At 50.8% G+C, this 141607-nt stretch overlaps 4 protein-coding genes and 1 long non-coding RNA gene across 7 annotated transcripts; 1 reads left to right on the top strand and 4 right to left on the bottom strand.

Moving 5' to 3' along the window:
• Nucleotides 1–69211: 69211 nt before the first annotated feature.
• LOC149871021 (uncharacterized) lies at nucleotides 69212–71940 on the bottom strand. Its single transcript, XR_016440174.1, has 2 exons — nucleotides 71814–71940; nucleotides 69212–71716 (listed from the first exon to the last, which is right to left on the bottom strand). It is a non-coding gene; the product is annotated as an uncharacterized LOC149871021 (long non-coding RNA).
• Nucleotides 71941–73029: 1089 nt separating this feature from the next.
• Nucleotides 73030–80603, top strand: AIP (AHR interacting HSP90 co-chaperone). The gene is made up of 6 exons (XM_090032012.1): nucleotides 73030–73274; nucleotides 73777–73962; nucleotides 74286–74474; nucleotides 74788–74964; nucleotides 75081–75222; nucleotides 75378–80603. The coding sequence occupies exons 1-6, from the start codon at nucleotides 73176–73178 to the stop codon at nucleotides 75581–75583; spliced, it is 999 nt and encodes a 332-aa protein (XP_089888138.1). The 5' UTR covers nucleotides 73030–73175; the 3' UTR covers nucleotides 75584–80603.
• A 19706-nt stretch (nucleotides 80604–100309) lies between these two features.
• On the bottom strand, nucleotides 100310–119522 carry PITPNM1 (phosphatidylinositol transfer protein membrane associated 1). Of its 2 annotated transcripts, none has more exons than XM_090032010.1 (24): nucleotides 119329–119522; nucleotides 118632–118726; nucleotides 118080–118294; nucleotides 117575–117696; nucleotides 112729–112950; nucleotides 111875–112189; nucleotides 111335–111430; nucleotides 110989–111096; nucleotides 110825–110886; nucleotides 110240–110484; nucleotides 109625–109814; nucleotides 108699–108806; nucleotides 108163–108332; nucleotides 107308–107489; nucleotides 106902–107072; nucleotides 105351–105500; nucleotides 104725–104873; nucleotides 104365–104475; nucleotides 103972–104088; nucleotides 103352–103500; nucleotides 102907–103056; nucleotides 102375–102558; nucleotides 102010–102138; nucleotides 100310–101485 (listed from the first exon to the last, which is right to left on the bottom strand). In XM_090032010.1, the coding sequence occupies exons 2-24, from the start codon at nucleotides 118707–118709 to the stop codon at nucleotides 101231–101233; spliced, it is 3678 nt and encodes a 1225-aa protein (XP_089888136.1). In that variant the 5' UTR covers nucleotides 118710–118726; nucleotides 119329–119522; the 3' UTR covers nucleotides 100310–101230. The 2 variants fall into 2 exon arrangements, with proteins under 2 accessions (XP_089888136.1, XP_089888135.1); XM_090032009.1 differs by lacking the exon at nucleotides 119329–119522 and adding an exon at nucleotides 118896–119189.
• Nucleotides 119523–125448: 5926 nt separating this feature from the next.
• On the bottom strand, nucleotides 125449–131431 carry CDK2AP2 (cyclin dependent kinase 2 associated protein 2). Of its 2 annotated transcripts, none has more exons than XM_090032007.1 (4): nucleotides 130904–131431; nucleotides 126724–126824; nucleotides 126476–126608; nucleotides 125449–125839 (listed from the first exon to the last, which is right to left on the bottom strand). In XM_090032007.1, the coding sequence occupies exons 1-4, from the start codon at nucleotides 131016–131018 to the stop codon at nucleotides 125772–125774; spliced, it is 417 nt and encodes a 138-aa protein (XP_089888133.1). In that variant the 5' UTR covers nucleotides 131019–131431; the 3' UTR covers nucleotides 125449–125771. The 2 variants fall into 2 exon arrangements, with proteins under 2 accessions (XP_089888133.1, XP_089888134.1); XM_090032008.1 differs by having other exon boundaries at nucleotides 131148–131431.
• Nucleotides 131432–135606: 4175 nt separating this feature from the next.
• CABP2 (calcium binding protein 2) lies at nucleotides 135607–141136 on the bottom strand. Its single transcript, XM_090034804.1, has 7 exons — nucleotides 141095–141136; nucleotides 139880–140041; nucleotides 138795–138825; nucleotides 138283–138417; nucleotides 137787–137896; nucleotides 136999–137146; nucleotides 135607–136789 (listed from the first exon to the last, which is right to left on the bottom strand). Exons 1-7 carry the CDS (start codon nucleotides 141134–141136, stop codon nucleotides 136764–136766), a joined length of 654 nt encoding a protein of 217 aa, XP_089890930.1. The 3' UTR covers nucleotides 135607–136763.
• Nucleotides 141137–141607: the final 471 nt, after the last annotated feature.

Here is a 141607-nt window from a genome sequence, read left to right as displayed (position 1 = left end):
GTCCATATTTTCAAGAATGGGAGGAGGGAGGAACTGGGAAACTATATGCCTGTCTCATCTCTATCCTTGGGAAAACTCTGGAAAAAATCATTCACAATCACATTTGTGGGAGCCCAACAGGGGAAATAATGCTGAAAGGAAATCAGCACGGATTCATAGCAGGTAGATCCTGCCTGACTAACCTTGTTTCTTTTTATGACCAAGTCACAACATGCTTAGATGCAGGAGTCGAGGTAGATGTCATCTACCTAGACTTTAAGAAGGCCTTTGATACAGTATCTCATTTTGTTCTCGTAAATAAACTGACAGGCTGTGATGTAGATGATTACATGGTGAGGTGGGTGGGAAATTGGCTTTGGGGTCACACCCAGAGAGTGGTGGATGGGTTGATATTGACCTGGAAAGATGTGGGCAGTGGAGTCCCATAAGGCTCAGTCCTTGGACCAGTGCTGTTCAATGTCTTTATCACTGACTTGGTCGAGGGCATGGAGAGCACCCTGTCCAAGTTCACAGATGGTTCCAAATTATGGGGCAGAATTAACACACCAGAGGGTAGGGAATGGATACAGGCAGATCTGGACAGGTTGGAAAAATGGGCGGAACAAAATAGGATGCAGTTCAACAAAGACAAGTACAAAGTGCTGCACCTGGGCAAAAAGAACCACCAACATACTTACAGGCTGGGGGAAGACCTTCTCAGCAACACAGCAGTGAAAAGAGATCTTGGAGTCATAGCTGACTCCAAGATGAACATGAGTCATCAATGTGATGAAGTGATCAACAAGGCTAACTGCACTTTATCATGTATTAGCAGATGCATGACGAACAGGTCCAGGGAGGTGATGCTTCCCCTCTATGCGGCACTACAGTTGGAGTACTGCATCCAGTTTGGGGCGCCACACTTCAAGAGGGATGCGGAGAATCTTGAGAGGGTTCAGAGGAGGCCACTTGTATGATCAAAGGCCTGCAGGCAAAGAAAGCCCTACGAGGAGAGACTAAGGGAATTAGATCTCTTCAGCCTTTGCAAGAGAAGGCTGAGAGATGATCTTGTGACTGCCTATAAATTCATTGGGGAAGGCAGCAGGGAATAGGAGATGCTGTATTTACTAGGGCACCCCCTGGAGTAACTAGGAACAATGGCCACAAATTGACGCAGAAAAGGTTTCAGTTGGACATTAGAAGGAACTTCTTCACAGTAGGGGTTACCAGAAACTGGAATGGGCTTCCATGGGAGGTGGTGCTCTCCCCTGCCTTGGGGGTCTTCAAGAAGAGACTGGACAGCCACCTAGCTGGGGTCATCTGACCCCAGCGCTCTTTCCTGCCCAGGGCAGGGGGTCAGACTCAATGACCTACTGAGGTCCCTTCCAACCCTAACATCTATGAATCTATGAGGTACTACAAAAAGAGGAGCCATAGACAAGCCTGAGCTAAAGCCCAGTGAAGATAAGTCAGTGTGGGTGGAGCCCACCCTGGTAGCAGGTAGCTTCCGGGGGCAGAGAGCAATCTCCTGCCCCCTGCTGCCTGGCTGACTGGGAGCACATTTGCTCCCAGTTGGCTGTCTACATGTACCATACTGTGCAGTAAGTAAATGGGAGTAAAATTGCTACTTGTATTTACAGGTAGCAAATTTACTTGTGATTAGAGCTAATTACTGTACAGTAAGTGTCTGCACATGTAGATGGTGATGCTTATTGTGCAGTAATTAGCTCTAATATAGAGTAAAGCATCTCATGTAGATGCGCCCAGGAAGTAGCTTATCATCCTTGGCCTCCACTTGCTGTCAAGCAAGAAGTAACACAATTCCCACTACACTGATGTAAAGCTAACATAATGAAACAATGAGAACATGCTAATTATCATGGTCTAAGTTGCCCAGCAAACCCACCCTTTATTCTCATCTAAAAGTGTGAACTCCTACCAGCTTTGTGCTCCTACCCTTATTCACCGAATAGAACAAGATCTTTGCTCACAAAATGCCCTTTGCCAGATGATATTTACTCAACAGTTTTCACAAAGGTTCCAGGACAAAGAGAATGATCTGTAAGGCATCCTGTGACGGCACTGGTTCCCAGGTCCCATCCTGATCACAATTAGCTTCTATCATATTAGATATTTGTACGCATAAATTAAGTAGATGTAAAAGTATAAGAGTGTAACTTCCCTACAGATTAGCTGCTTATTCAGCCACGCTCTGATGAAAAAGACCAGCAAGGTTAGAATAAACAGTCCATTGTTTTTTCAGTTTTCATTTTCTTCCTTGAATAGTAAGAAAAAAAGAGTGCATGAAAGTAGTAGAGCTGGAAACATACAGAAATACACAAGCACATTTATTTTAGCTTTATTAGCCTTTTTCATTATATATACACAATAGGCTGACATCATTTTGTAAGAGTCCATGTGTTTTACAAAATATTACTTTCCTAATGGTGATGATTACTGCAGCCCATTGTACTGTTTTGACAACACATCTATTGAAGGATCTTTAAATGTGAACTTCTAATGATTTTGGAACTCATTTTTCTGACTATGCAAATATCCACACTGATAATTTAACAAATCCCTTTGTGATCCCTTCCATCATAAAAAAAAAAGATGGAAGTGGCTGATCTTTAAGCAAATGTCAGCCCACAGATATTTCTTCTTCTTTCTTTCTTGGGATGAGGAGGAGTGAACCTTGCCAAGAGTGTCTTACCCTAAGAGAAACTCCTGTATTCTAAATAAATCTGTATGTCTGCTTTTCATTGGTGGCAAATGAACAGGGAAAAGGGATGTCTGAACTGGAAATAAGGAAGATACATGTGCTCCCTGGTATCCTAATTTCAATGGCTTATACGCCCTACTCTTTATTATTTTAAAGGATACTAAACTAGGAGTAAAAGAACAAGAAATGAATAATGAATAATTTGTTCATTACAAATGTATTAACCTCTAAGAATGAACTCCCTACATGCAGCCATGTAGGCCTTGACTTAGCAAGTTGTAGGACTGGACTGCTGTCTCTGTCCTGGTCTGGAGAATATGGAAGCAGAAAGGTTTTTCTGATGATATCTGACTAATCATGGGTGACTGGTGCCACTTTAGTCAGTGGGGTGTGTGCCCCACCAGTGACCAATCAGTGACTGAGGGGGGGAGTCCCTCTGCAGCTAATCACACCTGCCCAGAAGCAGCCACGGTGCTCCCGGAAGTGGCTGCAGTGCTTCATCTGGTGCTTTCTCTCCCCAGTTGGTGCCCACAGGTTGGGCACCAGCATTCCCACCTGCCCCCGCTACCCATCACCTAAGCAGGGAGTGCAGCCTGTCAGGGAGTGCACCAGCTCTCAGTGGGTGTACATGCACTGCCATCCACCAGCTATGCATCGCCATTGTGACTCATCAAAGTAATGAAAGCATATGCCTACCTTTAAGCCTGGCAGTGGTGAACTGAATTTAATGCAACTTTTCACTTGCTTGAAGTACTGTTGCAGCTACAGTGATCCAGAGAATGTGAAAGAAGGAGAAATGTATTTGGTAAGACCTTTTAGCGGACCAACTTTATATTCGGGAGAGATTTAACATCTTTTGGGCACAAAGGGGGCATACACATGAATTAACTCTCTAAAGTCAAATTAACTGCCAAAGCATACACACGTATGTGGAGCAGAGACTATTAAATGTGGTGCAAGATAATACACCTCTGAGGTGTATTATCTTGAATCACATTAGTTAAGTTAACTTGAAGCACAAAGGAAGTCCACTCCCACGCAGAGAAAAGGTAACAGAAAGACTGGGAAGCCCTCTTGGCTAAACGGGGAAATCATGGTACTCTTAAGAAAGAACAAAGAGTCTTATAAACAATGGAAATTCAGGGCAGGCCCCAAGGAGGATTATTCCACAACAGCCCTCATTTGCAGGGAACAGATTGACTTTTATTAGTAGATGTTTTGGATGGGGAATCCAGGAAAAAGATGACAAAGCTGAGCTGGAAATACAAAGCGCCCGAGCGATGGACTAACAATCGAGGGATGGGGGAGAGGAGGGGAACGCGGCTAGGTTACATACCATACAATGTTAAACAACTAAGCCCGGGGGTGGGGGGATGTGGAAGGGGGAAGGCGGGGGTCGCGACACTGAGAGGGAAAGGAGATAGATACACACATACCCGTTACAGGGGTTTGCAATGTTGGAGGAAGTGGCTCGGAGAGAGCGTCTCAGTCCATAAAGTCCGATCGCGGGGGTCCTCTTCGGGTGGGGCGGGGTTGTCTGTGGCGGCGAAGTCCTCTTGATGCGAAGCGAAGCAGGGGGCGGGGGGCAGTTCAGGCGACGGCGTCCTCCAGGTCCGGTCCAGCAGCAGCTCATCTGGAGGGGTCGATGTACTGGTGGTGGCCCGTGTTGTGCTCCACATAGATGTCGCGGGACCAGTGGATGGTGTCGGACACCATGAGGCAGCGCATCAGCTTGGCGTAGCTGCGGGAAATGCAGCAGGCGCGGAGGACGCTCTCGTTGCTGGGGTCCCAGGCTCCGAGCGTCCCCACAATGAGCGCGTCCACCATCACGTCGTGGCCGCGGCCCCTCAGGGTGTCGGCCAGCGGGGCGTACTTCTCCCACTTGTGAGCCCGGGCATCAGTGAAGGCTTGGCGCTGGTTCTCGAAGGGGATGGTGACGTCCACCATCACGATCTTCTTGTAAGACAGGCTGAAGTGGCCAATGAACTTAGATTAGAACTTAGATCAAGGACAACAAGAAGTCCTTCTTTAGGTACATAGGGAACAGGAGGAAAACAAATGGGAGTGTGGGGTCACTGTTCAACAACTCAGGAGAGCTGGTTACCAGCACCCAGGAGAAAGCTGAACTATTGAATGACTACTTCATCTTGGTCTTTCACTGGACCAAAAGGAAAACCACACCAGGTAGAGTACAGGATGAGCACGGTAGGAATAATTGCCTTCCTACTATTGCCATAGAAGTGGTGTATGACCAATTAAAAAAATTAGATGTATGCAAGTCAGCGGGACCAGATGATCTTCATCCAAGAGTGCTGAAGGAGCTGGCCAAAGTCATTGTGGAACCCCTGGTGAAGCTCTTCCACAACTCATGGCACTCTAGAGAAGTCCCTGAGGACTGGAAGATGGCCAGTGTTGTGCCCATCCACAAGAAGGGCAGGAGGAAGGACCCGGGTAACTATAGGCCAAGTCAACCTAACTTCCATCCTAGGGAAAATCCTAGAAAAGTTCATCAAGGTGTCTATCTGCAATAAGCTTGCATAAGGTAAGATTCTGGATGACAGCCAGCATGGTTTCAATGCGGGCAGGTCTTGCCTCACCAACCTCATCTCCATCTATGGCTAGGTAACTCACCATCTGGACATGAGAGAGCAAGACAGTCAGGTGGGTGAGAAACTGCCTGCAGGATAGAACCCAGAGAGTCATAGTGAACAGATCTGTGTCATCCTGGCGAGAAGTGCGCAGTGGTGTCCCACAGAGGTCGGTACCTGGTCCAGTACTTTTCAACATCTTTATTAACAATTTGGATGTGGGAGTGAAGAGCTCACTGACCAAGTTTGCAGACAACACCAAGTTATGAGGAAGCATGGTCACGCTTGAAGACAGGCTACAGATACAGATGTACTTAGACAGGCTAGGATGTTGGGCAGATTGAAACCTGATGAAGTTCAACGTCGAGAAAGGTCAAGTGCTCCATCATGGGATGAGCAACTCCCAACACACCTACAGGCTTGGTGGCACCAAACTGACTAGCAACACAAATTAAAGGGACCTTGGGGGTAATAATAGACCACAGTATGAATATGAGCTGGCACTGCGATGCTGTAGCCAGCAGGGCAAATAATACTCTAGCGTAAATCAATTGATGCATCTCCAGGAAAACCAAGGAGGTGATTCTTCTGCTCTACTCAGCATGGGTGAGACCGCAGCTGGAGTACTGAATCCAGTTCTGGGCACCACACTTTAACAAGGATGTAGACAAGCTTGAGAGAGTCTAAAGAAGAGCCACCGATATGACCAGGGTTTTAAAAGGCAAGCCATATGAGGAAAGGCTGAGGGATCTGGGACTCTAAGGAAAAGAAGGCTGAGAGGGGATCTGGTATCAACTTCCTGCTACACTAGGGGAGTACATTAAGGGCTTGGTGAGTAACTACTCACCAGGGCGCCCAAGGGGAAAACCAGAAGTAATGGCCACAAACTCCTGGAAGACTGATCCAGGCTCAACATTAGGAAAAGCTTCTTCACAGTCAGGGTGTCCAGACTGTAGAATAAGCTCCCTCCAGAGCTGGTGCAATTGCCTACCCTGGAAATCTTCTAGAGACTAGACAGTCACCTTGCTGGGCTCACCTGACCCCCAGTTATCTTTCCTGCAATGATCTTCCAAGGTCCCTTCCGGCCTTACAATCTATGAATCTATGAATCTAAGGGCTACCGCAGAAGAGGGCTCACAAGATGTCTGCCACCATGTCATGAACCTGTACATGTGCATGCTCTGACATTGCTTAAGTCAACTTAGTTAAGTTGAGTTAGGTCACCTTATTTTCATGTGTATGCACTCAAAATGCCCTTCCTTGGGTCTGGGTAAGTATCAGGTAGAACAATTATTTTTGCTTAAGTTCATTGTCTGCAAGAAAGTGGTCACTTAAGAAGGGAAGCAAGCAGTAAATCTGTGGAACAAAGAGGAGTTATCAGAAGTAGTAACAGACCAAGTAAAGAACTGTTGAGATAGATAAGCATAGTAATGTAAGAGACTACCTCTTTATGTAAAGAATTAGACCATTCAAAAGATAAGAGGATCACTATTACCTGTAAAGTACAGAGATGTTAGCAAATGGGGTAGATAAATTATAATGAACAATAAACCCTTTCTGTGTTGAGCCCAAGGTTTTTTTCTGTTAAGTAAAGTTATGTGTTTTTGTTCCCAGGTTTATTTTCTGAAGGTATCAACCAGGTTCCCTTGAGGACAAGGAATAGGAAGTCAGAGATCAATTGGTTGTTCTGTGAAAAGTGTTTTCCCTCTGGTGATGGGTTGTTTTTGTCCTCTGTCATTTTTCTGTGAGTTCGTTCAGGAACATAGTTCACCAACATAGTTTCCCCCTGCTTAAAGAGCTATCCACATGCTTAGGCACCTAACTAAATCAGGGCCTCAGATCTGGTTAACATATACTTTTTGTTACAGTTTAACTATTTCAATGAGGAAGCAATTTCTATCAAGTTTGAATTTTTTTACCATGTACTAGTACCCATATAAAGATGCCTTGGGCATGTCTACAAATGAAATTAAAGCTGAAATTTACTGTGCAGTAAACCCACCCTGGGCAAGTGTCTACATGTGCAGCTATTTGGGAGCAGATTTGCTCCTCATGGCACTAGAGTGCTTCAGGCCTTTTCTAGCCCTGTGCCACCTCCCTGCAGCAACAAAAGGGAGCTGGAGGCTCCAGCCACAGCTATCTAGGGGCCAGAGATACTCTTTAAAAGGCAGCCATATGTGGTGCTCCTTGGTCACCTGTATTTCTGGCCCAGAACAGTCTGCAGCATGCTGGCACAGCCTTCTATGACTCTGTGAGCCATTGCGGAGCATACGATGGCTACTCCACCCATAGGCCTCAGCAGAGACAGCCTGTGCCCTAGGATCCTGCTTGCCACCCTGGTACCAGCATGGCTTGTGAACTCTACAATGCTGGGGCACATGGAGCATCCCACAGGAGTGCGGTGGGGGTGGTCTCCATGTGCTTGGCAGCGAACCTGGAAGTGAACTGGAAGTATTTCTGGTCTACTTCCAGGTCTGCTGGGGAGCATACTGGGGGGGGGGCCTGTGTCCTCCGGGCTCAGCACTCGGCCATGGGGGGACCCTGGGTGCCCCCCACCCCGGACACAGGAGGCACCAGTCACCAAGCTGGGGAGGCACAGGGGGCCTCCTTTGCATGCTCCCCGGTGGACCCAGAAGTCTGGGTCTGCTGCCAAGTGCACTGGAGAGCCCCCCACGTTCCTATGTGCCCCAGCACTGCAGCGTTCACAAGCCGCCTGATACCTAGAGGTATGTAGAAAATACATTTAAAGTTTTCTTTATGTTCAAATTGCTAAATATTTCTGAATCTCTCTGAATTGATTTAGACGGTTCTGATTCAATTTGGAGATTAAAGGGTGCTGTGATTTGATTCGGATTTGGAGATTCGGCCACTGAGATGGGCTAAATCTCCACCAAATTGAATTAGGGACCAGAGCTTTGCACAGCCTTACTGTAGACTGCCTAGCCTTAGATCAGAGGTCATGCATGCACAGGTGCCCAGGGACCATGGTAAGTCAACTAGGCAGGCTCCAGCACAGGTGGCTACCACCTGAACCCCCCATCTCCACTCTCTCTGAAGGGGCAAATGTGCTGCTGGATGCTTAGCACAGGCAGCCTGCCCTCCCCATCCCCTTCTCAGGCCAGGACAGGCCTGGCTTCTGGCAGTACCTACTGTGGGTGCTCCAGACCCACTCCCTACTTCTTCTCCTGCAGGCCAGGCTGTCTCCTTCATTGCCACCAAGCCCATGGCACCTGGATTTGGGTGATGAGGAGCTCCCAGCTGACTGGGACATGGAGCTAGTGACAAGCTCCATCTTCCCCCACAGGGGCCATCTCCACAGAGGGGCCCTGGGGCAGGCCCTCCCAACATATGCCCTGGTCCCTGAGTGTGCCTCTGGTGAGAGTGTTCTGGGCGTGCCATGAGGAGTTGTTTGTGTGAACCAAGGGGTGCCCAACCCACTATGCCTTGTTGCTGCTATTCACTGTGGTGCCCCAGGTGCACTTGAGAACCTGGCATGGGATCCTGAACTTCAACAGTGTGGCAGGCAAGCCTGCACTTCCCCACAATGTTTGCCACTGCCTGGAGGGGTACCTGTGCCTATGCTATATGTTCCTGCCCTCCACAGCTAAGAATTAATCCCTGATGGCATCAACACATTTCTCCACATGTAAGAGGTCTGTGCCTGCCTAACTGAGGGGGCACAAGCTACTCAATAATGTTTTCCACTGCCTCCCACCACCCTGAGTGCTGTGGGTGGGAACTCTGGGGACCAAGGGGGAGCTCAGCCAGCCCAGTTAAGGAGTGGGAGAAGGGGCAGGGGCAGGAGTGGTGATGGGAATGGAGGGCCCTCCTTCTAGTGTAGGGCTCACCAGTTGGGCATGGCAGGTGTGCCTGCCACCCTGAGCCTGTCACTACTGGTGGTGACAATGTGCAGCTCACATCAGCATCCTAGAGTGCAAGGGAGCGGTGCCTTGCTGGCTGTGCAGGATGCCCCACCAGAGAGGAGTGAGCTTATCAGGACAGGCAGTGTTATCCCCAGGCTGGTCTCCTGGATAGGGCTGTGGCTGAGGAGTTGGTGGGAGAGGCACTGGCCTGGGCTGCTAGAGCTGCCAGTTGACTCTGGGGTGGGGACTTCAGTGGGATGGGGTCCTGGTGTCCTAATGGTCCCTTCCCCACTGATGACTCATCACTGCTGCCAGGCCATGGCAGAGGCTCCAGCAGACCACCCATGCTGGAATACATGGTGTCTGCCTAGCATCCCCGGGCATGAGTATATGGTCCAGTTGCCACATAAAGGGCATGATCCTGTGGGCAGCCTTTGACCAATGGTTGTGGTCAATGACATGTATCCATTGTGCCTGCAGGGCTGTGACCTTTCTGCAGTACTAACACACCAATTGGTCATGCCCGCACTCCTGCATTCAGCCTGCCAGGCCCTCATAGATGTGCGTGTTGGAGCACCCACCCTGGGCAAATTGGTCTGGACCTTAGCCTTGTGCTTGCAGTACAGGGAGCTCTTCAGTGTCATCCTGGGACCAGTTAGGACACCAGAAGGTGGTGTGTGGCATCAAGGTTGATGCAGCATTGCTCTCTTGATGGCCCTCAGGAGCTGCAGGTGAGAGTCTGGGTATGCCAGGCCTTGGCAGGTGCCTGCAGTGCACAGTGCAGGGGCATGGCATGGGACAGGTATGCAGGCATCAGATCAGGGCCCAGGGCCAGCACCGGGATCTGGGAAGGCTGTTGTGGCTAGCCCGGGGCCAGAGGCAGGCAGAAAGTGCCACAGAACCCTGACATCACTGCAGAGTTTTAAAGGCCAGTCTGGGACAGGCAAAGAGCCACCCCAGCCACAGGGCTGGAGAAGCCCTGAGCCCCATAGCCCTGGGGCTTGCTTGAGTGTGGCCCCTGGTGGTGGGGCTAACTGGGAGCAAATTTGCACACATGCACTACTGCACAGTAAGTATAGCATGGTTAATTTGCTACCTGAATTTGCTACCTGCAATTAACTGTGCAGTAATCGCCTGCACGTGTAGACACCCATCTATGTTTGTGGAAAGGAATACATTCTAGCAACAAAAGTTCTCCATCATAGCATTTCTCAAAGGTTTTTGCTTCCCCAGTGTTGAATTCCATGCCTTTAGCAGCTAAGTGGGTACAAAACTTGACACGATCAGAAATGTGTAGTTATAAAAACTTATTGTTGATTAGCTTGGTGTATTGTTGATGCACGCATGTGCAAATTATGGTTTGAGAGAGATGACTGCCATCACATCTGAGCTTCATTAGTGCACGCACACACAGATCCTAGACAAAACTAGAAAGAGCTTCCAACTACCCCTTCAAATACCATTCCAATTTTCCCCATATGCTTCATGGGAGATAGGAGGAATAAGCTTGGAGCCACAATGAAGTAAGGCAGTGTTACTTACACATTGTGGCTGTCTTAGTTAACCTAGGAGCTGTCCAAATTGGTTAAGTGTGACATCTCAACAAGCTGATGAGATATACAACACTAGTAGGATGTCATTTTTGTCCTGCTTTTAAACATTATTCACAAGCTAGGCATTGCAGCCATCGCTTTCTTTGACTGAGAGTGAACTTTGCACTTTGTCTAGCCAGAGGTGTATGCCATCCTCTTTCAGCACAGGGAATGGGCCACTTAAGAGTCAAAGAGGTTACTACAGGGGCAGGCAATTATTTCAGGCAGAGGGTCGTTTAATCAGTTTTGGCAAGCTGTTGAGGGCCGCATGGGTACCCCCACCTCTTGACAGGTGCCCCGCCCCTGGTCACCATCTTGGGATCAATGTCCCAATGTCTTGGGACCAATGTCTCAGGGCCAGCACCAGTGGGGCTCAGAGCGGGGCATTGGCTGGCAGGGGTCTATGGAGCTGGGCTGGGCTGCACCAGCAGGGAGAGGAGGGGAGCTGACCTGGCTCCATAGAGCCCATGCCACCCGGGACCCTGTACTTCTGCTGCCCTGCTCTGTGCCCCACTGGTGCTGGCTCCTGGACACTGGTGTGTGCCACATGCACCTGCTGACTCCCAGTGCCCACCAGCCCCATGGTATGGGGGGGAAGGGGCAGCTTTCAGCCCTGACCCCGTGCTCCCCAGCAGGGAATGAGTTAGTGCGGAGCATAAGGAAAAGCAGCCCCTCGCCTGCCCTGTGGCCAGCACTCCTTTCTGCAGCTGCTCGCAGTCCACGTGGGGCTGTCCTGAGTAGGCACAGGCAGCCCCATGCGAGCTGCAAGTGGTTGCAGCAAGGGGCAACAGCCACAGGGCAAGTGAGGGCCTGCTCTTCCCATGCTCAGCACCAGCTTGTAACCCACCTCTGCTGCCAGCCTGGGCCCCGCACCGGCTCTGGACTTACCGGCCCCCCCCACTTGCTGTGCTAGGCAGTGTTTGCCACTGCCACCTCTGGGCTGCCCAGCACATGATCTCCGTGTGGGCAGCAGCAGCAAACACTGCCCGGCATGGCAAGTGGTGGGGCCTCAGCTGCTGCTGCCATGTGCAACCCTGATGGGCAAGCCTGGAGCCGTGCGGGGCCCAGGCTGGCAGTGGAACTGGGTTATAAGCTGGTGCTGAGCATGGAAAGAGCAGCCCTTCACCCACCCTGTGGCCGGCACCCCATGCTGCAGCTGCTCGCAGCCTGCCTGGGGCTGCCTCTGCCTGCTCAGGACAGCCCTGTGCAGGCTGTGAGCAGCTGCAGCAGGGAGCGCTGGCCATGGGGTGGGGGAGGGGCCACTTTTCCCTGGGCCCCTTCCCTGCCTGGGGTCCCCCCCTGCCTCCCCCTTACCTGAGTTTCTAGTGCAGTGCAGCCACGTGGTCCCAACCAGAAGCCCCTGGTGAGGTTTCTGGCTGTGGGGGCAGGGCCGGGTGGGCCCTGCTGTTGCAGGAGCCCGCCAGAATTCCCATTTCTGACAGGAACCAAAGACAGATAAATATTAATTTTCTAAAATTTTTAGGGGCCCCACAGGATGGATAGAATGGCTTTGTGGGCTGGATCCAGCCCATGGGCCATATTTTGCCCACCCCTGGGTTCCTTAGTGCCCAGATAGCTTCCATTTAAAAAATGTGCTCAGGAAGAGAGCTGCAAAGCATCAACTTCAATTAACTGCTAAGTGTAAAGTACTTCAGCTCCAAGCACCCAGAGTCAGGTGAAAAGGGCTAGGCAGGGGAGAGGAAGCTAAAGTTGAACTCTAAACTAGCCCTTAGGAGAAGAATGCAAATAAGTTGAAGGATTTGTCTTGGACCTCAGCCTCCTAATCTCATGTAACTTCATACCTCAGATAAAAGCTTGTCTGCACTTGTGAGGTTTGCACTCATTGTACAGGTGCAAATTTCTAAAGGCAGATACATTGTGGGCCCATCTAAACATGCCTCTTTTAGGTGCAATTGGCCTAAAATCGCCATTTTCAAGGTGTATTAAGGGTGCAGGTCTACATGTGCATACCATTATGTGCCTTAAAATGGCAATTTTAAGCTAATCACACCTAAAGTTGATATCAAATTTAGATGCAAATAGTTAAGACACCTTAAGTGACATGTAGTCACTTTAAGGCACCTTAGTGCTATATATGTTAACTGACTGGGCTACAGCTAAGCCCATGGGGCTCTGCACTACTGCTTGGTACCACCTAGAAGAAGAAACAGTGGGTGCTGTTCTCCAAAGCACAGATGCTGGAGCTGAAGTAGTGGTTCCAGGAACAGCAGTACCTGTCAGCATGCCGACCAACTTGGAACTAAATTGGTGGGGACACTTTAACTAAAGCTGATTATAAGCACCACCACCCTCTCCCCCACAATAATTATATTCTATGTATGTAAAATGTAGGGCTGTGGGAAATTTTGCCAGCTGTTTCGTTTCAACACTGTTTCAACTCATTTCGAGCTCAAAACAGTGAAATCAAAACAAAATGAAGGGCTTCGAAACAGCCTTGAAATGAAATAAGGGCAGTCAAAATGTTTTGAAAGTTTCAAAACATTTTGAGTTTCGAAGCTGAAGCTGGGCTTGTCTGCAGGGAAACAGAAAGTAAGAAGAGGGAGGGAGATGAGGAAGGACTGCTCTGACATTGATTGTGTAGCTGGCCAGTGACTGTGATCCTGCCCTGAGGTCCCTTTCAATCCCAGTGCTCTGGGGGAGGTATGAAAAAAGAGCATAAAAGGCAGCATTGTTTGAGCTGGCCTGCTTTCTGCCTTGGGGTCAGTTACTGGCCTATCTTGAAGTAGCTCAGGAGCATTACACAACAAAGGTTACTACTACCATTGATTTGATTTCCTACTTGCTAGCCTAGCAAGTGGGATTCCGTAATACCTTTTGCTTTCTTTCTAGACCCTTTTATTTTATTATTATATTAACTGATTTATTCTTTTCAATCATGTAATTATATTGGATATTATACTATAGAATTTATATAGGAAGGCACATATATATATATTTTTATATTTATACATTTATCTATTGGATACTATACTACAGAATTTATACAGGAAGGCATATATACATTATATATTTTTGTAAAGACAAGACACTCTAAAACACATCATGAAGCATGCTGAAAAAGCAGCTGGCAAGCCTTCAGAGAGGAGTGGAAGAGGGGGTAGAGAAAGAGAGGTGTAAATTTCCCCCCTCTCCAAATTGAGACACAGCCTCTTTGCTACAACAAGCAGGCTTGAGGCTTCCACTAGTATAGGCAGCAAGGAGAGCAAAGCAGTGCCAGTGCCACTGGCTATGCCTGAGTCTGCATCCCTTCCAAAAGCACCAGCCATAACCCCCACCACCACCACCATGGCAACAAGCAGCAGGACCAGCATGACAATCTCTTCCACCCCCATTTCACTTCCCATGCTGAGCCTTCCAGTGCCAGAGGAAGAGCTGGAGCTGGGTCTGGATCTGAGTCCCCTAGCAAGGGAAATTCTGGGGAAGCGGGAAAAATCATCTGAGTTTGTACTCAACACCCCTCAAGTTTCCCCTAGAGCCAGGTCTCCTTCCTTAGAAGGCACTTCAGAGGAGGCTGAGGTAGAGGTTGTGGAGACAAGTGCCTCCCATTGCTGTGCCTCTGCCTGCTGAGGAGGGGGAAATTGCAGCATCCACACATGCACCCACACCCCAGAAGCAAGTGGGTAGTGTGGTCTGGGATCATTTTGACTTGGCAGATGATCCCACATATGCTATCTGTCTACACTGCCAAGTCAAAACCAGCTGGGGCGAGGGAACAAAACACATGAGCACCAAGGGGATGCTGATGCATCTCTGCAGGCACCTCCCCCCTGTCCTTGCTTCTCCTCAACCTGGCACCAGCAGAAGCATGCCCAAATGGAAGTCCCCCACTCACTCCAAAGCTCCTGCCCCCCGCCCAAAGCACAGGCAGGCCGCCCTGGAACAGTGGGGGAAAGGTGGACAGAAAGAGGGGTGCGTTGTAAGGGCAAGTGAGATCACCAAGAACATTGGAGAGATGCCTGCTGTGGGTAGCCAGTCATTCTCCTCAGTTAAGTGGCCAGGGTTCAGGTGGCTCATGGTGCTCATGGCCCATCATACCAAGTGCTCACATGCACCACCTTCAGCAGAACAGTGGTGCCCTCCCTGTATGAGGTATGCAGGGATTACTTGAGGGAAGAGCTGTACAAAGCAGGTCTACAGGTGGCCTTACACTTCACCTTGCGTGTCTGGAGCAGCCAGGGTGGAGATCATGCATACCTCTTCCTCACAGGGCACTGGTGTGGCCAGTCAGGCTGTCAGTGGGCTCTCCTTCAAGCCGAGGTGGTGGGTGAGTCTCACACGGCAGCAGAGATAATGGGAGCCATAAACTGCTTGGTGCAGGGTGGTTCATTAGGCAAGGGGAGCTCACCCATGGGTTCATGGTCACTGACAATGGGGCCAATATGGTCAAGGCAGTCCATGATGCCAACTTTGTTGGCATCCACTGTGTGGCACACAAGTTCCACCTAATTGTCAGGGATGCCTTGGAGGGGACAGGGTTGCCGATGATGGCACCAGCACCACCAGCAAGCTCACTTTTCACAGATGAGCCTATGAACTGCACTTTATCAACCTCCTAGGTACAAAAAGTCATGGACTCAATATAGACATTGGAATTCTGACACACTACAACCTGCCGGACATCTGACTCCCCAAGTATCTCTCCACTTCTACCTGTACTGCTACATGCCCCTACCCACCCCCAGCCCCACTCCAACCTGTCCCTCGCCCCCTGACGCCTCCATTTTCATTTTCACTGACTGGCTTTCTTGCCTGCATTGCATGCCAGCCTCTGATTTCTTCACTATTCCTTCCATCCAGGAACAGCACACACACCAACAGCAGGTGCTTCCTTAGCCTGACAAAGGGTTTTTCAACTTGAAACCTTGCTAAGATATATTTCTGTAACTATTCAGTTGGTCTGCTAAAAGTTACTAGATTAGATTGACCCAAAGGACCTTGTCTACCAGTGCCATGCCCTTAGACCAACACCCCTAGCACCTGACCAGAAGGACACAGGGCCCTGGGCACATCTAAGCCATCAGGGGATACCACACCTGATGTTTTCACATCCCTGTGCATCCACACTTACAAGTGACATGAGTTTTGCTTTCAAGACTTTGAGGTGCAATTTCTCATAAACCCCTACACCTATCTCCTTGAAATGTGGCAGGCTTCATGCTCTCAGAAGAGGCAACCATCCTGCTGTTCTCATCCAAATCTGCCAAAAAATGAGTTCTTTGGCAGCTGCTGGAGAAGAAGCTCCTGAAGGTGAGGAAAGAAGGGCTCTGTTACAGTTTGGCTGCCTGAGATGCTGGTGGTGCTACTGTGCTGCTGCTGCTCACTGAGTTATTATTTGTATTACCTGTTGTTATTTAAAATGGTGAAATGGACAGAGGCTATAGAGGAGGACGAGATCTCACTGGGCCACACTACTGTGTCATGTAGAGGCCCCAGCACCATGAAGGCACCTTAACACATGCACACAGTCACACAGTGAGGGCGTGCCTTAACACACACACTGGAGAAGAAGTTCCTGTCACAGCTTGGCTGCCTGAGATGCTGCTGATGCTACTGAGCTGCTCACTAACTTATTATTAGTATTACCTGTTGTTATTTGAAGTGGTGGACTGAACTGAGGCTGTGAGGGAGGAGGAGATCTCATTAGGTCACACTACCATGTCATGTAGAGGCCCCAGCGCCAGCAAGGGCACGCCTTAACACACATACAAAGTCACAAGTCACAAGTTTTGCTTGTCAACAGCTTGAGGTGCAGTTTCTCAGAAACCCCTGTACCTATCTCCTTGAAAGCTGGTAGGCTTCATGGACTCAGGAGGGGCTAGCATGCATGCAGTTTTCATACCACTGTGCCCTAACACACACACAGCGACACATCATGAGTTTTGCTTGTCAGCAGTTTGAGGTGCAGTCTTCCAGAAGCCCCTGCACCTATCTCCTTGAAACTTGGCGGACTTTGTGGCCTCAGCAGGGGATACCACACCTGATGTTTTCACATCCCTGTGCATCCACACTTACAAGTGACATGAGTTTTGCTTTCAAGACTTTGAGGTGCAATTTCTCATAAACCCCTACACCTATCTCCTTGAAATGTGGCAGGCTTCATGCTCTCAGAAGAGGCAACCATCCTGCTGTTCTTATCCAAATCTGCCAAAAAATGAGAAAGTTACAGGCAGTTTTGTGCTTCCCCATTATAACCTATGGGTGAAACATTGAAACAGTGAAACAGTTTTGACAAAATGAAATGGAACAGTGCTTTTGAAATGAAAGGAAACTCAAAACAAAACAACAAAACAGAAATCAAAACAAAATGGTGCTGTTTCACACAGCCCTAGTAAAAGGTATAAATGTATTATAATTTTCCAGGTATAGAACCTAGTTATTGGAGATTTGCTTTGATTTTGTTCCCCTTCCACTGCTACAGCAGGGAAAATAAGTGTAAGGCAGCCGGTATCCCCTTTTGCTCTCTGTCTTCCCCTCAACTTTTTCCCCGAGCAGACCCTTCCTACTTTCCTTACTGTCAGATTCTAGTCTCAATGAACACATAAATATGAGTAAGATAGTGTAGATTGTAGTTGTGTTAGTCTTAGGACATAGGCAGATAAGATTATTTGGGTAAATCTAGCACCACAACCAAAAGAGACTTGGGGGTTATGATTGACCACAAGATGAACATGAGCTACCAATGCAATGCCACAGCTGGCAAAGTAAATCAAACTCCGACTTGCATCTACCAATGCATCTCAAGCAAGACCCAAGAAGTCATCATCCCACTTTACTCAGCCTTGGTGAGGCCACAGCTGCAGTACTGCATCCAATTGTGGGCTCCACACTTTAGAAAGGTTGTGGAGAAGCTGAGAGTCCAGAGGAGAGCCATGTGCATGATTAGAGGTCAAGAGAACAAGCCTTATGAGGACAGGTTGAGAGGCATGGGACTCTTCAGCCTGGAGAAGAAAAGGCTCAGAAGTGACTTGATGGCAGCCTATAAGTATATAAGAGGGGTGCATCAGAAACTGGGAGAACGTCTGTTCACCAGGGCATGCCAAGGGAAGACAAGGTCTAATGGTCACAAACTGCTGGAAGACCATTTCAGATTGGACATAAGAAAAAACTTCTTTACCATCCGAGTCTCCAGAGTCTGGAATAGACTCCCCCCAGAAGTGGTGAAGGCATGTACTCGGGATACCTTTAAGAAATGCTTAGATGCTTACTTTGCTGGGGTGATCTGACCCCAGCTGACTTCTTGGCCCTTGGGCAGGGGGCTGGACTTGATGATCTTGCAAGGTCCTTTCAATCCCTAATGTCTATGAAATCTATCAAATCTAATATCTTGTATTAGATGAACTCACATTGTCGGAAAAATTCTTCTTTGCAAGATTTTGGGTACAAATAATCTTCATCAGGCTGAGGAAGCATTTGCAGATGATCTGTGTTCATCCTGGATGGAGTAGTAAAGTAGCCAGAGGCCAGTACATATGCAAGAAAGCCAGTCAGTTAAAATGTACATAGAGGTGGTCAGTAGGTGAGAGACAGGTGTGGGGCAGGAAAGGGGAATGAATGAAGCTATAGTAAATGGATGAGAGATGGAACAGGGGGAGGCAGGGAATGAAAATAGTTGATAAAAAGTGTGGGGTTTACCTGGGAAGTCAGATGTTAGGCAGGTTATAATGTGTCATAAATACAATGTCTATATTTAGCCCATAATTTTTGTATCTAGTAGATTGATGAAGTGAAGTTCATAGGCTCCTCTGCAGAAGGTGTTTTGTAAATTCCTTCTGAGGATTAGAACTGAGAGATTGGAAAGAGAGTGGCTTTCTTGTGAGAAATATGCCCGCACAGGTAACTGGGTATTCTTGTCTTTGATAGATTTTCAACTTGCATTCATTCTGGTACGCAGTTGTTGTCTGATTTCTCCTACATATTTTCCATCAGGGCATTTGGTGCACTGGATGATATATTACATTTCTGGAGGTGCAAGTGTAAGATACAGGAATGTGATGGTTCTTTTGTGGGGTGTAGTAATCTTGAGGGTGGTGGAGATGTGTTAGCAGGTTTTACATTTCTTGTCATGGCATGGTCTGAATCCGTTCACTGTGCTTTGAGCCATAGGAAGTTTGCTTCTGGTGATGAGGTTGGCAAGGGTCAGAGCCTGTTTAAAGGCTAGGATGGGCAGCTCTGGGAAGATTTCTTTAAGAATTGGGTCTCCTTCTAGTACAGGTTGCAGTTGCTTCATGATCTTCTGTATAGGTTCCAGGGAGGAATGATACACCAGTGGTGTGCAATTCATAGGGGTTTTCTTCTGTACTGAAGCAATTTGTCATGTGGTATCTGGGTGGCTCTTTCAAAAGTGCAATCTATCTCTCTGGAGGGATGTCCTTGTTGAATGAAAGCCGTTTTGAGATTTGTGAGGTGATGATCACAGGCATTCTTAGTGCACACTTGGTGGTATCAGAGGGCTTGGCTGTATATTACAGCTTTCCTGGTGTGTTTATGTATTGCTGGTTCTGTGCAGATATGTATGTTGGTCCATGGGTTTCTTGTATATGGTAGTCTGTATTTTAACATTCTGGATAGTCACCATCATGTCTAAAAAGTGAATGTTGATGTTGGAGTATTCCAGAGGTAGTTTGATAGAGGGGTGATGCATGTTGAGTTTAGGATGAATATCAATCAGAGAGTGCAGCTTTTCAGTCCAAATGATGAAGATGTCATTGATATATCTTAAGTATAGTGAGGGTTTGATGGTGCAGTCCTTGAGAATTTTTTTTCAGATGGCTGGCCAAGTCTGGCCAACAGAGGCTCTGAAAATCCTGCTTTCAGAGTATAAAGGAAAAAAACAGTGCTTAAAAAGCTGAATGAGAGAGGACAAGACAAGAGAAATTGCTAGCATCTACCTCATCTTCTTTTTCACCTTCATAACTTTATTGTTATGGATAAAATTAGTGGGAAAAGAACAGAGAGCAATAAATAAAACATTTGAGATTTCAAGCAGTGAAGACCTTTTTTTCTCTGTGTCTGTACAGTACCTAATTTAGTGGTTCTCAACCTTAATCTCTAGGCACCCATTGGAAAATGCCAGCTCCTAGATTTCACTCATTTTTTGACTATGGAAAGATCTAGAAAGATCTGGTCTAAATTTATTCTGTGGTTACTACACCCAGGGAAGTTCCACAGAAGCAAGAACAGGCTCCGTCTCTGGGATGGGGACCTTCCCCGTGGAAGGGGACACTGTAGCGACATCAGGATATGCCACCTCCTGAGGTAGGACTTCCATCAACTCATCCTCAGAGGCAGAATCAAAATCTGACCTTGAGGAGGAGGAGCTGTACGAATCCTACACCAAGAGCTGCCGAGGCCAGGGGTGGGGCAGGGTGGACTTGCCCCTTCACCAGCTGACTCCAATGAAGCAGGGAGTGGCTAGGAAGAAGGCCCATCACCACCAGACGAGGCTGCCACACCAGAGAAGAACAAACCACCATCAGGCATAGCTGCAGGCAGCTCCACTGTAGCTGACTTCTTCAGGACTGGGTAGACAGGTGGGACCTGCTACCACAGTGAAAGCACAAGGTACCCCCACTGGCATACCACTGCCTATCGATCAGGAAAGTGGAGCAAACCCTGACCCTCCCTGTCAAGAAGCATGAACAGCTGCCGTTTAAAGGACAGGACATGTCAGAGCTCAAGAACCTTGCTGCAGTTTATGGACAGAGCCTGTCACCATGCCATAAGGGCTCAGGCGGTTGGCGAGCTCATTGCCTGAGAAAAATGGGGGGACATTAGAGGCTACCACCCAAACAGCCCGTGCACCTAAGGACGTTGCAAGGAAAAAAACACCCCAAACAGACACACCTGCTACCACAACCTCAAGCACCAAAGCAAGGGAGTTGAGGAAAATTATAAGGACCAAATTCACCCAGGCAGCATAAAGGACATTTCTGCAGCCTACTAGTGCCCCCACCGCAGCAGCATACTCCTCCACTCCTATGGAAGGAAAGGCATGAAGCTGGAGACCAAAACACTAGTTCAGAGGGGCAGAAGTCCCAGCAGTGAACTGTTGGCAGCTACCTTCAGCCATTCCAGCAAAAAGGGGTTAACCTGCAAGGAACCAGAGGGGTGGGAGGATAGGCAGCCTTCTGTGCAGGGAACAAAGAAGCTGGAAAACAAACACCAAAGGAGGGGAGAAAGGTGAGCAATGTAGCATGGAAGAGAAGGGAAAAGAATAAGCAACACAGCAGCTGTAGCGAGGGGGAACAAAATAAACCCAGAGGGAGGGGAAGCTGGTTACTCCAGTAGAAAGGGCTTAGAAAAGGTGAAAAAAGGAAGGAAAAGTAATGAAAAATGCTGCATTGAGAAAGGAGTCAGACTGTTTGAGGGAGGGAAAACAAAGCAAGAGAAGGAGAAAGTCTCACAGAACAGGGCAAGCTCTGAGCAAACACACCTGTTGGTGGCCATTTTGAAAGGAAGGAAGGAAGAGGAGCCCCCAAACTCCCAGACTGTAGACAGCTGGGGGAAGACTGTGTGCACTATTGCAGGGAGGAGACAGGCTGAAAGCCCAGTATAGCTGTGGAAGCCTTAACACAAAAGCTTCTTCAACAGAAGCTTAAATGTGGCAATGCAGGCAGTTGACCTTTCGAATTGTTTCAGGCTTATCAGAAAGAACACACGAATACCAGGTAAATGCCCTCATCTTTTCCATGGGAGAAACTGAGGATGGTGTTCTATGTACTCCATCCGCCCCAACCCCCTCACCCTGAGGACGAAAGGGAAGGCTATAAAAAAGTAAAAGAGGTTTTTCAAACCCATTTTATAGGGAAAAAATGTTATATATAGCAAATTTAATATGGGATACCTGGAGTCCGAAGAAACACCTGCATTTTTATTACTGCAGTTCATGCTTTTGCTGAACACCACAATTATGGAGTTATGAAAGAATAACTCATAAGACACAGGATTGCTGTAGGAATCAGAGATACCAGTTTCTCAGCACAGTTGCAATCAGATGCAAGCTCAGGTCAGAGAAACGCTCTGACACGACCAGCTGGTTCAACACAGTGAATTCAGTTTCAAACAATGGTGAATTCAGTTTCAGCTGGCCTTGGGGGTAAAAAAGGTCTCTGGGTAGCTCATTGAGCAGCTACCAGAGCACCACATTTTTAATTTTTTTTTCACTGCATGGGCTACCTCCTTTTATAACTGCCTAGTTGAATTCACATCTTTTGACCTTTACAAAGCTGTAATATGCCACACTGGGAAATAATCTAAACATGGTTCCCTGCACAAGGATCCTTCCTTATAAACAGATCCAGTTTATTCCTCAAGGCCTTTTTTCAATGGAGCTGGTATTTAAGAACATGCCTCATCATGACTGCTTAATCAGTTATTTTTAGAAAATGTTGCCTGCACTTAACAAGAATAGAGAAGGTACCAAGTTACAAAGCTGAAAGGCGGAATCTGCCTCGGGCCCCAACCCCACATTGTTACTGCCCCAAGATCCCAGCCCTGGCCCCACCTGCCCTTTCCACTCCCAGACAATGCTTCCCACCCACCCGTGGTCCCATCCCATCCACCCAGCCAAGCATGTCCTGCCTGGGGGGGTCCCAATCTGGTCTCTGTGGAGACCCCACCTGTTCCATTAAGCACTAACAGCAGTGGGAGTGTGGCAGACAGGCCTGGAGCCAGATAGGATCAATTGGCATCTCCCCACATGCCCGCCCCCCCCCCCCCCGCCATGTAGGTTGGTGTAAACAGCCATGATGGGGTTGAGGCAGGATCAGCACTCCCTCCCACCCTGGCCCTCAGCAGCTCACTAAAACTGCTAGTAGGAGGGCCAAGGCAGAGTTGGAGATAGGACTAGCTTCCCGGATTAAGGACAATAAGAAGTCCTTCTTCAAATACATAGGGGGTAAAAAGAGGGTCCCGGGTAATGTGGGGCCCCTGCAGGACACGATGGGCAACTTAGTCATCACGCCAGATGACAAAGCTAACATATTTAACGATTTCTTTGCCTCCGTCTTCCTAAGTAGGGACCAGTTCAGCCACCTCCCTGCTGGGCCCCCCTCGGGCCCCGAGAGAGACACGCCTGGGCCAGGGGTTAGCGAGGAGTTAGTTAGGGTACTTCTGGAGAGGCTGGACGTGTTCAAGTCCGCTGGTCCGGACGATCTTCACCCTAGGGTTCTACAGGAACTGGCCGAGGTCATTGCGGGACCCCTGGCGCGGCTCTATGAGCACTCGTGGTGCTCTGGCGAGGTGCCGGAGGACTGGAAGAGGGCCAATGTGGTCCCTATCTTCAAAAAGGGAAAAAAAGAGGACCCGGGAAATTACAGGCCAGTTAGTCTTACCTCAATCCCGGGTAAGCTCTTTGAAAAAATTATCCTGGCACACATCCAGGAGGGCCTTGCGGGGGAATGCATGCTCAGGGGCAACCAACATGGGTTCATCAGTGGCAGGTCTTGTCAGACCAACCTGGTGGCCTTTTACGATCAGGTCACCAAATCATTAGATGCAGGGGTTGCTGTGGATGTAGTCTTTTTGGACTTCCGGAAGGCTTTTGACACTGTCTCTCACCCTGTCCTCATCAAAAAGCTGGGAGACTGTGGTGTCGATGCCCACACGGTCAAATGGGTCGCCAACTGGTTGGAGGGCCGCACCCAGAGGGTGGTAGTGGATGGGTTCTTCTCGACCTGGAAGGATGTGGGCAGTGGGGTTCCGCAGGGCTCGGTCCTCGGGCCCGCACTGTTCAACATCTTCATCAGTGACTTGGATGACGGGGTAGAAAGCACCCTGTTCAAGTTTGCTGATGACACTAAGATGTGGGGGGATGTGGGTGCACTAGAAGGGTGCAATAGGCTACAAGCTGACCTTGACAGGTTGCAATGGTGGGCGGATGAGAATAGGATGGGGTTTAACACTGATAAGTGCAAGGTGTTGCACATGGGGAGGAAGAACCGGCACCACACTTACAGGTTGGGGAACTCCCCTCTTGCCAGCACGGAGACGGAAAACGATCTTGGAGTCGTCATTGACTCCACGATGAACATGGGCCGGCAGTGTGGGGAGGCAGTCAAGAAGGCAACCGTACCCTGTCATGCATCCACAGATGCATCTCGAGCAGGTCCAGGGAGGTGATCCTCCCCCTCTATGCGGCACTGGTCAGGCCGCAGCTGGAGTACTGCGTCCAGTTCTGGGCGCCACACTTCAAGAGGGACGTGGACAATATGGAAAGAGTTCAGAGGAGGGCCACTCGTATGATCAGGGGTCAGCAGGGCAGGCCTTATGAGGAGAGGCTACGGGACCTGAACCTGTTTAGCCTCCACAAGAGAAGGTTAAGGGGGGACCTTGTGGCCTGCTACAAACTGGTCAGGGGGGATCAGCAGGTATTGGGGGAGTCCCTGTTCCCCCTTGCGCTGCCAGGAGTGACCAGGAATAACGGTCACAAACTGGCGGAGGGTAGGTTTAGATTAGATATTAGGAGGCGCTACTTCACAGTCAGGGCGGCTAGGGCCTGGAACCAGCTTCCAGGGGAAGTGGTGCAGGCTCCTAGCCTGGGGATTTTTAAAAGGAAGTTAGATGAGCACCTTGCCGGGGTCATCTGACCCCGGTGCTCTTTCCTGCTAAGGCAGGGGGTCGGACTAGGTGATCTACCTAGGTCCCTTCCGACTCTAGCTGCTATGAAACTATGAAATTATATGCTCAAGTGGCCCTCCAACCCAAATAATTGCCCACCCTTGCTATATGGCTTGCCTGGGACCATCAAAACCACAGTGCAACTCCACCCTTTGAGCTACGTTATTAGCTATGTTGTTGCTATCCTCAAATTTCAGCCACTAGAAGGGTCTGCAACACATTTTACAAGCATATTATAAATGCATGGATTTTTCTAGCTAGTTGTTTGCTACCAGTTCCTAAGTTTCATACCAGTATCCTCTGCAGCATTGATCCACTCCTTTTACTATTCAAACACACTTTAAAAAAACTGTCACTATTAAATGCTGATTTACAGTGAACACAAGAGGTGGCGGAGGGCATGTCTACACATGCACTTTAATATATATTGGCCTATTCTACTGCACATTAAAGCAGCATGTAAAAAACTGTGCTAATATGCTAATGCACAGATTAGGCTACTGCACATTAAGAGTCACTAAAAAAGTGTGCACTTTTGCTACTGCACATTATGGCAGCCTAATGCGCCTTTATGTAGTACCTCATGTTAGAAGAACTAAACTTATTGTGCTGTATCAAAAGTATATTCATGTACATGTAGATGTGTCCAGACAAAGCTGACCTCTTGGATCACCATCTAAATGAAGTTTCATAGATTTCATAGACATTAGGTCTGGAAGGGACCTCAGAAGATCATTGAGTCTGGCTCCCTGCCCAAGGGGCAGGAAGTCGGCTGGGGTCATAGGATTCCAGCAAGGTAAGCATCCAAATTTCTCTTGAAGGTTTTCAATGTAGGTGCTTGAAACAACTCTGACTGCAGGCTATTCCAGACCTTGGGGACTCGGACAGTAAAGAAATTCTTTCTTATGTCCAGCCTGAAATGGTCTTGTAGTAGTTTATGACCGTTCGACCTCGTCATCCCTTGGGGTGCTCTGGTGAACAAACGTTCCCCCAGATCCTGGTGGTCACCCCTGATAAACTTATAGGTGGCCACCAGATTGCCCCTGAGCCTGTGCTTTTCCAGGCTGAAAAGCCCCATGGCTCTCAGCCTGTCATTGTAAGGTCTGTTTTCCTGACCTCTGATCATGCGTGTGGCTCTCCTCTGGACTCTCTCAAGCTTCTCCACATCCCTTTTGAATTGTGGGGCCCAAAACTGGACACAGTACTCCAGCTGCGGCCTCACCAAGGCTGAGTACAAGGGGAGAATGACGTCCCAGGATTTGCTTGAGAAGCATTTATGGATGTAAGCCAGCGTTTTGGTCACTTTACTAGCATCGCTTTACTAGCCATAGCATCGCATTGAAGGCTCATGTTCATCTTGTGGTCAATGATGACCCCCAAGTCTCTTTCTTCCATAGTGCTAGCCAGTGTAGCACTGCCAAGCCTATAAGGATGCTGCAGGTTTTTCCTCCCAAGGTGGATAACCTTGTATTTTTCGGTGTTAAACACCATCAGATTCTCGCCCCACCATTTGCTGAGCCTGTCCAGGTCAGCCTGGATCGCTCTCCTGTCTTCGAGTGTAGATGCTTTGCCCCAGAGTGTGGTGTGATCAGTGAACTTGGCCAGTCTGCTTCTGACTCCAGTGTCCACATCATTAATGAAGATATTGAACAATATGGGTCCAAGGACAGAGCCTTGAGGGACCCCACTGGTCACAGGGCACCATGATGATTGACTTCCATCAATTACTACCCTCTGGGTCCGACCACAGAGCTAATTCCCCAGCCAGCGGATTGTGGTGGACCCAAGGCCACAGTTGGCCAGTTTTGCCAAGAGGTGATCATGGGATACCAGATCAAAGGCTTTTTTGAAGTCAAGATATATGATATCAAACTCTTCTCCCTTGTCCAGGTGATAGGTCACCTGGTCATAAAAGGAAATGAGATTGGTCAAGCAAGACCTACCCGCAACAACCCCATGCTGGCTATCCCAGGATGTTGGCGTCAGCTAGTCCATTAAGGATGGCCTCTTTAATAAACTTTTCTAAGACCTTCCCCAAGATAGAAGTCAGGCTGATGGGCCTATAGTTTGCCGGATCCACTTTCCTCCTTTTCATAGGCACCTTCTTCTAGTCTTCGGGCACTACACCAGAGCACCAGGAGTTTTCAAAGATCCATGCCAGTGGCTGGGCTATGAAGCTTGCCAGCTCCTTGAGCACGCTGGGGTATAGAATGTCAGGGCCAGCTGACTTGAAGGTATCCAGCCTCTCAAGGTGTTCCTTCATGAGGTCAGCATTGACAGAGGACAGGGGATCTCCCTCACCCAGACCTCCCTGTCCTGTAGTGGGCATGGGTGTCCCATGAGCCTGATGAAAGACCAACGTGAAGTACCCATTTAATAGGTTGGCTTTTTTCTGGGTGTCAGTTGTCCCATCTGGTTTAGCAGGGGTCCAAAGTTGCCCTTGCTTTTCCTCTGGCTCCCCACATATCTGAAAAAGGACTTTTTATTGTCCTTGACACTCGAAACTAGTTGGAGTTCAGTTGCAACCTTGGCTTTCCTGGTTTGCTCCCTGAAGGACCGGACCAGTCCTCCATGAAAGTGAATATTCCTCCATGAAAGTGAATCCTATCCTCCATCCTTTGTAGGCCTTTCTTTTTAGCCTCAGGAGGTCTGCTAGATCCCTGAAGAGCCATGGGGCTGCTGTGCCCTCTTGCTGCCTTTCCCCTGAGATGGAATAAAATTAGCTTGTGCATTAAGGATCGCTCCCTTGAGGAGCAACCACTCTTCCTGAACTCCCCTCCCCCTGGGGTCATGGTCTCTTACGGCCTGGCTGACAAGCCTCCTGAGCTTGTCAAAGTCAGCTTTCCTGAAGTCAAGGACTTCAGTGTTGCTGACTGACTTGCCAGCTTTACAGCTGATGGTGAAGGTGATCAGCTCATAGTCACTGTCACCCAGCTTCCCATTGATCACTAGGTCGCCAATTAGGTCATCGCCAGCAGCCAGTACCTGGTTGAGCAGCGCTTTACCTCTCATTGGCCCATAGACTTCTTGAGTCAGGTAGAGGTCATCCATGCATGATAGGAAGCTTTACAACTGCTATGTTTTTGCTGAGTGATCCTCCCATGAGATGTCTGGATAGTTGAAGTCACCCATGAAAACCCTGGTCCTGGACCATGTGGCCTCAGCCAGTTCCCAGGCAAACTCCTGGTCAAGCTCTTGACTTTGTGTGGGTATTCTGTAGTAGACTCCCACTGTTGTGTCCCCTGTGCCGTGTTCCCCACGGATTTTAACCCAGAGAGTCCCGGTTAGTTATTCACATTCAACTCAATGTATTTATGTGCTCAGCTGCGATTTACATTTTTTGCAGAAGTACCAAGTGCAATCAAATACACCCCTGTTCCTTCTAATTCATTCATTTATATTGTGTTTTTCATCCATAAGGTATTTTATAAACTATGGCTGTTATAGGGTCATTTCCTGCCACAGCAATGTCGCCATCCTGATGACAATTTGATGTAGCTCTTATAATACCAACAGCAAAGCTATGTAACAATTTTGGGCAAGGGGGAAAGCTGTGAGATGGAATTTAAGTAGGCAGAATGTAATTAGTCAAGATACAATTCAACCAGGAGAAGAGGGTTCATACCCCTATTCTAGCAAAACATACCATTCAATGATCTTTAATGACTTCTATTATATACCTCTTCAGAACCTCCAGAAGCACTGTGCTAACTCCATCTATGAACTGCCTTATGGGTCAGTGGTTCAGTAGTGACTCAGAGAGAATAAAGACACTTGCTGAATGATTTCTGCCAGCACTTCAGTGTTTCCCATCCAAGTACTGACCCAGTCCAACCTTCTTAGCTAATGACAGCTGACATGATTACAGCCTGAGAATAATAAAACATTCTCTATATTGAACAACAATAGCTTACCCTGGGTTCTTTTACATCCTGACCAGAAGAAGAATCCTTTTTTTGAGGCGCTGAAAAGCAAAACACAACCTAGAGCTGCATATGTATTCAAGCATACTTACATGTTACTTGTAAGATATTTTGTTTTTGAACTGTTGCCTGTAGTCAGACAAACTGTGCATCTACCCCAAGATGCAACTGGTCAACAGGACAACAATGGGATATAATTTCTTGTACTTTTAATAAGACAGAGCAATAGGTGTATGTGGGTGTGTCTACATAAGATGCTTTACTGTGCAGTACACTGTTCTACTGCTCAATAAAGTATCACCCTCAACATGTGTTCAACATTTACTTCACAGTAAAATAGTCTACTGTGAAGTTAGCTACTAACTAGTAAGCTAACTGCACAGTAGTGAATGTGTAAATGCTGACCAGGAGCAAATTTGCTCTTGGTCAGCCCCAAAACTACCACAGAGGATGGAGATCTCCCCCTGTCCTAGTGCTGCTCAACTCCTGGCTCCCTGCAGCAGCCAGGAGCCAAGAGTCAAGCAGTTCCAGGGCTGGATACCTCTCTGTCCCCCACCCCGTCCTGGTGCTGCTCAGTTCCTGGTTCCCCACAGGAGCTGACCAGTGGCATGACTGGGGACTGGGGAGGCAGCCAGGATCTGGCTAGGAGCTGTCCCATCTCTGGGACAGCTCTTGGCCAGCCCCTGGTTGTGTGGGGAAGCCACACCGTGCACAGGGCTTGCCCCCATGTACACAGAGTTTGGAGAGCTCTTCAGCAGCAGCTGTCTCCCATTCCCATGAACATCAGGACCCCTCCCAATGTGGAGCAAGAAGACAGCTGGCAAATCTCTTGTGCTCCCTGCCAGGCCCTGGGCTAGCACCCTGAAAGCCTGAAGCTCCCCCTGGCTGCTACAGGGGGCCAGAGCAGGGTAGGAGCAGCCTTATACCGGGTTGCTCCTGTTGGGAACAGATTTATTCCCAAAGAAGGCTTACTATGCAGTATTCTACATGAGATGCTTACTGCGCAGTAGCCTAATACCTCAGTAGCAAGCTGGCTAAAAACCATGCTAATATGCTACTGTGCAGTGTTCTGAGGCTACTGCACAGTAAGCACCACAAAATAACCATGCTCTATCACTACTGCTCAGTAACTGTACTTACTGCGCCTTTAGTTAGTATGTCATTAAGCAAGTACTAAACTAAATGCACAGTAACTAAGGCACATTAATGAACGTGTAGATGCACCCAAGAAGTCCTTACAGCATTAATAGCATGTGTAGACATGCCCTGTGTGTCTTTTTCCAGGTATGCTTCAAAATACATAATTATCATCATTTGTATTCAGTGGGTAGCGTATTAGTCTACCGCACATTCAGCGTGTCATGTAGAATTAGAATTAGTCTTCTGCACATTCAGCATTTTAAGTAGATGCAAAACCTGTACTAATGCACAGTAGATTTAGTCTAATGTGCATTACCATCACTAAAAAAAGTTCAACTGTGCTAACGCACAGAAGCACCGATTATGGCACATTTAGTGCCTGTCATTACAGGTACGAAACTTAGCGTGCCATAATAACATCACATTAATGAACATGTAGATGTGCCCACTGTCACCTACAGACTCTAGTTGATATTAGGCAGTGTTCAGACATGAAACTGGAGACAATCTATCTAAATGCAGGGTTGATTTGCACTTTATAGACTAACCAAAGTGTGTGTGTATATACACACATGCACACACTTATATACATCTCAATATCAAAAGCTTTCAAGGTATGAAGCTCACTTCATCAATATACTGTGAAAGGAGAGAAATTTCAATACAAAAGACAGGAAAGGGGTGCCCTGGAGGAGGGAAAGGCAGTGCTGGAGAGACAAACAAACCTATAGGAACAACAGAATTGTAAAAGATAATCCAGATAATGGGATAAGAGCCCACAGTCCCTGTTTAACCATACTTAACACAATCTAGTCTGTGGATAATTTCGTGTTCTGCAATTTCCTCTTCAAATCATTTTTTTAAGTTAGCTGCCTAAGAACAGCCACCTTCAGGTCATCAATGGATTGTCCAGGGAGTTTAAAGTGTTTGGCCACAGGCCTGCAGCTGATGTCAGCTCAATGTTCATTTATTCTGTCACACAGGAACAGTCCTATCTGTCCAATGTGGATTGTAGAGTGGCACTGTAAACAGGCAATGATGTATATGACATTGGTAGTGTTGCAAGTGAATGAACCTCAGATGTTATAATCTATGTCAGGGTTTCCCAAAGTTTTTATTCTGTGGCCTGGCAAACTGCAGCCCAGAAGTGGCCACGGCCCAGCAAGCCGTGGCCCAGCAGTCACAGCCAACTGCAGCCAGAATTTCTGGCTAGAAAACAGGTAAAGCTACCCCCCCGCCATCCCCGGGCAGGGAGGTGGGCCAAACCCTGTGCTGCTGCAGGCCCTGCGGAAGGAGCCAGGGCCTCTCTGCCTGGCTTTGGTGGGCTGCAGTTTGCCAGTCCATGGCCACTTCTGGTCCAGCAGTCAACCGTGCTGCAGACTGGCAGCTGACCCACCATGGCCTGGCACCAAGCCACAGCCCGGGGATTGAGAACCCCTGATCTATGTTATTTGAGCCATTTAACGTTGAGGCACAAAAGGCATCTGAGCCAGTTGCAAACCCTGTTGCCTTGGTGAGACTGGGAGTTAGGTAGTATGCCTGTTACTTGAGAGCAGCTGCTTGGGGATGGGAGGCTGTAAGCCAAGGCAATCACTCTAAATGGACAGGAGCAGGTTCTGGGCTGGGGTAGACTGTAAACATCAGCTCATATTGTGCATTGGTGTAAGCATCAGACAAAAATGGAAGAAAAGATGAGTCTCATCCTTATTTAACAGATGGGGAACTGAGTCACACAGGGAGGAAGAGTAAACAACCTACTGAAGATTGGAGAGGAAACCTGTGGCAGATCCAGGCAGGGCCATCCCTGTGGGGTGCAAATCCGGGTGACCGCCCTGAGCCCTGCACTTCGGGAGGCCCCACGGAGCCGGACAGAGCGGCGCAGTGATGCCGCACTGCTGCCAGCTTCACATCCAGCCACTTGGCATGCCATCTCCCACCGCTGAATCTGCCACTGAAATCGGTGTGGCCAGCCACTCACCACCCTGCCCCTGCTGCCAGATTCCTCTCGTCTGGGGGCAGGGCCCCACACAGGCTGATTTGCCTTGGGCCCCACACCCTGCTTGAATCATCTCTGGATCCAGGAGTGGACTTCAGATCCCAAGTCCTAATCCTGTACATTAACCAGAAACCTGTCCTTCCTTCTCTGGGCAAAGGGAAGGACAGAAGAAGAAACGTACTGAAGAGAAATGCCCAGCATAAACATGGATTTCTACTGTGGGAAAAGCAAACTCAACAGCCACTCCAAAAGAAAACAAGATTTCAATTTCCCCCAGGATTTATTTTTTCTCTCATCCCTTCTTAGCAAGCTATTTCATGAGCAAGTTCATGGGTAAGACCTCACTCTTCCTTTGTATGTTGCTAATAGTCACAAAAGAGAAATATTAAGCTTTGAACTCCTTCAAAAAGCTCTCAAAATGAGTCACATCCTCAGTCTTAATTGAGAGGTAAAATTCCACTATAATTATGCCTCTATGTGTCTTCAAATAGATAGAACATTTTCTTCAGTGAGTAATGCACTCTGTGAGGATGAAAAGATGATATTCAGCAGGAGTACCTTAGATAAGGGAATAGGAAGACTGCTGTGCTGCACATGAACAAATGGAGAAGAGAAAACATCACCTGAAACTTATTAAAGGGCCCACGGTTTTGTCCTTTTTCTACAAGGAAGGGGATTTTGCTTGCTTCTCTTGTGCTGCCTTTGGACTGACAAATTCTTATCCCCCTGCTACAAGAGGCAGATAGTGAAACAGTTCTAAAGCTAATTGCCAGAGTGCAGCCTAGCAGTGCTATAGCAAGGGCTGGGGGGGAGGGGGCAAGTGAGCTGACCACCCTGGGCACCAAAGCAAAGGAAGCACTAATAGGCACTGCCCAGCTGGGTTGGGATGCAGGACAGAACCGCAAGTGGCTCATTTGGGGGGCATGGGGACAGGGGAAGGGTGGCGTGTGAGAGAGGGTGACAAAGCACTCCAGGTAGGAGAGGCCACCAGCGCCAGGCTTAGAGCCCCTCTGCCCCCCCTAGGGCAGCCTGTGCAGGGGTGGGGGGCAGCCTGGGAGGAAAGGGCCCAACTCAGTCCCTAATCCCTAGTCGAGGGCTTCCCAGGGACAGCACGGGGCAGGGAGCAGAACAACAAGGGCTGGCACTGCTCAGAGCCACAAAGCAGTGGGTGGGACAGCTGCAGTTCGATTCATGTCCTGGTGCTGGGGCAGAGCTGTGGCTGGGAGGGAGCTAGTGGGGGCAGGCAGGGCCTGCGGGTCAGGAGTGAGGGGACTGGAGAGGGGGCTGTGGGTTAAGAGTGAGAGGCAAGGATGGGGCAGAGCACTGGCGTATCAGTACTTCTCAGCAGTGCACATCCTGGTGAGCAAAGGGGGTAGGGCAGCTCTGATTTTTCTGTGACAAAAAACCCGAAAGTAAATGCCAAAGTGTATAGATCTTTAGAATCCATTTTTTATGATGATAGAAGTACTGGTGGGCTTCTAAATTGTTTAAACTTCTAAATATATCAATAAAAGGTTGCCCAACTGATCCCTCTCTAAATAGTGGCATTTCATTTTAATAGTGAAAGAACACTATTTTGGGTATTTTAATGAGAGAAATTGGGTTTCTTATCAAAGATTTTACAATTTTTCAACAGGGAACACTAGGATCTCTGCTGGTGAGACAAGTAGCAAGACCCAGGCAGAGGAGCCTGTCCAGGACCAGAACTGGGGACCCAGCTGGAGGGCAGATGAGGTGGCTCACCTCAGTCATTTGGAGCCAAGAGGACATGCTTTGACAGTTCAAAGTGGGACACCACAAGGAGCACCTCTTTTGGGTGATAGTTGCCCAGATGGCAGAGTAGGGGCACCCCATCTGAGTCTAGCAGACATGCAGCCATGGGGTCACAGGTCCAAGGGGGTGGAGGCTGTTGCAGGTGGCATTAGGTCACAGCCAGGAAGCAGCCCCCACTGCCAGACTGCTGCAGTGGGTAGAGAGTGTCGGGGCCGCTCCAGGTTAGGGCTGGTTCAGCAGTCCAGCTGGCACAAGGGGTAATGTCCCCAAATACCAACTGGCTGGGCCTCAGAAGCTCCTATCAATTTGTGTCTTCCAAGTTAACGTGGGCCTTAAGGCTCACCCAGGTCACTAACAGCCCCTAGTATGTGGAGCCAATGGGTGAAAGACAACTAAATTTCTTAGGACAACAGAAGCAAAAACCAGGGTGGGAGTGCCATGTGGGTCAAAGGATCAAAACATGAAAATAAGTGCTTCAGAGGGGGACACCAAGCAGAGCCCCCTGGGCCACGCCCACTGGTCCTCAAAGGCATCCAGGGAACCAGTGATGCTGCCCAGTGGTGCTCTGCTCAGAGGCATTTTTGTGAATGAGTGAAAGAACCACAGTCCCTGGGCACCTTCCCAGCCAGAGTTTCCTTCCTGGTCATATACAGGGCCCACTTGGCCAGAGCCAGGGGCAGGTTGACCAGGAGGTCCCGGGACTTGTTGGGGCGATGGATGGAGTACCCAAAAATAAAAAGCGGGGGGGTAGAGTTCATCCAGAACCTGAGGAAGAGGTTCTAAAGGTACAGGTGGAAGGACTGCTGCCTGACACTCTCAAGTGTCATGTGCACCAGGGTCTTCATTTGCCCACAGAAGGGGCAGGAGACTAGGGTGTCTGTAAAGCTCACCACAGACACGCCTGTGGCAATGGCTCCTTGGAGGACCCACCAGCTGAGGTCCCCGGTAGGGGCTGGTGGGATGAGGGTGAGTATAGGCTCCCCCACTGGGGTGCCCCAGCCACTCCCTCGCCAAGCAGGTCCAGCCACTTTGTGTCTGGGTGGGACGCAAGGGTGGCATGGTGGAACATGCAGTGCATGAGCGTGTAGAGGTGGCAGCGATGGATGGTGGAAAAAGTGGACCGGTTTGGTGTCTTCCAGCCAGCTCAGAAGGTGGAGAGGGGAGCACCATAAGGCCAGGCAAGGTGCTGGCCCCACAACAAATTCCTATGGGCTGGAGGACACAGGGGGGCGGGGACCACCATCATGCAGGGCCTGGTCAAAGGCAAGGGCATTGAGAGGTAAGGCAGATTTCACCTTCTGGACTAGGCAGCAGGTTACACACATAATGGGTAGAGCCATGCACCAGGCCAGCACAGTGGGGCCCACTCATGCCTGCCTATCATAGTCCAGGAGGTCTCCAATATGGGTGACATCATCCAGGGCCAGCCTCTGTCGCAATGGGGGCACCTACGCCATCAGCACCTCTAGCTGGAGGTTCCAGAAGAGGGGCTCAACAAGCAGGTCGGTGCCCTGGGCGAGCATTGCAGAGGACCTGGAGGCAGAGACCAGCCTCCAGGCCCAGATGAGGTCTTGGTAAAACTCTGGCAGTCCTCACAGGTCCTGCATAGAGAAGCCCCACAGGCTGAGGAGATGCCAGTCGTACTGGACCCCCCGGGTAAGAAACACCCCCAGGAAAATGTACCTTATCAACTCCCTCCTGTTGTGTATGGGAATCAAGCAGCTGCTTTCTGGTATGTGATCAGCACAACTCTCAGGCTTATGTGTGCTTCTGAGGAACACAACCAGGCCAGCAGGTAGGTAAAATGTATTTTTTAGCATGTGGTACACACAGAGCAGAAACAAGTTTATGTTCAGGGTGACACTTCCTAGCTCCCTTCAGTCTGGTATAAATGAGCCCTAAGCTCACTCTAATATGCAGTCAAGTAATTTTTTAAGTGGGTAGCAACTAGAGGTGCACCAATACATTGGTCTGATATCAGATCGGTACTAATATACAGAAAATTGGCTGTATCAGAAATCGGTCCAATGGGGCCAATAATTTGGCTGATAAATGCTCATGCGTGTGTGCAGCTGCAGTGCAGCATGCAGGCAGTGAGAAGCTCATCCCAGCAATGTAGAGACCTACCTCCAGCCAGTAATTGCATTGTGGTGGAAGGGGAGGGAGGAGGGAAGGGAAATGGGAGGGGCAGATCAACCCCATCCCCCTGCGGTGGGTGAGGGGGCAGGGGCAGGAGCAGAGGCAGGAACTGCCCAGCTGGGGTGGGGTGGGGTCCTCACGGGGGACGAAGCAGCTCCTACCGCTGCTTGCACCCCGGGATGGTACAGAGGGGGGCACGTGCCCCCGGATCTGCATGGGGCAGGATGAGTGGGTTGCAGCTGTGGGCTGGAGCCGGGGCTGCGGTGGACTTTTCTCAGTGGGGGCTGGGCTCAGGGTGGGGGCTACAGAGGAGGCTGCAGCCACCCCAAATTTCACTATAGTTTTCTCCCAGCACTGCCACCTGCCCGCCCGGTGCAGCCCTGGTGCTTTCTCGTGCATAGGAGGAGATGAGGGTTGAGTTGGAAAGAGCTGGGGCTGTGCCAGGCAAGCAGGCGGTGGTGGTGTTGCTGGGAGGGAGCTACAGTGAAATTTGGGGTGGCTTCAGTGTCTTCCATAGCCTCTGCCCTGAGTCCAGCCCCTGCCAAGAGCCCAGTGTGGCCCTGGCTCCAGCCCACAGCTGTGCCCGCCCACCCGCCCGCCTGCCCCACCCTGCGCATTCCCATTCTTTCTTTGGGTGCAAGCAGTGGCAGGAGCTGCCTCCCCCGCAACAAGCACCCCACCCCAACCTGGTTGGGCAGCACCTGCCCCTGATCCCTCCCTCACCGCAAGGTGGGGGGTTGATCTGCCCCCCCCCACACTCCTTCTTCTGTACTACTGTGCAGTAGTGCTGGCAAATGTCTTTTAGGTGATGCTACTGCTCAGTCATCTAATAATGCTGTGCAGTAGCCTATTAGCACTGCACATGCTGTGGCGCTCAGCTGCATTTTTCAGCTACTCTGCAGTCAGCATTTTATGTAGACACACCCCAGTAGATGTGCCGACATAAGCATTTATGCCAGCTTAAGTTTAGTGTGCAGTAAATTACTGCACCGTAAGTGGGAATAGGCCAGCATCTACCTGTGCAGGCTTTAAAGCGCATTAATGCTGTGTGTGGACTGACTTGGGACTAAAGTTAGTCCCAAGTCAGTCCACACACACAGTGTTACTATGAAATAAAGCATCTACAGGTATGGTACTGTGTAGTAACTAAGCAGGTGTAAATTTGATGCAGGTATCAAATTTACATCCAAGTCGGAGTAAGTCACTATATTTTCTGGAGTGATAAAAGGGGCAAGTCACCCCAATGAAACAGTGATGGAAACTTAATGCTTCCCCAAAATAGTGCTAAAACCAAGATCCACTCTCTCCACGTAAGACAATAGGAGGACTTCTTCTAAGAACAGTTTCCGCATGAGTCTTTCATTGAATCTTTCTCCCTTCTTTCCCCCACCCTTGGTTACCCCAGCTTTAGTTTGCATAGGCTGCATGGAGTGGCAAAATGACAATGGAAGTTTACATGGAAAGCCTATGGAAACTTCTTTGCCTGAAATCAAAAATGTGGAGTATCCCATAAAAACGAAAATGATCAAATTTGCCTCCCAAAAAGTTTTGTATTCATTGACTTCCAAGCAGGGAAAGAGTGGTAGTAATTTAACCAAGGGAATAGTATGAACAATTTAGTTAATTGCAGACTTAGTGTCAAGAAGGCCACAATACAACTATTAATACAAGTCTGCACTACACGACTAATTCCTCTAACCTTTTGCTGTTGCCATATAGTCATAGTTAAGCAAACATGAATTAAGGGGATAGAAATTATTGATAAAATGAAGACCCCACTCGCTTTTCTGTCTCTAATTGTTTTAAGTTTCTTTATGCATTGTAATGTTCTCTTGACACCAGTAATGTATCTTGCCATGTATTTGTTTTTGGAAAGCAGCCAGGTCTTTGATCTGAAGTCCAGCAGTTCATTTCCCAGTGTGTATGAGAATGCATTTGACAAATGTGTATCTCTCTCAGACCATTTGGAGGACTGTTCTGCAATCAACATATAAAAATGAGTTGTCTGGCACTAGGGATCAGTCCAGTTTCCTAAAACAACTGTTTATTTAAAAAAGAGAGAGGAAGCACAAAAGTATACATTCCTAATTTTTCCAAGAAAAAATAAATGCATAAAACCAGCATTATTAATAAACTTCAAGAAGATTAGTCCAACAGGAATTCTGGGTAGTTAAAACATATAGGAACTTTATGATAGAAATTTCATGTTACATAAAGCTGGCAGTAGAATTAATATACAAATCAGAGTACTCATAGACTAGGAAGTCAAGGAATGTGTCTTTGCAGGTTCAGGTCCTATGTTTGTTTCACTTTTCACCCTTTCATGCATTGTATTCACCTGTTTTTGCATCAAACAGAAATCGTAAACCCTTTGAAGCAGGAGAAGTATATTTTTATTATATGTCAGCTGCTATTGACAATGGTTGCCTTATCCCCTCATCAATGGGTACTGGAAGCATTTTAAATAGGGTGCAAACAGGACAAAACTGTTGTCAGCATCTTTACAGACTGCATGATTGAAACCTGATGAAACATTGAGCCTTGACAGTTGTCAGCCAAACACATTTCTCCTCCATCACTCTGAAAATCCACATTCTCCAGTGAGAACAGGGAATGGCTTTCAGGATGGCAGATTATCTGGAGGGATCTGTGGGAACTGCAAAACACAGAACCTACCTGAAAAAAAGGCACCAGCTTAGCACAAGATGTCACCACAGGGAAAAGTTAATATATGGGAGGAATGCAGATAAATCCTATTATTTCTTAATGGGATTTGGGAGCTTACTTCTCACCCAGTGCTTTGAAATGTATCCCACAGCCTATTTTATTAATTAAATTAAGCACAGTGATTTTCTTATCGACAGGAATCATTCTTTACTTTTTTTTAAGGAAAAAAAGCAGTTACGTGAAAAATTAAGACTGTGCTTAAATATTGGTTAGATGTTAACAAGCTGTATCTCAAGTAATCGGGGTTCATATGTTCCGACTTCATTTTTTTCTACTCTTCAAATATCATAGATACCTTGGTATTGTATTATGTACTTATGTACTTATTTATGTATTTATTTATTGCAAAGTAAAGGCAACTGAATAGGGGCACAAATAAGACTAGATATGGATTTAGAAGACAGTGTAGGAAATGCATAGTTGGAAACAAGGACAATTAAATTCTAGAACCAGCTCAGAGAGATGAATGACCCTGAGCAAGTCACTTCACTTCTCTGTGCCTCTGCTTTGCTCCTTGTCTTGTCTAGTTAGGCTATAAACTGCCTGGGGCAAGGACAGTCTTTTGCTATATGCAGGTACAGTAGATGCTTCCAAGTGCTACTGGGTGCATCTACAAGTACATTTGCTGCCGGGTGGGTTTACTCTAGAGTAAATGACTGTAAAGTAAACTCGCTCCTAGCAGGCTTCTACATGTCCAGGGATGTGGGAACAGATTTGCTGCTCATGGCAGCAGTCTGCTTCCACCCCAGCTAGCCCAACATCGACTCTCTGCCATTGCCAGGGGGAGCTGGAGGCTCTGGCTGCAGCTACCTGTGGCCAGTGGCCATCTTTAAGAGGGAGCCCCACACACTGCTCCCAGACCAACAGCTTTCCAGGCCCTGAGCAATATTCAGAATGTGGTAGCAGCACACAGCACCATCACCACAGCATCTGCCCACCACACCATGGCTGCTCCAGCCCCTGGCCCTGGAAGCAATGCCAACTACCCTGCTGGCCGCTAGGGCTCCTGCTGGCTGCTAGGGCTGTGTGAAGCTTCTGGTGCTGATTCAATTCGGAGGAGATTAGGTAGGTTCTTCTGAATAATCTCACCCTGCGACAACTCCTTGCCACAGCTCATAAAAATACCCATGAAGTTTAATTTGCTGATTCTAAAATGGACCAGGATGTAAGATATTTTATAGTATTTTGCCAGTGAGCAGAAGAACTTGGAGATCTAAACACTGTATTCCCCACCCCAGCAAGTCCCATTTTAATATGAAAAACACACCATTGTATCAATACAGGAAAGCTATTTAAAAAAAGAACAAAATGGAAACATTCCTAGCAAAGGCAACACCATAGGGGTTTGTTTGCCAGGTTTTGCTGACTTCTTCCTCTATTTGTGCTTATGAGAAATTGCTCAGGTTAAATGCAGTAGGCAAAAAACAATATTCCCCAGCTGCTCCCCACAGGGCACACATCCCTAGCCCATAGTGTTTATCATTGGCAAGGGAAGAAAGCTCAGCAGGAACACCCTTGTTAAATCCTGGCAACACTTCTCTGACAGGGGGTTTTATATACCTAAGCAAGTCCTGCCCTTTGGCTGATAGCAGAGCAGTGTTTTGGAAGGCCTTTCTAAAACATTTAGGCAGAAAGCAGAGCAGGGTGGCACCTGACAGACTAACTCATTCAGAAAGCATTCACTCACAAAGAGCAAGAAAAGGTTAGAGTCTTTGGTTATGTCTACCTTCCCAGTACTGGGGGGAACAACGAGAAGGGAAGTTTGCTCTCAAGCCCACCCCACCCACCTGCTCACATTTGCACACAACAAGATAAAAAATGCAGAGTTGACATCACTCCGGAGGGGGCCCACAGCCCAATTTCTGCGCTCAAGACACCTGTCTCCAATGTGTTTGACAGTTGCCATGGTGGCAGGGGTACCTCCAGAATGGCTATGCCATTGCATCTCCAAGTTTGGCATAACGGGAGAAAAGCACAGGTGGGCTGGGAAAAAGCAGGTATCAAATTTAGGTGTGAATAGTTAAGGTGCCTTAAGGGATATGTACATGCCTTAAGGCACCTTAAGGCTGTGTATGTCAACTGAACTGAATGGCTTGGAGCTGAGCCTGTGGGGCCCTGTGCTGCTCCCAAGAGCCACCAAGAAGAAGTGGTGGGTGCTGTTCTCCAAGGCGCAGATGCTGGGACTGGACGGCAGTTCCGGCAGCAGTGGTACCTGATGGTGTGCCCACTGCCACTCCAACTCCAGCATCTGCACCTCAGACAACAGCACCCACTGCTTCTTCTTGGCGGTGCCTGGCAGCAGTGCAGGGTCCCATGTGCTGGCTCCAGCCCACTCTTGACTGACGCTGGGGAGGCAGGAACATGGGGAAGAGGTTAGAGCTGGGGCTGGGGCTGGGGCTGGGGCTGAACCAATTGCTCCAGGGGGACTGGAGGCTATCACCCCCATGGCTTGTGCTGGGCTACACCACCCAGCTATGCTGCCATGGGCTTTGGGGCACCAGCAGGCAGCTCAGTACCCCACAGCTGGGCCCAGCATTGGGTGCAGCTGTTTTGAGTCACTAGACACTGCTTGGGGACTTAGGCGCACCCTCTGCTTGCTTGGAGTTGAGCTGCCTCTGGCTGCAGTCCAGCAGCCCCAGCCCCACATGTGCTGCTGACAGACCCTGTGGTCTCTGGGTGTGCCCCGTGCCTTTCTCTGTGCTCCCCAGCCAGGCGCTCATTGTTTGTGCTGCCCCCCGGCCACTTTCCCAGCACAGCACTTGTATGCTGCCCGCAGGTCCCAGTGCAGCTGTGCATGTTGGGGGCTGTCCGGAGGGCTGTCCAGGGGGCTGCCAAGGGCAGGCTGCAAACTCATTCACCCAGTGAGCCACATTAAGACTTTTTAAGGTGTGCACATGTAAACGCATGTGAAGATGTGTGCCTAGATCACTTTAATGAGCCTTAGGCTAAAGCGCATTAAGTTTAGGCATGGGAAAATTCACATGTAGACACGCCCTGTGAGTACTAATTCAGTGCTTTAGAAGTTAATAGAAGCCTCTTTGTGCTGGGGAGGGATGGCAGCTTAAAGGACATGGCTGATAATAAAGGTCTTTTCATTAACCAGTTTGTTTGCTTTGAGAAAAAGTAGGTGATCTGTCCCCAAACTGGAATCAGGAATTTCCTGTGAGGCCATATTCAGAGACCCAAGAAAGAAAGAAGTATGTACAGGAAACTGTCCCTGTGTCCTGTCGAATGATCTGGCCACCCAAGCCTTCTCCCTCCCCCATAGGAATACCTGTCTCATCCCCCTTTACTTATGAGCCAGGACCAGGATACTTTTTCATCCTGTATTGACAGAAGTGGCACATTTCAATTGGATTTTTAAGGTTTGGGCATTTTGAGAGCTCATGAAAAGTCACAGCATGGCTGGGCAGGTAGCAAGCTGGAGGTCAGGAATGAGGGCAACTGGCAGGGCTGAGCGGAGCTGTGGTGTAAGAGTGAGGGGCACCAACATATGAGGGCTTCTTAGCACCACAAAATAGCAGAGGGGACAACCCAAGCTGGACCCACATCCTGGTAAGTGAAGAGGGCAGGGGGAGCTCTGATTTTTCAAGATAAAAAAACCCAAAATCAAACACCAAAATATACAGGTATTTAGAATGTATTATAAGGATGATCCTGAGCATAACTGCACCTTCCAGTGTCTTGTGGACACTTCTTAGATGAAGAAAGGCTAAGGGACCTCACCTTGACAGAAAAGGTGCTCATGCTGAAGTGACAGGCAGTTAATAGCCCCAGCCTACTCTTGTCCGGCTGCAGGTGGCTGCCCACCCCTGCGTCAGCCCTGGGAGTGGCAGACACTGCCTGCTTGCAGCTGCTGGGCTCTGCCGCGCCGCGGGGGTTGGGGCACGGTGCCCCTGGGGAAGCAGACCCCAGGGTGTTTGGGGCACGGTGCAGCCCAGCAGCTGCAAGCAGGCAGCATCTGCCACTCCCAGGCTGCAGCAGGGGTGGGCAGCCACCTGCAGCAGGACAAGAGCAAGCTGGGGCTGGCAACTGCTGCAGGCTCAGGCTTGTGGCGGCACCAGGCTCTTCCCAGCACTCAGCAGTGGCGCTGGGAAGGCAGGTTGCAAGGGGCTATGGTGAATTTTGGGGTGGCAGCAGCCCCCCTCCCATTGCTACATCGCCTGCAACAAAAACCCAAATTGTAGACTAAAAATCAAACAACTACTATAACATATTTTACTTTTTTTTTTAAACAAATTTTTGTCTTGATTTATGTTTTTGTGTATATATAAAGGTAATTTCATAATAGCTCAAAAGAAAGTCTTTCTCTGGTATATTGTGTGTGTGGAGTGGAGGGATGTGAGTGGGGGTGGAGGACTGAGGGCTGGGGGAGGTGTAGGGGGTGTAGAAAGTGTGGAATGCATGTGTGGGTAGGAGATGTGGGGGGTGAAGAGTGTGTGGGTGGTTGCATGTGTGGGGAGGTGTGAGGGTGGGGGGGTGAGGAAGTGTGTGTATGGGAGTGTGCATGGGTGTGTGTGGGGGGTGCCTGTGAGTTTCCTGGGGGGTGGGAGGAGGGAGAGGGTGGAGGTGCAGGGCATGTGTGCACCAGAGCTCACCCAGGCATTGTCGTGTAGGTGCAGTCTACCCCCACCATCCAGCTTGGCCCCAGTTGTCCACATGGGGCCAAGCCCTGCCCACTCACACCTGCTCCTGCCAATTTCTGTGGCTCTGGCCACCACATACAACTTGCCGGTGGGGCTGCTTCCAGTGTGGCTGCAGTCACCGTGGTACTGCTTGACTAGCCCTGCCTCCAGCAGCTCCTCCTCCTCCTGCCCCTGCTGTGCCATTCCAGGTAGCAGGTAGTAGAGGGAAGTGGCAGTGGCAGCCATGGGGATGTCCACCAAGCACCACACACCTAGCCGTGCAGGAGGAAGCTGCAGCCAGGCAGCTCCTGAACCACTGCACAGAGCTCCAGCTTAAACTTCCAACTGGGTGGAAGGTGGCAGGGAGCTGAACCCCTACACGCTGCGTCAGGAGCCGCCTGGCTGCAGTTTCCCCCCACCTGGTTGGGCATGTGGTGGCCAGTGTATATCCTTATAGCCTCCACTACTGCTTCCCCATGCTACCTGCTGCCCAGAATGGTGCAGCAGGGGCAGGAGAAGGAGGAGGAGGGGGATCTGCTGGAGGTGTGGGGAGCCAAGCAGTATGCAGGCAGCTGCAGCTGCACCAGGAGCAGCTTCAAAAGGAAGCTGTTGGCAGGCATGGGCAGGACCATGGGGCGGGCTGTCTTGGGTGGGAGTGGGCAGGGCTAAGCTACATGCAGAGTGTCAAGGGGGCAACTGTGGGCAGAATGCAATCAATTGGCAGGCCAGGTTTGGCTGTGGGCCATATTTTGCCCGCTCCTGAGCCTAACTAAGCAGATAAGCACAGGCTTAGGCGTGTTCCTGCCTGGATGATCCCGTTTCGACTGCCAGGTGCCCTGCGGACTGCTGAGGAGGCAGCTGAGGGCTGGATACAATTAAATGGAAGGCCAGATCTGATCTGCAGGCCATATTTTTCCCACCCCTGAGTTAAACTGAGTAGATAAGTGTAGGCTCAGACTTGTCCCTCTGCAAGGAAGTAAGCACTATAGTCTATGAAATTGTTTTTAAATTGGGTGCCAGTCAATTCACAAAAGTTATGGAGGGGTGTTTCAAGTCCAAGGAGAAGCATTTTGAGTCCAAAAGGTTGAGAACCACTGAGTTACACTCACACTTCACTTTACACAGTTTAAGCCATATCCTATTTCACTTAGTAGGTACTTATATGAGACACTAAGCGCTCAGTAGACTAATTCTACTGCTCATTAATTTGTCACAGCAAAAGTCATGCTATTGTGCTAATGCACAGTAGAATTAGTCTACTGCACATGAGCGTCACTAAAAAGGTGTGTACCAGTGCTACCGTGCAGTACTGCCAGTTATTGCAGATTTATTTAGTAGCTATTACAGGTACTCAACTTAATGCGCAGTACCTATGGTGAATTAATACATGTTTAGATGTGTCCGTTGAAGCCTATTAATTTCTTATCAAGTCTATAAGTATATAAGGGGTGTGCATCAGGATCTGGGGGAACACCTGCTCACCAGAGCGCCCCATGGGATGACAAGGTACAAAGGTCACAAACTCCTCCAAGACCGTTTTAGGCTGGACATAAGGAAAAACTTCTTTACTGTCCAAGCCACCAAGGCCCAGAATAGACTCCCCCCCAGAGTGGTACAAGCACCTACTTTGGACACTTGTAAGAAACTTTTGAATGGTTATCTTGCTGGGATCCTATGACCCCAGCTGATTTCCTGCCCCTGGGGCAGGGGGCTGGACTCGATGATCTTCTGAGGTCCCTTCTAGCCCTAATGTCTATTAAATCTATGAAGTCACCAAAAAACAGGTACCACAGAAGGTGGATGGGTCCTCCTCAGGCTTGTTGCTTTTTTAGAACTTAACCTTAAAGGGAAAATGATGGCATGTTACAAAAGTGGTCACATTAATGTTTTTTTCAGAGGCTTAAACAAGTATAAAATTATACTTGTGTCTAGGTCCACTAACACACCTAAGAGGTGGAATAGGATCTGGCTGTTTGTCTCCAGTGAGGATGCTCAGGGCATGCAAAATTAAATATGCAAGCAAACCTTTTCAGGATAAGGCCCTGGTACGGTTTCCATATTATTACGGAGAGGAAAAAATGGGGAAAGTAATGTGCTCGTGATTTACTAAAAAGCAAAAAAACCCACCAACACTCAAATAAATCTGGTCCCAGTCCTGTAAGCAATTATGCAGGTAACAAGAGTCCTGAAGAAAATGGGGCTACAGAAGAGCACAGTTACCCAGGCATAGGATCAGGTCCCTGGTACTATGACATCTATGGAACTTGATTTAATGGGAGCTATTTCATTTATTTCCAGGATTGGACCTCAAAGGAATAACTAATATCCTGGTATATTATTCTACAATTGTTAATATTATTGTTCTCATATCCTTATACAGGATGCCTCCATTTTTCAGACTTGCTGCATTATACACAGTATCCAGATATAGAATGCTTGTTACGCACTACATTATCATCACAGCCCATGCTACATTAAGGCTAGATAAACATAACCACCATTTCTTGTCTAAAAAAAAATCCAGCAATCTATGACTCATCGGCAAACTCATTGTATGAGATAAATGGGTGAGGGAAAGTATTTCTTTTAATATTATGTTTAATAACTTGAATAAATGTATTCAGCTTTACCTAATGGAAATTTATTCAGCTTTACCTAACTCTGGGAGTTCTTTGATCAAAATACCACAGTTTTTGGAACTGGATCAAAGATAGAGATTTGGAAAAAGTTTGCCCATCGGCATCCAAGACAAAATAAATCCAAGTCATTTTATACAAGAATGAGGACAAACCCTCAACATTTGGGGACAAAAACGTAGGTGGTGTCATGTATCACCAGCTCTCTCACATGCCAAGGTCAGCCTGTCTACCCTGAGCTGCCAACCTCAGACAAGCTCCTCTAATATGAGAAGTGATCACCTTTACTACTGCAGTCCAAGGCTTAAAAAAAAAGGTTAATTCAGTTTTCAAATAATCTTTTGTAAAGAGTCATTGCAAAGGGGGAGGGGGAAGAATACATCTGACTGAGCAAAAAAACCTGGCTATTCATGCCCAAGACCATTTTATGCTGTGAAGTGCTCTGGAGTATGGGAGACGGATGGCTCCCAGGATTGACCTAATGAGAGAATGCTGACTCTGGGAGTTCTTTGATCAAAATGTTACAGTGTTTGAATCTGGATCAAAGGCAGAGATTTGGAAAAAGTCTGTCTGTGGGCCAGCTGAGGTCCAGAATGTCCTTTAGGTTTTGTTAAGGCTGATGGAATGATTCTCATTATAAGTTGGTAAATGCACTATGAGGTCACTCAAGTGAGGAGACAGAGAGGTTTTTTTAATCTAAAGGAACAGTGGAGGGGCAGCAAAAGTGCAGGAGACTCATAACTGCTAGCCCATTCTAGTTCCCATTAAAACTTGTGGAGCGATAGCCATTAACTTCTACCAGAGTTGGATCAGACTCTACACAAGGGGAAAAGCTCCTGCAAGAATTCAGTTATTTGTCATGCCTTCTCTCCCAGGTTACTGCCATTATTATTAAACTTTTATTGCTTCCTTCAACCCTGCTGGGCAGCAGACCTTGGGGTTTGTCTCATGTTTCTGCCACAGGCTTCTGTAAGTGACCTATTCTTTTGAGGTGGGGGAACAGATGAACTACCGCACAGCATGCAAGGAACACTCCCATGTAGATGCTAACGAGAAAAAAAAACACTTTAGATTCTTCAACAAGAGAAATGGTCCCCTTGCTAATTACATGGGCAGCAAGTTTAAATAAGGGAGTGCTTCAGAGGCCTACATCATCTGAATGAACACTATAGGTTGATGCATAATCATGAGAGAAAGTGATTGCAGAAAGATTGTATTAGGCTCTGGAATGTGAACAGCTTTGTTTGTTGCTTAAAACTTAAAAAGAAATCCTGCGGCAAACCCAGGGGGAATGGATCCTGCTGTTCCTAGGTAAACTGACTTTGCTACCTAGAAATATTCAGGTACTTTCAGTCCTGCAACCTTGATCTCACAGCTAGAAAGAAGTCAAGGTGGTGCATATATGACTGAGGGTTTCATTTAACAACTATCGGTTCAGCTTTGAAGCCCAGTCAGGGGAAAATGAAGAGAATGTGAAACTTACTTGTGTACATGAGACATTTACTGTGAAGTAGACTAATTAGTAGGGCTGTGCGAAGCTTCAGTCCCTGATTTGGTGGAGATTCAGCCCAATTCAGTAGCCAAATCTCCAAATCCAAATCAAATCAGAGGACGCTAAATACCTCCAAATTAAATAGGAACCCTCTGAATCAGGACCAGAAACACATCAAATAAAATGGAAGTTCACTACAGAAGAGTAAGTGGAGATTGCATTCTCCTTAGTAAAATCCAGTTCTCTTACCTACAGAGGTAATGCCATGTTTCCTTTTTTTCCCTTCTCTTTCAGTTTTATCGAGTATTTCCATTTGGTGTCATGTTTTATTTTAGTTTGTACACATTGATGGAAAAAAAGTCATCAGGTACCTTCTTCTCATCTTTTAGCTCTCCTGGACAATCAGCCCTGTGTGTCCCTCTGGACAGGACCCAGCAGCTTCTACCCATCCTGTCCCCGAGCTAGAGCTGCTCCTTGGCAACAGGTAAGTGTTACAAAGGGCTGCAGCCTGCCCAGCCCTGAGATTTCCCCCAGGGCTCCTGGGCCTGCTGCCATAGGGAGCACCTGCTCCCTGTTGCTCCTCATTGCTTGCTCTCTCTCTTTTCAGGCACTGTGGTGAAGCACCTCTGCCATGTGGCTCCCTGTCCCTGGCTGTGCTCCTGTCTTAGGTGCTGCTTCCAGCCCTTCAGGGCTGGCATCGCAGGGACAGTTGCACAGAGGCCCCAAGAGCCAGGACTATGTCAAGCACATCGTCCCCATCCAGCCCAGGCTCTGCCCATGTGCTCACAGCCATCCCAAGTGCCTGGGCTCCCAACTGGACCTGCAAGAAGGTGCAGGACTTTGTGGCACTCTGGCATGGGGCTGATGTCCAGAGACAGTTTGCATGGGGCGGGTGCAGGAATGCCCATATTTATGAGAACTTTTCAGCAGGGATGCTTGCACGCGGCCACTCCTAGATGGTGCAGCAGTGCTGCATGAAGGCCAAGGCTTTGCAGGTACAGTGGGTGGTAATGACTGACTTCAGTGGTTGGTTTGGTCATGCCCATAAGACCATGCCCTTAATGTAGGAGATGACCTGCAGTTTGGCACCACATCTCACCCTGACACCAGATGTGTCACCAGAGGAGGGACCCTCAGGCATTCAGGGCCCTGCCCTACCCACCTCCCAGCTGCTGCACCCACTGGTAGCTCAGGGAGCCCTGCAGCCGAGTCCCACAGCCACACCACCTCCAGCTGCCAGCTCCTCCCATGGGGAACAGGGTGGGGGGTCCTGGCTGAGTGCCAGCCTGCCAGTCACCACAGGCCATGGACACCAGGCAGAACCAGATGCCATTACTAACATGGAGCCCTGTGCCAAGCCACCAGCCTCATCAGACCCATAGTAAGTCCCACACTAGGGGAGAGTCCTCGCAGTCCCCAGGCCTCCCCCTGGCCCCTAGCCCCACTCCGTGCCCAGCCTGCCCTCACTCCCCTGACCCCAGGTCCACCTCCCCACAGCATGCAGGCACATGGGACACTGTTCATAACTTTATTGAGCAGCCTATGTTCCCAGAGCTGGGTGGGCACAGGCCTCTCACATGCCTAGGAAGGTGTAGATACCAGCAGCAATGTCCTCCTCGGCAGTGGGGGGCAGAGATGTGTAGTGCTGCGATAGGTAGCCCTCCAGGTGGTGGCAGAGTTTGTGGGACAGCCCAGGCTTTCCCCTTGTGCTGCTATAGCTCAGGGTCCTGAGTCAGGAGTGCAGGTATGTCTGAGGCACCAGCAGGATCAACAGGAGCAGGGTGTAGTGGCTCGGGAAGCCCTCCACCTGCACAAACAGCTCAATATACACCACCCAGGGCACAAGCAGCAGGGTCATGCTCGGGGCACAGTGGTGCCATAGTGGGAGGCCAGCCATAGGGTGCCTCACTGGAGAGACTCACTGTGGAAAGGGCAGGGGTGCAGACAGCCACTCACCCCAGTTGTCCAGGAGCCCTGTGTACCCCAATCCCTGACATCATGGGCTGAGCAGCAGCATGGCAGAACGTTTGGCCTGCAGGGATATGGTTGGCCTGCAGAATGGTTGACCAGCAGGTACTGCCAGCAGTCTGACCTCTCCCACCCTGGGAAGGGGGAAGGGAAGGGAAGGGAAGGCAGGCTTCCTGCAGCCAGCACCCAGCAGCCCACTGGCCCCAGGAAGCAGCAGAAGATGTGGAAGGCACCAGAGCTGGCCTGGCGGGAGGACAACATTGCTCAGGAGACCACGCAGGAGGAAACACAGGACTGGGCTAGCTGGAGACCCTGAAGCTACTCCAGCAGCAGCTGGCCATCCCCATGTCCAGTGCCCCTCCTCCCCCCATGTCTGGCCGCAGGTCCCAGCCCCACAGGAGATAGGCTTCCACTGCCTCCCATACACAGGGCCCCTGGCATTCTTTGTGGCCCCCAGATCCAGGGGGGAACTGCCCACAGCCAGGGTGCTGGCTGCATGTTACCAGGCTCTGCATCCTGGGTACCCTCACCCCACAGCCCCCACTCAGGCATAGACTCAGTCTCTTGTACAAAGTTTTCAGTTTGGGAGGAGGGTTTTTTTATTGTTGGTGGGTGAAGAGGGTGGTGGAGGGGCTGTGTGTGTTGGGGAGGGAGGGGAGAGGGGTCTCTGTTGGTTGAGGAGGTTGGATGGGGTAGAGGATGTGAAGGGAATAAAAGTTTTCATTGCACGCATGTGTGTGTCCTGTGAGTGGTGCTGGGGAGGCAGAGAGTAGGGGATGTGTGGTGGTAGGGCAGGTGGGTGTCAGTGTGGGCAGGGGGAACACCTCCATGTCCTCACACTCCAAGTGGGACTGGTACCACAAGTCTTCAGAGGTGGCCTGCATCATCCAGAATGTGTCAACCCATTGGTCATCATCCCATTCCTGCAGCACGACATGCTGCCACAAGTCCTAGCTGGTGTAGCAGCCCCAGAGGTGGTGAGGCTGGTGGGACAGGAGGACAATAGTCCTAGTGGCGGTGTCCTGGAGCCCGTGGTCACCATAGCTAGCAGCGTGAGCTGCACAATGATAGGGGCCCAGGAGGCCCTGTTGTAGTTATCCAGCAGGCAGGTGGAGTGCATGGGAGAGTTGGGCAGTGCCAGGTGGCTGAGCATCAGGCACATGGAATAGCAGTGGGTGAGCAGGACAGCTGTGGCAGCCCTGAGGAGTGGGGTATGTCCCTGTGTGTCACGGCCAAAAGTTGGGCCAGAAAGGGCTGGGAAGCACAGCTGCAGCAGGCACAGAGCAGTCATGTGCTGTCTGCATCTATGCCATGCTGCTGCTGCGACATAGGAAGCATCAGCCTGGAGGTCGCAGTACAGGGGGTGTATTTTTAAGATGGCTGTCAAGTGCTGGCAGCTGGCTCTGGCTTCAGCTGGCTCTGGCTTCATGCATGGAGGCTAGACGTCCCCCTGGTGGCCACAGGGGCACACAACAGGTTTGGACTGACATGGAACTAAAGTTAGTCCCAAATCCTACCATGTGTAGACACCTGGCAATATCCACTTAATCCGCATTAGTTTAATGTACATTGAATTTAAGCCCACTTAAAATCACATGTAGACACACCCCATGAATAGGATTTCCTCTGGTGATTTTGGATTGGCTGTTACTATCGGGATCTCATCACGAGCTTTTCAATTCCTGTGGGAAAAAGGCAGCATTAAAAGAAAAGCCCAAGTGTTTTAACTGCCTAAACTTGGTGGCTGCACAACAAGCTTTGTTTATTAAGTTTATTTAGGCTTTCTCCTCCTAAGCACTGAGTACTTAGCACTCTTATCTAGCAAGACATTTAAAATATGGCTTAATGGTAAGTGTTTAAGTCAGTAGAACTATTTGTATGTTCCCTGGAGAACCAGGCTCCTTTATGTTACAGTAACATTACCACACATCTTGGTTAACAGAAGACTTATATTTAGAGGGTTAGATTAATTTTTCATGCTTTTGAGAGAGATTACAATAGAAAGTCTCTGAAATAATCACTTTGTTGGTGCTTCTCCCATGAGTCACATAAACTGTTTTCAATAAGATCCAGATTCTCATTTGCACTAATGACACTTTGCATGGCTCTGCAGTATGAACAGACCTTAACATTGGTGTTAATTTACTTTCCAGAGAGCATTGAGTCCTTTACACAAATGAGATTTGTACCTTAATTTTGAATTACCAGCACTTTTAGTTCTTAATGCACTTGGCCCACTTCTCATCTCTGGTTTTATAGCTCAACATTATAACCTGATACTAAGTCCTACTGTCCTTATTTACATGAGTGTTGCTATGGATTTCAATGAAGCAACTGTAAATAAGGTGATCTGGATTTCACTCATACAAAGGCCTCATTTCTTATGCCCAGAAGTTACTTACAATATAGTCCTAGCATGCCAAAAAGCAAAGATTCACATAATATCTAGAAACTTGCAAATAATTCATTCTGAACAACAGAATAAATCAAATTCAGTTATGTAACATAATTCTACTTCCATGATAGATGCCATAGCTAGATTATTTTTTCAAGTGGGTGAAAAAAAAGTATTGAGTTATTTCCATCCATTTCACATGTAAATGCAATGTCTCTGATCCATTAACACTGTCAGTGAAAGTGGATTGTTAGGTACAAACTGAAGAATACAGAATACATATAAGAAGAAGTAGTCATACAGCTCCCAATGACATCATGCATACTCCACATGTTTAACATTAAGGGGGTGGTTGTTATAGAAACCAAATCCCATAGATTCATTAATGTTTAATAGGCAGAACTCACTTTCATTCATTAAAAAGGAGAATTCTTTGATTTCATATTCTGTGAAAAGATATTTCAGAATGAAACGCCAACCTAATTTTACAACAACTGCAAAAACTTCCCATATACAAAGTGAAAAACATGACTCTGAAATATTAATCCTTAATTTTTAGAAAGCAAAATATAATATACCAACTCGACAATGCAATGTTTTGCTGTATATGGCTACACTAACTTGCCTTCAATCCTGTTCTGTAGGAAAGGTGGTCAAGTTAATTTAAAAAATAAAAACAGGCCATTGCCTGTTATAACACTGTATATAACACTTATATGAGGGTTTCAGTCTTGAAATCCTTACTCATGGGATGCAAAAGGAAACAGTGATTTCAGTGGAAATATTTATGACAGTAAGGAATACTCTTGTGGGCAGGGAGGTTGCAGGTTCAGGCCAGAATATCAAATTTTCTTTTAGTTGCCTTTGCCTCTGTTCCTATGAGTATTTATATACGTAAACATAAAGATGCAGGATGCACTGCACAAGTGAATAGATGTCATAAAGACAGTGGTAACAGATATCAGAGATTTGTGAAAGATAAAGGGGTAAAATTTTCATAAGTTCCCTTTTCAGAAGTGATTTAAAGTCATTTTTTACACATGTGTTTAGGGGTCTAAAGATGCAGATGGAATTTTCCAAAGTAAGTAACAGGCAATAAACAGCAACTTTGGGCACTTAATAGCTTTGAAAATGTAGCCATTCAGCATTCACTGAAAGTTGATAGTGCGCAAGCTCCTATACCACGTTGGATTTTTTCCCCTAAGTATTGTGAGGAATACTAAATAGTGTTATTCATGCTATCCATTGCCTTTTACCTAATTACAGAGTAACAGGAATTTGCTTCAGGAAGTAATATCATGCTTCCCAGATTTTTAATGATAAAAATACACTAGGATGGGTTATTTGTTCAAGCTAAAAAACATTTCATTTATGTGTGTGGGCACCATACCATACGTGCACCTCAGAAAGAGTTACGAATAACTTTTTTATTTTTAACTCAGTTCTGATTAGCTGAAACTGCATCACATGATCTAAAATAGTTTTTCACTAGTCACTTCACAAAAGAAGGTAACTGAACATGCTCAGATGCATCCTGATTACATGATATCAGATGGCTGGTGCATCACACGAAAGAAAAATTAATCCACTTGTATTCTCAGGGAAAGTATCATAGAGTCTATATCTGAAGAAGCAAAACTTGTATGCAATGTTTTCCCTAATACCCAGTCATCATCATTAACAAGAAGAGATGCTGAGCACCTGTTGACTTCAGGCGCTCAACATTTGTCAGAATCAGAAATGTTACTGTTTGACTGCTCAGCTAGGTAATGTTTCACAGCGCTTAGCCCTTGAAATCAGCCATGACTGCTAAGTTGTCTGCCTCTGATTTAAAGAAAACCAAGTACCTCGGAGATGGCTAATGGTTCCCCATGCTCCAGTCCGCCTTTCAGAGTGAATGCCCACGGAGTTCCTCCTTGAAGCAGCACCTCCAGATAAATATATTCCCCTTTATGTGTTATGCTGGTCTCTGAAGAGGATATGCTGGTGTCAATTTGTCTAATTTTCTCATCTTTATCATCACATATTTGTGCAAATGCAAAATCTAATGAGGCAGTCACAGGAAAATGAAGTTGCAAGTTGAACTCCCTCCAAGTCTTCTATGAATCATCCTTAATGACATGAAAACAAGAGGTGTTAGGAATACTTAGTTGGCAAGCCTTTCCTCTAAACTGGAGTCCCAGTGACTGGGTTGAAAATCTTCAACATATCAACATGCTGCTTCTCCTTCGAAACTTTGGATTCCTCACCGGTGCTTCAATGTGGGGCATTTCCCACAGAAAATATTCCTTGTTATGAGACCACTGCTAAAAAATGCCTGCCTTGAATATTTCCAACTTGGGGTTTTAAATAAATGGATAGAAAGAAAAAAAAAACCTATAGGTTTAAAATCCGTGGCCAGCAAATTGCCAAATCCAACCAAATGCTTCATTTGTGATTGATTATCGGTCTTTTCTTCCTTTCTCTGGGTGATTTACCATTACAATGGCCTTTTTGCTTCAGTCCATTGCACTAAAAGAATGAAAGCGGTCTTCTTTCTCTCTTGCTCTCATTCTGTCCCTTTTGCTTCACAATTTTCTGACTTGTTAAAAAAAAAAAAAACCAACCTTGGGGGAGGGAAAGCCCAGATTTAAACCTACTTTCCTGTAGGTTCAGAATGTGAAATCACTTCACATGTCCTGAATTAAAAACTAAGTCTGCAGGGAAAACAGGAAAAAGAAGTTAAATTAATCCTCAGGGGGGAAAATGTTAGCAGGGTTCTTTTCATTTTGTGCTTTCACTGTTCTGAGAGATTTGCAGCTCTGCTGCTAGGAGAGAGAGAGAGATGGATTAAAGCAAGAGGAGGCAATGATTGCCTTTTTCTGCACAGCAAGCATGGAGCTGTACAATGCAGAGTGCAGGACCTGGGGCTCCCACTCTTATAAGGAGCCCTGAAGCCACAACTTTATTTTGTGCATTCCTAGGTATTGTGACAATGAAACCAACCAACTGTTGGAAATACAATGAAAGGGCCACAAGTTAGCCTATTATAATGGTAATCCCTTACATCTATAAATAATGCCCTTCCTCCAGAAGATCCCACCAATTTTACTGTCAATATTTTACCTATATACATTCATTGCAATTAAAAGTCAATATTTACCAACAACTACTACAGAGCGGTATCTGAAGTCTTTACAATCCCTCTATGCCTGAGGTAAGAAATAATTGCAGGAGGTGTGCTGCAACTCTTGATTCTGTTGACTTAAAAAAATTAATAGTGAATGCATAGGTGCCTACATACATATACACTTGACTGAGTGTTTAAATTTATGGTAATTTTCATCTTAGGGTGCTTAATTTGAGAGACTCATAAACATTTTCTCATTCTGTTAATAGAACAGGAAGCTTTCAGCTCACCTCAGCTCATAGGCAAAGCACGGGGCGCTCAGGAGGGCACATGCCCGCCCTGAGACTGGCCACTGCCAAACCCACCACTGGCTGTTGTGGGCGGTCACTCCCCCAACCCCTTGCTGCTGATGTGACCGCCAGCCGCTGCGGGCAGTCCTCGCTCATCACCTGCCACGCCTCTCCACCCTCCCTTGCCACTGACACCGCCAGCGGCAGCTGCAGGCGGTCCCCGCTCCCTGCTCACTGCCACTGACACCACAAGTAGCGGTGGCCGCAGACGTCCCCACTCACTGCTCGCCACTGCCGACACCGCCGGCAGCAGCTGAGGGCAGTCCCCAGTCACTGCTCACCGCTATGGTGCCCCCCACTACCCCCCAGTCACAGGGGGCACCAGTCATTCGTGCCTCAGCTCCCTATCAGAATTGCAGGGAAGAGGGGACAAGTGTCACCGTCACTTCCTGCTAAAGCAGTTAATATTCTTTTGGTAATATTAACAGGGTGGATTCACTCTAAATATGGAACATGAATTTCTCTATTTACTCTTTCAGCGACTGCCAGATCCAGTACTCTTGGCTTTTATGTAAAAGACTGTTTCTCCCAGCTGTCATCTTGGCAAACTTTGACTGAACTTTTAAAGGCCAGCCATGGCAGACCTGTCAGCTCCATGGGTTTTGCCTCTAGAGTATAGGATTTCAACAAAGACTCTCTTCCTACTGGCTGCCTTTCCCCATTTCCCCACCTACATAACTGGATAACCAATTGATTCAGCCATTGTAATGCTCAGTTGTTAGACAGGAGAGCTGGCCAGAATGTGCTTCCTCCCTCTTTGGCTTATAAACAGGGATCCGTGTTTTCCATTTCCCATGGAAAAATGGAGGAAAATGCAGATTTCCCTCTTTACCAGAGGAAAACAGAGATTTTTTATTTTAACAGAGAAACCCACGGATTTTGCACTTTTGCACAGACCTCTCTGCACGCTGACAGAGCTCCAGCCTGTGAGGGGCTGGGGCAGAGCAGGAGCGGGGTGCGGGCAGGAGGCATCTTGTGCAGCCTGGAGAGCAGGGCAGAGCAGGACTGAATGGGAAGCTCCTTGCCACTACAAGCTCCATGCTGCCCTGTGAAGCACCCCCTGCCTGCCCAGCAGCAGCAGGGACAGTGGTGTAGGGTTGTCCACCTCGCTACTGTGGGACATGAAAGGGATGCCTCACCAGGGCAGCGTGGAGCTCACAGCAGTAAGGAGCTTCCTGCACAGCCCTGCTTTGTCCTGCCACCACAGGTTGCATCTCCTGGGTTGTGGAGAGCAGGGAGGGAGTGCAGCAGGGCAGGGAGCCTGAGCCCCTGCCCCTGAGCAGCATGCACCTGCCTCCACCCCTACCCCATCTCATGCACAGATCTGGGGGGCACGGGTTCCCATCCCTTCCCCCCAGGAGTGTGCACAGTGGTGGGGAGCCAGCCCCACTCCCCACCCAAGCCCACAGCAAGCAGGCAGGAGGCAGCCTGGGGTGTGGGCGAAGTTGGGGACCAGTCTTGGTGCTCCACTCTGCTGCAGCAGCTGCTGTCTTCTGCTGGCAGCAGCTGGGGCTCAGATACTGCTGCGGGAGGCAGGAGGTTGTGGACCCAGGTCCCTGGCCCCTTAGGCCTGGCAACTAGGGGCTCCCTCTGGGAGGGCAGGGGGCTGTGGGTTAGAGGTGAGTGGTACCAGCAGGGCCAGGGGGTTGTGCAAGGGAGAATGAGAGGAACCAGCAGAGCCATGCGGTGGGGGGAGGGAGTGAGGGGCACCAGCAGGGCAGGTGGGCTCTGGGGGGAGTCAGGGGCACCAGCAGGGCTGGGAGGCCGTGGTTTGGGAGTGAAGGGCCTGGACCTGCATTCTGTGAGCTAAGAGAGCAGGGGGAGCTCTGATTTTCCATGCCGCACTTCAGGAGGGCTGTGGACAACATGGAAAGGGTCCAGAGAGGGCCGCTTGCATGATCAGGGGCAGCAGGGCAGGCCCTACAAGGAGAGGCTATGGGACCTGAACCTGTTCAGCCTCCAAAAGAGAGGGCTGAGGGGGATCTAGTGGCCTGTTACAACTAGTCAGGGGGGATCAGCAGGCATTGGGGGAGTCACTGTTCCCCCGAGCACCGCCAGGAGTGACCAGGAATAACGGTCACAAGCTGGCAGAGGGTAGGTTTAGGTCAGATATCAGGAGGCACAACTTCACGGTCAGGGCGGCTAGGGTCTGGAACCAGCTTCCAAGAGAAGTGGTGCTGGCTCCTACCCTGGGGGTGTTTAAGAGGAGGCTCTTCCTATGTTTCCTCAATCTGTCCATTTAAACTGTCGTGGATGGGTATAACCTGTTCAGGAAGGACAGGCAGGGAGAAGAGGAGGAAGAGTTACACTTTATTGCAAAAGATCTGTATAAATGCTCAGAGCTCCAGTATAAAACTAGAGATGGGCCTGTTGAAAGTCTCTGGGTTAGGGTCGGAGGGGAGAGCAACAAGGGGGATGTTATGGTGGGTGTCTGCTGTTCATCACCAGACCGGGAGGAGGAAGTGGATGAGGCTTTCTTCAGACAGCCAACAGTGGTGAAAAAACAGGTTAGGGCCTATTTAGAAAAGTGTTACCTAGATTATATGTAACCTTGTGGATGTAACTGAGGCAGCTGAGGAGTTATACCAGGAGGAAGCAAGAGCCCCAGCAAAGAGACAAGGTCTCACTACAGATGCCCTCAGCTTCCTCCTGAACCTTGTGGGGCTGCCAAGGCAAGGTGTGCCTTTCATAGGCTTTACCACAGGGACTCAAACCCAAACCCTTCTCCTCAGGTCCATGCCAACAGAATTGCTTCTCCATTTAATATGGAACATCTGTGCGACTGCTTGGTGTTATTACTTTTTAATTTGAACGTGTGACATGTATGTTAGTTTAAAGGGTGTGCAAGGCGCCACTCTGGTGCTGGGCTGCCTCTGCACCCTTTGAACATGTCCACACACAAGCCTGAGATTGGGAAGTAGTCCCAGATCTCTGGTATGGAGCCCAGTTCTAAGAGCACCCTTTGATCAAGCCAGCATACATGGAGATGGAGATCAGGACACCAGTCCCCAATGTTGTGCTTCCCACAGTGCTCTTTGAAGGCCCCGGGTATAAGCTCCTGGGCTCCCCATGCTAGCAGACATGAAATTAGATCTGATTAACTGAGAGAGTCACAGTGAGCTAGAGAGTCACAGTGAGCAAGAGAGGGTGAGAGGTAGTGAGTGTCACAGGGAGCTAAATAGTTATGAAGAGTGAGAGAGAGACGGAGGGGGAGTGAAAGAATCCCAGTGAGTTAGAGAGAGAGAGGTGGCAAGTGGGAGAATCACAGTGAGCTAGAGCGTTATGGTGAGCAAGAGCGAGAGGGAGTGAATGAGAGAGTCACAGTGAAAGAGAGGGAGAGGGTGAGAGAGAGATAGTCTCAGCAAGCTACAGAATCAGGGCAAGCAAGAGAGAGAAAGGGCAAGTGAGAGAGTCATGGCAAGAGAGAGAGAGAGAGAGAGGGCAAGCAAAAGAGTTACAGATGAATTGCAGCAGGGGGTGCATGTAAACCCATGATATACCACTAATCCCCTCCCTCCTCACTCCCAGCCCCCCCAGCCTCATGCTCACCCCACCTTAACCCCTCCCTGCCAAGCCACAGACAACTAAAAACCACGTGAACTCCCACCCTTTGTGAACTCACCCACCCAAGGTGAACTCCCATCCCCATCTCCTCCCATGCCCCTTAAACCTCCTTAAATGGCCCCCAAAAGGCCCCCTCTCACCAAGCAAGGGATCCCCAAATTAACCGGCGATCATCACAACCCCACTTCACCCAAGCCCAAACCCACACAGGGGGGAAGGGATCCCTCCAGCTTCTACCACCCGGCCAAATAGGCGCCCTGCCACTTGCACCCCCTTAGGCTCCAGTCTCCAGCATGGCAGGGACCCCCACACCAAACCACATACATCCCCTCCCACTTCCCCAAACCATGTGAACACCCATGAAAAAAAAACGTGACAAGAAAGATCTTTTATGTCCAAACCAGTTATAGTAGTACTGGCAGTAGAAGGAGGTCAAACATCAACAAATGAAACTGTAGTTTGAGAAAGTAAGTATATAATTAAACATATTAATAAAAATGAAATACAAATACACTGAAAAGTAAGGAATCCCAGATATAAATGATTACTTGAAATATAAATATATATATAAAATATACATTTTTATGGGGCAAGGAGTGGGTCCACTCCTCCTCCTCCACATCACTGGTGGTGGTTGTGGCTGGTGTGGGGGGAGAATGTATACCACCTGTGGTGGTAGTGGCGGTGGTGGTGATGGTGGTGACGTATGCACCACCAGGACCATGGGGTAATACAGTGGTAGGCAACGTTTTTTGGCTGGAGTGGGAAAAAACATGACAATGCCTACCTCGGAAGGTGCCAGAGTGTCGGCATGGCAGAAAAACAAAATGAAGGCAAGGGGTACATGGCAGGATGCCCTGCTTGTGCCCCTTGCCCCCCACCCAACGCCCCGGCCCCCAGCCCTACTGCCCCTTGCCCCTCACCCAAAGCCCCTGTCCCACAACCCGGGCTCTGTGGCTGCCAGCAGCTACCCCGGCTCCAGGAAGTTGCTGCTAGTAATGGAGTGAGGGCTCCTCCCAGCAGGGCTTGCAGCGTCCCAGCTGCCTGCTGGCAGCAGCCCGGGATCCCGGCTGGCAGCAGCTCCCCAGAGCCAGGGCAGCTGCAGCCAGGAGGCTCCAAACAGCTGCACCAGCTCTGGGCTCTGGCATCAGCTCCGCACCGGTGCATGCAGGCGTGCCTTTGAGCGGGTGGTGAGGGAGGGGCCTGAGGCAGTGCAGCCCTGGTCTCTCCCCGGTTCCCGGCATGGAGGTGATGAGCCCAGCGCAGCTGTTTGGAGCCAGCCTGGCTCTGGGCAGCTGCAGCAAGCACCAAGCAGAGTGCAAACAGCTCCGCTGGGCTGTACAGCTCTGGCATCAGCTCTGTGGTGGTGGTGACTGTGTGTGCACCTCGGAGCAGACAGTGTGGCAGCGCAGCCCACCCAGAGGTGCCCATGCTTGCTGCAGCTGCCCAGAGCCGGGGCTGGCTACAAACAGCTCCTCAGACACCTTTAAAAGGATTATTATCCACCCAACAACTAAGGCAAACACACCTCCCACACCATAAAGCTGAGGACTCCTGCAGGCTGCTCATACCGCTCCCCCAACCCCACCTGGGCCAAGGAGAGATTTAATTAATCCTTCACAGGACATGGTCCTTCCTTCACGGGGAGACTAGGCTACCAGGTGCTGGGCACTGAGTTGTGTGTGCCACAAGCCCCCACCCCCACCCCCAACCGCCAGCCTGCCAACAGTAACACCCTTCCCCAAACTGGGCAGCTGCTCCCTCCCCTTGTCCCATGCCCTGCCACAGTCCCCAGTGGCACCCAGCTACTCAGGTCACTGCGGGAAGCCACAGTTGCCCGCAGGGAGCCCCCTGCCTGATCCTCCATCCCTGGGCCCCCCACTCTCATCGAAACCTCCTCCCTGCCACTGCAGACAAAAAATATACTGAAGACACAGACATTTTCTGGTGTCCATAGACAAAAATTTTATTTTTATGGGAAGAACCAGTCAGTGCTAGTTGTTGGCAGCATCCATAATATGTGCAGCCAGTCCTACACAAGGGCTACCCGACCAGCATCTCCATCCTGGTACTGTCGGGTCCTGTGCACTGCCTGCCCACATCTCTGTTTGGCATCTGCCTCCCATGCTTCATCAGCCCACGACTCACTGAAAACCTCCCTCCTGGTTTCACAAATATTGTGGAGCATGCAGGCTGCCACTGTAAAGGCTGTTATGTTTTCTGACTCCAACTCATGCCTGAAGTTCAGCACCCTCCACCGTGCTTTGAGGCGGCCAAAGGCACATTCAACAGCCATATGCTGAGATGGTAGTTGAAAGCCATCTTCTGCAAGTCAGTAAAGTGCCCTCCATAAGGCTTCATGTGCCAGGGCTTGAGGGAGTAAGCAGCATTGGCTAATATAAGCAGGGGGATGGCAACACCATGATCACTGTTGGGGACTCGGGATGCATAGTGTCCATTCTCCAACAAGCCAGGCAGTGGAGAGTTTCTAAACACCCACTCATCATGTATGCTGCCTGCCCACCCTGTATAAATGTCCATGAAGCAGACCCAATGATCCACAACAGCTTGCAGGATCACTGAGGAAAATCCCTTCCTCTTCATGAAAGACCCGCTGTCCCATTCCCACCCCCCCATCCGGAGGATTGCATAGGGATGCGTGTGCTGTCTAAAGCCCCCGTGGCAATTGAACCCATCAATACCTTCCTGGTGGTTAGTGAAGCAAATAAAGTTGTTCGCTGCAATGTCCTGCAGCAGCCGACATCCCTCACATGTCACCAGCCTGGCTATGCAGGCAGCCACACTGAACTGGTTTGCGATGTAGTGGAGGCTGGCAGGGTTGGCCAGTTTCATGATGTCCAGCATGATGGCCCAATGTATGACAGTGTCCTGCCTCACAGTTTTTGGCCTCAGCATCCAGAAGGTGTGACTAAATGTCTTCCTGGTCATTTGGAACATTTCAAGCCACTGTTGATCATTCCAAGTGGCCAGTAGGATTCACTCCTACCAGTCCGAGCTGCTCACGTGGGCCCAGACCCTGTGATTGCTGCTCCTGAGGGTGATCCACAGAGCCCTGTCAGCCTCCACTTCTGTGCCTGCCTCTTGGCTGTTCCACTCCACTGCATATCTATCTAAGTACCTTTTTTTGTGAAGTGTGTCTACTTACTGGTATCTCATCACAAGCATTTACAAGCAGCAACATAGCATATGCTGCCATCATCAGCTGTGCCTCTATTTTATGCAGTAAGTCCAAGGCCAGCAACAGGATACTTAACAACAGTTCCTCCTCCTCCTCACCCATTTTGTCATGATTCTCCATGTTCACGTTGTCATGCATTTCATGTGGAATCTCCATTTGGTCCTCCTCATTCATCCCATCTGGATTCCATGAAGCCAGGCTGATTGCACGTATGCAGCAGGGCCACTTGTCAGCACACAACACCACCAAGGTTCATAGAGGGAGGTGGGGGCAGGGAGGGGTCTGAATAGTAATGGGAGCTGAATACAACCAATTAGCATTTCCAGTGACCTCCTATCTGCATGTCAATGATTACCCCAGTCAGGTGTCTGGGCATCGGCACAGCAGAGTCTTTGCCCTTTACCATGGTGGGTGGGTGTGGGGAGGATGTTGTACCGCCCATCCCCTTTGAACTCATGTGTGGGGTTTAGGATCACTCCTGGAATCATGCACTCTGGGTGCACAATACTGACTTTTACTGGATCAATGTATAGGCACACCCGAGAAATATCTACCCAGAAAAGGGTAGATACTTCTCAGGGGTGCGTACTTACTCTTGGGTTATTGCCCTTTGAAGGAAGCAGCTCCCCAGAAAGCAGCTCTGCCCTGTAGGAACCCGGTTTTGAAAGAAGCGTCTCCCCAGAAAAGAACCATGCCCTGCACTAGCACAGGTTTGAAGGAAGCATCTCCCCAGAAAACAGCCATGCCCTGCAAGAACCCAGGTTTGAAAGCAACATCTCCCCAAAATAAAAACTTGCCCTGCAAGAACCCGTGTTTGAAAACAATAGCTCCCCAGGAAAAAAAACAAACTTGTCCTACAAGAACCCGTGTTTGAAAGCAACATCTCCTCAGAAAACAGCCTTCTCCCACACCAGCCAAGGACTGAAACAGCGTGGGGGGTATAATGGACAGCGCTATGTTTCAATAGCCACAATTAACACCTCAAGAATTAAGGCAAGCATCACGGCACCACAACCATCAAGACCTCTTCCAACAAATGTCCCTCCGTACTTGCCCCCTACCTGGTTTTGGAATGGGGCTTCATTAGCAGACATGCTGCATTTGTAGCGCTGGATGAGCATTGCAGCCTCCTGCGCCCCTCTCTCCTCCTCTAACCTGTTAGAACAAGTTCTGTGCCCCCACCTCTCCCAGACATAATTCCCTTGATTCAGTGGCACAGCAAGGTGAGGGGCTGTTTGGCCTGTAGGAAAAGCAGCCAGGCACAGACACTTGGGTGTGATCATCATTGCAACATTATGGGACATTACTGAACTATCCAAATGGACAATAGGGACCTATTTGGGCCAAGCTAAGCCTTTCACTATTGCTTTCTTCATAAATGGTGCTTGATCAGATTGCCCTCACTGCCAGTTCTGAGACACAGTTGACACCTTCACAGTTATGAGTACATGGAATTTTCAGAAAGTTTCATTCAAGACATGTCTATATAACAGCCCTGCCAAGTTTGCCAGAAATCTTTTGTTATTCTGTCGTCAGGATACCTTGGTCTTGACATCTTCTTAGGCACTAACAGCTTTCCCAATGTCTCAGAAAACCAATTCCAGCAGTAGAACTTCTGATAACCTCATCCATCAAGGTTATCTGAGAGTACCAAATCCCCTGCAGCCCCTCCCTATCATTAATCAAGCCTTCCAAAGAGTGGGACTAGACATTGTGGGCCCTCTAAGACATAAGACTTGTAGAGGGAAGCAATACATCCTGACTTTTGTGTATTTTGAGACATGGTATCCAGAGGCAGTTGCCTTGGCCTCCACAGAGGCACCTCTAGTTGCTGACTCCCTAACCAAGATCTTCTTTCAGCTAGGTTTCCCTTCTGAGATCCTGACTGACAGGGGTGGGAACTTCCTGGCTAAGGTAATGAAGTGCCTGTGGGAGTGCTGTGGGGTTAAATACCCCAAGACCACTGCCTATCACCCTCAGACAAATGGGCAAGTAAAGAGGTTCAATGGGACCTTGAAAGGTATACTGAAGGCCTATGTGGACTCTAACCCCAAAGACTGTGATGAGAAACTTCCACATTCACTCTTTGCCTACTGAGAGGTACCCCAGGAGTCCAACGGGTTCTCACCATTCGAGTTGATGTTCAGAAGGCGAGTTAGGGGGTCCTCTCAATGTGGTGTGGGAGGAGTGGGAAAGGAAAATCTTTTCCACTAAAACATCCATGGTAGAGTGTGTACTGAGCTTTCGTCAAAAGCTGATATGATGAAGGTGGCACAAGACTCCCTGGCCCAGGCCCAGGAGAAGCAGTGTGGCTGGTATGATAAAAGGTCTCGCTTGCACACTTTTGAATGAGGGGATAAGGTCATGGTTTTCCTACCACTAAAAACAGACAAGCTGCAAACAGCTTGGGAAGGTCCAAATATCATCCTGGATAGGCTGAATGATGTGACTTATGTGGTGGCAAAGAGTAGGTCAGACAAAAGGCCCAAGGTGGTACACGTAAGCATGCTTAAACCCTACTTTAACTGAAGCGATGTGCTATTTTGGTTTTCTTCATTCAAAGGGTCACCTGAGGACCCAGAGGAGGCAGCCGTGTGTGCCGATTGGGAAAGAGAGGCAGAGATAGAGGAGCTCCGCCTGCCAGATCATCTGCCCTCTTAGGACAGGGACAAGCTGCATGCAGCTCTCAAGGAATTTTGAGATAGTATTCTCAAACAAACCAGGTAAAACAAACCTGGTAGTACACACTATAGACACAGGCAGCCATTGCTTTATCCAGTCCAGGCCCTACACAGGCAATGCAAAGGTGATGCAAGAAATAAAACGTGAACTCACTGATATGGTGGAGCTGGGGTTCATAAGGCCTCTGATAAGTCCCTGGGCCAGAAGTCCCTGGGCCAGCCCTGTGGTACTCATCCAGAAGTAGGATGAAACCATCAGGTTCTGTGTGGCCTATAGGAAGCTGAATGCTATTACCAACCCCAACGCTTACCCCACGCCCAGGATGGACTCTTCGCTTGATATCCTAGGCCCAGCCAAGTTAATTTCTACTCTCAATCTGTCCAACAGGTTCTGCCATGTGGCACTAGATCCAGACATCATAGCCAAGTCTGCTTTTACCCCACCTTTGGGACTGTATGAGTTTACTGTTTTACCTTTCCATATACACAATTCTCCCACACCTTTTCAGAGACTAATAACCTGCTACAAAGATGTGAGCAGTTTGCAAAGACATCACCATCTTTAGTCAGACCTTTGAACTGTACCTGATTCATCTGACCACAGTGTTAGGTAAGATCAAGCAAACTGGTCTTACAGTGAAAGCCAGGAAGTGCCAGTTGGCATTATCCAAAGTGGTGTATTTAGGACACTGTGTAGGTGGAGACACAATTGTCCCCATATGGAATAAGATTAAGGCCATTACAGACTGGCCAGCCCCACAAACTAAGAAGCAGGTCAGCACCTTCCTTGGTTTGTCCAGATATTACAGAGGGTTTGTCCCTGGTTTTGGAGCAACTGCAGCTCCCCTACACAAGCTGAAAAGGAAAGGCAACCCCAAATCAGTGGTCTGGAAGCAGGAAATCAAGAGGCCTTTGACACATTAAAAGCTGCCCTGATCAAACAGCTTATTCTGAAGGCACCGGACTATGATAAGCCCTTCTGTGTGGCCACTGATGCCTCACAGACACAGGAGTTGTAGTCCTGCAGGAGCATGAAAGGACACGACACCCTGTGGCTTACTTAAGCCGGAAGTTAATTTCCAGGGAGTGGAACCTGTCATCTATTTAGAAGGAGCATTCAGCAATCGTCTGGGCACTGAACAAGCTGAGGGGCACAGCAATCATGGTCCTCTCCAACCATGCCCCCCTTTAATGGCTGCGGACAATGGCTGCAGACAATGGCCAAGCTTCAATGATGGGCCTGGCAGCTGCAGGAGTTCACCTTCACCGTTGAACACATCAAGGGAAGCCAGAACATAGTAGTGGATTCTGTCATGAAAGGACTCTAGGTAATGGGTCCGGTGGACTCAGGCCTACTCCAGAACGCTCTGGTGCAGGGACACCCCAGCACGCCTTAATGTTCTATATGTATTGTTGTTATAGTTGGTTGTACATGTTGTGATTTCTCTCTGGGTATGAAAGAGAACCCTTCCAGACAAAGCATGCCTGGGCCCAAAGCTTTGTGAAGTTATGTGCTCAGGCTTTTGGTGGGGGCAGGGGGGGGCGGAGGGGGGGGAAGATTTCCATCCCAGGCTGTCCTCTGTCTCTTCTACCAGTTTTTTTTTTCTATGTCATTGTCTTCTCACCTGTCTGTTATTCTGTTGCCCCAGGTTACAGCATACATGAGGGACAGCAGGTAAGGGGGTAGGAACTCCAGCTCTCCATTGTGTTAGCATTAACCTCATGGTTGGGGGCAGGGGCTCACACCACTAGGTGACCAGTGATGCTTTTTAAATTGATTGGTCTGCATTGAACAACACCTGGCTGGGACTGGGTCAGGTAGGTGATGTCAAAAGGCCTATATAAGCCAAAACTGCCCAGGAGGAGGGGCAGCAGCCATGTTAAGCCTCATACACCAACTGGAACATCTACAATTTGCATTCTCTCAGGATACTGATGATGCTTAAGTGAGTAAACTACTTGACTGTAATGTAGAAGCATGACAAAATGCTACCTACTGAGCCATACTGTTTGCTCTGGGTTATTCTTGGATACTTCTCTATCCTGTATCCCTCTCCAAGTCTACCCTCTTTAACCAACAAAGTCTCCACTGACCAAGAGTGGTGGACTCATTGGGAGAAGGTTTGGGCATGCCTTCTCTGTTCCCTTGGCTCGGATGACCAAGGGAGGCTACTCTTTGTTCTTCAAGCTAAAGGAAGCACCCCAAGTTCTCACAGTGAGTCAAGCACCCTCAAGGTCTACCAGCCCTGTGTACCCCAGGGGGCACAGGGCCCGGAAACAGACCAGGATGCCTGGGTGGTGGCAACAATTACCCCATGCTTGCACGTGTGCTCCAGGAAGGGGGTCGGCCAGACATGAGGTGCCCCTGGGGAGGCACTCAAAGCCTTGTAGGTGGTTGGGCACAATGAGATAGGTGGCTCAGCACAGAAGCACCCCCTACTAGCCTGCCACACCCCTTTTGCCATATATGCCCCAGTAATGAAAACTGAAAAAAGTACATGCATTGACTGCACAGTACTAAAAGGTAAGAAGTTAAAGGACGATTAAAGCAATGGTGACAGCCTGTGGACTGGAAATTTTAATAAGACATTGTTCAGCATTGGGTACCCTTATACTTTAGGCATGAGAACCTGGTGCCCCACAAGATTCACACCCCCCTTAGCCCCGCCCCTGGGGCTGCTCTGTATCCTCCTCCCCTACATCCCTGAAGTATACTGGCATTGTCCTCTTGCGAATAGAGAAGGCACAGCTCTCTTTTGGAACAAAATCCACAGTGGGTTATGCTGGCCTATTGTCAATGTTGCCATCATCAAAGTGTGTTAAAAGCTACTGTCTAAACCTTGCCTCCAGATGCTTTCCACAGTCAGCATCTTTAAGGAAACCCTTAGCAGTTTCTAAGAATTGATAAGTGCTGCTCTCCATAAGTCCAAAATTGGCTTCCTCCAGCCCTCAATACCCTATTAAAGATGCCACTGATGTCACCTGCCAATAGGTCATTGCTCCTAGATATGTTTTGAGAGACTTCTGCCATTAGCTGAAGAATGTTTTCCTTTGTTGTTTATTGTCTTCTTCTGAAATTGCATTGATGTTCACCATTATCAATTGCTGTTGATGATCTAGGAACCACAGCTGCTGAAGTACTAGGAGCAGCTATAGAAAAGAGAAAAAGAAAGGTCTCTTCAGATGTCAGGCTATTTTAAATACCTGGCCTCTACTTTAGGTGAGAGGTGAGGACTAGCCAAGGAAGGCAGCCTTTTACATTTCCTAAAAAGAGCACCCCAAGTTTGTGCCCAAGGTCACCAAGGTATCCCAAAACATGCAGCCTGGATGCCAGGATGATGGCTGCAAGCATACAAAGAGGGTTCACCCTTTTGATGCTCATATACGGGGGTGCAGTGCCCATACCCCCAACAGTGCAAGGAGAGTGTTTCCCAAAAAGAGCACCCCCCCTTTGTGCCACAAAGAGGCTTTGCCCAGCAGGCAACAATTTATTCTGGTCTCCAAACTAGGGGCTCCACTGGAAACACCGAGAGTTGCCCCCGTGTTGGGAGGGGAAAAATGAAAGCCACCCAAAAAAATAAACCAACCACTAAATACATTCCTGAACTGCCCCACTGTAATTTAGTACTGAGCGATCAAGAGGGTAAAATTGTTATGAGGTGCCCCCTAGTGTCTTTTACTAGTAATAGCATATTAACTCATGAGTCTTAAATGCATTACCCAACGTAAATGTAACTTCATTTGTTGTGATACATTACAAAAGTGAAAAAGATGTAGGGGATAACTTTAGCTAGAAAAAGCTGATAACATGAACAAACGCAGGAGGCCCACTGCTCCTACTGCAGTTACTGGCCCACCTACCCTGGTGGCACATTGCCGGTGACTTCCAGGCCTATTGCTATGTGCTGGATCACAGGCCCCACCTGGTTACCTGCCCATGTTCCCCCAATCACCTGCACGGTTGTTATAACAAGGACATCTACATGACTGGTAAGGGCAGAAGCCAGGGCAAGGGGAATGCCCTGAGACATTATGGTTAAGTAACAAACTTAGAAAAATGTAAATGGATATTTTTTAATGATATTTACATCCCTAAAATCACCACTCCACAAAAGAAGAAGTTGGATATGAGCACATCAGAGAAAAGGAAGGTAAACAATGTAAGCCAAATATTCAACAAAGAATGGATCTCTAAATATTTTTTACCGAAGTGGGTGGAAAAGCTGTCTGCTTAATTTCCAAAGAAAGTGTGGTTTTATTCAAAGAATACAGTTTGAATTGGCATCGTCAGACCAAGCATTTGTTCAAATATGAGTAACTGTCTGCCCAAGAAAAAGCAAAGAGAGCAGAGGAGATGGTTGCTACAATGCAGAAAGAGCAACATTTTTTCACAAAAGCACTGGCAGCATAGGATGGAATTATAGTTTCATAGTAGTTTCATAGTAGCTAGCATCAGGAGGGACCTGAACAGATCATCTAGCCTGACCCCCTGCCACAGGCAGGAATGAATGCTGGGTTCACAAGACCCCAGACAGGTGATCATCCAACCTCCTCTTGAATTTGCCCAAGGTAGGGGCGAGGACCACTTCCCTGAGAAGTTGATTCCAGATATTGGCCACCCTAACTGTAAAATACTGCCTTCTGATCTCTAACCTAAACCTATTCTCCACCAGCTTATTACCTGTATGCTGTGGATTCCTTCTCCCAAAGTGCAGCACCTGCATTTATCTATGTTGAATCCCATCCTATTCTCATCTGCCCACTTTTGCAGTCTGTCTAAATCTATTTGCAGCCTCTTTCTCCCTTCAAGTGTGTCCACCTTGCCCCACATCTTAGTGTCATCAACGAACTTAGACAGCATGCTTTCCATCCCCTCGTCCAAGTCGCTGATGAAGATGTTCAAGAGTGCAGGCCTGAGGACCAACCCCTGGGGTACCCCACTGCTCACATCTCACCAGTTTGAGTACAACTCATCCACCACTACTCTCTGGGTGTGCCCCATTGTCTCTAGTGGGTTATGGGATAAAGATCCCACACAATTTACTGATTCGTTTGATGCACCTGGATGGGGGAGTATTTGGTTGATTGCACAATTTCACAATGATTGCACACTTAATTCATACACAATTTTATTTTAAAATTCCTTGCTACACGTATAACACTGCTTAGCTTTAAGAAACCCTTCCCAAACAATGCTATAAGAATTAGTATTACAAAAACAGCTACAAATACAAGTAAAGGTTATTTCTACATACAATCCTAGAATTCCGAGAAACCAAATCCCCAAGGATACTTTCATTCATTAGTTCTGGTTTTAGGGTTGGTCTCAGCAGTGATAGGAACAAGTCCCCGTCCTTCGGTCGCACTCAGGCGCTCTGCGGCTTCAGCGTGAACGGGAGTTCTTGTTCACGGAAAGGGTGGTTCAGGTGATCAATCTGATCCAGCCTACACTTGTGATTCTTCCTTCGGTGTTCTGCAAGTGAGGTTCCCTCCAAATAGGGACTGTATGTTCGTTTTTATTGGGTGAGTTGCTGTCTTGGGCCCCTCCTACCCAAACCTGTCACTACTCCCAAATTTGGGCTCGGCTCTTTTACCCAACAGATTCCTTTCCTGGGTCGTCTTTGGGAAATTTTCCACACCACTGCTGTGACCTCTCGTGCCAACCTCCTTTCAAAAGCCTCTAGGTGTTGATCTCTCAGAGCGTTTGCCCACAGGTCACTTCTAGGTTAACTTTGTTAAAGGCCTCTAGACATCAAATTCAAAACCCAAGACATTCAGCACGTTCGCTGCAAGGCCTCTAAAGATAAAATTCAGAATCAAGACATTCACCATGTGGGCAAAAACAAGCAACAGCCTAGATAAGATGAACCTTGCCTTTTTTCTAAACTGGCTAATGGGTATGTATTACAAAAATTCAAACTATTACATTCAATATGACACCCATCAGCCAATTTTTTACCCATCCAATTGCGCAGGCATCAATACCACAGTTGCTTAATTTACTGATGAGGATGGGGTGAGAGACAGTGTCAAAGGCCATCTTAAAGTCTAGAAAAACTATGGCGACACCATCATCCAAGGATTTTATTACTTGGTCATAAAAGGCAATCAGGTTGGTCAGGCAGGACCTCCCTTTGATGAACCCATGCTGATTGTCCCTGAGCATAATCTCCCCTGCTGGCCCCCACAGATGTGCTCCTTGACGATTCTCTCCAAGATCTTCCTGAGCACCAAGGTGAGGCTTGCAGGCCCATAGTTACTTGGGTCCTCCTTCCTCCCTTTCTTGAAAATAAGCCAGTTTCCAATCCCCCGGCACCTGGCCAGATGACCACGAATGCTTATACAGCTAGGCCAAGGGCTCCACGATGAGCCCTGCCAGCTCCCTCAACACCCTTGGGTGGAGGACATATGGACCTGCAGATTTAAAAATGTCTAGCCCTTCCAGATCCCTAACTACATTTGCACTGACTGAAGGCCTGACAGAGCTATCCCCAAGATTGTCTCTACCTCTGGTAGGTGGGATATCCTGGTTCCTGTTCAAGAAAACAGAGGCAACGAAACTTAAAAATATCAAATACTACAAGAATGAGTTACATGGTTGCACACACAATCACCAAGAAGAGCAAAACCATTCTCTGACGGAGAATTTGTAAAGGAATATATGCTCAAGTCTGCTGCAATTTTGTGCCCAAACAAGAAAAAGCAGTTTCAGAATGTTAGCTTGTCAAGGCAAACTATTGTGAGACATGTTGAAGATATCTCTGAGAACCTGCATCAGCAGTTGAAAAATGAGGCAAATGATTTCTCATATTTTGCATTGGCACTTGATGACAGTTGTGATGTCAAAGATATAGCTCTGTTGTTGATTTTCATTTGAGGAGTCACTGAAAATTTGCTCACAGAAGAATTGGCAGCAATGCAGTCAATGAAAGACAGAACAAATGGAAAAGAATTATTGGAGGCAGTAAATCAATGCATGTCAAAATTGGGAATGGGTTGGAAAAAATTGGTGTGAGAGACCACCAATGGAAGTCCAAAACTCACAGACAAACTTGTTGTATTGCTAAAAAGAATTCAAAACCAAGTCAAAGAAACAAATCCAGAACAAAGAATTATTTTTACACTGTATTATTCATCAAGAGGTCCTCTGTAAAAGTGTTCTAAAACTAAGCGCTGTCATGGATACAGGTACAAAAATGGTCAACTACATTTGAGCAAGAGGATTAAACCACAGGCAATTTGTTAACTGCTTGAGGAGCCTGAGTCTGAGCACACATGTTCTGTATCGTATCAGTGTAAGATGCCTTAGTTTGGGTAAGGTTTTGAAAAGAGTATAGGAACTGAGAACTGAGATTGATTTATTTTTTAACATGAAAGAAAAAGATTTCCACAGCTGAATGATGCAGATTGGCTCTCTGATTTTGCATTTGCCGTTGACATCATGGGCTACATGAATTATCTGAATTCACCACTGCAAGGGAAGGGGCGTTTTCCTCATAAATTGCATTCCAGCATCAAGTCATTTCTGATGAAGTTACTCCTTTTCTCCCATCAGATAGGAAACACTGATTTCAGCCATTTTCCTAAATTGCAGCAGATTATTGTCTCTGATCAAACCTAAAAAAATCATGAGTAATGACGTGTAACTTGCATGCTGAATTTTCACACCAATTCAAGGATTTTCAAAAGATAGAAGACTTCTCTTTGGTCTCACCTGTCACATTTAATGCTGACTGTGCTCCATGTGACCTCCAACTTGAGTTTATTGACCTGAAGTGTGATGAATTTTTTGCAGAGCAATTCAAATCAGTGCCACTTCCTAGCTTGTTATGCTTCTCTCAGTGAACAGAAGTTTCTAAAGATCAAGGCTCATGCCTGGAAGAGGCTTGTGCTGTTTGGATCAACGTACATATGTGAGCAGCCATTTCCTGTAATGAAAGTCAACATATCAAATCTAAGATCTTTGATGAGTGATGACCACTTTGCAGCAGTGCTCTGCACTGCAACAAGAGAGATGATGCCTGACTTAGATTTTCTGGTTAACACACATCAGACACTTCATTCTTCACACTGAGTTCCTGTGTTTGTCTTTAATCATCTTTGCATGCACTACTCAAATTATTTTTTAAATAAAATTCAAACATATTATAGTAGATGTTTGATTTTTAGTATATGATACTCTTTCTATACTTCCTTAAAATGATTTGTTCTGAAAGATGTTGCGTGCAGTCCTTGACTCAATTGGTTTGGTTCTGTTCTTGGGGAGGTCTGATGCCCTTGAAACCCCACCAATTGGTTGCCAAGGATGCAGCTGGGGCAGCAGGGATGAGGCACTGCAACAGGCTGTCAGGGGGAGGAGGGGCAGGACACAGCCCCTGCATGCCCCATGGCTCAGGGGCACTGTTTCCCTTACACCAGGGGTCAGAAAATTACAGTCCATGGGCCAGATCTGGCCCACCAACTGATTGAATCCTATTTGTGAGAGGGCGCCTGGAAATGGATTGTGTTGGGCCCAAGCTGCCTCCACAGCACTACACACAGCATCCAGTCATACCAGCTCCTGCCCAGGGCAGCCTGTACCATGTTCCCACCCATGCCCACTGTATAGACCCAGCCCTGGCCAGTGCACAGCTTCCAAGCGGGGTTGCTCCTATCACAGCTGCAGCCGGCAGGTACTGCGTGGCTCGCCGCTGCCCCCAAGGCTCCTCCTCCTCCTGCTGTGCCACTCCAGGCAGGCAGGTAGGACAGGGAAGCACTGGCAGCAGTGGGGGGAGCTGCAGCCACGTGGTTCCTGCCCCAGAGCAGGATCTGCAGCTCCAGGTCCTGGCCACCTTCTACCTCCAAGAGGCAACAGCCAGAAGCCGCCCGCGACCCCTAGCGCAGGGCGGGCTCGCCTCACAGCCCGTCACATACGGTCCAGCCCATCGCACGCACGGCCTGAGCCGAGTCCTTCCGGAAATGGCCGAGCCTGCTCGGGATCGACTACGCCGCTTTCCGGAACCAGTCGGCCACTTCCGGAAAAGACCAAGCGGAACCCCTCAGCCGAGCGCAGGGTGGAGCCGCTTTCGCAGCCATCATGGCAGATCGGGTCGCGCAGCTCCAGGCCGACGGTATCGTTAAGCGGGTGGTTCGGGAGGCGCAGGGCCCGCTGCCGGAGTACCGGGACGGCACCAAGGTGAGGTGCACGGGGGCCCGGATGGGCGCGCATGCGCAGAGGTGGCAAACCTAGTTGGGAAAAGACCCAGCGGGCGGGTTAACACCTGCCAGCCGCGAACGAGGGAGTTTAGGCAAGTGAGTGCGCATGCGTACGTCCTTTCTCGCGGCGGGCCGCCAGTTTCAGGCTCCTATTGGTGGTGCCGCTGCTATCTCTGCTTGTTGATCGGCTAGCCCGATTAAGAGGCGGGATTGATTTGCATAGAGTCACGCCCTCGAACGGTGCGCTGATTGGCCGCGGGCCGGGCCTGCAGGCTCGCGCGCAGCTTTTCCCCGCGGTGCTGGCCCGCGCCTTTCGGGGGTTGATCGGGTACTTGGGGTTGCCGCCGTGGAGGGGAAGCTCTCCCCTTCACCCTGGCAGCCCAACCCAGTCCAGCCCGGCCATTGGTACCGGCCCGTCCTGGCTGTGCCCCCGGGGCAGGCTTTTCCCGAGCACTACTCAGCACACTGGCTTCTCCACGCAGGCCACCTTCCACTACCGCACGCTGCTGAGCCAGGGGGAGGGCCAGGACCATCTGCTGGACGACAGCCGCACCCATGGCAAGCCCATGGAGCTCATCATTGGCAAGAAGTTCAAACTGCCAGTCTGGGAGACTATCCTGTGCACCATGCCGGAGGGCGAGCAAGCTGAGTTCTGGTGTGACACCAAGGTACCTGCCCACCACCCCCTCCCTGCGATCCTTCCTGCCCACCCCATGCCCTCTGTCCATCCTGCCCCTGGCACCGCGTGTGCTGGGCACCCCGCTTGGCCTGGCACCGCCTTTGTGCTCAGTCTGGCAATGTGTCTGCCCCATGCCATCTCATCCTTTATGTTACTTGGGAGGGGAAGGATACCCAGTTCTTGTGTTTCATTGGTCCAGCCACCCCATCCCACACCCCTGCTCTGAATCGTATTTACCTCCCAGTTCTCTGTGCCATGACAGGCAGCCCAAGAGCTGTGCGAGATGACTCCCTATCTCTCCTTTGCCTGCAGCATGTGTTGCTGTATCCGATGGTGTCAAAGAGTCTGCGCAACATCGCAGCAGGAAAAGACCCCCTGGAGGGGCAGCGGCACTGTTGTGGCATAGCCCAGATGCATGAGCATCACTCACTGGGATACCCAGACCTGGATGCCCTGCAGCAAACCCCCCAACCCCTCATTTTCGACATCGAAATGATCAAGGTGAGGGGGCCTGACTTGTGGGGTGGAAGGGGGGACACTGCGAACCCCAGATGGGGATAACTGGAGCTGGGGCACAAGGAGACCTAAACCCCAAGACTTTCCTGTTTCTAGGAACCAAGGGGAGCTGTGGTTGGGAATGAGAGCAGTTGGGGCTGACATGGATTGCCACAAAGGATGGGAGCAGGTTTCGGGAACAGGGGTTCTCATGGTTGATGGGTTTGGTGTCTAGAGATAGGAGTGGGACTTTCCCATTCCAGTGCGCGGGCACATGAAGCGAGGTTAGGGCTCTCTCCTGACAGGCAGTGATTGGCAGGTGGAAGCACCTGGCTCATACCGGCAGGACCCCTGGGCCATGACTGACGAAGAGAAGCTGCAGGCTGTGCCATTGATCCATGAGGAGGGTAATGAGCTCTACCGGCAGGGTAAGGTGCGCGAAGCTGCTGCCAAGTACTATGATGCCATCGCCTGCCTCAAGAACTTGCAGATGAAGGTGAGAAGGGCTGAGGAACAACTTCTGAGTCAGTCCCACAAGCCCAAATGCCATCCTTCCTGTCTCCTACCTTCTGTTGTCCCTAGCTCACTAGTCTTCTCTCTGTGTTGATACAGGAGCAACCTGGCTCTCCTGACTGGATTGAACTAGATCAGAAGATTACGCCCCTGCTGCTAAACTATTGCCAGTGCAAGCTGCGGAGCCAGGAGTACTACGAGGTGCTGGACCACTGCTCCTCCATCCTCAACAAGTATGAGGGTAAGGAGTAGCTACATGGGCCTGGGAGAATCTAGGGCAGTAGGGCAGTGTTGGCACGTCAGGGTTGAGGAGCACCTAGTTGAGTTGGGGGAGACTGGAGCAGAGGCCAGGGTTAGGAGGGAAAAACAGCCCCCTTAGTGCTGCTTTCCCCACAGACAATGTGAAGGCCTATTTCAAGCGGGGCAAGGCACATGCTGCTGTCTGGAATGCAGCTGAGGCACAAGCTGACTTCGCCAAGGTGCTGGCTCTGGACCCAACACTGGAGCCCGTGGTGGCCAAGGAGCTGCACAGCCTGGAGACCCGCTTGCGCCAGAAGGACAGTGAAGACAAGGTCCGCTTCAAGGGCATCTTCTCCCAGTAATGCCTATACCCTAAAGCTGCAGAGGGTCAGCAAGAGCAGACACAGTCGCAGCCTTGGCACCACGGCAACTCCCTACAGACCAGAGCAGGAAGAACTTTGCCAGCGGTGCTCATCAGTCTGTCCAGCTGTCAGGGCTTGGCTTGCCCTCCCTGAGTCCAGTCTCCATGTCCCCAACTCCTTATAAACTGCTATTTATCTGCATGCTGCGCACACTGAACAAACTGCCAGGCCAGAGAGGGTGGTCACTATGTTCTCCTTTCCCTCTCTTCACCTGGCCAGATTTGCATCACATTGCACATATGAGCAATGCCCATTCTCCCAGTGTCCCTCACTCTGACCCTTAGTCTACTGCCACCCTACATTGGCATCCTTACACAGGTGCCCATCATGATAGACCACAGCCATTGCTTCCTGGTTTTGTGAACCTACCCTTGTGCCGTGATCTGGGGTTGGACCAGGTGTTGGACAAACCCAAAAGTGTCCCCAGTGCATGCCGCATGTGGTTGTCTCAATTTCTCTCACACTGTATGAGGTTTCCCTGCTCTGTCTCCACACTCTTGCTGTCCCTGTTTTTGGCTTGGGTCTTAGTACAATGGATGCATGTGAGGACATGGAAAACAGTCTGTGCCTGGGGGGTAGTGGCTCCAGGGACAGCAGTGCCATGTACCACAGCACTTGGCACCAAACAGAGCTACCCTGAATGTGTTGGGCAGGAACCCTGCCTCAGGCATCCACACCAGCTTGCCTGGGGCTGACTTGGGAGGAAGGGGTTGCTGAGGCTGGCAGCCCCAGGTCCTAAGCATGGCTGTTGACAAACAGAGCTGGTCTTCAAGGAGTTGGGAAGAGTGGGGCTGGGATGGGGGGAGAGAGGGGTAGGCAGTTAGGGTGAGGAAGTGTCTTAGCAGCAGCCACTGTATCCTTCTCTAAAATCCACATACCAACCAATGTGTCTGGGGTTGCTCTGCCACCAGAGGAAAGGAGAGAGAGCTAACCAGGTTTCCACAGAGTCTGATGCCTCTAAAATGTGCTGCCCTATGTTGAGACTTGGCATGTACTCAGCTGTTCAGTAGCAGGTGTCCACTACAAGCTCTTGTGACAACTTGCCTGGGTACTGGGATTGTAAAAGTGCCCCACTGCTCAAGCAAGTGAGTGTGCCTTGTGAAATGCTGTGACCAGGGATGTGCTCACCAACTCCAGGTGTCCTGATATCCAGCCTTCCCAATAGGAGCTACTGTTCTTAATGCCTGATGCTTTTTGCCCTGTGCTGTAGAGCAGAGGCGGCCTTGGCCTCTGCTTGTCCTGAGCTTGTTAGGTTAGTAGTGCTAAGGAGCACTTTGAAAAGGTCCTTGTGGTTCCTGTCCCTGCAGGATGTGGATTTCCAGGAGCTCTGGGTCCCTTGCAGCTCCTGGTGCAGGTTAGGGGCTGGGGTCCCCATTTTGAGATGGTTAAAGCAGAGCATCAATAGGAAAATAGCTGTGTGGACTGTCTGAAAAGGCCAGGACTATCCCAAGGAGAGGGCATTAGTAGAGCTGGGGTAGATAACTCAGGGCCTAGTGCCCCAGGTATTTTGCATTGTATGGGCAGTGTGACCAGATCTAACAATAATGACAGTGGATCAATGAATGGCTCCACTTTCTGGTCCCTGCAGTCCTAATGTTTCCCGTGCTACACCAAAGCAGCACTGACTTGTCAGGGCAGAACCCTCCATACACAGACACCCATAGTATCTGTTGGGACACTGAAGGTGACAGAGCCTCTTGGGGATGTGTCTTGCCTCTCAGGGTCTCTTGGCCTTAGTTGGTACTCTGGTGCTTGCTCTGTAGTGGCTGTCTCAGGCTCCTTGACTGGGGTTAATGGCAACTTGTTGGGTGCAGGAGGAAGTGAGGTTTCTCCTTACCCAACTGCTACAACAGGTATGAGGCACAGGGGTCCCCTTTTGCTCCATGGTGGTTAGGCCTAGGCCTTCCCTTTTCCTCTGGAACTGGTATGTAGGAAGGACTCCAGGTTGACACAAACCTGCAACCCTGGTAATCAGCTGCTTAATTTTGTCCAACAGTACCCTGGAGTGACTTTGGGTGTGGGAAAGGATGCCCTCATGTATCCCATTCTAGACCAGGAGAAGGAGACAGATGTTCCAGGGTAAGGTTGTTTGGGGGGGCTGCAATGCCCATGCAGTAAACGCCCATATATCCCATCCCAGGCAAGGGGGACACAGTTCCTCACATGGGGAGCCTCCTGCATATTGTCCCAGGTTGTGGGGGGTTGCAATGCCCACACTGAGATCCCTCTGCATATCTCATCCCAGAAATGAAGGAGGAGCGAAAGGGACCACACTGTGTAGCCCTTCCAAGACAAATAGACGGGGTGGGCAAGGGAACCATGTGAGGACCTTCCATGTATCCTGTCCTAGACGAAAGGGAACCCTGATGCCCATGTATCCCATCTCCAATTAACTGAATTTGAGATGTTTATCTCAGGAAGAGCACCCTGGTTAAACGTTATCTCTGAAATTGTTGGCCAGGAAAGGCCACAAAGATCATCCTTTTTACCCAATGACCGAGCTGGCACCTTCCATAGACAATATGCTAATAGGATGTTTCCCATGGCAAGAGTTCCACTTCCCACTCCATCAGTTCACACTCTTCTGGAGAGGTGCATTGGCTGTGTTTGTGACACTCAGTAGCAGCTTCCTGTGCAGAGTGGGGTACTCCAGGGGCAGACTTCCCAGCTCTGGAGAAGGGCAGTCCACACATTTAATTCTAAGGGGAAGTGTCCACTCATCCATCTGGCTAATAGGCTGAATCCACCTGTCCTCCTTGCTGGGGCTGGTCACTCCCATTCCAAGCTGTTCCTGGAGGGGGCAGCCTCTGAACTCTGAGGCTCTGGAGAGCTGACCTCTTGAAATACGATTTAGCTTAAGAAACTAACTGAGGCATTAAAGGACTTGCCTCCAAGTGGCAAGTCAGCAACTTATATGGGTGCAGAACTATAAACTTTGGAAGACCTGAAATCCCAAATAGATATGAAGACAAGAGATGGGGGAAGGGAGGGAAGACCCTAAAGAAACAGGGTCATGCATGTGCTGCCACCTAATGGACATCAGTGAGAACAACTGAAAAAGTGAATGTGCAGAATACCATTTGACTGGCACGTGTCCCTGCCATGCTTCCTGCAAGGAATTCTAGGGCAGGGAACAAACAATCTGAGGCTACAGTGTGGCCCCTGAAAGTCTGGCTGAGCCCACAAAAAGGCTAGGGTCAAAACCAGAAAGTGCAATGAGACTTGGGGATCAGTTCTATCACCTTCTTTGTCCTTTCCCTAGCACTACCAGAGCTAAGTAGCAGCAAAACCTAATTCCAGAGGTTGCTTTTCCCTTTTTTGTTTTTTAAAAGCAGCTTGTTTCTATCTTGGCTTTATGCCTCTTCAAGCCAGCCATGGTTTGTGACTTATCTAAGCCATGCTGTATGCATGCTTCTTAAAGTTTAGGTACAGACATTCAAAAAGCTTGAGGTGGAATTGATCCAAGTTACACAGTTTTTTGTAAGTGGCATAGGGCTTCTGGGAGGCTGCTCTGATGACAGCACCTTGGAGCAGACTCAATCAAGTAATTACTGCACTCTAGCAGACTCCAGCATCACGTGTATCAGCATCCCTTCACAGAAAAATGGTGGTGAGGCACTTTAAAGCTTGTTCAAAAAGCTTTAGTTCAAAGTGCCCCCCCACCATTATTCAGTGCAGTGACACCAATACATGTGATGCTCTGGCCACTTTAACTGTGCTGTGCTAATTAATGTGCCCCTCTTTTCCCCCCTCCCCTCTCCCCCCAGCTTCCCAGAGCAGTTTGTAAATGCACATAGTTTATATTGGTAGTGAACATACATTTGCCCTTTGGGAGGCAGGAGGTGCAAATCTTAAGACAGGTTCTGCCATTTATCAACCAGTTTGTGTGCTGAACTTCTGTTATGAGTATAGACTAGTTTTAATCATTTATACAGATAAAAGTGTAATGTCTATACTTGGCCAGAGAGCTTTGAAGCAATCACTTTTGATGCTTTTACCAGACTCTAGGAAGGCTTTTCATTCTTGTAAACAAAGATTGTATGTGATCCAACATCTGGACACTGGCAAATTCAGACTAAAAACAAGGCCCAGCTTTTTATCACTGACAGGTGGGGAGCTGCTCTGGAGCCAGCTGGGATCTTGCAGTGGTAACAGCATGGTCCAGAGCCAGGGCAGAGCTGCAGTGTGCAGCCTGCATGCTCTGGGTAGGGGCTTGCAGGCAGCAGATCATGGCTCTGCCCTGGCTCCAGACCACACTGTCACCACTGCAAGGAACTAGGGGAGAGCCACGATCTGCTGCCTGCATGTCCCTGCCCGGAGCATGCAGATAACAAATCGCAGCTCTGCCTTGGCTCTGTGTCCTGCCAGTGCTGCTGGGGCCAGTCTCCACACAAACCCTGGCCTTGGCTATCAGAGTGTGGCTGCTTCTGGGTCTCTATGGAAACTGGCCCCAGCCACATGGGCAGAGGCTGCTGGGAAATGGAGTCCAGAAGCTGGCCAGAGCTGCCATTTTGCCCACCCTTGTTCCAAACAGTAGGTAAAGGAAAGGATTGGGAAAGTGGAAGGGACTGGAGAAATAAAAATGCAGGAAAAGGAAGAAAAAAGGTGAAGAACAGTTCCACTGAACTTCTACAGTTGTCACAGAGGTTACAAGGTAGTTTTAGCTATAGCGTGGTATACTAGGTTACATAACCCTATGATATCTAGAACCTGGGTATACACAGCAGCATAGCAAATTTTAAGAGGTGTGTGACCCCAAAAAGTTTGAGAACCACTGGAGCAGGGAGCAGTGACAGGCTCTCCTGGCCTTAAAATCCATGTTGGGGGGGGCGGGAATAAAACAGCAGGAAGCATGCTTATACGCTACCTTAACACCAAGGGCACTTGTCTTTCATGGAGAATTCTGAGGTGTGCTAAGTGTATGATTATAAATGGGAAATACAGTAAGATATCCTGGAGACTTTTTCAGGTTATGGTGTTTCTGTTTAGTTTTATGCTGGTTGCTTGCACGGCAGCACATCCTATTGAGTTCACAACTGGAAGAGCCAGTATCTAAATGCATAAAATTTCTTCATGCCTTTGTGCTTTCCAGATTTAGGGCTTGTCTGTAAAGATTTTCTCCCAATCCTGGGTCCTTCACAGACAAGACAAGCTACATCTGGTAACTCCAGCTTAAGTGGCTCTTTAGTGGCAGGCTGCCTCTTGCCCTCCTGGTCCATTACTCCTGTGCTTATGACTGCTCAGTAGCCCAGCTGTGGCCAAACAAGTGAAGAACATCAGCACTGGTTGTGTAGGGCGCTCAGCTCTGGACCAAGGCATTCTGAATCACCCTACGGCAGCATCTCAGAAGTTAGGTGGGCAGCACCCACATAAAAGTATTCACTGAGACACTCTGAACCCTGGTTTTCATAACTTTGATTGGTTAAGGACAAGTGGTCTGTCTTGAAAGGTGTTGGCTGCAGCTAATCGGCTCCTGAGAGGCTTCCAGGTTGTATTTATTAGAACAGCATCCCCTGGCTTCAGAGAGCTCATCGGTATCTGCTGGGGACCTTGTTCAACAGGCACTGCCTAACCAGTTTCATGGGCATCATAGCTAGCCTATGCATTTAGCCCACATCTCTTCCATGCCCATACCCCTCCTCTGGGATTAGGCTGTCCTATTGTCCTCTTGCCACTTACGCCCTTAAGTCCTCAGACCCAGAAACCAATTTATTAGTCATTTGGCCAGATTGGTTCACTGTAGCTATCCTGTGTAACAGTTGGCACAAGCCAGGAAACAGCTCTGAGGCTGCTCCTACCTGGAATTGAGCAGCATTTCTGGAGACCATTCAACCTTAGTGTAATGACACCCAGTGATGGAAATTCACCACAGCCCAGGAACATAAATCATTCCCTGTTAAATATCTGCACCTTGCTTTTGCTCTTCAACTTCATCTGACAAACTTAAGTGCCTGGCCTTTTTAGCCCAATTCCTGACTCCAAGTAGGATGGTTAGTGCAAGAGAGTTCATCCCAGCTGCCTCTGATATGTGAAGCAGCTGTAGTACCTGGAGTGGTTCACAGTGAAGCGTGTCCCAGATCCTCCTGTTGCTCATTTGACTCTCCTCTGAACCCTCCTGTAGGCACCAGAACCACCCCAGGCACCATCACACAATGCCATATACAGCAGTAATGCAACCCCCTTTATTTCAGACCAGGGGCCCCCTTTGGGCCATGGCTGAATACTAGCCACAGTCCTCAGTCCTTGGACTGATATGTGTTTCCAGAGGACTAAAAGCCAAGTCCAATTAAGAGCTTAGGTGCCCACATCCAGAGTTACCCTTGCTAAGCTGCAGTTTCCTGAACCCTGTGGGCACTTAAAATTCCCCAGATGCCTGGAGTTCTATTTGTGCCCAGGCGTAGTGCAGGCTTTACAGCAGGGAACAGTCAAGCACCTCATTCATGCCTTCCTGACAAAGCCTTCTTTCATCTACCTGCCCAGCAGGGCACCCTCCAAGCACAGGCAGATTAAGATTTATTGGGGCCCTGGGCAAACACAAAATTGGGGGCCTCCTCTAGAGGTGCATCAATATATCAGTCACATATCAGATTGGCACCGATAAGAAGAATGAACATCATCAGCTATTGGCTTTTTTTGGCTGGTATAGCCAATTAATAAATGCCACATGCACACATCCAGGAATGCAGCTGGGCAGCTTGGAGAGCAATGCCTGGCTGGTAAGTTTGTGGGGGGAGGGGTATGTGGGAGGGAAGGGGCATGGGGGGGTCAGATCAAGGCCCCCATGGTGAGGGAGGGGGTGAGGCAGGGGAAGGTGCTGCCCAGCCAGGACAGTGAATGCAACCCTGGGGCCAGGAGCAGAAGGGAGTCATGGGCACAGGGTGATGGGATTCCAGAGGCCATGGGTGGGTGAGCAGAGGGGGGCAGCTCCCCACTGCTGTGCACACCCCCAAGGGAGGCATGGGGAGCATGTCCCCCCCCGATTGGTGTATGGAGTAAGGACACTGCGGGGTTGGAGCCAGGGGCTGCGCCAGCCTCTTCCCAGCAGCGGGGGTTGTGCCAGGGCTGGGAGTGGGTTGGGCTCCGCAGGGCAGGTGGTGGTGGTGCTAGGAGGGGTGGCTTCAGGGAATTTCAGGGTAGCTATAACCCTCCAAAACTCCCCAAGATCCCCCTAGCACCACCCCTGCTCAGGGCACTACACTCAAGGCTCCCAAGGGAAAGGCAGCAGAGCAGACTGCTCCGACCAGGGGAAATGGTAGGGGAGGCTTGGGGGGCTATAGCCACCCCAAAATTCCCCATAGCCTCCCTCCTAGCACCACTGCTACCTCCCGCCCCACTAAGCCTGACCCACTCCCAGCCCCAGCCCAGCCCACTCCACCAGGAAGAAGCTAGTGCAGCTCCTGGCCCCAAGCCCGCAGCAGGCAGCCTGCCTCTGCCCTCACCCCACACACAAGTCTGTGAGGCATATGCCCCAGGGGTGCATACAGCAGCAGGAGACCTGTTCCCTTCATCCCTACGCCCCCACCCCCCACCTACCAGACAAACCACCCACTGCTTTGTCCCACTCCCAACCCCAAGGTCGTATTTACTGCCATGGCTGGGCAGCGCCTCCCCAGCCCCTGCCCCACTCCTTCCCTCACAGTGGGGGCCTCAGTCTGCACCCCCACTACACCCCTTCCCTCCCTCATGCCCCTTCCCCCCCACAGACTTACCAGCAGGGAGCTGGCTGCCTGGCTGTGCTCCTGACCACGTGAGGGGCACCACCTTTACTTTGCAGGTTCCCTGCTCCCCCAACCCCCACCACTGATTGGTAGAAGGACTGCACTTCCAGCTCACTCCTTATTGGCAGGGAAATGAAAGCCAAAGTTTTAAACTTGGTGCCATTTTTGTCTCCCTGCCACTGATTGGCCGAGGGGCCCTGGGAGCCCAGCTGCTTGCTACCCACAAGCAGAGAGCCAAAAACAGTGCCAGGTTTAAAACTGCAGCTTTCACTTCCCTGCCAATGAGGAGTGAGCCACAAGTGAGGCCTCTGGTTGGCAGGGGCTCCTGGGCCCAGGTCCCACTGGCCCATGCAGTAATCTGTCCATGCCTCCATTGGGTAATAGTGGCAGCTACCTTTTCATATTAACACCTCTTCAGAGGAGAAGCAAGGCCACCTTCTGTTTACAACAGCATCATAGAGTATACACCCAGAGTATGGGAGACCTGGGTTCAACTCCCCCTGTTGCTCACTGTGTAAGGGAGGGAGATGCTCCACCATCTCCTCTTGAGATGTTTCCCTTCACAGATTTCATAGACATTAGGGCTGGAAGGGGCCTTGGAAGATCATCGAGTCCAGCCCCCCGCCCAAAGAGCAGGAAGTCAGCTGGGGTCATAGGATCCCAGCAAGATAAGCATCCAATTTGTTCTTGAAGGTGTCCAATGTAGGTGTTTGAACCACCTCTGATGGCAGGTTGTTCCAGACCCTGGGGGCTCGGACAGTAAAGAAATTCTTTCTTATGTCCAGCCTGAAATGGTCTTGTAGTAGTTTATGACCATTCGACTTTGCCATCCGTTGGGGTGCTCTGATGAACAAACGTTCCCCCAGATCCTGGTGGTCACCCCGATAAACTTATAGGTGGCCATCAGATCACCCCTGAGCCTGCGCTTTTCCAAGCTAAAGAGCCCCATGGCTCTCAGCCTGTTGTCGTAAGGTCTGTTTTCCTGACCTCTGATCATGCGCATGGCTCTTCTCTGGACTCTCTCACGCTTCTCCACATCCTTTTTGAATTGTGGAGCCCAAAAATGGACGCAGTACTCCAGCTGCGACCTCACCAAGGCCGAGTACAAGGGGAGAATGATGTCCCGGGATTTGCTTGAGAAGCATCTATGGATGCAAGCCAGCATTTTGGTCACTTTAATAGCTGCAGCATCGCATTGCAGGCTCATGTTCATCTTGTGGTCAATGATGACCCCCAAGTCTCTTTCTTCTGTAGTGCTATCCAACGTAGCACTGCCGAGCCTATAAGGAAGCTGCAGGTTTTTCTTCCCAAGGTGGAGAACCTTGCATTTTTCAGTGTTAAACACTATCAGGTTCTTGTCCACCCATTTGCTTAGCTTGTCCAGGTCAGCCTGGATCACCTGCCTGTCTTCTGGTATGGATGCTTTCCCCCAAAGTTTGGTGTCATCGGCGAACTTGGCCAGTCCACTCCTGACTCCAATGTCCACATCATTAATGAATATGTTGAACAATATGTGTCCAAGGACAGAGCCTTGGGGGACCCCCACTGGTCACAGGACACCATGATGAGTGACTTCCATCAATTGCTACCCTCTGGGTCTGACCATGGAGCCAATTTTCCAGCCAGTGGATCATGGTGGACCCAAGGCCACAGTTGGCCAGTTTTGCCAAGAGGTGATCATGGGATACCAGGTCAAAGGCTTTTCTGAAGTCAAGATATATGACATCAATCTCTTCTCCCTTGTCCAGGTGATAGGTCATCTGGTCGTAGAAGGAAATGAGATTGGTCAAGCCTTAGAATCATAAAATCATAGAATCATAGAATCAATGAGTTGGAAGGGACCTAGACAGATCATCTAGTCTGACCCCCTGCCATGGGCAGGAAGGAGCACTGGGACTGGCAGGGGTCATAAGACCCCAGCCAGGTGCCTATCCAGTCTCCTCCTGAAGATTTCCAGGGAAGGTGAGAGCACCACCTCTCTGGAAATTCTATTCCAGGCTCTGGCCACCCTTACACTGAAGTAGTTCTTCCTAATATCTAACCTAAACCTATCCTCCCTCAGCTTGTGGCCATTGTTCCTGGTGACTCCAAGGGGGGCCCTGGTGAACAGACTTTCCCCGAGTCCCTGTTGCTGGCCCCTGATAAGGTTGTAGGCAGCCACAAGATCCCCCCTCAGTCTCCTCTTGCGGAGACTGAAGAGATTCAGGTCCCTCAGCCTCTCCTCATAGGGATGGCCACGGAGGCCCCCAACCATACGAGTGGCCTCCTCTGGACCCTCTCCAGGTTCTCCACGTCCTTCTTGAAGTGTGGCACCCAGAACTGGACACTACTTCAGCTGCAGCCTAACCAGCGCCGCATAGAGGGGGAGCAAGACCTGTCTGGACCTATTAGTAATGCCCCTGTTGATATGCCTTGGAGATGCCTTGGATAGGTCTAATCAACATCAATGCTTCACTGTATGTATGTGTTAGGTTAGGGGTGATCACCAGGCTAATATTAACTTTTTATATCCTGTTTAATAAATTTGAATGACAGAGACTGCAAGTTGGCTCTTTTGTCCAACATTTACTGGTGGAGAATGAGAGCATATTCAAAGGTTATCAACAGGTGCAATAGTTAAAGGTACTCCAAGGGGAAGTGCACCAATGCAATATACAACTCAGTCCAGAGGGGAGTGGGCATACCCAGGGAAGGGTCAGGAATAGTCCATTAGAGGACCAGGAAGATTTTTAAAAGAACTCCTATGGGACAGGGGCATGGTAAGTTGGGGAACTAAGAACCGGCAGACCCAGGGAAACATGTTTAAGGAAAAAAAAAAAAACACATCGGGCATAAATGACCATGAGGCCAAATGGGTGTAAAAGGAGGAACTATCTCCATTGCACAGAAGAATCCTGAAGGAAGGTCCCTCTCCCTGGAGGGAAGATATGTGTATCCAAGGGTTTAGTCTAAATGACATTGAAATTCAAGTCAAGAAATTTTGCCTTTGCAAAAAAACATCAGCCTAAAGGCAACGGTGCTGTGGTTTGGTTACTATGGTATGCTGTTAAAACAGCAACTCAGAAGAAAAGACCCAGAGAGGCTCAGAAATGGAGGAAAAGGGAAACCAAATTCAGGCTGTAAGGGATAAATGTGCACACTTGGAGATGAACAACCAAACCCTTGAGGGGCTCTTTTGAAATTTGGAAAAAGAAAAATCAAAGAAGGGATTCAACTATTCCTACAATTTCTAGTAGCATGTAGTCTCATCCTCTCCTTTCCTCCAATCCTCTCTCCTGGGGTTGCAGGCTTTTCTTCTTCCAGGCTATGGGACAGGAAGTCAACTATCATGTTTTTTCATCCAGGCCAGTGCTCTGTAGAAAGCCAGAAGGGCTGAAGGGCCAAAGCCCATCGCATGATTCTTGCATTGTCCGTTTTTGTAGACTGCAGCCATTTAAGTGGAGTATGCTTGGTAATCAATATAAATTTCATCCCATTAAACAGTCACTCTCTCAGTCATAGAGTAATGGGTCTCTGCTCCAATAAGCTTGTGGCTAGAATAAGCTATAGGTCATTCTTTGTCCTGTACCCATTGGAATAATACTGCCCCCAGAGCTACCTCAAAGCGTCCATCTGTAGACAAAAGACTTCTTTAAAATTTGGGGTATATAATACTGGATTCTGGCAAAGTGCCCTCTTCAAACCTTCAAATGCTAAAGTAGCAGTGCTGACCCCCGTAAGTCTCTTTGCTTACCCCCCTTGATCATCTCTCTTAGGGGTGCTGACAACTCAGAAAACCCAGAATAAATTTCCAGTATTAGTTCACTAATCCCAGGAAGGACTGCAACAGCTTCTGATTGTGCAGTGGTTGATAGTTCTTTATTGCTGCAACTTTGTCAGCTAAGAGTTTAATGTACCTCTGTCCTACTTGGAATCCTAGATATCAGGTTTCCCTTTGTCCCAGAGCACATTTCCTAGGGTTGGCAGTCAGACCTACCACCTGCAATTCCCTCAGGACTGTCCTTAAATATTGCTATGTTGTTCCCAATTTTCTGGAAAAATGGTAATATCACCAATGTACACTGTGGAAAAGGACTGATAGGGGGCTAAAAAGTGGTCCATCAGCCTCTGGAATGACATGACAGCCCCATGCAGCCCAACAGGCATGCGTGTAAATTGAAAAAGCCCCCATGGGATCACGAATGCAGCCTTTTTTTCAGTGGCAGCTGCCAGCTGCCACAGGGATTTGCCAGTATCTCTTTGTTAAGTTCAGAGTTAATATGACATGGGCCTGGCCTATCTTCTCTAGCATGTTGTCTACCTGCAGCATGGGGAAAGCGTCAAATGTGGAGACCGTGTTGACTTTCCTATAATCCATGCACAGTCGGATTGTGCCATCTGGTTTGGGCACTATGACCATTGGACTCCGTCATGGGCTGTGGGACTCCTCTATGATCCCTCACTCCTGCATTTGTTAGCTGCATTTGCTAGCTCTCTTTACAGTTTTGAATAGGTGCATGGGAAGCCTCCTCCAATGACCTCTCATGATACAGCCCAAGGGCATGACCATATGATGTTATACCCCACGCGCCATCCCATGTTTCTCATCAAACACATCTTGGAATTCTTCCACTAGCCAGTGAAGTCAGATCTTCTGAGTTACCAATAGGTTGGCCCCACTATCCTTGTCCTCCAGGATTGGGCCTTCATCAAAATCAAGCTCCCTAGAGCCAATCTCAAGGTGCATAAACCAACCCCACAAACCCAGGCCATTTCTTTAGAAGGTTGATGTGGTAGACCTACAGTCTAGTTGTGGGCAGGGCCACCTGAAAGTGCCCCTGCCATCAAGCTAAAAGTTTGTGACTGTTATTAGGTAGCAGCACAAGTACCCATTCCCCTTCCTGAAATTTCCTCTCCTTTGCTAGACTATCATAGTGCTGTTTCTGATGTACCTGACTTCTCTCAAGGCTCTCCCTAGTGATGGACCTTACCTGTTCTAATCTTTCTTGCAATTTATGCACCTGCTTGGATATCTTTCCTCCCCGCGATACAGCCTCCAGCCACTCTTCACATACTACAACTAACAGACCCCATGGGCAGTGACCTTAAACAAGTTTGAAAGGGACATACCCTGTGGGCACCTGAGGTACTTCCCTAATTGCAAAGAGAAGCAGGGTGTTATACGTCACTAAGACATGCCTGCTCTTTTAAGGGCAGAAGCAGCCTAGCTAGGGAGGCCCTGCAGACTAGGCAAAGCTCCACAGCTGCAGGTTGTCTGGGCAACAGGCTAATACGGTAATTAGCCAGCACTTGCAGGCAGTCAGCTTACCAGAAGGAGGAAGGGCTCTGGGTACACATAAGCTCAGGGCTGGGGCTGGCAGGGTTCACTCTCCCTGGCAACTGCCAGAAGCTCCTGCACAAGAGAGCTACCCAAGATATTTTGCTGCCCACTTGCTACCTCCAAGTGAAGTAAGGCTCCAGGAGCCCATAAGGTACCCAGGGCTAGGAGGCACACTATACAAGGGAAGAAGTTTGCCTTCTTAAAGAGGCAAAGCATGGCCTCTTTTGGTTATTGTTATGTTATAGCCCAGGGGCTTATGTTTGTGTTATTTTTTGTACTGGAGGTTTGGGATGAGGCTGTAAGGGAAAGTATGTAGCCCTCATTAGTGCCCAGAGGGGGCACATGATCACCTTGAGCCCTGCCAGAAGTAGGTGCAGGGCTTGAGCAGTTAGAAAAACCCACAGCAGACAGATGTGAGGCACAAGGCACCAGAGGGGCACAGCAGACAGAGGCCAGGGACCCAGTGATGCGAACAGACCAAATTGAGCTAGTGCCATGGAGTCAGGTCCAACACAATGGGCCTAGACTGGAAGGCCTCATGAGATTAAAGGAGCAGAGGCTGAGTAGGCCGAGACCCCAGTAGAGGGAACAACATCTAAGTAACACCCGCAAGACATGGGGCATGGAAAAGAGGAGGTCTGGAGCCATGCAAGTAGCCCATAAAGCTTGATGTGCCCCATATGGCACAGTACTCAAGAGATGTCTGGTGAAGGGCACATGGACCAGTGAGTTCTGGTAAGGGTCAGCAGACTGGGGCCACACAATGGCCCATGGGCAGCCTCCCGATTTATTTTACCAGCAAGATGTGGCAGGAAAGACAAGAGGGCGCCCTCAGGCCGGAGCTGGCATGGTTATGGAGCCGCCAGAAGCATCACAGCCACCCTGAGGATCCTGCCCCATGGCACAGGGTTGTCAACAGCTCCCACTGTGTGGGCTCCCCTTGAATACAGGCTCACAACATTTTTTAGCATATGGTTAAATCTTTCAACCAAACCATCTGTCTGTGGATGGTAGATAGACATTCTTAAATGCCAAATTTTCCATGTAGCACACACATACCCCTAAGGACACCGGACAAGAAGTTGGTGCCTTGGTCCATAAGGATTTCCTAGGGTATCTCTACCCTGGAAATCTCCATTTAATAAGCTCTTCAGCTATCTTGGTCACAGAGATGGATTTCCCTGCTGACTTCCTGCCCCTGGGGCAGGAGGCTGGACTCAATGATCCTTGGGGTCCCTTCCAGCCCAAATGTCTATGAATCTATGAATCTCAGAGGCACTGCATCTGTGTACCTGCTAGCATAGTCCACCAAGACCATGACAAATTGGTACCCTGCCCTGCTTTTAGGAAAAGGTCATGCAATGTCCATCACAATACAATTGAAAGGTTTCTCAACCAAAGGGATTGGCACGAGTGGAACCCAGGGAGGTCATAGATCACAGACCTTTTGGCACTCCAGGCAATTCTAACAGTAGGTCTCAACCTGCTTGTAGAGACCCGGTTAAAACACCCATTGCTTAAGGCGAGCCTTTGTCTATCACACCCCAGGTGACCTCCCATGGGAAGTGTGTGGGCCACCCACAGGAGTGCTTGCCAATATTTCCACAGTACCAAAATCTGTAATACTTCCTCCTCAGCCCCCCATGCTCTACCCAGTATAGCACACTGGCCCTTACCTCAAACCTTTGGTAGGTTTCCACCAGCCCGGTGATTCGCTATCTCCCCTTCCCCTTTGGCCAACCCTTCATTGAAAATATGTTAGAAGACTGGTTCTTGTTCTTATTCTTTCCTAAACTGCTCGTTGCCTATAATCTCCCCCAAATCTAGGGCTTCTTCAGGATCTGTCATCCATGGAGGGTGTCCCACCTCCACCCCAGTAAAACCCTTGGTTGGTGAGGCCTCCACCTCTCTCCTTGCCAGCAATTTCAGGGTTTTCTCCATCATTTTGCTCAGCATTTCTCAGAGGTACAGCCAAGCTACATCCAACAACATCAGGCACAGCAACGTTTCTGCTAATCCCATCACTAGCTCTTCTGTCCTTCCCATTACAGTTAACCTCAGATATTTTCTCTGATAATTATAGATGCCCCCATGAATACAGACCATGCTCACAGGCATCTCTTCCTCAGGTGAAATCAGGTCGGCCCTTAGCATAGTCTGAGTGCACCCCATGTCGACCACCACTGGTACTATGAGGTCCCTGGTCTTCACATCCATCATCGACTTGGCTCACCGCCAGGGACCTTTATGTCGACCAAAACTACAATTCATCATTCTTCGTGGGGTATCTCCCCCATATGATCTCCCCTAATCTTCTGGGTTCAAAATGCTCCTATGTGGCCTTGATTCCCACAGCGATAACAGGTTCTCTCTCTGGGATCCTACCCCCTGCGTTTCTTCATGAGTCCTTGCAAAGCCAGCAGACCAAGGCACTTAAGGGAGCCCACCCCTGCCCCAGCCCTGGCACAATCTGCGGGCAAGGCAAGAGCCCCTAAGGGCACACTTGCCTGCCTGTACACTAATGCCAGGAGCCTGGGTAACAAGCAGGAGGAGCTTGTCCTCCTGCTCAGTGCAAAGAATTATGAAGTCAATGGGATAACGGAGACCTGGTGGGACTCCACCCATGACTGGACCACGGGTATAGAGGGCTATACCCTGTACAGGAGGGATCGTGTTGACAAAAGGGGCAGGGGTGTAGCTCTCTATGTGAAGGAAAGCTACATGTCCCTGCAAGCTGATGTTGGCAACCGGCATGGACAGCTAGAGACCCTCTGGGTAAAAATTCGTGGGAAAAACGGCACAGGGGACACAACGGTGGGAGTCTACTACAGACCTCCCACTCAAAGTCCTGAGCTTGACCAGGAGTTCACCCGGGAACTGACTGAGGCCGCTTGCTCCAGGACCTTGGTTGTCATGGGTGACTTCAATTACCCAGACATCTCGTGGGAAGATCACTCAGCAAAATCCGAGCGGTTGCAAAGCTTTCTCTCATGCATGGATGACCTCTACCTGACTCAAGAAGTCTATGGGCCAACGAGAGGCAAAGCGCTGCTTGACCTGGTACTGGCTACGGGGGACGACCTAATCGGCGACCTAGTGATCGATGGGAAGCTGGGTGACAGCGACCACGAGCTGATCACCTTCACCATCCGCCGTAAAGCTGGCAAGTCAGTCAGCAACACAGAAGTCCTTGACTTCAGAAAAGCCGACTTTGACAAGCTCAAGAGGCTTGTCGGTCAGGCCCTCAGGGACCACGACCCCAGGGAGATGGGAGTTCAAGAAGAGTGGTTGCTTCTCAAGGAAGCGATCCTCAATGCACAAGCTAAATCTATTCCAACACGGAGGAAAGGCAGCAAGAAGGCACAGCAGCCCTCCTGGCTCTCTAGGGACCTAGCGGACCTCCTGCGGCTAAAAAGGAAAGCCTACAAAGGATGGAGGATGGGATTCACCTCCAAGGAGAATTATTCTGCACTGGTCCGGTCCTGCAGGGAGCAAACCAGGAAAGCCAAGGCTGCAACTGAACTCCAACTAGCTTCAAGCATCAAGGACAACAAAAAGTCCTTTTTCAGATATGTGGGGAGCCGGAGGAAAAGCAAGGGCAATGTTGGACCCCTGCTAAACCAGATGGGGCAACTGACAACTGACGCCCAGGAAAAAGCCAACCTATTAAATAGGTACTTTGCGTCAGTCTTTCATCAGTCCCATGGGCCGCCCATGCCTGCTATGGGACAAGGAGATCCGGGTGATGGGGATCCCCTACCCTCCATCAATGCTGACCTCATGAAGGAACACCTTGAGAGGCTGGATACCTTCAAGTCAGCTGGCCCTGACAATCTGCACCCCAGGGTACTCAAGGAGCTGGCGAGCTTCATAGCCCAGCCACTGGCATGGATCTTTGAGAACTCCTGGTACTCTGGTGTAGTGCCCGAAGACTAGAAGAAGGCCAGTATGGTGTCTATGAAAGGGAGGAAAGTGGATCCGGCAAACTATACGCCCATCAGCCTGACTTCTATCCTGGGGAAGGTCTTAGAAAAGTTTATTAAAGAGGCCATCCTTAATGGACTAGTTGACGCCAACATCCTGGGATAGCCAGCATGGGTTTGTTGCGGGTAGGTCTTGCTTGACCAATCTCATTTCCTTTTATGACCAGGTGACCTATCACCTGGACAAGGGAGAAGAGATTGATGTCATATATCTTGACTTCAAAAAAGCCTTTGATCTGGTATCCCATGATCAATCACCTCTTGGCCAAACTGACCAGTTGTGGCCTTGGCTCCACCACGATCCGCTGGCTGGGAAACTGGCTCCATGGTCGGACCCAGAGGGTTGTAATTGATGGCAATCACTCATCGTGGTGCCCTGTGACCAGTGGGGTCCCTCAAGGCTCTGTCCTGGGACCCATCCTGTTCAACATCTTCATTAATGATGTGGACATTGGAGTCAGGAGTGGACTGGCCAAGTTCGCCGATGACACCAAACTTTGGGGCAAAGCATCCACGCCAGAAGACAGGCGGGTGATCCAGGCTGACCTGGACAAGCTCAGCAAATGGGCGGACGAGAACCTGATGGTGTTTAATACTGAAAAATGCAAGGTTCTCCACCTTGGGAGGAAAAACCTGCAGCTTCCTTATAGGCTCGGCAGTGCTACATTGGATAGCACTACAGAAGAAAGAGACTTGGGGGTCATCATTGACCACAAGATGAACATGAGCCTGCAATGCGATGCTGCGGCTAGTAAAGCGACCAAAATGCTGGCTTGCATCCATAGATGCTTCTCGAGCAAATCCCGGGCCGTCATTCTCCCCTTTGTTGTAATTATCTTGCACTTGCTAAGTGCTATAGGTGGCCATGTTCACATGTGTTTAGTGTTTATGTAACAAGTGCTGGGTGGATGGGAGGCTCTGGGGCTGCAGCATGGAAGCAGCATGCGGCTGGAATTTTCCGCACGGGGTCTCTCAAGGGGAAGTCCAGGGCTTGTCAATAATGTGACGGTCACCGCCCTGGGCCAATGAGAAAGCGCCACATGTAATTAGACTGCCCTGCATCACAGAGAGTATAAAAATCATCACGCTGTGAACTTTGGGGTCTTTGCGCGCCCGACGGAACGTACCCTACGGATTGAATCGACACGGAGCGACCTTCAGCCTGGCCAGCCGGAGGGAAGGACGCCAGACCCGCCTGATCCCGGCGACCCTTCCCGGAGATACAACGCCAGTGTGAGTGGGTGCTCACTGGTGCACCCAGCGTAGTTGATTCTGTTTTGTTTAACCCTTATTAATAAAATTAAGCCTGACCTTTAAAGCGAGCGTGATCTGCGTAAGCCCGACTATCAAAAGATCCTGTCCACACCCTTGTACTCGGCCTTGGTGAGGCCGCAGCTGGAGTACTGCGTCCAGTTTTGGGCTCCACAATTCAAAAAGGATGTGGAGAAGCTTGAGAGAGTCCAGAGGAGAGCCATGCACATGATCAGAGGTCAGGAAAACAGATCTTACGATGACAGGCTGAGAGACATGGGACTCTTTAGCCTGGAAAAGCGCAGGCTCAGGGGTGATCTGATGGCCACCTATAAGTTTATCAGGGGTGACCACCAGGATCTGGGGGAACGTTTGTTCACCAGAGTGCCCCAAGGGATGGCGAGGTCGAACAGTCACAAACTCCTGCAAGACCGTTTCAGGCTGGACATAAGGAAGAATTTCTTTACTGTCCGAGCCACCAGGGTCTGGAACAGTCTGCCAGCAGAGGTGGTTCAAGCACCTACATTGAACACCTTCAAGAGTAAATTGGATGCTTATCTTACTGGGATCCTATGACCCCAGCTGACTTCCTGCCCTTTGGGCAGGGGGCTGGACTCGATGATCTCCCGAGATCCCTTCCAGCCCTAATGTCTATGAAATCTATGAAATCTCCAGCCTTCTCCATCAGCCTCCAGAGTCTCAGCATCCTGTCAACATAACATTTCCACATTTCCCTGATTTCTCATGTTTAGACTCTCTCTCTGTGGCTGTAAAGGCTTTGGCCAAGCACAGGGCCTCCTCCATTGACTGAGGCTGAAGTCTCCTTACCCACTTCTGGGTTTCTCCACCCAAGTCAGTGAGAAATTGCTCCAGTGAGAAGACCTCCACTACAGACTTGCCATCTCTCTAGAAGGTCTTTAAGCATCTGTGCAAAAAACCGAGGTCTCAACTCCTCTGTCATCTTCTTCCCTCAGAACCACTGTTGGTAGTACTCTGGGGAAACTTCTAAGCAGTATAGAATGGCCCTTTTCACCTTCTCATAATCTCTTGTGTTGGCTTCGGACAACGCCTGGGCTAGGCCTATGAGTAAGGGGCCCAGTTGGCCAGCCCACCCAGCCAGATCCCAACTGGCTATCACTGCTGCTCTCTCAAATGACTCAAGAAGTGCCTCTATGTCATCTTCCACTGTTATCTTTGGACATGGGGAACTGGTGCTTCCTGAGTCTGGGGGGCACCAGATCACTGACGCACTTCCAGTTCTATGGTTGGTGCTTCCAGGGGGTGCACAGCCAATCTCAGGGGGTGCATGTACATGTCACTAATGTCTTTGGAAGCCTCAGTCCCTCTGCCACCCAAACCATAGCTGTTTGCCGATCATCCAATTTGTCACTTAGTTCTTGCACATGAGAGAGGATCATAATCTGAGCCTTGGCTTCTTGGGTTCTCACCCTTATTAACTCCTCCATTTGTGCCTGCTGGTTTTGAAGTAGCAGTAATGTGATTCCATGTGCCTGCTGCCAGTCCTGGGGTTTTCCCAGATCTGCCCCAGCTGGCTCCATCTCTGCCTTTATCTTCAGGAGATCACTTAGTTGCACTGCTTGTGCCCAGACGGGAGATATTCTGGGTTCCTGGTCAATGCACCACTTTGTTATACAGCACCTTCCTGGGCCTTAGTGATCTTTAGTGATTATGCTGATTATCATCCCCTTTTGTGGACTCACTTGCCATGCCTTGATAGGAGAAAAAAAAGAATGTACCAAAAAAATGGGCAGTCAGCAACTCAGGTACAATGATAAGTGCACGGCATACTGGCCCCCATCACAGGGCTCCACCACCCTTCATACCCTGTCCATGCGTAACCAATTCGCATCTCAGAGATCTGTTTTTCTGGAGGCTGTAAACTCTTAACCCAGCTTGCAGTTTCAGCAGGTTTGTTCTACCAACAGTTTTCCCTATAAACTCAATAAGGGAAGAGTATATTCCTGCACCGAGTTACCTGGAGCAGGCAGGGTTCTCTGCAGTTCTTATGGGAAGGGAGCTCTGCCAGCCCTGGTCTCCAATTCCTTTCTCTCCTGCAGCCCCTCTGGATAGTGGAGCTCCAAAAAAGGGCCTCCTCATGTCACCCTCAACCCCCTTCCCACCAGCTGCCTGGCTCCAATGCCTTACTTCTGTCATACCTTGTAGCTGTGCTGTTCATGCCATCACGAATCCAGTGCCGCTTAAGGCTATATGGTCCTACACCTCCATGTAGACTGTTGTGACCCACTTGGTTGCCCAGCTGTCCCCTTTCCAGGGGCATTGACCTTCTCTGATGTTACCTCTTTTATGGATCCTTCCAGTTGGCCAGACCACTCAAGGACATCTCCTGCATGGATGTCTTCAGATGACTTTGAAATGGCTTGCCGCAGAATGATGTAATCCAGCTGCACTGTGGGCTATGCGTCCATCTCTGATAAGTATCTTGCCCCATTGCTTATCTTAAACAGGGGCCAGTATTTGTCCCCTGTTACACCATTTCCAAGCACTTGGAGAAGTTGATGAGCAGGGATCTGAGTTTTCCTTTCCCCACAGAAAAAGTAGAAAAACACAGATTTTTCTCCTTTAAGGAAGAAAAACTTGGTAAACACACAGGCTTCCTCTAGCAGGCTGGTCACCTTCCAACCTGCAAGGAGCTGCCTGGGGCTGGGGGAAGTGGAGGAGGGCTATTGGAGGCAGGGAATGCCATGTGTGTGTGTGTGCACATGACTGCAGCAGGAGTGAGAGTGTGAGCAGGAACAGGAACAGGATGGTGTGCACGGCACAGAGCTTTCCCTTTTGGCAGCAACGGCTATGAACTGAGCTGCCCTGTGCACCTGTTTCCCCCACTCCCAGCCCAGGGCTTGGGCTCAACTTTGGTAGGCTCCTGCACACCCCAGGCCCATGAGCACATGTGCACCCAGCATGTGCTCTTCCTCCTTCCCCCAGCCACCAGGCTCACCCCAATCCCCACCAGCCTGCTTTGCACTGCCCACCTGCATCCCTGCTCCTTTTTTTTTTGAGTTGCTCCACTGACTTACATGGCAGGGGTGGGAGCAGAGAGAAAAACAGTGCTTCATTGGAAAAGGAAGTGTGTTAGTTGGACCTGGATCCGCTGCCTCCATATAGGTCAGGCACTTCAGTGGAGCTTTTTGGTGCTTTTATCCAATAGCTGATTCAATCAGTTGTGGGTGGACAGTGAGGGGTATTGGCAGGGCTAGGAAACTGTGGGTCAGGAGTGAAGGGAACCAGCAGGACCAGAGAGGGCTGTGGGTTGGGAATGAGGGGCAATGCCATAGGCAAGGCCTGCTTGGCACCGCAAAGCAGTGGGGGAAGGAGAGAAGCAGCTACAGCTGAACCTGGGTCCTGGTGAGCTAAGGGGGCAGGAGGAACTCTGGTTCTGTGTGATAAAAAAACCAAAATAAAATACCAAAATATGTAGGTATTTAGAATGATTGGGGCACTGGTAGGCTTCTCAATTGCTCTCTACTTGTAAATATATCGATAAAACATAGTGTTTATTTTAACTGATACCTATATATATATCTATAGATATATAGAGATCTATAGAGATCTATACATCTATATATATAGATAAGTGATGTTTCATTTTAGTCCAGAAAAACCTGGATTTGGGGTTTTTTAGTCAGAGAATTTGTGATTTTTAAGCTGAGAACACCAGGGATCCTGGTTATTGGGAACAATCAGCACGTATTCTTTAAGAACAAGTCTTGCCTGACAAACTTGATCGCCTTCTATGACAAGATGACTGGCTCTGTGGATGCAGGGACAGCAGTGGGTGTGATATACCTTGATTTCAGCAAAGCTTTTAGTACCATCTCCCACAACCTTCTCACAAGCAAGCTAAGAAAGTCAAACTGGATGAATGGACTGTAAAGTGGATGGACAACTGGCTGGATTGTTGGGCCCAAAGGATAATAATCAATGGCTCGATATCTAGTTAGAAGCAGGTATTAAGTGGAGTGCCCCAGGGGTTGGTCCTGATGCTAGTGTCGTTCAATATCTTCATCAGTGATCTGGAAGATGGGATGGAGTGCACCCTCAACAAGTTTGTGAATGACACCAAGCTTGGTGGAGTAGTAGATATGCTGGAGTGTAAATTCAGAGTGACCTAGACAAATTGGAGGATTGTACCAGAAGAAATCTCATGAAGTTAAGCGAACAGTGTGCATTAGTAAAAGTGTTGCCAGCAGATTGAGGAAAGTGATTAATTCTTTCTATTTGGCACTGATGAAGCCACATCTGGAATACTATGTTCAATTTTTGGTCCCCCCACTACAGAAAGGATGTGAATAAACTGGAGAGTCCAATGGACGGCAACAAAAATGCTTAGAGGGCTTGGGAACATGACTTCTGAGGAGAGGTTGTGGGAAATGGGTTTATATGGTCTGGAGAAGAGAAGATTGAAGGAGGATTCAACAACAGCCTTACACTACCTGAAAGGTGGTTACAAAGATGGAGCTAGACCAAGGGTTGTCAACCAGGAGTATGCATACCCCTGGGGGTACTCGGGAAGGCCCTAGGGGGTAGGTGGCAGTGGCATAGAGATATGAGGGCACTTCCGGATTTGCTGGTGGCCTGGTTTTGCTATGGGGGACTACCCCCCTCCCCACCAGGGGAACCTCTCCCCCACTCACTGACCAGCCAGTGGACTCCCTGCTTCTTGACCAGCCTCCAGGGATACTGACCTAAAAAGGTTGAAAACCCTGAGCTAGACTGTTCTCAGTAGTGGCAGATAACAAAACAAGGAGCAATGGTCTCATGTTGCAGCAAAGGAAGTTTAGGTAAGATATTAGGAAGAACTTTCTTACTAAAAGAGTAGTAAAAACACTGGAAGAGGCTAACCAAAGAGTTTGTGGAATCTCCATCCTTACAAGTTTTTAAGACCTGGGTAATCACAGCCTTGGATGGGATGATCCAGTTGGGGATAGTCCTGCTTTGAGCAGGGGTTGAACTAGACCTCCTGAGGTCTCTTCCAACTCTAATTTTCTAATCTTCAATTATTTCTGTGATTCCTGCACCCAACTTGCTACTGGCTTATTGTCTGCAAGCAATTCTTCTCTTGCCTGTTGAGCTAACACAGGATGATCCCACAGAGAATGCAGTGCTGTGGAATTTGAAGCTTGCCATTGATAAGATTTAGAAAGTCCAAGGATGGGTCAGTGCTGCAGCAGAAGCCTTCCTGCCTCCATCCCCTGGAGGAAGGTTACTGCTTCTCACCATGGGCAGCAGTTCCAGCATAATTGTGCAGTAAGTTTGGTCCTCGAGCCTGCACTGTTCAACATCTTCATCATCGACTTGGACAAGGGGGTAAAAAGCACCTTGTTCAAATTTGCAGATGACACTAAGATGTGGGGGGACGTGGGCACACTGGAAGGATGCAACAGGCTACAATCAGACCTAGACAGGTTACAGGGGTGGGCAGACGAGAATAGGATGGGTTTCAACACAGACAAGTGCAAGGTGATGCACCTTGGGAGGAACAACCGGCACCATACCTACAAGCTGGGGAACTCCCTTCTTGTCAGTGCAGAGGCAGAAAAGGATCTTGGAGTCATTATTGATGCCAAAATGAACATGGGCCGAAAGTATGGGGACACAGTCAGGAAGGCCAACCGCACCTTGTCATGCATCCACAGATGCATCTCAAGCAGGTCCAGGGAGGTGATCCTCCCCCTCTATGCGGCACTGGTCAGGCCGCAGCTGGAGTACTGCATCCAGTTCTGGGCGCCACACTTCAGGAGGGATGTGCACAGCATGGAAAGGGTTCAGAGGAGGGCCACCCGCCTCATCCAGTGGCAGCAGGGCAGGCCCTATGAGAGGCTATGGGACCTGAACCTGTTCAGCCTCCAAAAGAGAAGGCTGAGGGGGATCTAGTGACCTGTTACAAACTAGTCAGGGGACACCAGCAGGCATTAGGGGAGTCCCTGTTCCCCCGAGCACTACCAGGAGTGACTAGAAATAACGGTCACAAGCTGGGAGAGGGTAGATTCAGACTAGATATTAGGAGGCGCTACTTCACTGTGAGGGTGGCCAGGATCTGGAACCAACTTCCAAGGGAAGTGGTGCTGGCTTCTACCCTGGGGGTCTTTAAGAGGAGGCTGGATGAACACCTTGCCAGGGTTATTTGACCCCAGTACTCTTTCCTGCCATGGCAAGGGGTCAGACTTGATGATCTATCTGCTCAGGTCCCTTCCAACCCTACAAACTATGAAACTAAGTAATGTGCTCCATTGAGTTAGGGTATTGATCCTAAGCAAGGATGCTCAAGACAGCAGCAGACTCCCACACAGCTATCAATCCTACTGACGCCCATTCCCCACGTCCTGCCAAGGAACCAGCCCAGGCTCACTACATCTCTTCTCTAGGGTTTTATTTCACAAACAAAACAAAGATCCACGGATTATCCAGGCCCCTCCCTTCCCTCCCCCTAATTCTTGACACCAAAAGGAAATAAGTTACAAGTTGTGGGGGAGGGGGGAGGCGGGGGGAACATGCCTCAGCCCCCCTCATCCTGGGTTCTAGAATCAGACACAGAGCATGGGGGGGGTGGGATCTGTACACAGGTGGAGGGGGTCATGCAGCCCCTGGGGGCGCAGGGTGAAGGAGGCACAGGGCACTCAGCAGGGACGGAGGAGAATGCTGAGCCCCAAAGGAAGGGGCAGCTGCCTCTCCCCCACCCCATCCCACCCCAGTTGCTTTGATGCCAACAGCAGAGCCTGATGAAAATGTGCCAGCTCCGGTCTTCATCTGAGGAGGAGCAGTCAGAGGGGATGTTTCCCAACTTCCAACAGCAACTCTCCCATGCTTCAGAAAATGGTCCAGCTTAGCCACAGTCCCCCAGAGGAGCAGCATGGTCTGCTCTGGCCACTAACTGAGTTCAAGTGCTGGGAGAGGAGGACTGTGGATCAAGACTGAAGGGGCATCCATAGAGGGGTAGAGGAACACTGGACTGGGCTGCTGTGGAAATGAGGGGCACAGCCCAGGATGGGGAGGAAGACCTATGGGTGGGTTTGTGAACTGGGGCAGGCAGGAAGTTATGCTGGATAGATTCTCAGGTGCAGACATAGATTTCTCTCTGCCCGGGACACTGGCACCAAACCCAAGCCCCTGGCACTGCCATCGCCTACATCTCCTTCTTCTGCAGTCTGGCCCATGGAGGGCTTCTGCTCAGGCAGCAGCGACTTAATGTCGCTCTTAGCTGGGGGTGCCACCACCATGGTGAGCACTGCCTGCTGTAATACGGCATGGCACAGCATGGCGCAATGCAGGGCTGCTCTCACTCTTCGCTCTCCATCTTGAGGCTGATGCTGCGGGCTTTAGCATGGGGTGGGGGTGGGGTGCCTCCCTCACGCTCTGCCTGGCTAGGCCCCCGTGACCGCAACAGCTGGCTCTGCTTGCGCAGGAAGTCGACAGGTGCAGGACAGCCATAGGTACCTTTGCCCAGGGTGGGCCGTGGCGGCCCCTTGGGTGAGTGTGCCAGCAATGCTGCCTCCAGTTGGGCTAGGTGGGCCACATAACCCTCGGACAGGAACTGCGAGACAGACAAGCACATGTGACAAGCAGTATGAGAGTGGAGGTGGCAGGCTGGTTAGGACAGGGCCAGGGGTGCTGCCTGCCTTCCCTAATCCAACCATAGGATTGACTCAGCCATCTGGCTGCATGCCTAAAACATGGGAAAGGTGGGGGGGGACGACCAGCACCCCATCCCCACTCCAGAGCAGCTAGTGCCCCTGACTTGAGCTTGATAAGGGCCAGCACCCCCAGGGGAAAGAGGCCCCTTTCTCATCCCCACCTCATGAAAACCAGCCAGGCCCCCGGTGCTTCCTGGCTCCCCACGCTCACCGCCTCAGCCAGTCCTGACCCTATCCTGGCCCAGAGCTCCTAGAGAGGAAAGGCTGCTGCCCCTATGGCTGGATCAGGGCCATTGCTTCTTAGGGAAAAAAAGCCCTTGCTCTGTCCATCCCCATCCCCATCCCCATCCATCCATCATTGTCCCCCACCATCCATGCCAGCTAGTTTCCTTCCCTGGGGCTGAATTAGGACAGATGCTCCTACCTGACACTGGCTCTGCAGCTTCTTGACAGCCCGTCCCACAATGTAGATCTGGGAGGGCAAGAGCCCCAGGGAGCTGTAGACCGAGATGTCCTTGGCAGAGCCATAGCCAGCCATGATAGTGATCTCTGCCTGCAGCACAGAATGGTTGTTTAGCCTACTTCACTCTGGCTGCAGCCTGTCTCCCTCCCATGACCCTACATGGACCACACATGCACCTAAACCCCAACTTCTCCTGCAGATCTGGCTCTGCCCAAGCCCCAGCCCTAACATGCCTGGCCCTAAATGTGCTCAAACCACAGATCCTCTAACCCATCCCACAGGCCCCGGCCACCCCCATGGCCCAATCCCCATCAGATGGGGCCCACCTCAGTCCGTAGGCTCTGCAGGAAGGCAGCTTTCTGGCGCAGGGGGTCATGGGTAAGACCGTCGCAAAAGGAGACAACACCATGGGGGAAGTTATGCTGGGACAGCCAGGCCACCACGCGGTGCTTCTGCATGTCAGGCCTGCCTGTCACATAGACGATCATGTAACCCGAGTCCTGCCAGTGCCTGGGGACAACATAGCACCACATCACATATCCTGGCCCTCCTCTCCTGACCTGCAGAACTGGATGATGGAGAAGAGGGGAAGCCAGTGGGATAGCAGGTGTGACTCTGAGGTACAGAAAGGAGCAGGCAGGTGGGTGCACAGAAGGGGCAGCAAGGGGACACTGTGGGCAAAGAGGAATGAGCTGGGGACATAGCAAGGTACAGCTGGAAAGCAACAGGAAAAGAGGTCATGGTGGTGGTACAACAAGTGCCGGAGGATTGGCCAGCATAGTCAGGGGAACTTTGAGAGAGTGCTGCATCCTGGGGGTAAGTGGCAGGAGGCAGCATAAGGGAGGGGGTAGCACCTACCTCACAACATCCACAGCACCCGCCCGCACCTTGGGGTCACTGCCCATGATGGAAACACTGGCTGTGAAGGAGCCATCAATGCTGAATACAACTGCCTCCGTGCCCCGTGCCACCACAGTCAGGTATGCCTCAGCATAGCTATGATCACCCCTGCCAGGGAGGGTCAAGAAGAGGAGCAGCATTAGGGCTACAGAGACACCACAACAGAGCCCTTGACAAGGCCTAGAAGGAACTGGCCCCATCCCCTCCATTTCTCCCCCCACCCCATGGCACCCCACCCCACCTACGCTTCACAGAAGTGGCCAGGGGAGTCTGCTATCTGCTAAACCCACACTGACATCCCTTGGAGCAATCCATCACTCTCCTGCCAACCATCCCCCAACAGGACCTGGGGCACTTGGCACCTCCACCAGAATCACACACTGCTGGGGTGAGAGGGTCTCACCTGACCACCATGCGCACAGGGTACATGCCGATGGCCAGGGCCTTGTCGGGTGGGATGGTGAAGCCCAGACGCCCACTTCCACTAGTCACTTCCGTGCCATAGTACAGCCACTTCCCCGACAGTGGTTGCGTCATGATGTAGATGTCCACCTGGAGGGCACCAGTATCGGGATATGCTGCTTGGCCACCCAGACAGGCCCAGCCCCTCCCAAATTCCTTGTTAACTCCCCAGGCAGGACTTGCTCTTCTCCACCATTGGTACTCCTGGTTAGGTCCTTGACGGTGGTAGCACAACTGAATGGGGGCAACTGGGACTGCCCCTCCAGGTGCTGCCTTTGTGAGAGGGTGCAAAAGCTGGCACTGCCATGTAGCGGCTGATTACACTGCCGCATTTGGCCTGCCAGAAGCCGGAGCTGCCTCAGGTACCACATGGCTGCCCCAGGTGTGAAGCTGCATTGTTAGGCCTCTGCCCATGGACTCCCCAAATCTTATGCCCTGGTGGGACACTATGACAGATCCCCTCAAACTCCTCATCCACTTGGGGCACTGGTAGAGGCAATCCTAGCACCAGAGCCCAACTGGATCTACAGCCCAGCCTTGTTCCCCTCACAGTGCCCATACCTTCTCCCCTGTCAGTGTCACTACATCCAGGGGCCCATACATGAAGCGCCCACTCAGCACTTGGGGTCTCCCCTCACAGACTATGACATCGCTGGCACGGTGGTTGGCTGTCACATTCTGCAAGGCAAGGGAAAGGGGAGTCAGTGGGAGGCTGGGGCCACTGCCAGAAACCCATTTTAATTGCACAGCAAGGCGTGATGAGATCAAAAGGGAACCAAGCTTGCCAGCCAATGCTCCTCACTCCAAGGGCTTCGTTCTTGATACCTAAAGGGCTTACAAGAAGCTGGCAAATCTGAAACAATGCCTTGACTGCAACCCCATTTTGCCCCCATTCCCCTTTCTCTGGGGTTCCTTAGGTCATGGGGTGGGGGGGCTGGACATGGGAACACATACCCGGATCTTCACTTGTGTGCGCTTTCGCTGCCACTTTTCACGGGGTATAGCAGGGCTGTAGATGGAGCTCTCCTCACACTCTGCCAGCTGGGGGCACTCCTTCTCTATTACCTGCAACACATCCTCCCATCATGTACCTGTAAGCTGCCTCAGCAACCCTACCATGCCTTAGCCCAGCATAAGCCCCACCCTTTCCCATGCCCAGCTCTGCCCTTGGCTGCCAGCCACCCCACCCCTCCACAGGTCTGCAAGCAACAACACAGGCTACCAGCCATAATCATTATGGTTCTCCCTACTAACACATCACCCCCACCCAGAACTGTCTCCTAACAGACAGCCCTTCCACCTTTGGCAGTGCACCTGTCGCAGGATGAAGGCCACCACATCAGAGGATTCCCAGTAACTGGCATGGAAGAGGTGGGGCAGGGTGATGGTGGGGAAGGCAGTCAATGCATCAGGGCAGTACAGCAAATAGTCAATGCGCTTCACACCCCACCACCGCTCCAGAACTGCAAGGAAAATCATGTTAATAGCATCTGGCCCTCTCCTAACCCACAATCCCAAACCTACATCCACCCCTGACCTCTGCTTAGCACTCTCTGTATCTCACAGGATATGCCCAGCCACTCTGGCCTTTGCTCTCCCACTTCCTGACTAGATCCTTACTTCATACTCTACATGCTATATCCTGGTAGCACCCTGGCCTGTAGCCCTACCAGCATCACCACCATGTCTTGTGCCACTCAGCTGGTATCAGGACCCTCAGCCTGCAGAGCCATGCATTGTCCCTTTGTTTGCTATCACCCGTCTCCATGACTTGCCTCTTATCCCCAGCCCTAGATTCTAGTGTAAGAGCCAAAGCCTGGGTGAGGCAGTCAGACCATTATAACAACTGGGACCCCATATGCAGTAGGAGGGGGGTAAGAGTACCCACGTATGCAAGAGGGGACAGGGTAAGATGTGGAGAACACTGGGCATGTACTTACTCTTGACAACCTCATTGGTGCTGGTGGGTGTGGGCATCTCACCCACTTCACTGCTTCTCCAGAAGCCGGCAAAGCCACTCGTGGGGGTGACGGGAACTGTCACCTCCACATCACCAAGGAAGAGGGCAGAATGCATCTGCAGGGCCTCAGCTAGGCCAGGGAGAGCACAGGATGAAATCAGCAACCCCATGCTGGAGACTCCAAAAACCACCACAGAACCTACCCAAAGGACCTTCATCCACCTTCCAAGGGACTTCACTACCACAATGAAAGCCCCTTCCAGGCTTCAAATGGGATCTGACCGACTGCTACCTCCCTAAGAAAGCCCATTGCTGTAAACAGGTCATGGTGACCTCCTCAGAAGCCTCAGGCCCAGAAGTCCAGGAGACTTAGAACTGCTCCAAATAGTGCAGCTTTGGCCTGTGCCCCCAGCAGCAAGCACTGTAACTAGGGAGAGAGAGCACTAGATGCTGAAAGTCTGTGCTCCAACAGCTCTGACGGGGACCAGCCCTCTTGCGCAAGACTGAAGCTAAGTTACCCTACAGAGAGACCAAGAACCAGCATTATTCCCTTCATCCTTTCCTCCCTCCACTTCAGGGCCCCTGTCCTACCCTCCAAGTACCCTAGGAGAGAGTCTCTGGTGAGTAGGGCTGTCCACCAATCCCATCCGCTAGCACTCTGCCCACAGAGCACCAGGACCTGTCCCCAGGCTGCCCTCTACTATTAACTGAGCAACACAGCACTTCAGCACATCCAGAGGGCTGGCCAAGACACCCAGGGCTGGCACTCCTCATGCTGCTGCCACACTTCCTGGGCACTTGTATCCAGAAGTGCAACTCCCTCTCCCACACAGGATCTGGGATAATTTGGCCCCACTGCAGGGCCACACAGAGGCCCAGGCAGGCTCACATGCTCCCTGTTGGGGCAATAGGGTTGCAAGGATTCCCTTCTCAACAAGTGCTGCACACAGTCTGGTGAATGCTAAAGCACTGGCAACAATACTGGGAAGGCCCAACATTATGGCCATGTTCAAAAACAGGCAGCTGCTGCAAGGTACAGAACACCTTAGCAGCAGTGGAGGACCAGTAGTCTCCACCATGTAACAAGGTTACCTAAAAGTAGCAGAGGAAGGACTGGGATCCGCTCCTTGAAAGCAGAACATGGACTACACCAGAGAAAGCAAGGCAGGCATCTCAGAGGTATGCTGACTTACCACACCCCTACCCCTACCCCCCAGTGTGCTGCCCTCTGTGGTCAATCCTCAGCCCAGGAATCGAGGTACACATCCAGCCATGGCAGAGTGCCATGGGGGTGTGCAGGACTGTCACTGTCATCAAGTGAAGTGTGAGACAGAGTCCTATGGGACTGGCATGAGAGCCCAGCTTGGAGCTATGAGCACACTTTCTTGAAAAGTAGATGCTAGAGCTCAGTGCCTAAGAGGGGCCCTTGCCCAAGAGAAAGTGCCATGTTTAGACCTGGCTGGTCTTGAACAGCCACAAGAGCTTTGCCCTTGTGCCATCCCAATCTTCCAGTGCTATGCCAAACCCTCACCCAGCAGCGCAGAGGTGCCATCTCCCAGTGGGTACTTCTGATAGCGGGGCACGCTCAGGGGAGGCATGGCATGGAAGGCCTTGGCCAGCAGGGGCTCCAAGCGTGAGGCGCAAGGGTCAGCTGCATGGAACAGGTTGTAGATCTGCTCACAGGCAGGGCGCAGCTGGGCCACTGTGAAGAAAGACAAACAGGGTCAAGGCATAGAGGAGACCAGGTCCCAAGCAAGGGGGACTGGGATCTGCACAGGACTGGGGTTTGCACTGATGTGCAGTAGGAGTAGGGATTTGGGTCCATGCTAAAGGTTGTGGAGAGCAGGATGGCAACAAATGTCTGTGTGGAGAGCAGTAAGGAGGGAGATGCTCTTTGTGATTGCACACAGGAGCCACGCGCAGCAGCAGGACCTCACCATCCATGGCTGGCATGACGGTCTTGCGCAGAGCGAGGACCAGTCCCAGGGGTGAGCCAAACAGGAAGAAACCAGACACCTTGAAATCGAGGCGGGCACTTGCACTTTCAGCCCCATCCAGCATGACGCACGTGCTGCCTCGCTGTGTCTCCCCCTCCACTGGGGGGACACTGGCCTGCAGGCTAGAGGTAGAGCAGAGTACAGCTGCAAAGGCTCAGAACAGCAGAGTGCAGTGCCTTCCCACACACAGGGCACCAGCCCCAGGCCAGGGGCAAAGGGAAGGAGCCTTTCCCTTACAAGGGGCGCTCCAGAGTGGGGCACTGTCTGGTTCACAGTAGGAATGGAGCTTGTGGCCTTTGCCCCCTGTCTGTGTCTTCTCACAAATCTCAGGGAAAGTACTGTCTTTGTTGAGCTATTGAGTCTTAACCCCATTCTGTGTCTCCAACAGCTGGGCCTTGGAATCAGTGGCATCCCTAGGAGCAGGCTGAATCTGGCAATGCCTTCTCCCATAATCACCTGCCTGATCTGGACCCATGCTGGGATTTATGCCCAAATGGCACTGGCCATGCTACACAATGGGAACATAGCCTGCCAGCAGCCAGCTTCTTGAACTCCTCAGGGCTTATGTAGGAGCAGGGAAGTATTGGGTTTTGAAAACTCACAGGTTATAAGACAAACACTGCTTCTGTTTGTACTCACTTAGCATATCCCTGAGCAACTGCAGGAACCAGATACCCACAATGCAGTACCCAACAGGCAGCCCAAGCACCAATTCACCCTAACAAGCACATATCGTTTTTGTGGAAACCCCTCACGGGGCCACCCTCCTGGAAGAGGGGCAGGAGGCACTCTTACCTGCACAGGAAGTTGTGTTGCTGTCGCACGGAGTCCACATCTCTGCATTCCCGGGGGGGCAGAAGTGCCCCTGGCTCAGGGCTGCCCCTGCTTGGCCCTCCGACTCTATCTGCCCCCTCGACAAGTGGGTCCCTCCCACTGTGCAGCTCTGGAGAGATTGGTTCTGTGCTCTGAGCGGGGAAGGGCTGATTTAGTATCAACATTAAAAGCCCTTGCTCCAGAGGCACCCCTGGAAAGCAAGTGTCACTTGCTTGCCCCCAAAGCCCTCCCCAGAACCCCACTCTGGCCTGAACTCCAGGGCTCTTGGGCTTGCTGGCCTTTCCTGGGTAGCATGTGGGCATAGGGACCTAAAGCCATTGATGGTGCAGCAGGCCAGTGCTGCCAGCACACACCACTGGAGAGGGTACACGGACAGTGCAGACTGACATGAAAGAGACAACATGAAAGAGAAAGGGGTCCTGCATAGGAGGGGATCCCCAGAGGGCCAGACTCTCTAGACCTTGGCTCCCCATGCTCTGGTGGGTCCAAACACTCACCAGGCTCCCTCGGCGGCTGCTACCCCGACTTCCGGTGGTACCTGCTCGGCTCTGGCAGAGTGCATCAAAGCCCAGGATGCCCCCAACACAGTCACCAATCAGCACCACCTGCCCAGGAGAAGTACTAGTGAAAAATCTAGTCCAACATCTCTGGAGTACCCGTGAACAGGAGAGGGGCATGTCCTCCAGGGAGCAGAACAAATCATGCAGACCCCTGGGGTAGAAAGGAATGTGCTACAAAGAAGCTATTCCCTCAGGGCCAGAAGCAATGGGAGACCAGCTGCTAGACAGCTCCCTTGACCCAGGGGTTGAGGTGGCTGAGCCAACAGCAGCAGGGTTGGCAAAAGCTGAGCAGTTAGACAGGTAAAAACCCCAAACCTGTCAGGTACATAGCCCTCTCTTGCTGGCACCTAACCTGTGCTGGCTGTATTTGCTAGCTGCACCCTGGGGCCAACATAACCTTTCAGGGCAGGTGTTGTGAGTAATGCACCCAGGCATTCTGCTTTGCTGCGGAGGGAAGGAGCTAAGACCATTTAGGTGCACAGTGGGGCCATGAAGGACCTGAAGATCAAAGGAGCTGAGAGACTTTTCCTTCTCAGGGCTGGATAACAGGTAGGTATTTAGATAAACCAAAAGGCAGGGTGAGCCAAACAACTTCAGACCCCTGAAAGCCAGTTACATCTAGGCAAGGACCACACCCTGACTCTCCCAATGCTCCTGCCCCACTGACTTCCCCTCCCTAGTGGCCAGTATACCCCACTGTGCCATTGCATCCAACCCATAGCATTGCTCTGCTGCTCTGCCCATATAGGCAGTCCTCCAGACCCATAGCAGTACCCTGCCCTGCCCCCAACTACCACCCCCTCTGAGTAGCACTCCAAGGATACAGCTTGCACTGCACCTGGATGCCTAGGGTAACTCCTTACCTGGCCACAGAAGCCATTGCCCTCAGCAGAACGCAGGAAGGCATTGTAGGCCTGGTTGGCACGAGCAATGACAGTGGCCACAGCATATTGGTAGCCACTCGAGGATGTAGCTAGGAGTGGTAGGGCAGCCAAAGGGATGTGGTCCTGGCTGCTGGACAGGCTGTCCCCATCATGGCTATAAGGGCTGAGGCTGTGGAAGAGGAGGAGGATAAATGAGACTTCCCCATTCCATCACTCCTGTGCAGCAGTTGCCACTCCACATGATGGTGGGTCTCAGCTGGGCCTCATTCGTAGACCAATTATCTACGATACCACAGAAATACCCCACTTCCAGCACACACTTCCATAAATCATGTATATGTACTGCAACACAAACACCAGTCTGGGTATAACACAGACTGTGAGAAGCCAGGGCCCCTGAGGATCCCCCAATCCTGCCTCCTGCAGCACAGCCTCCCTCTTTGTGCCATGGGTTGGCACTGGGGCCAACCTTGCTCATGACCAGACAGAACCTCTGCAGAGCAACCCCAAGTTTTCCCTGCAGCACAGTGCCCCCTGGTAAATGAGGCCATACTACTTGAAAGAACACCCCTGTGTGGTGTGGGACATACATACTTGGAGACAAGGGCATAGGCAGCAGCACAGATGGGTGGACAGGGCACCAGGCGCAGAGCCACATGGCCCAGTGCCTCAGGGAAGTGGACACGGGTGACAGCATCAAAGGTGGCGGCCAGGGTCTGCACATCAGCCTTCTTGGAGCCTGGCTCCCCTGTGCCCTGGTCCAGAATGTTCCCACTGTGCAGTATGAGGAAGAGTGCGTGGATACAGCAGGCCTGGGCTGCACACTCTGCCAAGCCACCCTGTAGAAGGAAGAGTGCCAGTCAGTGAGACAGAATGTCTATGGGGCAGGCACAAGGCTCTTAGGCCATACTGTCCATGGTCTAAAAGCAAAGACCAGTTACACTACAGCAGGTGCTGGGAAGGTGTCACCTGCTGGCAAAGTAGGCCAACAGCATGCACACATGGGTCAGGAAAGGAAGATACTCCCATCCCCCCCAGCTCACTATGTACAGCCGGCTCTTCCTTCTCCTTGTGGAAGATGGATCCTGTGCCAACACAGAACATGGCCCAGGATTCCTGAGGCAAGGGGGAAAAGGGAAGCCTGGACTATGAGGCAAGAGCTGGGTGGAGTGCACATACCTCAGAGAAGCTGGCCCCAGTCAGCCTTTCCCCATCAAGTTTGGCCACAGCAGCTCCATCACCTACGGAGCCAAAGCTTAGGTGAGCATGCTCAGCATGGCAGAGGCCCAACCCAATCCCGTCATATGTGGTTACCCCAGACCCTAGCTTTGGCCCACACTCACCTAGCCCCTCATCCAAGTCTCCTGGTCGCTCCAGTGTGTCCAGGAAGTCATTGGAGTTCCACTTAGTCATCTCCTTGGCAAAGACCTCATCACTGTCAGATAGATCCTCTGCAGGGGACAGCCATGAGACAGACACATCTACATCCATACACACCCACAGAGAAAACCATGGGGGAACACAGAACCCTCCTGGCAGAAACATCCCACCACCCTCCCACAAAAGCACAAACTCATCATTCCCCATTCAAAGACCATGCAACCGATTCATGATACCCTCTCCCCCCCAGTTCCTGGTGCAGACACCCTCCTCTCCTCTTCCCCCTCCCCCAAAAACAGGTCCTTGTACCATGGGCATCAAAGAACTCTTCTTCGGAGCTGTTCTCCGAGTCACGAGCGATGTTCTGCATACGCCACTCTGAGAGACTCTGGGGAGACACCCCCCCTGCAGGGGATAAAGAGTAAGAATTGAACACTGGGTACCCAACAGCCCCCCCCAGTGACCACCACACTCATCACTCCTGCCCCATGTCTCACCACACCCCAGACAGCCTCCCTACACCACACCTGGCTAAAAGACCTTTCCTGGTGCCAGCTGTGCCCCTGCACACTGTACAGCACTCCTGGGCAAGAGAGTCCAAGGCAAGAGCTTCAGCGAGTCGGCTGGGAAAGACAGCAGCAGCCTTCCCCATGTCCAGCACAGTTGCCCTACTCCAGACAATAGTGCCTGCTGAGGCTGGAGCAGTTGGGAACTCCCTTTCTTCTACATTCAGTGCTCCTGCCTTGCTCCCCACAATGGACTGGGTGGGATAATCCAGAGCTCCCCCATGGCCAATGCTACTGCCTTGCTCCCTACTGTGTCCCCTGTCTGACTGGGGCTCACCCTTACCTCCATGCTGGGATGAATGCGAGGAGCGGGAAGACAGTGACCACTGCTTAGCAAAGGTATCATCTGGGGAAGTGTCAGAGACCCCCTGAGCTTCAGTACCCTCCTGCCCATTGGTGCCACCCAGCTCAACATGGCCTACAGTGGTGGAGGTAGCTGAGGGGGCTTCCTCAGTCTCGTTGCATTTGGCCATCTTCTGGGCCAGCATACGGGCTGTCTCCTCCTCCAGCTGCCGGATGTCCTCCATAGTCAGGTCCGTCCACTCATCCTGCCAGCACCAAGCCTGGCGGTGTGCCCGCAGCATCACCTTACGCAGTCCTGCCAGAAAGGTGAGTGCAGTGTAGACAGAGCATCGCACACAACTGGCCATTAACCACTGCACTATCACACCTGTCATGGTGCAAGCCAGCTTTCAGGGCTGCTTCTGCCTAGTCCCATGACCTCTCTGGCTACCTTGGCACTGCCACTGGCACTGAAAGCCATGCCTTCTGCTGTTCCCTGGACCCCACCTGCCTCCCCCCACCTGTTCCTATTTCCTGGTGTCTTGGGCTCTTTCTTCCCCTCTCTGATTGGTCTATGTTGATCCCAGTCCTGTATGGGGCCCAACTCCCTCAGCCTACGCCCACAGACATCTGGCTGCCAGCTTTCCCCACAGTCCCTCGGCACCCCCTCTGCTTCCAGGTTCCAGCTCTGACCTATCCATCCACTCAGCTTGTTCCTTCCTCCCAGACATCCCTGCCACTTTCTTCATCACCCCTCCCCCTCCAAGAAATCACTATTAGGCAATATGCCCTGGCCAAGGCCTGGCTTGCCACACTCCACGCCCCCCGCCACTGTCTATGGGACAGCACACTCACCAACATCATGGATGAACTGCTCTATCTTGGACTGCATGCCCCAATAACGGAACTCCACTTTGCAGAGTTTGTAAGCACACATGAGGGCTCCTCTGGCTGTGGCCTCCAGCCAGTCTTCACTCAGTGGTCCCCGGCCTGTCTTCACTGATCGATACAGCTTAGGGTCCTCCTCAGCCTTGTACTCATTGGGCGAGATGGGGTCCCGCACAATGTCAATGGTGTCTGCAGAGCACACACACACACACACACACACACACATACACAGAGCACCTGCCACTCAGTGCTTGGGCCCCCAATGGCTGTGGCTTACCTTGGCCTACCCCACTCAGGCAAGCCACCCCTGATCCAGGAAAACAAACATCTACCCCTTCCCACACCAGAGCCCGCTGGCCCCAAGACCTTACTCAGGGGGAGAACAGTATCTTGTCCATAGCAATAGATGGTGTGCCCCTACAGTCTGGCTGAGGGGTCAACCCTCTGTTGGCCGCAGTGACAGCCTGGGACAGCACTGGCCAAATAGTTCCTGGCCTCCCCAATCCCTGCTCCTCCTCCCTCCTGACTGTCACTGATGTCCCAGCAATGGGGTGGGGGGCAATGGGGACAGGACGTCAGCTCATTTCTAAGTAACAACAGCTGGGTTCAGTCACCCACTAAGGAAGATAATGGGCATCTCATACCCTGACCTGTTACTACAAGTAGAACTACCAAATGCAGAAGTGTTGGGATTGGCAGTCACCCTCAATATCACTCTGGCCCTCCTGGTGCTCTCCAAGTGGCATTTTCAGTCCCTGAGAGCTAGCACAGGACAGAACACTACTTGCCTATTCAGCAAACCTGAAGATTTCAAATGTCTTCCTGCTTCACACTGGAATGAACCAACCATCCTTCAAGGTTCTCCCACAGAAAATGGGAGTACAACCAGCACATCCAACAACAGTGTTCAATGGGAACAGGGATTTGTGCCTACCTCTCATCTCATGAACTCAGAGATTTGTGCCTACCTCTCATCTGCAAGAGAGGCATCCTGTAACAGGGAGCCAGGGTCTCCTGTTACTTTAAGAGGAAAGAGCAGCAGGGTAGAGTGTTCAGCAGGAGACAGCTGAATTAGGGAAAGTGCTTTAAAAATCCATGCACTGACTTGGACAGACCTGAAGTTGGCTGGGCTCTGACAGAATATAGGATCACATCAGTTACCCCCTGGGTGGGGTCCTCCACCCCACAAGAACAAAGTGCCATTCAAAATCAATTTGTTCACATAACATTTCTTATCTATACCTGGGGAATCAAACTATGGTGCTGATTGTTTTCCAGCTGATCTCAGTAACTTAGCATTTATTCCAGTTTAAGTAAAGACCTTTAGACAGAGTGCCAGTACTAAAAACTGAAAATGTATCCATCTGAGGGTTTGGCTCTAGAGATTGTCTCACACTAAATTACCCAGCTAAATAAAGCAAATTGCAGTTATGAAGCAATCTGAGGCCAAAGGTCCAGTATTAGGCCTCTAGGAACAAGGCCTCAAGTTGACGTGCTGCAGTACATAACACCATGCTACAAACACTCACTACAAGTGTGAGCCCTGCCACTGTCTGAAAATGTGGTTCCCTGCATTCATTACAGATGCCTTTCAGTAAGTGTTCTGAAATGAAAGCAGAGGCATAGCAAGTTCATTGAGCATCCTGAAGGAAGGCAGCGTGGGGGGATGCTGAGCACTGCAGAAGTGGGTGGGAGGAGAGGCCACAGCAGGTGTGGGCAAAAGGAAGGGCAAGATTGCCTTCCCAGGCTGCTGTCACCACAGTTGCAACTGCTATGGCAGGGTCAGCTCTGTTCCAGTGGCAAGCAGCCCCTGGTGCCCCATTTGCTCCCTCACCATCCTGATACGTATAGGTCAGGTGCAAGGCTGTCCCTGCCATGGCAAAGACTCCTAAGGGGCAATTCTGACACCCCCTCATAGTTGGTTCCAGGGCTAAGGTCCTGCTCACCCTGCCCTAGTTTATGCTACAGAATGGAAGATTCTGGTTTTAAGTGCTCCAATGTCGACATGTGCTTTAATATTAATAGGTGGGCTCCAAATTCACATTAGAAACACTGTTATGGAAACTAACAATGACTTAACACAGAAAGCTAAAAGACGGTTAAGATAATATAATCAGGTTTCCTGAACAACAGTACTGAGCATGATCAAAAGAAGGAAGGATGCTGGTCATCTGAACAAGAGTGCTGGGAAAGTGAGAGAATGAAGGTTTGTCAAGCAGGAATAAGGGGCTGCTGGAGCAGTAAGCATGGTGTGGGGGTTAGAAGGTGGAGAAAAGCTGGTGGGGGGCAAAGATTACAGACTAAACAAGCAGGGAGAGAATGTGTTTGATCCAGTATCTGGAAGGTCCTGCCACTCCTAAGAATTTTACAAGTTCTCACTTTATTTTCAGTCATGCATGGAAGCTAAAACGATTCTGTTCCTTGGTGGAGGGGCTTGTCTGAGCCCTTCTTCCTGTACCCACCCCAAGTTCAAACTGGGAAGGAGATCACTCATTGTAGTGAATGGGGCAATTTGCACTTCTGTGGACTGTTGTTCTAAGCTGGACCCACTACCTAGATCAGTGGTTCTCAACCTTTTTGGACTTGAGCCCCCCCCTCACTTCTGACCTGCAGCCTCCTGGCCCTGCCAGTGCCCCTCACTCTCGACCCACAACAAGTCTCACTGCCCAGCTCTGCCTTCCCATGCTGGATCTCACTGGCCAGTTTGGTCAGGCTGTAGCTCTGTGCCTGCTGTAAGTACAGATATCAGAGGGAGCACATGCTTACATGCAAGAAGTTGCGGGAACTGCTTTCCACCACCACCTGGCTGCCACATCCCTGCTGTATCACACTCCTCCTGCTCCCCCCAGCCTCAAGCAGCCCCTTACAGCCTGGAACTCTGCCAGCCTGCTAAGGGAAACCTACAGTTTCCCATGCTTTTATCCTTTAAAGGAGAAAATCCATGTTTTTTCATGAATCTGGCAGCAGCAGCAAGCTCAACCCTGGCATGGGATGTCCCAGCTGACTTCAAAGATTGCAACTGCACCACATCTGCAGCCCATGGGCCTGCTGAAACCTGCTCACGGCCCCCCATGGGGCCATGGACTCCAGGTTGAGATCCTCTGACCTAGGGCACTACCGTCAGCTCCCATATCAGTGAGATGGATGAGCCACTCCACATTGCTCTTGTGCTGCAACTGAGTGTACACAGACTCCTCTCCCCGACATGTCAGGACCTCTGCACTCCATTTTCCCAAGGGGAAGGGGGCTCAAAGCAATACAGGCCTATTTGTTGTACAACAGCAGCAGGCAACAGCAGCAGGTCAGGGCAATCAGGATATGCAGGTGGTCAGAGCAAAAGGAGATAACAAAGGGTGTGATGTAGGGCTTATTGGGGGATAAATAAGGTGAATGAGCAAGTACTGGAGCAATGCAGAGAGGGGATGGAAAGGAAGGGCTTGGTACCATACAGTGGGACTTAACCATGTCCCAGAACCGCCATACACACACCTATGCCTCACTTAGCTTGTCCTCTCTTCAAAAAGTGTCCCTGTGGGCTAAATGCTAGTCCCCACACTCTTCCTGCACCCACATCTGCTTTCCCAGGGAGGTTCAGGCTGGAGTACAGGCAGGGAAGGGACCACCCTGAAGCCAGTGCTTTCCCTGGCTAGGGTCAAGGATACAACCAAGGGATTAACTAAGGGGAAAAAAAAAAATCAGCTCAGATAGAAGCAAAGTGACCTTCTGTAATTGCCTTGCACCCTTCTAGACTGGAGGAATGGACTTATACCTCTGAGAACAACAGGAAAAAAAAAAAACAACTAGAAGGTGCACATCAAACCTGCAGACAGACCTGTTCTCTGCCCTCATGCAGAAGTGCCCCAGAACCCCAAATTCACAAACTAGCATTCCAGGATCCTTCCCACACCAGAAGAGCCAAGGGGGAGGAGGGGGTTGGAGAAGGGGAGCCACAGAGTCCCTTCTCCAGCACTACAGAACACTGAGCACAGAATATGCAGAGCTTAAGCACCACTATGGGGCAAACTTGATCTCTCCAGGTCAGAGTACCCTCTCCTCGGCTCCCACTCACACTCCACTAAATGGTTCCCATTAGCCCCACTCCATTCAGCACACTTCCCTAGCCCTGGTGGGCAGCAATGCTGCTGATTAGATATGAGGAGCTCAAACTGGGTAAGGACATCTGCCCTGTCTCCACAAGTCCCAGATTTGCACTCCAAAGGCAGGGGTCAGAAAGAGTCAAAATTGTGTTGAGGAGGGTGGGGAAATGAGGGACACGTACCCTAAATGTTTACTGCCTGACTTGCAGAGGCATTCTGGTTCTCAGAGTGGGGAAGTTAACAACTCTCCACATTCAGGAAGGCTGCAAGGCTGCCCTGGGCTGCCTCGCTTCTGCTGAAAAAGATTCCACATAACTTGGAAATGAGTCAAGGCTGTTTTATAGCCAGGAGCTGTAAGCTCTGGGGATTGTAGTTCTTTGCAGTGCTGAGCATATCCACATTACACCTGCCCTGATATCATTCTTCCCCCCCCGCCCCAGAGACAAGCCTGGAATTGGATGCCACAGTTCTGCAAGAACTCCACTGAGAACTTGCATTAGTTGCAGAATCAGTGTAGCCCCCAAGCCACATCATGCCATGTGTCCACATCCATACTGTCCTGCATCCCTCCCGTCCTCACCCCCAGGAGCTGACATACCAGAGAAGCCATTCTTCAACACAGAACTCTATCCAGCACTACCAGACAGCCCACAACAGCTCAGCCCACAAGGTCAGGTACCAGCAGGAACAGCCCCAAGCCTGGCAGCGCTGCTCACCCAGAATCCTCTGCCTCTTCTCTGCAGCACTGAGGTTGAAGATGTTTGTCTGTTGGCCAGCATCAGGCCGGTAGTAAGTCTCAATCTCGATGGAAAACTTTTCCACAAAGGGACAGGTGTATCTGAAAGGTGGGAGCCAGCTTGAGAGGAAAGACCTCAGAGGGGAGGCAGTGCTGTGTGATGCAGGGATGGCCAACTCTCCCCTGTAGCGACCTCAGCCACCTCTGCCCTGTACTGGACTCCCCTGCCCCCTCCAATGTTGCCAAGGCCTCTGAGGTGACTCCAGGACTGAATGCCCACAATCACAGTGGGAAGAAGGGGAGACCCAACAAGTCTGCCCTAGTGGACAGTAGCTGCCCACCACCAGCTCCTTCCTTCCAGAATCCAAGAGCCCACGCACCCCCACCAGTCATGCACCCCCACTCCCAAGGCCCCCCTGCCTCCACCACCACATGCACTTCTTTTATACCCTCCCCCTGGCCCACGCGCAAGCCACATGGCCCACCTGGTGCGTGTATAGGGGTAGGCATTCCAGGACTCTTCCTCCACCTGCAGCGCCGCCTTGGGCAGCAGGGCTCGAAACCAGCTGGGAATGTGAGAGCCCACGTGGTAGATTTTGTGGGTGTACTGACCGCTGCCCCCTGGGCCATCACTGTAGGGCCTGTTGGCCAGGATCTCCACCCCGCTGCCTTCCCCACTCGACTCCTCCCGGCTCTTCTTCTGCAGAGGGAAAGCCACCGTATCAGTCCTGAGCTGGCCTCCTGCTTGAGCCCAGCTCACCAGCCACCGCTGCCAACACCCACAGCCTGTGCTCTGTGCACAGACCCAAATTCCCCGTCCCACAGGCGCATCCCAGTCCGCCTCAGACCAACCCTCCCGCACCCCATACGGAGCATCCCCACCTCCCCATCCTGCAGGCATATGCCAGCCCACCCCCCAGCCTGGCCCTCCTGCACCCCATACAGAGCGTCCCCACCTTCTCTGGAGCCCAGCCTGGGCCCCAACAGGAGCACTTCAAGCCATGCGTTGCCCATCCCACAAAACACCGTCCCCTCACCTGGATCATGTAGAGCTGGGCCACCTGGTACTCGTCCAGACTCATGGGCAGGAGGATGTGGTACTCCTTGATCAGCATGGCGACCCAAGGGGAACCTGGCCAGCAAAGGACAGCAGAGTAGCGCCCCGGGGCCCAAGGAGGCACCTCTTGCCCCCTGCCAAACAGGCCCCCTCAGCGCGGCCGGGGGCGGGAAGCCCTCCCGCGCGGGAGCGCCCAGCGGGCCCCGCGAGGGGGCGCTGCCCCTCCTGCCCCTTCCCCCCGCACCTGCCGGCTCGGCAGCCGCGGGGATGCTCCGGGCGCTGCAGGGAGGGGGCGGCGCGGGCTCAGCGCTTGGCTCCGGGCCCCGGCAGCTGCCAACCGCCCCTGCGCGCCCGCGCCCGCCGCGCGGCCTCGGCTGGCATCGCTCGGGGGCTGCGGCCCGGCTGCTGCCCGCCGGTCGGACCCCGGAGCTGGGGGTGGGGGGACTGCCGGGGCGAGCCGAGGAGGAGCGCGGGGTGGCCGAGTTGCCTGAGGGCGGGGGAAGGGAGGGACCTATTTTTAGCCGGTCTCGCTTCCCGCAGCCCCCGGGCTGGGCCCCGCCCCCGCGCGCGGCTCAGCCCGCCCTGCCAGTGCAGCTGCCGCCCGGGGGTGGCGGGGACGAGGGCAGGAGCGGGACCCGGCGCCAGCCCCCCGCCCCGCCAGCCCCGCCAAACCGCACCTGTTCGCCTTTAAGAGCCCGTCGCCGTCCCCCCCTCTGCCTGTGACATCACGTTCGGTTGCCGCGGAGACGACTGTGACATAAGAGGCCGGTGACATCAAACCAAGAAAGGGCATGAACAGGCAGAGCAGAGGCGTCGGGACACAAACTAGCAGCCTTTCCCCCTGCACGCATGACCGGGAGCTGGGGGGAGTCCAGGATACCCGCAGAGCTCTGCCTGCCTTCTTCCCCCAGCCCAGGGCTCTTCCTGCCCCCAGCATTGTGCCACTGGGAGGAGATCCAGTCTGCCCCACAGCAATGCTATTGGTTGCTGGACATGGGGGTTGGTCAGCATCTAGGTTGGACGTGTGGCTAACGAACGTGTGTCCCTCGAAGGAGCCCTAGGGAAGGGTGAACAGGTGGTAACCAGGCAGCGTTTGTCACAGGCCACCCATTTGCCTCTTACTTCCCACTTCCTCCGAGCGACTGAGAAAGAGATGGAGAGCAAGATACAGAACAGCACAAAAAAACTGCCCAGTCAATGTTCCCATTGAGTGCTTGTCTCACGCTGCATTATGGGCAATTCCTAGAGTTCACCTGGAAATGGGCTTCGGTGTCCTATACTTTTGGGCCCCCCACTTCAGGAGGGATGCGGAAAAGCTTGAGTCCAGAGAAGAGCCACTTGTATGATCCAAGGCCTGGAGGGCAAGCCATACAAGGGGAGGCTGAGGGATTTGGGACTCTTCAGTCTAGAAAACTCTTCAGAGGGGACTTGGTGGCAGCCTACAATTATACAAGAGGGGGGCATCAGGACCCGGGAGAACAGCTGTTCATCAGAGCTCCCCAAGGGATAACAACGTCTAACAGCCATAAACTCCAGGAAGGCAGATTTAGACTGGACATAAGAAAAAAAGTTCTTTATGGTGCGAGTGTCCAGGGTCTGAAACAGACGCCCCCCAGCAGGGGTGCAAGTGCCTACTCTGGACTTTTTCAAAAAATGTAGGTGCATTTCTTGCTGCGGTTACTTGATCCCAGCTGACTTCCAGCTATGGCAGGGGGCCGGACTCCATGATCTCAGGTGGTCCCTTCCAGCCCCCAATGTCTAGGAAATCTATGAAATCTAAAACTTGTTGAAAAACTAAGGAACTGCTTTGCTAAACAAGAGCCTTCAACAAAGGCACAGTGCTTAGGGATATATAATACTCCAAGTATACTTCCACTTCTCGCCACCAAGAAAGCTATCTTCATGGACAGATGGAGCAGCAAGCAGGTTCCAATATGCTGAACTAAGTTCAGGCCCCCCAGGAGAACAGGATCTCTCACCAACTAAAAGGCCTCTTGTCCCAGTCTACCTGATCCCCACCTCCATTTCCTTTCCTTCTTACTGCTATGCCTTGTTAAGAACTTTCAAAGGAAAATTACTCCTCTAGAGAAGAGGAGAGATCCACCTGACTGAAGGTCATCCTCTTCATGAGCCTCTTCCCACCCCTACACCCTGCTCCTTACCACTCCTGGCCTGGTGTCCAGATTTGTAGTCTTACCTTGGGGTTTCTGAACCCGACCATCAGCAATTGCTACTCGGCCTGCACCCCAAGCCTTTCGTAGGGTACCTCAATCAATTCTCAATCTAGTTGAGAAGGCTGATCGCCAGCTACTTTATTCCCTGATGCCATGGAAGTGCAGTCAAATATCAATAAAGTTCACCATCTCCCATGGCTCCTGTACCCCATACAGAGCATCCCCTCCCAATACCAATTACTTACCAATGAATTCAACAGTCCCTTTTTCACATAACAGAAGATCAACTGGTTGTCACCAAATCCCACCCCCACCCCCCTCACTATATGCACAGGAAATTTATTATTAGTGAAATTACCAGCCTCCCTTTGATTCACAAAAGATCAATTAGTTATTAATTAATTCCTCAATTAAGTCTCAATGAATTTCACAGTCCCAGCTGACCCATGGCTGAACAATTTTAATCATCAATGAATCCATCAGCCTCCCTTGATTCACCAAAGATCAATTAGTTATCCCTGAATTTATCAATCTTTACCGTTCATATTAATTACAATGTATTTGGATCCTTCCATCAGTTTACCATGTCTGACAACACTCACTCTAAATTCGCTGCCTCCTTGGGAGCAGCACTTTCCTTTCCACTGGTCAAGTTTCCTTTCACTTTCCTCGTCTCACTCACTGATCTGACCCGGAGCTTTCCCGGACAGGTTCACCAGACTCTTGCGTTGTGGTTGGGAGTCCTGGCTCCGCATCTACACCGTATGCACAGCACTCCCAGCCTGCTGTGCATGCCCCTCTCCAGGGTTAACTTGTGCAGGCTCCTTCCTTCTAGTCCACCAGAACTCCCACAGACCAGTGAGGGCTCACTCCCCCTGCATGTGCAGCCACATGCGACCAGGATCCTGCTCTTTCACCCAGACTACATGCAGACTTCTCCTCCAGCCACTCATCCCTACCAGCTTCTTCAAGGTAAGCTTGTTCCCCATCCCTGCCCTGCCAGTGTTCATTGGCCAGAACAGGGACCAGAGCCAATTCCCAGTTACACCTTGGCTAGGCCACAGAGAACTTCATGTCTCATAGGTGGGAGAAGGCAGACTGAACTCCTGAAGATAACAGGATGTCAGGTATACCCCAAGTGAGCTGAGGTTGTTAGCTGTCAGACATCACCTGTAGCAGGTAGTCTAAATGTGGCTGGCATGGAAATCTCATAAGGCAGGGGTTGTCAACTGGGGGTACCTGAGAAGGCCCTAGGGGATACGCATGGGTGGGCAGGGATGGAGTGCTGCCACCCACCACCCACCCTGCACTACCACCTCCCAGAAGCAGAGCCGGTGGGGAGGACAACGATGCCCCTCTGCAGGTCACGCAGGCACCACCTGGCCAACCAGACACTGGAAGGGAAGGGAGGGGAGGGAAGCTTGTACACAATGGCAGCCACTGCAACCCACCACCCTGTGCTGTTGCTGCTCTGCATGCAGCCACGCCCCCCCCCCCCCCACCGCCAGGTGTCCAGCCACCAGGGGTACACTGATTAAAAAAGGTTGAAAACCCGTGTCATAAGACAAGTAAGCTTTTGCACAATGCCAGTCCTTGTCTCCTTAGCTAGGTAAATTCATCAAGTCAAGTCTTTCGTGCTATGCAAGACAATGTTGATAGGGAACGGGACAGGCTGCACTGCAGTGTCACAACATTTGCATGGTGAGTTATGTGGAGCACAGATCCAGAATGTGCATCTTGTTTTTGGACCAGCAGGGCTGAGACCAGTGAGAGCATTTAGGGGCACTTCACCAACATTTGAAGGAGGGAGGTCTTTAACTTCCTCAGCCAGAATGGGACCCACAGAGTCCTGCCTTGCCTTGCACAGAACTGGTAGAATAAGGTATGGGTGAGGAGGCATACAAGACTTTTCCTGTAGATGGGATGTGAGAAACAGCACTGTCTCTTGGTGCCTGGAACACCAAGAGATCAATCTGTGTATCCACCCATCTGCAAAGACAACCTAAAATCCTTGATTTCCCGCTTACTGTGCAGGGATGTGCCTGCTAAGGTCATCTGCTATCATATCCCTAAAGCAAGGAAATGCATCATCAAGAAGGGTATCTGATGGCACGCACACCAGTTTGGAGAAGTCATACACCTTGTTCTTTTATATAAAACATTATGGTGGTAGTGTCCATTACAATCTGTAACCCTATACCCAGCATACCCTTAAATGTGGTCTAAGAATAAGGTGACCATATGGGACAATGGGAAATATGGGACACTGCTCTGTCCCCCCTCCCCCCACACACACACGCACACCCCTTCTCAAGTCAACAGCACTGCTGCAGTAAAGAAGCACATGGTGCTGCAATACCAAGGCAGAGCCTGGAGCAGTGCAACCCCAGAAATGCATCCCCAGCAGCTGGGTGGCTGGGAAGGAGGGGGGAGGGGACCCCCACCACACACACACTTCCCTCAGGGCAGGGAGAGCTGCCCCATCCTGCTCTACCACTTCCCCTCCTCCTGAGGAAGCTTTGAACTCACCTGGACTCCACAGAAAAGCTGGTCCCTCATCCCAACTCCACTGGGCTGTGGATTTGTAGAGCCAGTCAGAGCCAGCCTTAGGGGTGGGCAACTTGGGTGACCACCCAGGGTGCCATGGTCGGGGGGGGTGTCTCCCTCCCACCCCCCCACCCGTGAGCAGCCCATGCTCAGGAGTCAAGTCGGGCATGTGAGGGCAGAATAGTGCCAATCTAGCACTTTTGTTTGAATTTTCACCAGCTGGCTGGGGCACTGAGACAGCCTACAAAATCCAAGACTGTCCCAACCAAACCCAGATGTAGGGTCACCCTATTTAGGAACACCTAGCATGGTCTTTGTGCTGCTTCAAAAAGGGTAGAGACCTTGGGCTTAAAGACTGTTAAAAAGCACTGCCCATCCCAGCAGGAAAACACCCGTCCCAAAAAACTAACCAGAGCTGATGGGAAGAATAGGATCCCTATGTGCACACTGACTGTCCTCCCTGATGTGGTGAAAGGGCTAATAACCAGCAGGACAGTTGTTGCTTTCATACCCAGTAGATGCCTCTTTGGAAATATATGGTCCATGGCCTACTTGCACACATCCAAGCCTGTCATCTAGCATCCTGATACCCAAAATGAACAGGCAAGTCGTCACTGACATCCATTCCCCAAAATTTGGAGGCATATTATAAGTGCTGAAAGACACTCATGGATACAGAAGTCTGCTACCAGGGATTGGTGGCTAACTGCCCCTGAACTGTAGGCAGGTGCCCCCAAGGAACACAGTCTCCTGTCTAGTCAGTCCAGTCTTTGGGGCTGTTCATCTTTCAGCATACCACAGAGATGCTCTGCCTTTTCATTACCTGCAGCTATCATGACAGAGAAGCATATGGTGTAGACACAAAAGAATGTTTATATCCATGCCACTGACATCCATCAGCTTGGGGAGGGGACCTGAGAATGCTTGTCTACACTCTGAGCGCAAGCAAAGGTGGCAGCTATTCCTCCTGCACCACTATGTCACATGGAATTCTGCAGCATGCCAGAAACAAGTGGTGCTGGGATTGTTGGATGGAGCAGAGCAGTTCACCATCTTGACAGGAAGATCAAAACCCTCTGGCTGAGGCTCTCAGTGCCAGAGCTAGACATGGGAGACAATGCTGAGGCTTATCCCTGTGCTTCTTGGACTTTACAGTATGGGAAACCAGTGTAAAAATGCTGCTGAGCTTCATCAGCATCCACTCGTGGCCACAAAAAACTCACAATAGGAAGGATGAGAAGCTGGTCCCTTCCAAGAGCCCTAGGGTCAGGGCAAATGGTTCTTCTCCTGGAACTGCCCAAGTCTGTTGCTCAACAGAGATCTTCTCAGGTACAGAGGAACTCAATGTCTTTCACAATAGGGAAAAGGATGATTTTACAGCCCTTAGACAAGCCAGCTACTAGAAGGTGAGCAAAGCTAACCACTTGGTATAAACAAATACCCTCCTAGAATCCTGCCACCTGGTTCCAACTACATGCTTTCCCCTCACATCCCATCATCCTACAAGTAGGGGTGGAAGGCTGGAATTCCTATCCTGATGTCAGCTTTATGAGTCATGATCAAATGCTGGACCACGCTGCTGGTAGGCTGTTTAGAGTAGATGATGTCAGCAAGGCACATGGTCCAAATGACTAGAGGAGGCCAGCTGTAGGGGATCCAGGAGCTCTGGTCACAGGCTGTGCTGTGGGACAAACCCTGCTCCCCATAGGATAAAAGCTGCAAGAGAAAGCTGTGGGCTGGAACACCAAAGCAACCAGGGAACAGCAGGCAAAATATATTTCCATGCCCAGTCCTTGGGGCTGGAGCTGATAGCATAGGTTTGCACCCAACGTGCCAGCCCACACTGCAGCATGGGTCTGAGAATGTCACAAGGCTCACACCTCACTACCAGGACAGCTTATGGTAAACAGCAAGGCTGGGGCAGACTCTCCACATGAGACAGCTCTCTGCATCTTGCTTGGAGGTGGCTCCTATTTGGCCCCCATTCTGCCAAGGCTCACAGGAATGAGCTGTGAGCCACAACTGAACCCCACCTCACCAAGAAAGAACAAGATGAAATACAGAAGTCAAAGGAAGTTCAGAATCCCAAAGCTTTCCTTTTACTTACTTATAAAAAGAAACATTTTATAAAGACATGAGAAACGCTGCTAGCTCCTCTCCCCAGAGGCACTGGCAGCACACAGTGAAGTGCCAGCCTCTCAGGACCACCTCACAGCAGGAGGCACACTCCAGCAGAAGAGGTTCCCAAGTGTCAGGTGGCACTTATTGGAAATGTCTGTTGGGGCAAGGGAAGCCTGGGGCCCTCAGAAACCAGCGGGTGCCAGGTTCAGGGGAGAGGGGAAGGCTGGCTACCAGGTTCTCAGATGCCAATACGCAAGAAAATCCATGGGGCAGTGTTGTTACGTGCGTGCATTTCGCTCTGTCTCTGCCAGGCACTCTCTCACTAGTGCCCGAGCATGGATAATGCCTGCAAGAGAAGACACAGGGAGGTCTTAGACCAGCCATACAGCCAGACTGCCCACACCAGCAGGATCACAGCATCAGCTGCTTTTTCCATACCCACCCCAATCACACCTCAAGTGGCAGGGGCCAGCAGGAAAACTGCAGCCTCACCAAGAGACCTGAGCCAGCTGACTGATTGTTTACCCTATCCAAACACAGAAAGGCTGGACCCATTCCCCATCCCCTGCTCCAGAGGTTTTGCTTCCACTGTCCTGGCACTATTCTCTCCACCAGGTGCTCCAGGCACTGGCAGACACTGCACAGAGGTTTAGACCAGTGCTTCCCAAACTTTTCCTCAGCATGACCCCATTTAAGGCCATATTTCCTCAGCATGACCCCTCACTCCCAACCATAGCCCCCCCACCCCCATCTACTGATGTTGCAACCCCATTTGGGATTGCAACCCACAGTTTGGGAACTGCTGTCTTAGACTGCAAAAGCAAAAGCTGTTCAAGTGCCCAAAGCAGCTCCCCACTCTCAGAAAGCTAGGCTCAGGCTCAGGCTCTTGGCAGAATTGCTGATTTATTTGTTAGCAACTCCTCAAATTGCTTGTGATTATATCAGGGGAAGCCAAGTGTCCCACAAAACTCACACCCCTCACCTCGTTTCAGCCGCTCCATGGCACTCTTGCTGCCTGCGTATGTGGGTCGGATCTCTTTACCCATCTCTTCGATGACAGAAAGCAGGTCAGTGTACGTACTCTGGGAGCCCTGGGAACCTGGTGGCTTCATAGCCTGCAAGCAGCAGACAGAATGAGAAGGCCATCATCGCCAGGTTACTCTGCCCAGTATGCCTGGCTGGCAAAGGACAGCATGAACAAAGCCATCCAGGGCAGAAGCAGAAGCTCACCTGCACATAACCCATGGACGGGGGACCAAAGTCATTGAAGAGAGGCCGAAACGGGGCAGAGGCTCCAGGGACAGATCCAGAAGGTGATGGGACACTCGTGGCTGAAAGAGAGAAGAGGAAAGGGATGGTAATATAGATGTTAGGAGATACCTCCAACTCCCCATCCTTCAACCAACCTGCCTCGCACAAAGGTCACACCACTGCTGAAGGTTAGCACAATGACAGTGAGGCTGCCAGATAGTGCACTCTCCTAATTTTGTGCTAGGAAGTAGGGGCAGAAGACTGAGAAAGAGGAAGACTGTAAGACAAGGTTCAGTTTTAGACCTTGCACTGCCCAGAAGTGCTGGTTCTCATCACTATCACTGTTGCCAGGATGAAGAACCTGTTCTTTCCCTTCTCTTTGTCCCTACCCCATAGATCAAGACACCCCCCTCCCTGGCAAGAACATCCATACATGGTGCTGCTCTGCTTGAATCCTGTGGCATCAGCCTCCTGAGAGTGCCAAGTGAAGCCTATGTCCTACCACAATTTTGTATTCATACAGACTAGAGCCTGACCTTCCCTCCCAGATCACAAAAGGGCTTGTCTGGCTGGACTCTTACGAGTGCCATGATCATGGCTGATGGCTCCTGAAGAGACCATCTCCCTTTCAAACACACCATTTAAGGCAGCTGCAGCTTGAGGAAGGCCAGAGCTCCTTCCTCTTTGAGGTTCAGAGCTATCTTTTACACAAAGGCCTTTCTCCTTTCTGCAGAAGTGCTCCCACTTCCTCCTTCCCAGTTACCCTCTGGTCTCAGTCTGTACCTCCTTTTTAAAGTGAAGATGCCTGAGAACAGAGCTGGAAGCAGATGGAGCTCTTAGGGAGGGTGGGAGGAAATGACAATCAGCCTAACAGTTGGGGTTTGAGAGATCGGTGGGGGGGAAACAGCCCCACTTCAGCTTTGCCACATGCTGGAGCCCTTCACTAGCAATAATAGCTCAGCTGTGCCAAGTTCACATGTAACCAAGGGCCCTGCTGACCTCACCCACAGGAATTTGTGGTTTTCTGTCAGCTTCCTGCAGAAAAATGTCACAAAGGCAATATCCTGCCTTGCAGAAGAGCCACCTCCTCTCAACAGCCTCCTCCTCACAGCCTGACCTTAGATCCACTGCCCAACTCAGAAGTCAGCCTTAATATTAGGTGCTACTCCTGGGCCTGTCCACCCAACACAGTACCCCTTCAGCTTGCTACAGCTGTTTCTCAGCACCACCATCCCAGCCTGCACACACCTTCCTCCCAGACTGCTGACTCACACCGGAAGCGAGTCAGAGAAACTAACTGAGTGGGACATCTTTTTTCTGCCCTGCTGTATTAGTTCAGCCCAGGATGGGCCATGGCTTGAGATTCTGGCACACCCCTCCCTGTGCCTAGCCCACACCACCACACAGACTAAACCCACTTTCTCCATCCCTGGCCTGCCCACCTTCAGGCTGTCCTAGCTTTCCTACAGCAATGCATGTCAGCTCTGCCCCACTAACTCAATCTCACTTGACAGCTCCCTACACAATGTCACCCAGAGTCCCTTGAGACACCAGGGCTGCAGTGAGTCTTGGCCTTCTACTGTTGCACCTTGGTGCAAGGAGGATACCTCTCAATATTCTCAGGCTCAGTCCGAAAGCTGCCCTGCCTCTGAAGCCAGCTCTACTTATCCTGTTCCTCACTGCAGCTCTCCAAGATAATCGCCCTGTCCCCGCTGGCTGAAAAATAAACACAAATTATGGAAAGCTGCCCTTGCAACACAAGACCAGGCCTTAGAGCACTTCATTCTGCTCTGCTGATCAGCAGGCTGCCAATCAGTCTAACCCTTTGTCTCCCTCTGTTTAATAAATTACCAGTCCTCAGTCTCAAGCCAGTTTCTATCCTTAACCCATATCCCTCTCTTGGGCCTGCAGTCTCCACCCAGCTCCAATGAACTAAAATCACAGGGCCTTCTCTAGGTACTTGCCATGGCTTCACAAGGCTACTACCTTCTCCAAACCAAAACACTCAACAATATACTCCCCAAGATGCCCACTTGTAGCCTCCACTCTTCCCCTCTAGCCAACCCATGCCTCACAGCTAATATAAACTGAAAGAGAAACAAAAGCAATTCAAAAGCCAGCAAAATACTGGCTTGCATCCACAGATGCTTCTCAAGCAAATCCCAGGATGTCATTCTCCCGCTGTACTTGGCCTCGGTGAGGCCACAGCTGGAGTACTGCATCCAGTTTTGGGCTCCACAATTCAAAGAGGATGTGGAGAAGCTTGAGAGAGTGCAGAAGAGAGCCACGTGCATGAGCAGAGGTCAGGAAAACCTTATGATGAGAGGCTGAGAGCTATGGGACTATTCAGCCTGGAAAAAACGAGGATCAGGGATGATCTGGTGGCCACCTATAAGTTTATCAGGGTGCTCACTAGGATCTGGGGGAACATGTGTTCACCAGAGCGCTCCAAGGGATGATAAGATCAAACTGTCACAAACTCCTCCATGACCGTTTCGGGCTGGACATAAGAAAGAACTTTACTGTCTGAGCCCCCAAGGTTTGGAATAGGTGGTCACCGGAGGCAGTTCAAGCACCTACTCTGAACACCTTCAAGACACATTTGCATGTTTATCTTGCTGGGATCCTATGACCCCTGCCGACTTCCTGCCCCTGGGGCAGGGGGCTGGACTCAATGATCTTCTGAAGTCCCTTCCAGCCCTAATGTCTATGAAATCTCAGACCCTCTGCAGAAATCCTTCTCTCTTCAAGATCTGGGCCAGAAAGCCCCCTCCAACCTAAAAGCCAGTCTTATATTGTCCTAGGCTCCATTTCCTTTCGGTCACCTGACTCTAATTCTCAGAACTAGGCATAGGGCATCCTCTTCATGAATTAGTAAGCTTATTTTCTGGAGTCTCTCTCTGTGGCCTGCACGTGCAGGTTGCCTCTCCATAAAGGGTTAAAGATCTGCAGCCAGCTTCTTTGCAAGCTGGCCCCACAGCCTGCCCTCTGTGGCACTGTGTTCACTCCACTCAAGTAATAAGGATCAGGAGCCCCTATTACATAAGCCCAACCAGGCACGAACAGTGCACAGATGCTGAAAGGAACCAAGACACCAAATTGGTCTGACAAAGCTTTCCTTCTCAATTCATGGCAGAGGAGCAGCACTGCTTGTTCCTGGGGGAACACAAGCTTATGCATGTCCTATGGGCAACAGCAGTACCTGGTGACCAAGGCTCACAAGGCCTCAGCTTCAGCTGCTGGCTAATTAGCTGGTGGTGGGTGACTTGACCTGCTATCCTTTACACCTGGTAAGGGAGCCCCTTGCCCCAGACAGCATCAAGTAATGGCATTTCTTTCCTGCCTTTGGCATGAAGCTGTGCCCTCTGTTTCAAACTGCAGTTTCTTTTTTGGCGACTGCATCACATCACTCCAACTTTTCTGTTAGACCAGTGAGGCAATGAACCAGACTGCCTAGGGCAGCTGTGAACTCTCCTTCACAGGAGGCATTCAAGAACAGGCGGGACAAACATTGGACAGGGATGACCGCCTGAGGGTGCTTTCCGAGCACCAGCTAGAAGCACAGAAGCTCCCCCACACACACCACTGGCTGGAGATAACTAGAGGAACAGTGCAGCCCAGAGCAGGCCATGCTCAGCAGCAGAATGAGGCAAAGCTCCTTGATTGGCTGAGTTACATAAGGCTAAACCAGTCAGGACAAGTTTACAGCAGGGTCAGAGCAGGTCAGGCCACCCAGGGAGAGGCTGCAATAGGTGGCATTGCACATGCAGCCCAAAGCTGCTGGGCATTGTGCAAGGCACCTGGTATTTCCCAAGCTGCTGGGCTGGGCTGGGCTGGATTCCCCACTCCTGTTGCTACACCTGTGGGGGGGGGACCTCACTCACCTTCCCCAGAACTGCTGTGGACTAACCTGGGCCGTGGGGACTAAGCCCCGAAGCTCCTGGGGGAGGGACTTGTGCCCCTGCCGTGGGGCAGACCCCCACGTGCGGCTCAGGAGGCAGTTCCCCGCCCCCCAGAGTCAGGCGAGATCCGCCCGCCCCGCCTCCAGGGCAACCGCCTGCGCTAGGACCCAGAGGCCACTTCCGGCTCGCGAAGGTTTCACCCCCCTCCCCCCCGGCCAGTCCCGCCCGGGGGCTGCGCAAGGCGAGCAGGCCCTCACCGGCGGGCGGGGCCCCGGGCCCGGGGGCGGCGGGGCTAGCGCTGCTGCTGCTGCTGCTGGCGCCGGCGGCTCCGGAGCTGCTGGCGGGGGCGGGCGCGATGGGCTTGTAGGACATCCCCGACGGGCGACGGCCGCGCGGGGCTCCCGGCTCGTGGCGCGGATTGGCGGCGGCCCCCGCCGCGGCGCGCGACGCTGATTGGGCGGCCGGCGAGGCGCCTGGCGCCGATTGGCCTGCGCCGCTCACCCCTCGCTCCCGATTGGCTGCCGCTGCCCCGCTCTCCTCGCTGGGTCCCGGCGCCGCGGGGCCGGCAGTGCCCTCGCGCGGGCTGCGCGCCTGCGGCCGCGCTCAGGCAGACAGGCCCGGCTTGCGGGAGCCGCGCTCCCGCGCTGGCCGGCTCGGGGCGCGCTCCCACGTTGGCGGGGGGCGGTGCTGCGGTGCGTGGCTGTCAGCCAGGCCCACGCTCCGCTCGCCTCGGACCCCGGCCGGCCGCTCGCTGTGATGCCGCCGCTGCGCCTGCGCGCCCCGCCTCCGCGCTCTGTGACCTCATCACGCCGGCCCGCCTCTCGGCCGGCGCCGTGTCCAAGGAGACCAGCTGGACGCTCCGCGGCGCGGCCTGGCTTGGCGTGGCCTGACCTGGCCGGGGGCGCGGCTCGTGTCGTGTGTCGCCCTGTGCGTGGGGCCTTCGTGTCCTCCTGCAGCACTTCGTCTTTGCGCCTCCTCTGCGTCCAGGCCGAGGGTGCGGGAGGAGAGCCCGTGTGCAGTTCTTGCAGCTCGCCCCCCTGGCGCTCCCGGGCGCTGGGCAGGGAAAGGGTCCTGGGAGGCGGCCTGCTTTCTGTGGTGCAGGAAAAATGACCATTTTTGTCCGATCTGGCCACTGAAAGCAGCTTCTAGCTGTGGTCAAACACAAGCACACGGCTACAGAGAACTTAAAAAATGGCCTGCCTGGTGAAAACCTGACCCCCTGTTGCAGGAGGAATCACATAAAGACCTTTCAAACTGTAGCGTCTACTATAGTCGCTGCAGAGGGAGTTCAGTCTGGCGGGGTTTCACCCCCCTCCCCAGGGTGGGACAGGTGTATTGGAGACCCCCCCACTAAGGCAGGGGGGCTCCAATTCACCTTCTCTACCCTTTGGCACCAGTCGGGGAGCCCCAAGAATAGCTCCCTCCAGGGACTTTTGCCTCTCCCATTCTGGAAACAGCAAACACTGGCACAGAGCCTGGCCATTGCTGTGAGAACCTGGCCTCCAGCTAGATCCCGCCCCCCAACCAACAGTGAACTTCTGTTTCATCTGGGATAAGGTTGTAACTCAGAACCAAAAGTCGTTTTGAGTTACAGCTGCGAGCTGCACCTCTGTCTGCATCCCTAAAGTTTGCTGTTCATGGGAGGGAAAGCACCGCTGGCTCCAGAAGAGGGTGTTACAGTGGGTGCTCAGCCTTCCTAGGCCTTGTGGTCTTTAGCTTCCCAGTGGCATTTCTCTTGGAACTACTGCTGATGCGTAGGGGGTGCATGCAGGTGTACATGCACCCCCTAAGATTGGCCTTGCAGCCCCTGGAAGCACCAGCTGTAAAACCGGAAGTGCGCTTCTGGTTTCACTGTTGGCTCAGCAATTGGCTGCTGGGGGACCCCCCCAATAATCTGGTGCCTACCCCAGACTTGGGAGACACCAGTCACCCATGCTTGGAAGGCAAGGAATATTCTTGCCCTTCTGCTTGTTTCCAGCCTCACCATCCCACGGAAGCTTGAGAGACTCTGAGACTGAAACTTGGGAGACTCTATCCTGGCTCTGCCTTTGTGGTGCTGCAGCCAAGTGTCTGGAGAGAAGCCGCACTGCAGCTATTCTTAAAAAAGAACCAGAGCTATGGGTAGCTGTGTATCCTAGTACTCAGGTTCCCCACAGCTCCTCACCTGAGCCTCTAACACTGTGTCCATCAGGAGGGCAAGTATGCTAGCAGAATGGTGTTCTCTTTGGGCTGTGAAGGCAACAACCAGTCAGATGCTTGCAGCAGCTGCCTTCTCTCTAAACACCTGGCTCAGGTTCTTGGCCTAATCAGCGTTGCTTCACGCCCACTCAGACAGCGTTGCTTCATCACTCATGCTTCTCCTTGGAGGAGATCTATTTTACGCACAGTTTTAGCATGTAGTGAGGACACAATAGAAGAATTGGTTGTAGAAAACACCCTTAGGTCAAACGATCGTGAGTGGGTTCAGTCTAATTTACACAGAAGTAAAATAAAATAAGTCTGTATCTAAGCTGCTTCAGAAGGGCACATTTGAAGTCAACCAGCCTAACGAGCTCTGGGACTTGAATTCAAGTGCAGAAATTCAAAGATGCAAACATCTATCTGGACCTTGTATTCAGTGGGGAGGAGGGCTATCACCTCAGGAAGGATATTTGGAACAAGCGGAGTCTACAAAAAATGAGATAAAGGACGGAACAGCCAAGAAAGCTAAGAAATTTAAGGATAAAGTGAGAATTGCTAAACATTAAGATGTGTTAGACCTTGAAGAAACAGAGAGCAAGGACAGAAGCAGTGCGGCTAATATACAGTGAGGGGTGCAGTGTGGGCCACAAACTGAATAAATACTGGGTGTGTCTGCAGGAGATGCTTTCCTGCACAATAGACTAACTTACTGCGTAGTAAAGTGTCACTATTTATCCATAGGCTAAGCTACTGCACAATAGGCTAATGTGCAGTTATCTACTACCTGAAAATACATGTAATAGTAGATCAAGTGTACATTAGCTACTGTGCAGTAGCTCATGTGCAGATGCTGGCCAGGAGCATTTGCTCTGGGCCAGTCCTGGCACCAGGGGCCCCACTGCTGCCAGGCTAAGCCCCATGTGGCAGGAGCTGTGCTGGCTGCAGGGGCAACTGTCTCCCTGCCACATAGGGATGGGGACTGTCCTGATCCCCACATGGCTGAGAGAGCTGTCCTGGCAGCTGGGACTGCTGCATCCCAGCCAAGTAGGAATCAGGACGCCAATAGCTACATGACCAGGAGATGTGTCCCTACATGGCCAGAAGAAGCATCCCCACATGGCAGAGACAGCCATGTGGGGATCGGGAGGGTCCTCTACCAGTCACGTGGGGATCAGGATGCCCCCCCCGCCCCCCGATTCCCATATGGCTGCCTGGCAGCATCTCTTTCCCAGGCACTTGGATCCAATCCCCATGTGGCTGGGATGCAGCAGTCCCAGCTGTCGGGGCAACTCTTCCCTTCCATGTGTGGATTGGGACCAGCCCCCTGCCCTTTGCCAGCCAGGAGCTGGCACCCCGGGGAGCCTGGAGCTCTCCCTGGCTGCTGCAACGAGGCAGAGCAGGGCAGGGGGCACAGGGACATCCCTTGCCTCACCTGCTCCAGCTGGGAGTAGTTTTGCCAGCACACGTAAGCCTTTTCCCCAGGTGCAATTTACCACTCCTTTTTTAATGTGCAGTAACTGCATTGATAGCACATGTAGATGTACCCACTTCTTCTCATTTTGCAGTAAGGAAAGGTAGGTTGACAGTGGAGCCAAAGGCAGGGGAGAGGGCATGGAAATGGAAATGACCACGGCTGAATAGGAAACAGAATACTAAAGCTCAATGTGCCCATGTAGGGGTGGGGGCTTGGCAGTCTGCATCCTGAAATTCTGAAAGAACACTCCAAAACCACAGGTCTGGGAGCAAGGATTTGTAATTTATCAAATAAAGGGTTGCATCCTATGACTAGAAAATAAATAGTGCTAGCACTCCACACACAATATGGCCCCTCAACTAGGGTGACCACCCATTCCTAATTGGACGGCACAGTCCCAAAATTTAAAGGTCAAATCCTTGTCCTGGGCTGCTTAACTCCTGGACAGCATTTGTCCTGGGTTCCCCAGTAGCATGCAGGGATCTGGGTTTTCCATTTGCTGTGGAAAACTGTGGGAAACAGCAGGTTTCCCCTTTCAGCCTGCAAGGGGCTGCTTGGGGCTAAGGGTAGCAAGACATGGGGGGAGCCACGTGCATGTGTGCATACACGCATGTGGCCAGCAACACAGCCCCGGGCAGCAGGGGAGAGCAGCTCCCCCAGCCACCTGCAGGTAAGTCTGGGGTGGGAAGGCAGATTGATGCCCCCATGGTGAGGGAGGGAGTGGAGCAGGGTTGGCAGCTGAGGCTGGGGCTGGGGTGCTACCCAGCCGGGGTGGTGCATGGGGCCCCGGGTAGGAACATGCAGCTGCAGGACCCGGCCAGAGATTGGGAAAGAGCCATGGGTGGGTCATTCAGTGGCGAGGGCAGGGGTGAATCCCCTCTGCTGTATGCAGTCCCAGGGAAAAAGACATGAAGGGGACGTATAGGCCCCCTGCACCTCCTCAACATCAGGCTAGGCTCAGCTCTGCTCCGTCTGTGCTTGGGAGTGGTGGGGGGTAGGGAAGGGAGGTGGAAGGCAGGCATCAGCCCTGCCTTCTAATTTAGAAATGATGGTCACCCTACCCTCAGTTCTTGACTCTCTCATGTCCACACACAACATGGACCTCTCCCCATGTCTGACCCAGACGCACCCCATATACAATGTGGATCCCACCTGACCCTAGCCTCTCCCAACAAAAAATCCAGGCCTCTTGCTGCACACTAGAGTAACCAGTCACACCAGTTCTGGGAGAAGTGTCCCTTCTCCACTCACCACACAGATGTGAAGAACAACAGCACTTTATTCCTTCCATGTTCTCAGGGTGGCTAAGTTGCCATTGCCTGGAGAGTTAAGCTTCCACTGGGGGTGCAAGAACACTTCTGACGGCCTGTGCCAGACCCATGCTTGATGCACAGTGTGCAAAAAGGTGCCACCTTACACACAAGGAAGGGCATGGGGGCCCAGGCAGGTTCACACACACATGCGCAGTCAGTCTGAACAAAAGCTGCTGGTAAATAATCTAGAAAATTGGCAGAAATGTTGGACCAAAATACCAGTTGTGCAGGGGCAGGGCTGTCTGGGTGTATTGGTCAGGGTGTGAGGTCATCATTCATGTCAGAGTGCAGGAATTCAACATTCAGGCCAGGTGTGGAGCTATCTGGGACCAGCAGTTAGGAGATTAGGGGAGCATTAGGTTTAGGGTACAAAAGGCAGCATTTAGGTCAGGGCACAGTGGCTTAGCAATAGTGTCAGGTATGCGGCCATTAGGACATGGGGGTAGGGGACAGTGTTAATACTGATGCGTGAGGGTAGCATTCGTGTCAGGGCTCAGCATAAGGATCAGGTATGGGGTTATCTGGAATCATGGAGTGATGGCTATATTTGGGTCAGGGCAAAGGGACCAGGGGACTGTTAGGGTCAAGCACAGAGATCAGGGGATTGTTAAGACTGGGGTGTAGTAGTCAGGTGGTGAAACCAGGGTTTGGGTCAAAGTGCAGCAGCAAGGGCAGTATTGGGTCAGGGCACAGGGTCTCTGTATTACCACCAGGTGAGAGATCTGGAATTCAGAGTGGGACTGCACTTGTGTTAAGGCAGCTCTAGTCCAGCTCCATGTAGGCAAGGAGACAGGGACCATTAAGATTAGAAATGGAGGTGTTGGGAGCAGAGGGTAGAGGCAGGGTTCAAAATCAGTGTCCAGGTGTAGGTGTTCAGCGTCAACCTGAGGCCTGGCCATATCTGCATCCTGGGGGCTCTGCCAGGCTTCAAGGGTGTTGCAAAGGATGGTAAGTTGGCTCAGAGGAGAGGCGCTAGCACTGGAGGAGTAAGCCAATGCCTGCATGTTGTGCTGCTCTTGGGCTGGTGATCAGTGTTTCCTTAGACTCCTCCCAAGCAGCAACTTGAGCTAGGCAGCTCACTTTCTGTAGCCTCCGTCCCCTCTGTAAGGCACAGCAGAATCCAGTGTCCCGTGCTGGTGCTCTCTGCCCTTAGCGTGACATCATCCGCACAAACTCTGCCAGAGAGTCAGGGACACCATCAGAAAAGAATTCAGGAGTCTCTGCCCCCAGCCTCCCCTGCTCAAACCCAATGGACCCTACTCCCCCTCCCCAGAGGGACCAAGAACTTGAGAATTCAGGCACCTAGCCCCCCTGCTCTGACCCACTGGACTTCAATTCCTCCCAGAGAATGAGGTGAAGTGGATGGGCTGGGAGGTTCCCCTACCTTCGAAGTCGACCAGGCCATCGCCATTGAGATCCACGTCCTTGAGGATCTCATCCACCTCACGGTAGTTCAGCTGCTGCCCCAGCAGCTTGCGCATGGCCTCCCGAAGCTCTGCCATGCTGATCTGCCCATCCCCATTGGTATCGAACTGTGGGGAGAGCACTGCTAGCCAGCCCCAGCACTGCCCTGCTGCTTGCCTCTATCATTCCAAGCTGTCTTCCCCACTGGCTACTGCTTCTATGCCAACCTTGCTGCCTGCCTATCAGTTCCTGCCCCCCCGCCCCACTGCTCCATTCTCCTTTGCCCGCTGGCTACAGTGCTGGGCCCAAAGACCCAATGCTGGGCTCAGTTCTCTAAGCACCACACCATTGGTGCTGCTGACAGAGCCACCACCCACACCAGCCATCTGTCCCCAGCCGTCTACACCCTTACCCACCTGACCCCAGCCCTGCTACCTATGTCTTGGTCCCCTGGTCCCTCATGCTAGCCTCACATTGTGACCGCCCGCAACCCCACTGCAGTCATTTGCTTCTCCTCAGCTGTCCCATTCACCCTTACCTCTCTGCTGGTCTGTCCCTTGCTCCAAAGGCATCCACCAGCTATTCCTCTGCCATGACCAGCCAGCCCCTAGCTCTATTGCCTGGTCTCAACGCCCACACCCTCCCCACGTCTTGTAGCCCCCATGCCTTCCCAACAGGCCCACCTGGGGCCTTCACCAAGCTATTGCAAGGACAAGTGGTGCTGCTGGGAGCCCTGTCCCTCACCTTAGTACTGGGCCAAGACCTCACCTCACGGAAGGCATCGCGCAGCTCCTTGATCCCAATCATGTCAGCTGTTTCCGCCAGCATCTTTGGACCCATCAGCTCCACAAAGTCATCAAAATCCACCTTCCCCCCAGCTGCCAGGCAGGAAAACATTACTGGGGTTTCAAAGGAGGTAGGCCCTTGGGTGGGGTGCAGGAAGCATTAGCCCCATGGGATGTGGGGAATGGACTCTGAGCAGGAAGGTTACCACCAGCACAAGATCCATATGCCCCAGTGCTGGGCTGTGTGAGATTAATGGGCACCAATGGGCCAGGGCAAGGCTGTGAGAGACCTGATAGGGACTGGGCCTGGGCAGGGCTGGATCAGACCCCATAGGACTCACCCCAGGGCAGGGTGGGGCTCATTAGCCTAGAAGGGAGCATTGTCCTGGGGCACCAGGCACAGCTCCAGTTGGATGGTGCTGAGCAGTGGGTGCATTCTGGGAGCAGAAATGCTTGGTAGGCTTGGCAGGGGCACGTACAGATCTGCTGGGACAGCTCAATGAGCTCCATCTCGGTGGGCATGTAGCCCATGGTGCGCATGCATTCGCCCAGGTCCTTGTAGCTGATGAAGCCATCACGGTCTTTGTCGAATTCCCGGAAGGCCTGCTTCAACTCTGTGGGAAAGGAAGGTGCTGAGAGCCCTGGACACCAGCCTACCCCTCAGCCAGGAGGAAGCTCAGTGCCCACTGTCAGGACTCCTGCTCAGTCCCTGATAGGGACACAGGGCTTCAAATCAAGTCCCCCTGAAACTGTCTCATGGCCTAGCCGCACCCACCCACCAGGGAGGAAGCATGGAGCCCTGGGAGCTGATAATAGGTTGGGACTGCTGAAATGGAAAAGTCCCTGCCCTGTCCCCACTCCCTGAGCCACACATTACCCCCTAAGCCTTGACTGGGGACAGAACCACCTGGAGAGGAAAGGTCCTGCACCCTGTTCTCTGTGCAACATGTTTCCCCAGGCATGTTCCCCATGATCCTGTCTCCTTCTTTACCTTCAATCTCCTCTGGCCGCAGATCTCGGTCCTAAGGGAGAAGAAATAGAAGCCATCAGGAAGTGGCAGGTTCTATGATCCCTTCCTTCCCCACAGTCACATGTTCTGATGAACCAGCTCAACAGCCCCACTGTATGGACCTCAGGCCATGCTGTGGCCCTGCTATAAAGCCACATTACACTAGGTACAAGGCTGTTGCTTCTGGTAGTTGTCAGGGATGAAGTAGCTATAGGAATGAGTGGTTGTGCTGCAGGGATGAAAACGCAGGATGGCAGAAGATTAGTGCTGTATGGAAGGAACTGTGGGAAGTCTATGGGGCTCTCCAACAGTATGATGAAGGCAGGTGGGATGTGGTGGCAGCATGGTGCCCAAAGGTAGGGCAGCAGTGTATGATGCTGGGATCTGGGTGTGGTGAGGCAGGCAGGACAGCAGTCAAGAGACATTAGCTGGAGGGGCTGGCAACACAAGAGCAGTTCAGGACATATGGTAACAGCATAAGAGAGTAATGATGATGATGAGGCTGGGGGAACCAGGTGTGCATAAGTATGCAGATGTGCATACAAATCAGATGATGGGACAGTAACAGTGCAAGATGTGGGAAGGTGGTGGGTTCTAGAGGCGTACATGAGTTTGATGGTAGGGTGAGGTAGGTGGGAGATGGATTTGAGCAGACAGTGGGGATTCACAGGGATGCATGCAGATAGGGTGATTGGGTTGCAGAGGCAGCTGGTGGGCTAGCGAGGAAGGCAGCTGTATAGGTATACGTATGCATGGGATGGTGGGTTGTGGTAGATGAGCACAGCAGTGCAGGAAGGCATAAGCTGTGTGGTGCGGTCAGAGAAGCAGCAGGCTAAGCTGAGTGGTGGAGCAGAGCAGTGGCACTGAGGGGGTTCGGTGGGGGCAGGCAGGCACAATGATGCAGACAGGTGCGTAGTCATATGTACACGCTGGACAATGAGTCAAGGAGACAGTAGTAAGCAAAGCAGTCTGGGCAGGTGCACAGGCATACAGATGTGTTGGGTGAGGCAAGTCCACGGGTAGTGCAGGTATGTTCTGGAAGGTGGCAGGTGGGCAGCCGTACGTACAAGTTGAGTGATGGCGATGCTCTGCCGCAGGAAGATGCAAGCCGGCCCCACCAGCCCATGCAGGACCGAGTAGCTCTGCAGTGGCGGGGACTGTGCAGCATCAATCAAGTCCTCAGGGTCGTAGAGGCCGGGTGCTGGGGCACCTGAGCGCTGCTTACTGTCCTAGGGCAGGACAGAGCTGGCAATTAGCAGCAAGCAGCAAATTGCAGCCTGAGACCCAAGAGATGGGGGTGGAGGGGGCTGTACTGAAAGTTACATGTAGACTGAAAGAGGCAAGGGGCCTAAAACCAAACAGTAAATGAGCACCACCATGTCAACACACCCAGCACCCAACAACTGTGATCCACCACCCACATGACTGGCACCAACCCACCACAAAGCATCAAGACACCAGCAGTGCCCAGCCCCATGTCCAGTAGCAACACCCACATGGCACCAACACACACAGTGCTAACACATGTCCTGCAGTGATGTATATGCATGGGATCACATGCACTCAGAAATACACCTGGAACCGACACACTCACACTGCTGGATCCAACCCCAACACATTCACTCAGCCTTGCCCTACCCTTTCAGCATACCATGATCCTGCACCCACCTCCCACTCACTTGTACAATGCAGGAAGGAGTGCCCTGGGGCAGACGTGGAGCTTGGGCCATAGGTGGGGCAAGTCAGAAATCAGTGACCTGCTGTAGGACATGTTTAGGATGGCAGTAATCCAGGAGCAACAAATGGGGGCAGTAGGCCCCAAGCCAAGCACAAACCTGTAAGGGGGCCTGGGATCCTTGCACATCCCCTCCCCACGCAGCTAGAGTGCCTTGTGAGTAGATCATGGACATAAGGGGCTGGGCCTTGGCTCTAGCAGGGAAGACTTTGGTATGAGCTGCCCCAGATAGAATCTCTGGACATTGACAGGCTCCCTGGGAAGATGATTGTGTCACAACTCCCCCACCCCATAGTCTACTCCCAGTAAGTAAAGAGGCTCACTGGCCTGTCACTGACCCCAGCAAAACTCCAGCACCAGCCCCAGGAAATGGGTCCTCAGGACTCTGCCCCAGTCCTACCTTCCCCATAACCAGCTGCCTGAAAGAACAAGCCCTGTGGCACTGCACAGAGATTCTGTCTTTCCCCTGGCCATGGGAGAAGCTGGGCTTGTACTTGGACAGTGGCCCCATGAGTGCTGGCCTGGGATGGCTCCATCCTGGCCTTACCTTAGAGAGTCTCCTCTCAGGGGTCTTGGTGCAGTTGCCCATGGTGTGTGGGCCCCGCCGTGCCAGAGGGCATGCCTGTACAGGCAGCGTAGGGCTGGGGCTGGCGCTGGCCCTGGCCTGCTGCAGTCCCTGGGGCTGGTGCTCTCACCGGGGCCGGCCAGCCGGGGATGGGTTTTTTATAGTAACACTGGCTTGTGGCTGCCTGGGGATTTGAGGTTTTTATTGAATATCTCTGGATATGCAGGGCGCAGGGAGGGGGGTAGGACAAGCACACACAAGCACTCTCTCTCTCTCTCTCTCTCTCTCACATACAGACACACACACACACACACACACACACACACACTCACAAACAGATAATCCCTGAGATTATTCTCCACTCAGGCTGCTCCAGACATGGGGAGACACCTGGCAGCTCCCCAAATCACCTGACATGCCCTGCCCTGGCATAGCCAGAACATTCACGCTGTCCCGTTCCCTCCTTGGCCTCCTGCTCCCCTCCCTCTTGCCCTC

The sequence above is a fragment of the Crocodylus siamensis genome, chromosome 2 (assembly GCF_052110815.1).
Source record: "Crocodylus siamensis isolate JL-2025a chromosome 2, ASM5211081v1, whole genome shotgun sequence".
Classification (NCBI taxonomy): Eukaryota; Metazoa; Chordata; order Crocodylia; family Crocodylidae; genus Crocodylus; species Crocodylus siamensis.
The sequence above is the reverse complement of the archived record's forward strand: the minus strand, read 5'-3'. Positions and strand labels throughout refer to the sequence as shown.

Coding starts and splice junctions, on each gene's coding strand:
- AIP (XM_090032012.1), top strand. CDS start 73,176: ATGGCAGATCGGGTCGCGCAGCTCCAGGCCGACGGTATCGTTAAGCGG. Junction 74,475..74,787: donor TCGACATCGAAATGATCAAG/GTGAGGGGGCCT, acceptor AGTGATTGGCAG/GTGGAAGCACCTGGCTCATA. Junction 74,965..75,080: donor TCAAGAACTTGCAGATGAAG/GTGAGAAGGGCT, acceptor GTGTTGATACAG/GAGCAACCTGGCTCTCCTGA.
- PITPNM1 (XM_090032010.1), bottom strand. CDS start 118,709: ATGCTGATCAAGGAGTACCACATCCTCCTGCCCATGAGTCTGGACGAG. Junction 111,431..111,874: donor GCATTCATCCCAGCATGGAG/GTAAGGGTGAGC, acceptor TATCCCCTGCAG/GGGGGGTGTCTCCCCAGAGT. Junction 110,887..110,988: donor AGACTTGGATGAGGGGCTAG/GTGAGTGTGGGC, acceptor TTGGCTCCGTAG/GTGATGGAGCTGCTGTGGCC.
- CDK2AP2 (XM_090032007.1), bottom strand. CDS start 131,018: ATGTCCTACAAGCCCATCGCGCCCGCCCCCGCCAGCAGCTCCGGAGCC. Junction 126,825..130,903: donor GCCCGGGGCCCCGCCCGCCG/GTGAGGGCCTGC, acceptor TCTCTCTTTCAG/CCACGAGTGTCCCATCACCT. Junction 126,609..126,723: donor CGTCCATGGGTTATGTGCAG/GTGAGCTTCTGC, acceptor TGCTGCTTGCAG/GCTATGAAGCCACCAGGTTC.
- CABP2 (XM_090034804.1), bottom strand. CDS start 141,136: ATGGGCAACTGCACCAAGACCCCTGAGAGGAGACTCTCTAAG. Junction 138,826..139,879: donor GCATCGCCATCACTCAACTT/GTACGTACGGCT, acceptor CTTCTCCCTTAG/GACCGAGATCTGCGGCCAGA. Junction 137,897..138,282: donor TGAGCTGTCCCAGCAGATCT/GTACGTGCCCCT, acceptor CCTGCCTGGCAG/CTGGGGGGAAGGTGGATTTT.